Source organism: Arctopsyche grandis, chromosome 3, assembly GCF_051622035.1.
Source record: "Arctopsyche grandis isolate Sample6627 chromosome 3, ASM5162203v2, whole genome shotgun sequence".
Taxonomy (NCBI): Eukaryota; Metazoa; Arthropoda; class Insecta; order Trichoptera; family Hydropsychidae; genus Arctopsyche; species Arctopsyche grandis.
The window spans coordinates 2823964-2955973 of NC_135357.1; the positions used below are offsets into that span (position 1 = coordinate 2823964).

General features: G+C 31.8%; 2 protein-coding genes across 2 annotated transcripts; one reads left to right on the forward strand and one right to left on the reverse strand.

Annotated features, from left to right (window-relative positions):
* Positions 1-43881: 43881 nt before the first annotated feature.
* Positions 43882-75806, forward strand: Syt7 (Synaptotagmin 7). Its single transcript, XM_077428358.1, has 6 exons — positions 43882-44022; positions 51477-51653; positions 51744-51824; positions 58908-59076; positions 74544-74756; positions 74835-75806. The coding sequence occupies exons 1-6, from the start codon at positions 43882-43884 to the stop codon at positions 74933-74935; spliced, it is 882 nt and encodes a 293-aa protein (XP_077284484.1). The 3' UTR covers positions 74936-75806.
* Positions 75807-84220: 8414 nt separating this feature from the next.
* LOC143909383 (uncharacterized) lies at positions 84221-92634 on the reverse strand. Its single transcript, XM_077427336.1, has 3 exons — positions 92204-92634; positions 86612-86800; positions 84221-84799 (listed from the first exon to the last, which is right to left on the reverse strand). The coding sequence occupies exons 1-3, from the start codon at positions 92349-92351 to the stop codon at positions 84651-84653; spliced, it is 486 nt and encodes a 161-aa protein (XP_077283462.1). The 5' UTR covers positions 92352-92634; the 3' UTR covers positions 84221-84650.
* Between the last annotated feature and the right edge of the window lie 39376 nt (positions 92635-132010).

Sequence of the window (132010 nt, forward strand, 5' to 3'; positions counted from 1 at the left end):
TCTCGAGAGGCATGCCAATCAAATCTGCAGGATAGGGAAGGGGATGTGGTAAATTAAGGGAGTAGGAAAATTGAGCTTTTTGTTTTATTTTTTCGTTCGAGCTCAAAACCTCTCTTTTACTGCTATTATGTATGAGGCAATTGGTGTTGTTTACAAATATAGTGTGTTCCAAAAGAAGCGATGAATTTCAGATTTTGTAATTCGATTTAATTTCGTTTCATCTTGTCTTTTATTTTAACTGTTCGTTTGTATATTCAGTTTCAAGTTTTTTTAATGTTAATGTCCTTAAACCATTAATTGAACTTAGTAGTGTTTGAATATATTCTTGAAAGCGTATTTCAAACAAGTATATGTACATATATTTATATATAAGGCGATTTTTAAAGCTGTGATATAATACACCAGTGGTTTTACCCGGCTTCGCTCGGTATTTGTAATATAAACAGCTTAAACATGACTTATCTAATAGTAAACATTTATTTGTTCATTTTTTCAATTTATTTGAATCGCAAATAAATAATATTCAACGATATAGATATCGTTGTTATAGAAACTTCGATTTGTTTTCGATGCTCCCAACCAAACCTTACATACATACATTAAACCTTACATAGTTACATACAAAGTCTCTTTCGAAATTATATATTAGATTATGAATATAATGAATCATGTGCCATTGTGTGCTTTTATATCATAAAGGTTTATTTTACTTAGTCTATAATGTTGGCTTCATATACATATATATATATATATACATATATAAAATATATATGCATGAACATAGTATATATGTACATTGAAGCTAATAGTGGCCAATAGCAATAAAGGAAGCTTTTTTAAACAACAGATAATACGGTCACTTTGATCATTTTGAATCCAAATCTTGTATATTGACTTTTTATTTATTTATTTTTATTCAATAAATCATGCACACTTATTTTAACAGATTGTTCCAAAGCGATGATTGTGATATATGTATGTACAGGTTAAGAATTATTAATTATATATACAGGTATACATACTATTATATATTTACATTAAACACGACTTATATGGTCAAACATGGTACAGAAGTATTAGATAAGGCAAATACGATCAACATCCCCGGATACATACATATATGGTGAAATTTGCAGAATTTATACAAATCAGTGAAATTCAAGATGCCGAATAACTCTAATTTTGCGAGAGATATATGTAGTACAAGAATGGCAATTTGTAGGAACCGTTTCAATAAAAATTTAGATAAATTGACAAACTCTGAGAGGAAGCGATTGACCTGGAGACACATATACAAGGTCTAGCCAGCAGCAATTGGTGGGATTGAACTCGTGATGACTTTGTTCGAAAGCATCCATGCTGCTGGTTAAAACAATTCTTAAGATATTAATGAATTTTAAAATAAATATATAATTTCTTAGATGTGAAGCTCAATCTTAAATCTTAAGAGGGCTGGACACCAGTGCCTTGTCCATTCAAATGTACTACCCTTCCTCAATTATGGCACTAGAGAAATTATTTTTTAATATTCTATGGATATCTACCATAGGCATGTTCTTATATTTTTATTTTTTTGATTAGTTATTTTTTATAGTAGCTAGAAGCCACCAAACATCTATAAAATCGCCTCGTTTTTACACCTACGAAAAGAGTCCAGCGGGCTAATTTAACGGTTGATTTTTAAAAAAATTCGAAGACACAAAAATAGAAAATATCTTTCTCGTACCGATGATGAATTTTCTTTTTAAATTGGTCCAGTTTCAATATATACTCAATATACATTCAATACACTCAATACACTCAATACACTCAATATATATATCGAAGAAAGGAACGGCAACAAAATTAAGGTTTCGGGTATCCAGCCCTCTTAATGATGAAGTTTTTCCGGATTTTCCACGGTTTAAATTTGCCATGGCAAATATCTTATATGGATTTGGTCGCGAATGCATCGAAATGCACGCGAATAAAATCGGGTCAAACGTTCGTTTCGTTTCGGAGTCTTTCACATAAATATATTCATGGGGATTTAGTACGATTGAATTATTCAGACGTCCCTCTCACAGAGGTTGATAGAGGATGGGGTTGGACCAGAACAAACAGCAGGCAGTGAATATAAATGCGACGAGGGGTTACCGGAAAGTCTGCGGGGAACCTTTTGGCCTCGGAGACGCCTCATTACGAAACCCGGTTCCGACGAACCGGACACCATTTGACGTTCAATTCTAAACCGGGGACATAAAGGAACTCTCGGGCTGGCAGCCGGAGAAAGTTACTCCTTAATATCGATAAGGAGGATTGAGGATTTTCGACTTTTCGCCGAAGCGTGCATTATTGAAATTTTCCTCGCGTTTTATTCAACGCTCACTGCGACGAAGATATTTGTATTGTATACGCAAGAAGTGTCGTGCACGTTGATGTACCAAAGGAAATTTCTGGAAATGAATTTGAATATTATAATGTATTTACATATTTATTATTTATTTTTTACATACATATATACCAGGAAGGCCTTACAGGTAGCCCCAATGCGCCTTCCTGGCCAATTAAAAACATTGCAGCATTTTTTTTTATTATACAAGTCGCTGAATTACGAGACACTGAAAAACTCGCAAATTAACGAGACATCTATGAATTGTACATAAATTTTATTGTACATTAATCATACTCAAATAGTGGTGACATAGTAGGTAGGAAGGATATTTAGCCAATTTTACCGGGAACCGTTTCAACAATGAAATCAGAGAAAATTTGCAAACTCTGATAGGAAACGATCGACCTGGAGTCACAAATATCCAGGTCTGACCAGCAGCACTACAGATATACTCGGAATTTTTTTTTCAATCGAGGTCAGCTCATGTGATCGAACCCGGCGCCTCTTGGTGATAGGCTTAACGACCGAGCTATGCTGCTGATAAATTTGTAAAACTGGTTTTACGGCTCGGTGCGAATTTGTGATTGAAAAAATTAGCAAAACGTGAAGTCAAATACATCTGTGAGTAAAATTAGAACGCCTTACATCGATTAAAAACATGTACGAAATCACAAATAAGAAAATTCCGGGCATATATACATATATGTATGTATAAGTGGCATATACATATATGTATGTATAAGTGGCATATACATATATGTATGTATAAGTGGTCTAGTGGTGAGTGTTGTATTCTTTCGTGCAAGGTGTCACGAGTTCGATTTTCACTAGAATCTCGTTGTTGGCCAAACCTTGGTTTGTCGAGGTAGATCGTTTCTTATCAGAATTTACCAATTTTTCTGATTTTCATTGAAACGGTTCCTGTAAAATTGGATTTTTTAAATTTGAGTTATTGTTATATCTCAGGTTTCGCCAAATTTCTCTCCATAGATGTATCTGTGGATGATTATTGAATGTCAAATTTCGTATTGTTACATGAAAAATGTTATTGACCATAGATGTCAGGCGTTGTTTCGATTTACATGTGTATTTATGTAATAGTTATGTATTTAATATATGTAATATATATTCATCTTAAGCTGTTTACCACACTCGCCGCTTTGGAGCAATCTGTTAGGCGAATGTGCATGATTAATTGAATTAAAATAAAAATATAATCATCAAATATGGTACATTCGCTTAGATAATAAATGAGTTTTAGAAGGTATCGCAGTCTTTTGCAGGGTTGTTCTAAGTTTTAGCGCCGGGCAACGCCAAGCAAGTGTGTTTATCCGCTATAAAATTTCAATATATGTACATAAATTCATTGATTGTGTTTTAGAAGAGTTTGGACCCCTTGAAAGCTCTTTTTTTACAAGTTTAATACGCTCGAACAACGCTTGGTGAATTTCTGAACTTATAAATACATATATAAAGTTAATCAAACCTTTTATAAATTTTATTATTAATGATATAATATGTTTTTCAAATAAGATAATTTTTTTCAATCTTTAAACTTTACATAACTTTGTATATAGATTTGTTGAATTGTACGTGTCAATTATCGTCAAAATAAATTTATTCCTCTGTTTTCCAATCATAAATAAAACCAATTACAAAACTTTCTTTTCAGTCTTGTTTTTCTTCGTGCAAAATCAAGAATATAATAAATTTTTAATTAAGAAACAAAATGCCAACGACACGATGATTAATGACTCGTACTAAATAACCGTCGAATTTTCCAACTCTTGTCTCGAATCACGAAAGGCTTCCTCCTGTTTTCGACTTTCTTAAGGAAGTCCAAACTTTAATTCAATTTTGATATTTTTAAGATGAAAATAATACATTATATATAGGTACATACATTTTTTTATATAAAAAACGAACAGACTTATATCGTATTTCATTTTATTTATAATACTTTTACTATAATATTTTTTTTTAGATCGACAATATTTTTTGTTTTTAATTTTACCTTTATATATTAGTTTAAGATTCATCTTAATCTTCGTAAAATACACAGAAAATATGAAAAGAAAAGAAAAATTATATTAATATTTGTACATATAGGATCAGGATGCAAGGAGTATATGTATGTAAATATGTACATACATATACTACAGAACAGAACTATAATTTTTATATAAATTGTTTGACATTAATATATTAATCATTTAAGTTTAACAATTTGTCTCTAAATACTGCACTAACTTCTACGGAAGTTTTGGACCGAACTCTCAAATCGCACAGTATCCCAACGACCACAATTCTGAAATTATTCACGAGCAATATTCACACATACATACACATATAAATGTGTACATACACACTAAACAAATAGAATATATTATAATATAAATAATTATAGAAGTGTATAATTAGATGGTCGCTCAAATTGACGAGGTCGTGAGGTCGTTGTGACCTATTTCACGTAACGGATGGCTTCCGACCGCGTAACATTCCTTTGAAGTCAACCCAAGGCCAGGGGGGGCTTGAGGGGGGGTTGGGGAGGGAATTGAGGTGGGAATGCTTTGTGATCACCCTGTATATGGCGAAAGACATTGGCGTCTTTGCGCGTCTTCTTCTGCCGGCCCACCTAATGACCCGCCGCATACTTTCACCGTAACTTTAACATTTTACAACGAGTCATTATCGAGGTAATAAAAAGGTGAAATTTACGAAGGATAATAGCAGACGGTTTAATCTTTATGTGCGATTTTTTTTCGCAAGCATCGAACGGTGCGTTATTGTGTTTTAAAGTATAGCTACCGTTGAAAAAGATGTCGGCGGGAAATGTATGAAGATATTTTTGAATTCCTAGCGAAATGCACTGTTTTTCTGTAAAATGCACTAACTTATATAAAATTTCATACACTTTATTTAATTATACTACTGTCACCTATAACCTCACCCATTCTGGTCAACTGGCAACCCCTCCTCTTTCGCCAGCAATAAAAACTAGTTTCACTACTACGGTGCGTCACCCCTCTTGCACTCGATTTTTTTAGACTGAAACGACACTTTAAAATTTCACTTTCACGTAATTTTTTAATACTACCTTCTTTTATTGGGTACATGTTTTATTTACATTTTTGTTTATAACATATTTTTGAAATTTTACTACCTAAATAAATTATTATTCCTCTATTTTATTTATGGAGCTTTCATTCTGCATTTATATGTACATATATGGGCATATCCAGAAATGGTGGAACACAAGTTCAAAGCAAAGATTTTGAATGTGTGTTTATTGCCAATAGGTATGCAAATAATTTATGTATACAAAATTTAAATGCATTTTCTGTATTTTGCAGTCAGCAGAATCGATATTATTAAAGTGAAACCCAAGAAAATCCGTTATTAAATTTAAAGACTTGAAAAGTTGACATCTGTATGAAAATAAGACGTATGATATCCCTAGCTAAAGTTTACCTTACGTTTATAGCGTTCACATTGACATTTTTTTTTGTGGTGTCAAAAATGAATTCCATATTTTTTTCGCTTCATTATATATGTGTATATATATATATATATATACTTATGTATACATATATTTATATAAGTTTGAAAAAAATTCCAATATCGTTATATAAAATACCAAACTAACATAAGTGCGTGTAGAGTTCAATTAAAATTCCCCGATGATAAATTCCGACGTATCGACGAGTCCATTTACAAAATTTCATAAATTGCAGCCTGACAAATTTTTCAGCACCGATTATTGCACAACTTGTAATTGATTAACCAATTTTGATCGACTCTCGTTATAAAAAATAATTCACAAGAGTACTTTAAATTTTTAATTCGCCAATTGACAGCGCCACAGTTCGAGCTCGGTCAGTGTGGATTGGCCTGTTAATAATTCAGAGGACCCGGATTTAAATTCAGAAAGGCTCTTTTATGGTACATATGTATATATATTTAGATAATATTATAATAAAAAATTACATAACTGCACAGTACTTGCTGGATATGCTTTTTTATTTGACTTTAAGCAGTTTATTATTATACACACATTTACATCTCATCCAAATGAACAATTCAAAGTATCAATAAGATAAATTCGTATTATACTTGTATGATTTAGTTTGGTTGGCACAAAGTTTAGCTATCGGTTTATGAATTCAGACGAATCTAATGTCTCTTGTCAAAATTTGGTGATTTAATCTGATTCAAATAAGCAAAGAGACTGGTTCATACAAAATTTGACAACTAGTCACATTTCTATTAATTTTGACCTCTACAAAAGACAATTCGAAACCATTAAGAAAGGTCCTAACTAAGTACACAAATACAAAAAAATCCAAATATTTTTCCTAGCCATTTTCCTTATAAACTTTCGAGAAGAAACTTTTAACTTGTATATGGAATAGAGAAGCACCATTTCTGTGGACACTTTTTTTGAAAAATTACATATGTACATATGTATGTCGATACAATATTGAATTGATTCTCAATTTGCCGGAAAACCAGTGCTATTAGTTCATCAACAAGTGGATACAAGTCTCTTTTTGTTATATATTTTCTTTGATAATTTATAAAATAAAATTTTTCTTAAGCAAGTTACTTACTAATTCATTGAAATTAACGATAGTTTAATTTATTACTTCATACAAAGTCACAGTTCAATCATGAAAAACATAATTCTTGCTCTTTTAAATATAATCGTGATTTTAAAGGCGCCGTGTATATTTATTTATTACTTTTGTAATAATAATAACAATAATATGACCAATGTGACAGGTTGGCCCAAAGTGTCACACCAGTCTTACAAAAATCAGCTGATAACTAAAAATAATTTTATGTGATGTATGTATATAAGGTTATTGTAAAAAACTAAATGTATATAAGCTTATTGTAAATCATATTAACAATTAGATACAACATAACTTCTTATTGAATACTTATCTCGCAGATAAAACTCCGTGAAGAGATATACTTTTAGCCGTGAAATGTCAGATGTGACATATTTGGCCAAAAATCAATATATATCGTGTATTACATTACATGAAGCTAGACGTCAAATTTGAAATTTATATATACATATGAGAGTTAAAACTATAAATATTTAAATATTAGAGATAACGAGAACCTAAAGAGCAAATTTTATAAAATATAGAGTGAATTATAGGCGTTTAAACAATTAAAATCTGATATCGCCATATCAAGGCGAAAAGATTGAAGATAGATTATGGTAGCCTTACGTACCGTCATAGACGTCACCGTATCCGAGATTATGAATATTTAATACGCATTGTATACGATATTTTATCTTAGTAATGGCAGACGATACATTAACGTATATTGATGACCAAAATGAGCAATATGGCAAAGTATGAAAACGATCGGATAAGAGAAACACGAAAGCCATGTGAAACGTAAAGGAGGTTAGTAAAAAGAGAAAATAAAAGAAAAGAACAATAAAAATTACGAAATTTAAGTTTTATTTGGAAATGGCAATAATTCTTCTCGAAGATAGTTAGTCAAAGCCTAGCATAACTTGTAAAAAGGCAGTGGGAAATAAAAAGGGGTATTATTTATATTTCCTCATATAAAGGCATCTAAAAAACTTTTTTTGAACTCTTTCTATCAAGAGAGAGAATTTAATTTCAGTGGGACTCCAAATTACAGACCCAAGCTCTAATATGCTCCAGACAAGCGAACAATAAAGCAACATCATTGTACTTGGATCTTGGAAGTAGTGAGCATTGCGCAAAACAAGTCCAAGCGTTTTGGTAGCCCTACAGCACATATCTGAAATATGAGTCGAAAATTTGAAGTCACTCCTAAACAGTATGCCAATATCAACAGTTGAATCAGTTCCGAAAGCTATAAGCGAACTCAATAAGAGAAAGACACCTTGAGAAGTAAATAACATGGCATTAAGTTAAGCTGAACGGTAGATTATTATTTAAAGACCAAAACATAAAATCACTAGCATAAAACTGTACAATGTATGTACATTGTATGTATGTATGGGGATAAAAAAGAGTAAAAACCTGAGAGTGAGTACACGTGTGTCGCGGAAGTGACATGACGCTACAGCACGTCTGTCTAGCCGGTGGCCCCAGGGTGGCACGTGGCTGACACCATAGGATGAAACTAGGGGGGCGGCTGTTTACGGGGGCGGCCCGGGAGCGGCCCCGGGGGCGGCTATCGATCGGGGTGAGGCCAGACCCAGCAGCCCACCGAAACAACCCGCCACCTCCCACCGCAATATTGTCTTTTGATTTATTCAGTGAGCCACCCAAACCCATCCCACCCACCCACCCACTCCACTCTAACGTCGCCTGTATTATTGCCTTTTCGCGGATTCACCTTCCATAGGAAATGCGTCACGATTGCCCGATTGACGCTTCGGGGCATACCCATTTACCATTGCCTTGTTGTGCTAACGCTGATTAGTGCTCGTGTACAGAATGCTCCTAAACTTACTATTTGTAGGTCGAAAATTGCTAACAAGGCACACACAAGTTCCTTTGAATACGTACATGCTAGTACATAGATGGACATATATATTATGAGAATATTTTCTAAAGAATTCATATGACGGATCTCTAAGCTAAGTAATGCTTACTTATGGTTAAAGTTTACAACTTAAATAAAAAAAATTGAATCTTTTCATTATAATTGCATATCATCACATAATGTATCTACTACTTGTACAATCACATATTATACGTATATTATTTATTAACGTATGCTTCACCTGTATGGAATAACGCCTCGAATACTAACCTTTCCAAGCTCCAAATAATACAAAACAAATCCCTAAAAATAATTTATATAATAACTTGTAAAAACTGCATGCCATAAATAATATTCCGTTTGTTACAGACATAACTATCAAACTAACCAGTAGATTCTATGACAGATTCACTAATAACCATACTAACACACTTGTGAAGAGTCTCGGTGATTACAACAAAATGTCTATACCCTTCAGGTATAAACACAGATTACCTAAACACAATCTGCTTTAGGTCGTCAACTTAGAGAGTCTTTAATTAATATTATGTACTAGATGAATTCTGAGCATTTATAAGAATTTTAAATAGTTATTTGAGCCCTTTCCGATTATGCTGTACATTAACATTAGAATAATATAATACTATAATTACTAAAAAAATTGAATTAAAATTGTAAAATAGAAAATGATCAGTAGATCAGTAGCTATTAAAATAGATATAAGCTGTATTGTGAAAATAATTTCGTAATAATAAAAAGCATTTAAAAGCACACATAAATATGTATATTATAATCGTATATGTATTTTTAAGTCTAACTGAATACAGTTTACTCACTTATAATGTAGGAAATTGGTAACGTGGTGAAGTGGAAATGAAAAGGAATCAAAGTATAAAAAAACGTGATACAGAATGTAACGCTTAATTTTCATGTATTTATTTTTATTTTCTTGCATTTCTTATGTCGTTTTGCTGAATTGATCTATCGCTTTATACGAGAGTCGATTGTAATTTCAAATTAGTTTGTTTTTCCGTTGAATACGCTCACAACGTGTGAAAAGACTAACAACTGACATATTTTTGGGCCAAAAAAGCAGTTTTGCAATTTTATATACCTAATATTTATCTAACCTGCAGAATTAAATTGTGATTAGCATATAATGCTTTCGAATGAAGTGGTCACGGGATTGATTCCTACTGGTTTCTGCTAGTCAAATCTTGAATATGTGACTCCGGGTCTCAAGAGTTTGCCAATTTATCTGATTTTCATTAAAACGGTCCCTTCAAATAGGATGTTAATCGTATTTGACTTGTATTATGCTAAAAATATTTGACAATGGATGTCGTGTTTAATGTAATATATATTTTATTTCTTAATTTTTACAGTAAACTAGTCGCATTGGAGTGATCTGTAAGACAAGTGTGCATGATTGATTGAAAAAAATAAATTTATAAAACAGTAATAGTGTTTACATATACAGTTGTTTCTACGATTCAGAACACTCAACATAAATAACTAGTGCCACTAGTGAGCATAGTTGAAAGATTTATATCAACTGGCAACTGAGAAATATGACAGTTGACATTTCCACACTCTCGAGAAACTTTATTTGAAAATGTATATACAATTACATTGAGTATGTATGCACCTACATATATGTATATGATATACATTCCAAGCATTTTCAAATAGTCATAAAAATATATGTATGTATATTTGAATAAAATCCAATGTGGAACGAGTGCTCTCTAATTTTGCCGACTGTCTGGATTTTGCATAATGAAGATGAATCGAAATTGATGGGGGAAACGTTCAGAGCATCGGCACTATCGCTGGGAATTTTCCCGTCATTTTCTGCAACTTTCCTCGAGCACCTATGTGTGTAATCAATTTGACTGCAGCCAGATTGGACCACAGCTTTGGCCAGTGATCGATTCAGATCACGAGGAGGCTGAAAACGTGACCGGCTTTGTACGTCGAGAGACCGCTCAATTGCGTAATCGCCACTAGGTCGAGTGTCCTGGAAAACTCTAGAGTTTTCCGTAAAGGAAATACTTTTCCATACTACTCTGTTATGTATCTACTTGGGTAATCTCTCACTCAAGCACGTCTTTTACTTTATAAAAGCACTTTGAATTCACTTTCGAGTATTTTTACCAAATGTGCATAATCAAGTAGTAAACTATGACATGTCGTTATCGAAATTTCTTTGAACTTTCGCAGTAAGAACTTAGATTCATAAAGTGCAAAATATTCATAAAATATATTAGACGCGATGGAAAGTTTTTGCGATACAAAGCATATTATATTAAATATTCACAAAAAAAAACTTTTTTTTTTGTGAAAAAAAATTTTCTCGTTCGAATTTATCTATTATGTTATATAAAACATACTTTGTACATATATGTGATGAATAGCATGAGAGACATTTTCAATGCTTGTCAAATTTTCAATATTGCAAGTTGAATTTTTTCTTTTGAAAGGCCATAGAAACATTTTTAAATTAGATAGCGAATAATGTATTGAAATAAAATAAACAGTAAAAACAACTCGTTTTCATTCAATATTATTTAATAATTAGATATATATTATTTTATAAGAAAAATGTTCGGTATTTACTATTTAATTCCTTTGTAACCAAAACAAGTTATATTTTTACTTACCTCTTATACAGTTCACATGGTTTTCGTGTTAGTGGTCATTTTTTATATCTCTTATCTCTTATCCGATCGTTTTCATACTTTGCCATATTGCTCATTTTGGTCATCAATATACGTTAATGTATCGTCTGCCATTACGTTGGAGATAAAATATCGTATCAATGCGTATCAAATATCCAGAATCTCGGGTACGGTGACGTCTATGACGGTGCGGCAAGCTACCATAATCTATCTTCAACCTTTTCGCCTTGATATGGCCATATCAGATTTTAATTGTTTAAACGCCTATAATTCACTCTATATTTTATAAAATTTGTCTCGTTATCTCTAATATTTAAATATTTATAGTTTTTACTCTCATATGTATATATAAATTTCAAATTTGGCGTCTAGCTTCATGTAATGTAATACACAATATATATTGATTTTTGGCCAAATATGTCAGATCCGACATTTCACGGCTAAAAGTATATCTCTTCACGGAGTTTTATCTGCGAGATAAGTATTCAATAAGAAGTTATGTTGTATCTAATTGTTAATATGGTTTACAATAAGCTTACATACATTTAGTTTTTTACAATAAGCTTATTAGAATATAATTTTAGTACATAATGATCTTTGACATTAAAAAAAATATTATTCAAATAATTTCTTCCATCTATTTAAAATATATGTTTTTATAAAATAAATATACATCGTCAAATTATTACTGAAAACAGCATACATATTAAATTTAAATATTTATTGGTAATCCTTTTTTATATTGAAAGTAAAATCTCAAATGAAATTTTTGTTAGGAGTATTTCAAAGAACGCTTATAAAAGCCGAACAATTTTTTTTTTTTTTTTTTGTAGAATTATTTATCATATTTTATGTAGATAATAAAAAAAAAACATGATTCTCGAGATGCGTCTTTCTTTTTATAGTAAACCAAAATTCATTTTATATAAAGCTATATAAATTTATGTCGACTTTAAAATGCAAACATTAAATCGATCGACAAATTTAATATTTAACTATTAAAAATGAATTTAAAGTCAAATAATTTCATAATAAATAAGTTTTATTCCCATACCTGAATATGCTCTCTCGTCAAATCAATTCCTATATATAACATTCTACACTCCACAGTATTATTATACCTTCCAGTTACTATCGATAGTTGAAAAGTCAAAGTTTCTCAAACTTTACAGCCATTGGCGAGATATCTCTTTCATCGTACAGTTCAAAACTTAATCTTCCGGAATTCAGATGCAGTTTCCGTTGCATTCGAACGACCGTAAGCGACCCAAATAAGTCCATATCCAACGGTTGTTTTCGCCGAAAACGCTAAAAACACTACCACACTTTGTGCAAAACAAACGAAACTTGTTTTCCTCGCAAAAGTGCGTCCATTGTTAAACTTTTTCTCGTTCACGTTTGTGACGAAGAAAATGGAAGATTTCCCTTGGTGGAGTGCGCAAACTTTTCAGCACTATAAATTCCGGCAATAACAACTTTAAAACGGACATACATATATCAGTAAAAACGTATTCTCTCGAGAATCTATTGTCACTTTTTTCTGTTATTTGGCTTGAATCGTAGCTACGATCTGTCCAAAGTTTTGCCATGAGTAACAGAGCACTTTGAACCAATGATAACTTCTGATATGTGCTATCAAAACTTCATTTTTAAATTGCAAATATATAATATGTGGATTCTATTCTAATACATATTATTATAACTAGTTTTAGTACATTCCCCATTACAAATTTAAAAATTAAAAACTTCATCTCAATTTATTTTACAATTCTTCATTTGATTAAAATCAATATGGGTGAAATTAATTCAGGATGGAGAGCGAGCTTTAATAAAAATTAATTAAACCACTTTTATATTATTTTGATTTGTAAAGATAATATGAAGCTTTCGAATAATATTTGTGATTCAACGTTTCGTTTAATTAAAAGTATAAATTAAACAAATTTACTCTACTATATAGTAGACGAGATCTTTCAATATAAAATCATTTAAATTTTGCGTCCTAAATTTCCTAGTTTTGATTAATTTGATTAATAAAGAAAACAATTGCTCGTTTGCTCAAACATTTTGTATAATTGAGCGAGCTTATTCAAAAAAATTACCTATTATTTAAATTGAAAAGAAGAATTAAAACACAGAATAGAACATTTCTATTATTTAAGTTTTTAAACTATAATAATAACTTTTACCAACCATTTAACACTTGCCGCATTGTGATGGATAGCTAGTGACCAGGACTTTTATTTTATTTTATTACTTCATATTTTATATATTCATAATCAAAACTTCTATGATTTTAATTATATTATTACGAAATAAAAACGTTGATCAATATCAAAAAAAATAATTATTTTCTTGGGAAGTTCCTTATACAAGTGCCTCATAGATGGGAATAGATATACATATATCAGGCTTTTTTTAATATTATTTTAAACATAGATATACATATACCAAGAAGGCTTGACAGGAAGACCCCAATGCGCCTTCCTGGACAATTAATTACAAACAATGCAGCATTTTACATAAATCACTGTATTTCCTTCAGCTGAAAGAGACGGAATAACAATTAATTAATTAATTACAGAATTAATCCATTGAGACATCTATTGATTTAGATTTTGTACATAATTTTTACAAATTATACACACAATAAATACAGAAGATTTGTGACAACAGGAGAGATGATTTTTTTCCAATTTTGACGAACCGTTTCAACAATGATCAGATAAAATTGGCAAACTCTGATAAGAAACGATCGATTTGGAGTCACAAACACCACCAAATCTAATTTTGCATTATTTTAATTTAAAATGGCTACTGGACTTTTTAAGCACAGTTAAGCAAGTGGCAAATTCAATATTCAAATGTATGCTGGCCTTGACTAGCAATTAAAATAATAATGGTCAAAACAAAGCGGCTGAAATTTCCCGTTCTCGATTTGATTTTTGACGGTCGGACAAAATCCGGTCAAATATTTAACCAAACCATTAAACAAATCTCGGGATATCGACGCGTGCGATTTAAAGAGCCTTTCTCGACATGGGTGAGCACGATCCGCCTCCACGCTTTTCCAGAAGTTTTTCCACCGTAAAGTGCCCCAGAAAAATGAGATAAAAGCCGGGGAAAGAGGGGGAGAGGGTCTTTTGTGTTTACTCCGTGCGATGTTTATCTTATAATTAGCGTCCGTCTTCTCGTTCAAAGCGGAATTTGCTCTTGACAATAAAACCTAATTTCGTTTGACGAATTCGCCCATCGGAAAATTAAATTTCAAGGTGTTGTTATTTATTCATTGTTCGACACGGTTGCGTGCGAAGAAAATTTGTCATCATATATCAACGTCGACGTGTAATTTTGAATATATCCCGATGGATTACGTGAATATTGTAGTAGACGCTCTCAATTGACACTGGTGCGTGTCTTATGTTAAATTTAAATTGAAATTCAATTTCGAATACAACGAGAATATTCGATGTGTAATTTCATTCAATTAAATCAATTTTGAACTGTTCTACAGGTTGTGTCAATATAATATGACTATAATATGTCCGATGAAATTTCATCGCATGGGTTATGCCATATCAAGTTATTAAATTAAAAAAAATTAGAAAAATATGTCTTGTTTTTGATCCGCACTCCTTTTAAATATCGATGCGGTGCAAACGATCGACAAGTGCCAGACAGACTGAACCACGGATTAACGACACGTGTACCTTATGCGTGCGCACTGCTCGCACTTAACCCATTTGAACCCAGAGCTCGCGTGAAAACACATGTCCCATGTGCCCAGGACTATTTTTTCGTTTATTTTCCAAAATCTTTGAGTTATTTCATGGGAAATATTTTTTATAGGATAGGGATGGATAATTAATTGATTTTTCAACATTTTTAATTTTTTTCAAGGTGGTGTCGTGAACGACCTTTGGGGCTAATGAAACATGTTTTTTAAAATAAAACAAAAATCACAATGGAGTCACATAATCAGTTATAATACTCTCTCACTGGTTATTTGTAATTTTATTGTTAAGAAATTTATAAAATTAATTTTAAAAATAACAAACACGCATCTCTTCGATAAAATGATATTTTCAAATCGCATAACATAACACACGTAGGTACATATATTGTGACATATACACATCGTCAACAAAAAAAAGGGTGCACCCTTTTAAAAGAAGAAATGTCATAAACGAGATTTTGGGTTCAAAAGTCGTAAAAACAAAATACATGAAGACAAAATAATTAATTATTATGATACGGTACAAAACATTTGTCATGCAATGGAATTTCACAGTTACCACAAGCGGAAAACGTTTTATTTTTACAGTGTCCACAATTTCTCCTTTTCTGTTTGACCAATATCAAATGTCTTCCAACTTCCTTTTGATTTTGATTAACTTTGCCGGGTCTGAATGGGACCATTTGTTTTCATTTTTGACCACTACACTTGCACAACGTCTCTGTTACCTGTCTGATAAATCCTAATTTATCAAATTTACAGCCAAAACTTTTGCTTAGAATCCAAGCGTTATTCACAGCTACATCGATGTTTCAAAACAGAATAGGCATGTACCATTTTTTCCCTCTAATACTTACATATATTATAGTTAGAAATATGGTTATCCATTTGATCAATCCCACCCATATATTTATTATACATATTTATACTAAATGGTTGATTGATTTCCACCCTACTTTTTTCTTTAACCGAATATCAGTTTCCAGGGGTGGTAATATGTATGTATGTGGAATCCGGAAGTTGAGACTCGTCCCAATTATCAATTTCTTCCCGTATCTCTGCAGTAGTAAAATTGCATTCTCTGGAAAAAAATATGTGTCATTATCCCAAGGAGTCATATACGACTCCGTCGACTTTTGATTTTTTTTTTTCAGGAATATGAGATATATAAACGCAATTTCTCTTATGCATTTTATACAATAAGTCCTACTGTATTAGAAACATAAAGATAAATAAAAAATATGTAAAATAAAAAAACTTACGTATGTTTTCTCTTCGACATATCTGCAAGTCGAAAAGCGCTCGATGTTATTCCCTCAAAACTCCAAAAGGAACTGATTTAATTTCGTGTGACTTTCTTAAAATTCATCACCAACATCTAACCAAGCGTAACGAAAGATTTTACGGCCGGCCTGAGTGATCCCTTTATTTTACGACGCAAAATTGTAAAATGCCGTGAATGACCGCGCTGGCATACATCGTGTAAGTTCATAACTGACCGCGTGGGTTCAAATGGGTTAAACTAAGCGAAATCTACCCGAAGTCCCGACATACCTACCCTGTATACGTTCTGTACTTCTGATAATTTAGTTCCGAATTTTGCCTTATTAAACTCGCCAGAAAGATCCAAACCAATTTTAATAATTACCATTTTAATAATAGCATCTGTGCACATCGAAAGGTTACTCGTCATATGATGTGCAATCTATCATTCGTGAAGTCGAGAATTGCGTTAAAAGCAGCCATCCAGTTAATCTGTGGTTCAGTCTGTCTGGCGCTTGATCGTTTGCACTTTAAATATATTTAATTAAATATTTAAATTTAATTGTTTAATATGAAAAAATGGTCAAATACGTACCTACCTACATATAAACAATATAAAACACCAATAGAGAAATTAATTATTTATTAATTAATTAAATACATTTTCAATAAACGCTCGGAGACTTATTTCCCTAGAGAAAAAGTTTGTAACAAACAGTATACATATATAGAAGTTTTTTGTTGATCTGTTTGTACGTTTCGTTGGCAGTGTTTTAACTATGACGTATGTACATTTGTTGAATCAAAACGACTTTTATAGTACAGTGAGCGTTATCGCACACAGACACATAGAATATCGCGTGAGTGGTTTAGGATCCTATGCGAGACAGACAGACAGAAAAAACAGACATTCAATTTTATATATGTACCTATCTATGTATGTATAAACAGATAATTTGTTAGTACTTTATATGATACCATGGCTTGTAGGAGTAAAATAAAGAATGAAATTGTATTATTTTTCCAATACTCAAATTTTGAATGTAGATAAATTTGAATCTACGCTTATATGAGTAACATATCTTATGAAGAGCCGACTGTTTCGTTGTTTATAGATTTAATTTTTATTTTATTTTATTTCCATCGAACATGTACACTCGCCTTTTAGATCGCTCGAAAGTGACGAGTGTACTAATACAGATACAATACAATCAATATAAGCATTTTTGCACAATGCGAATTCATGCAAACATCCTTCATAGTGACATCTATGGAGAAATTTATGCAGAATTTTATTATAGAAATTGTAGAACCTCAAGACGCTGAATAACTTGAGATTTGCAAGAAAAATTGAAAGGAAATGCCAATTTACAGGAACTGTTTCAATGAAAATCAGAAAAATTGACAAACTCTGATAAGAAACGATCGACTTGGAGTCACAAGCCAAGATCTAGCCAATAGCTACTAGCGGGAATCAAACCGTGACCACTCTGCTCGAAATCATAATATGCTAACCACTGGTCCACGCTGCTGATTTATATATAATAAATCGTTAAAAATTTTCTACAGTATATTCAATGGAAAATTAACATCAAGAACACTATGCACCATCCATAGAAGTATTTTTTTGTGTTTCGCGATATTGACTTTCGATTTTTGTTATTTTTATTAATTTCTTTAAATTTCATATTATCAGTAGGGTGAATGGAATATTTCCAAAATGACAGTTTCTAATTTATTAATCTCATAAATTTGAATATAATTTTTTTTATTATTTTTAAATGATTTTTATTATTACGAAATTATGTTCACAATACATCTTATATCTATTTTAATAGCTACTGATTGTATATTAATGAAAAACAAACAATGTATGGTTTTATATGATTTTCTTCTTTAATCAACAACCAGCTTTCGCCAGCTATAGACAACTATACAATTGATATACATATACATACTACTAAAGCCTTTTCATGCCACTTTTAATCAACGACAAGTTTCATAGACAATATACACCTTTCTGCTTTATATGTATTTTGTATACTAGACACATCGGCTAGCATTGAGATGTATTAATAAAACAAATAAATAGCTTGCGTGTAAGTGTTTGCACAACATGATACATAGATACAATTCAACATTGTACAAAATTTATAACAACCACACGCAATGACATTACAGCCGTTTCGGACAATAAATCGAACACCATTTTCCCGTCGAATTTTTCCAGGGAAAGATACTCTTGTTTTGCGTTAACGCGAATTTATACAGACCATATCGCAGCCTCAGAAACAATACCGTCACGTCGCATTAACACTATCGAAGAAGAGAAGGGGGTATATGAAACGTCGAACAATGTGCACAATGGCCGACGTAGCTCGCTCACCTGTTCGGAATGATCTTTTGTTTTGCGTCGGCCATTGTGCGCCGCGCTGAATGGCCTAGAGCTCCCGTCGGGAAAACCGGGAAAAACAGCCGGAAAACGCAGCTTTTCCGACGAGCCGTTCGCCTGCCACGTCGTGCGACACTTTGCAAGGAGCTCGCTTTGTACCGAGTGTCCCATCAATGTATGTAATGGCCATAAACTCTCGGTGATCTGGTTACGGTGTTCAAATAAGTAGGTCACACTTGTCGAAGTTTGTGTCATATAAGTTGGTATGATATACCTTGCGGTTTTGCAACAGTTTTGAATTTGTTTTTAAAGATAGTTTTGTATATTTATTTATTTATCTATTATTTTTATAATAATAATAACAATAATATGACCAGTGTGACCTGACAGGTTGCCCCAAAGTGTCACACCAGTCTTACAAAAAAAGAAAATAGCAATAATTAAGCTTATTGTAAAAAACTAAATGTATGTAAGCTTATTGTAAATCATATTAACAATTAGATACAACATAACTTCTTATTGAATACTCATCTCGCAGATAAAACCGACTGAGGAGATATACAGTGAAATGTCAGATTTGACATATTTGGCCAAAAATCAATATATATCGTGTATTACATTACATGAAGCTAGACGACAAATTTGAAATTTATATATACATATGAGAGTTAAAACTATAAATATTTAAATATTAGAGATAGCGAGAACCTATAGTGCAAATTTTATAAAATATAGAGTGAATTATAGGCGTTTAAACAATTAAAATCTTATATGGCCATAACAAGGTGAACAGGTTGGAAGACATGGGACGAACGCTTATTAAACGTCAGGAAGGTTTACGGGCGCCGTTTTTAAAACGCGTTGTATACGATATTTTATCTCCAACGTAATGGCAGACGATACATTAACGTGTATTGATGACCAAAATGAGCAATATGGCAAAGTATGAAAACGATCGGATAAGAGATAAAAATGACCACTAACACGAAAGCCATGTGAAACGTAAAGGAGGTTAAAGAACCGGAAAGCCTTTACAAGAGACGTTTAAGAATTCAAAAATTTTGGATTGTAAAATATTAGCCATAGTTTGAGTTTCATAGATTACATATATCAACAACTTACATATTTTATATTAAAATTTTATTAATGTAAATATTTCAAAATACGAAACATGAACCCAAAACTACATAATAAAAATCGGTTCGACTATAATAGGTGTCATTCGTTTATTATTTTCGCAGATAAATATTATATACTATATATTATATGTATGTATGTACATCTTAATTATTTATTTCATGCTATAGGCTTAGCACGCGTCACGTGAAACTTTTAACTGCACCTGTCTGTATTAATGCTCCATGTAATTATTTTTAAGTTAAAATATTTTTTTCAAAAGGAAGCTACCATTTCTTTACGTATATAAAGAGTTTTAACTATCAAAAACTACTGTTACTTTTAGGTGTATAAAGAGTGTTACTAAAGACCTTAATAAAACTTTGCAAATTGTAGTTACGTGAAAAGCGTAAATTTTCACTAAATGTTTCAACTCTTTTAGCTTACTTTTGAATTTGGAATAAAAACATAATTTGAATCAAATGATATAATATAAATATTAACTAAATATTTATTTTAAATACAAAAAATGTACATATGTCTGTATAGGCACATACATTATTTCAATTAAAATATTACAGGTTTTCATTATGTAATAAATTTCATCCGATAATTACACTTTGATGAAGTCGAAAACTTCATACAACTATTCATTAGTGCATTTCAATAGCAATAAAGAGAATATAATTAAACCACGAATTTTGAGCCAGTAGCTCTCATACAAAATAAAATTATTTCAATTAAAATATTACAGGTTTTCATTATATAATAAATTTCATCTGATAATTACACTTTGATGAAATCGAAATTGTTCATCCACCTATTCATTAGTGCATTTCAATAGCAATAAAAGGAATATAATTAAACCACAAATTATGAGCCAGTAGCTCTCATAGAAAATAACATTTTAATCAAAATGGAAATTCCTCAAAGGGCTCACTCTCAAAGTTGTATAAAATAATATTATACGTTCAACACTAATTTCAATTTGTAATTCGGCAAACTATGTACATATTACTAACAACTAGTAGCTTCTCCGCCAAACTTTCGACGTCTACGTAATCTTAAAATTAAATTTTTATTCTAGTGCATCTGAACCGCTCTCATCTACGCCAAGTTTTCCTGAGAGAAAATTATGCTCGAGCGTATAAAGTTTACACCGTATAAGTTTCATAATAACCGTTCGTCTTTTGGAGACCGCATACGGCAATAAAAATCAAGGGACACTCGCGAAATTTAATTTATGGAAAATAATACCATAACTTTTAGCACTAAGTGATCAGTGGGTTCGATCCACCATACTGCTGGTTGGATTTGGGGGTATTTGTGACTCCAAATCGATCGTTTATTATCAGAGTTTGCCAATTTTATCTGATCATTGTTGAAACGTTTCCTCAAAATTGGAAAAAAATCATCTTTCCTGTTGTCAAAAATCTTCTGTATTTGTTTTGTGTATAATTTGTAAAAATTATGTACAAAAATCTAAATCCATAGATGTCTCAATGGATTAATTCTGTAATTAATTAATTAATTGCTATTCCGTCTCCTTCAGCTTCTGGAAATACAGTGATTTATGTAATAATAAAATGCTGCATTGTTTGTAATTAATTGTCCAGGAAGACGTATTGGGGTCTTCCTGTCAAGCCTCCCTGGTATATATGTATATATGTAAAATAAAATAAAATATTAAAAAAATAGTGTGAAAAACGAAAAAGTTACAGGCGTTTAAACAATTCAAATCTGGCATAGCGAGAGGGTGGCGAAAAGGGAAAAAACGATCAGAATTATGTGTACAAATGCGGCAATGTGGAAAATAGACGTCACCGAGAAAGATGATGTAGGATTTTCAAAAGTGTACGATTATTTTTCACCACCGTAATGGCGGACTTGATTTCCATTTATATATTGATGACCAAACCGAGCAAACGCAAAGTTTGAAAACGATCGGAGGAGTGTGGAAAAGAACCCAAATTTCGTCAAACGATAAATTCGAAAATTAAGTAAGAAGAGGCTAGTAAATAATCATTCACAATGACATCTATGGAGATATTTTTGCAGAATTTTATTATAGAAATTAGTGAACCTCGAGACGCTGAATAACTTGAGAGTTGCAATAGAGATTGGAAAATAAATTCCAATTTACAGAAACCGTGTCAATGAAAATCAGAAAAATTGGCAAACTCTGATAATAAACGATCGACCTGGAGTCACAAACCAAGGTCTGGCCAACAGCTACTAGCGGGAATCGAACTGTGACCACTCTGCTCGAAAGCATTATATGCTCACCACTAGTCCACGCTGTTGGTTATTATGTGTAATATTGTTTATTTTATTAAAAAAACGCCCAAACAATAATCTGGCTAGTATTACTACAAAATTCTTCATTATTTTCTAAATTCATTTATAAAATTTATTTAAAATTATACACACAATCAAACATTTTTTAAAATATGATTATTTTTATCTATTTAAGTGGCTTCACGTTACAAAATCCAATTTTCAAATTATAACTAATGTAAATATACATACATGCATCCGGACAAATGTTCAAATAAAACAGATAGACAAGCCTGTCTTTCCCATAAATATTATATACGGACTTATGTTTTTATGGACTATTTTTGTTTAACGGTTCTCCATTGTCAAAGATGACTGATAGCCATTGAAAGTACGCCTTTTGGTGAACCATTCAATATGACAAACGATCGCAATCTCACCCCTATGTCATATATAATAATACAAGCGATATGTTCACCTGAAGTTTTCCCCGACATGACACACAAACCCAACGTTTTTTCATTCCGCAATTTAAAAACGAGTTTTAATTAAGCCGACAATTCATCACCGTCCCTTTGTGTAGACGACTCCTTTATACTGTTTCCCGCATTTTATACATACATACATAGGTACATATTTATGTACACATATAATGGATGATTCATATCTAAAACACATTTTAAGAGTGAACATCGGAAATCTTTAATATATACAAATGTCTGAAGGCTTGATTTATGAAAATTATATTAAAAATACATAATACTTCCATCTCAGGGACATAATTTCATCCATCTGAAAAGTATGGCTTTGTTTAGAAGTAATCGTCGGAATAGATATAATAAAAAACTATTTTCAACGTAGTCAAAGTTGGAAATAAAACGTCACGAAAACAAAGACTTGAAAGATTACCTTCCAAAACCAATCTAAGGTCTATGAGAGTAAATGCCATGAGATTTTTATAGCGGGGAAGCGTTGTTAATTGAGTGACATTCCTGTCCGTCAAAAAATTTTGATGTTATTTTGAACCACTCACACTATTTAGATCGCTTTGATCGATTTTATCGTAGAGATTAGGTAATTGGTAATTACTTGATTGCGCGTTCGAGTCAAAAAGGCCTCGACGACAAACAATAAGGTCTCGCGACCCATCGACCAATGATCTTTCTGTTTGGATAGTACCCAATGGGTATAAATATTCGGTGGTTTTACTCCGTGCCTCGTTCGGAGCTGATTCGTCGACGGAACAACAATAAACTACCTTTACCACTATGGTGCGTCTTTCATTCCGATTTCTTAAACCCCTCTACACGTCCATGCTACAATATATTACCGGCATACGAGGGTTATTAGCTAACATTTAAGTAAGCTAATGTCTCCAACGTGAAGCACAAAACAATGCAACAAGTATTGTGTATTGAGATTGATCAGCATTCGAAGTTGTGAAAACATTTTTATTTGTAGCAATTTAATATCATTTTTATTTAATTTATATACGTGTTCATATTACCATTATTAACCTATGCTTCACCCGTATGAAATAACGCCTCAAATACTAACCTTTCCAAGCTCCAAATAATACAAAATAAATCCCTAAAAATAATTTATAACACACCCATATATAATAACTTGAAAAACTGCATGCCATAAATAATACTTAATTACAGACATTACTAACAAACTAACCAGTAGATTCTATGACAGAATCACTAATAACCATACTAACACACCTGTGAAGAGTCTCAGTGATTACAACAAAATGTCTATACCCTTCAGGTATAAACACAGACTACCTAAACACAATTTGCTTTAGATCGTCGACTTTAGAGAGTCTTAATAATTAATATTATATATTAGATGTATTATGAGCATTTATAAGAATTGTTAATAGGTTTTTGAGCTTTTGTTCCTATTATGCTGTACATTAACATTAGAATAATATAATACTATGATTACTAACCAAATTAAATTGAAATTATAAAATAGAAAATGATCAGTAGATCAGTAGCTATTGAAATATGTAGATATAAGATGTATTGTGAACATAATATGTATTTTATTTAAGAAAACTTCCAACACAACCGTTGGATCGTCCTTTATAAGATGGTTTGGGAAGGAAACAATGGTTAACTATAGTACTGTTATAATGTTGCAGCCATTGGCGAGCTGAATAAAGGACTACGATAATTGTTATAGTAATAAAGTGTCGATTGAGTGGATGGGAAGGATGAGAAGTGGGTGGTTTGGGGGATGAGAGGAGACGGTCATCGTTAACGGTTTAACGGGGTGGGTGGACGGTTAACGTCGTCGATATTAACGGTTATTGTCTCGGTTACGTTATATTAGGGACAGCGTTAATGTAACACGCTTTAATAGATAAAACGATCGTGGCGATTCTTTATCATAGTAATAATGCGACGGATGGGCTAGGGAGGGTCGTTATTATCTGACGGTGCGATCAAAAATTAAAAATTGCGAGCCGGTAATGGGTTAAGTGACTACTATGCATGATATATGTACACTCGGTTAATTTTCTAGATTGTATCAAGTTTGATTTATATGCTTTGATAATTATTTCTGTAGTTTAAACTTCAAGCGATTCATCGTCTATGGTATATGTACTTTGTTTATTTGTTTTTGGTTACGTTATTAAATACATAATATGATATGTCATAAAATATGATATAAAATTGAGAGAAAAAAAAATTTCACACTTGGTGGATTTCGAACTCGTGAGCCTCCTATTGAAAACTTCAACGCGTGTCCGTTATTATAAAATGTTTTTTATTTGAAATTAAGTGTTATAAACTGGACAAACGTATAAAACAATTGTTCAGTTGTATATTTAGATATATACATATACCTACATATATAAAATGTTTAGTATGGGAAAATAATATAATAGTATTATAGGGAAGCCAAAGAAGAATATAAAAGTATGAAAAGTACTTTTCCAAGTGAAAAAATTCAACGAATTGCTCGACAAGCATATGTCCCCGAAAAGAGTTCGCGAAACCATTACCGGGAAACTTCACGTCCTTGCCATTTTCCGGCCGGAAAATCGAGCACCGGACTGTCGAAGAATTTCCCAACCCCCCTTTCCATCTCGATTTGACCGCATCTCGCGAAAATTAGTACCGATTACGACGCGCCTTTTTAATCTGTCTTCATCAACGGAATACTATCGAGAGATAATAAATAGCTTTCGATCGTTGTTTTATTTATTTTTTTGAACCACGCAAAACTAATTATAATAATTATTTTTCGATGGAAAATTCCTTCGATGTAGAGGCATGCTTATTGTTAAGATATTTTTTATTTTATTTTATCTAATTATAATGTATTTTTGTCTTCTTTTCATGTCGTGTCCTGCGGCCGTGGTCTTCGTCTTCGCCGTCTGCTTTCTTTCACAACGAAGAGCCCAACTCGAGTGAGTATGCCCCGAAGCTCCATATATAATATAAATAATCCCAGTTTGTATCTTTTGTGCAAATATATTGGACAATTATTTGCGTAAAAGCCTTCATCCTCGATGCGTACCGAATTTGCCGAAAGTTTGAAAGAGGACGCTTCCGCCGGAATCGATTTTCTTTTTACCTCCATTGTCACCGATCGTTTCTTTTTCTATTTTATTTTATTTTCAATGAAACCTTTCCTGCGACGTCAAAGTAAAGCGACTTCATTTCTGACTTTCCGTTTTATGTGTATTAAATAAAATCTTCATGCGTGCGCGATTTTATCGATTCTGTTTGACTGCGTTCAATTGTATATGTAGTATCGAAGTTTAATCCAAAGATTATTGGACTTTTATTGAGTATTCATAAGCCGTCTAGTAAAAATTTGATTCAATTCTTGTAAATTTGATTTCGTATATCTTTGAAAAAATTCTATACAACATATGTACAATATATTATGAATTGATACAAGAATAGTCTTCTTCATTCAAATCAAGTCAATATTTCAAAATTTTATACAAAAATTGACATAACTAATAAATAAAACGTTATCCAGATGTCTTACAATAATTAATTGAAACAAGTATTTGTTTTAAAATTACATTTAAGTAATTATTTTAATTTGTTGATGGTTTGTATCATACGATCAATGTTTATGTGACCTTATCATTGTTTATTCACTCATAAACCAAAGAATCTAAACCTTATACTATGAGCCGTTATATTTAAAAGTGGCGAAAGTTCCAAAAACACTATTTCTGTTGGACTTAATTCACATATTATTATCACTTTCTTTAATTCGATATGTCCAGAATTTCGGAAAATCAGAGTAAACGTAAACAGGCCTCAAGTATTTTTAAATATCGTTAAATGCAAAACATTATATTTAATATTTTCCGAAATTAAAAAAAGTAAACTTACGCCACTTTTAAATATAGCCGATCATATTTTTGTTTGTATGTATTTCAAATTTGTTAAAATGATCCCTACTTTTCCGAAAAATTTCATTTTAAATTTTTTTATAAATATATCAATGTATGTATGTAGTTTTTTATTTTATATTGGAATTATACAATAAGCTTAAAAACTAAAAATATCTAGATCAATGAGCGCAAATATTAGCTTAGAAAATTCAGAAAACGTGAAAAAAGCTTCACTTATTGAATATACATACAATATTGAACCAATAATAAAATTCCTAGTTCTACATATAAACGTACGTCCATAAATTTGAATATTTGCAATAAGCTATGACAATAAGAAATAATCGACTATTTTTTTGAAAAATTAATCTCCATTGCAAGTAATGAATTATTGGAAGATTATCTACATACATATATTCTAAATTTAATTCAATTTAATATTAAATAAATATCCTTTCTTATACATACATAAGATGTGAATATAATTCGTTCCATACATGCACACATACAAATATAGTATGAAATATTGGAAAAGTTGAAGAAACACTGACCGAAATACGAGCACGTAACGCGTTAACACATTTGCGTCGACATAACATTCTAAGTGTGTGATGTTTACGCATATTATCCAACTTATGAAATTCCTACTGTGGGGTAAATGTCCGACAACGGGTCAAAAATGAACATTGAGGAATTCGTCATCATATATATTATACGTACAAGATATGTTTATGTATAATGATGATACATAAAATTAATATAAATACATTTCAAAAATTAATTAAAATACATTTCAACAAGACAACATAACTCACGCGTATGATATGATATTAATACTTCGCATATATGTATGTAACTGGTGTCGTATAATAAATCGTAATGTGCTCGTATTATAATAATATAAAAACGGGCTAGAGCTGCTCTAACCCGTTAACGACGTCGACACTAAAAATAAATTACGTTCATTATAATATAATGTAATATTATGACAACGAGAGGGTTAGTTTTATACAGCCTGTGTCGTAATTAGAAATACGTGAATACGGCCACCATCTCGCGCGCCGTTCAAATTACGCGAACAAATTATTACGCATAATTTATGTGCACATTTACCGGTAAATGTGCACACTACACTCGCACACGGGTGTTGAATTTCTCTCCTTGTTCAAAATAAGCATAAATAGTTGGGTTTAAGCCTCTCGGAGAAAAATTACACGCCCATATTGTAAAATATTCCCAGTAGTTTTTCCAATGCCTTCTTCTGAAAGTGCGATCCAATTCCAAATTCGAAATTATTTTCATATTCTCGAAATAGTATTTGTATAATACGTGTTACGCAATAGGGAGATTAAATATATTTAAGGCCCTTACACATAAAACCACCTTCGCGACTGGGGAGGTTCCAATCTGGAATCGATTGAATCTTCTCCCTGAAGCTGGAAACCCTCCGGTTGATTTATAAAATTCATTATTTAGCGGAGAGAATGCTCACATTCGTTTAATTTTAAATCGTGTAACAATTCCCACAGTAAAATCAGGCAAAGAAATCAACAATTGGAAGACAGTTAACTGGAATGAATTATAAAAAAAATTCTTTAAGGTTTTATGCCTCTTTTTGTCTTAATAATTGCCTACTTGTGATAAAATATCCACTAGCCGCTGTGCTGAACTCTAAGCGTTATGTTAAAAATGTGTGATTTAAGTTAAAATAATGCAAAATCTGCATTAAATTATAGGTTAATTATTGTAAGTAGCTGTAAAAATCATTTTATCTTGTATTAATTTTCGAATAATATAAAATAATTACAAGAAATGAAAAAAAAATAATGGCAAAAGCAAAGCCCTCATTCAAAGGTGGATATCATTCTCACACTGTGCATTTAGCGTGGCGCGTACTGAATTTCCCCTCTCTCTCTCGAATCTGTGGCACGTGTTCAAGGGGCTTCCCGGGAAAATAATTATTTCTGTTAATATATCACGAAATAACTATTTCAAAGCAGGCTCGTCCCGAGGGTATATGGCCCCCCATAGCAGATTGGTTTCAGCATCTCCACCCCCTTAAATTTTTAAATAATAAAATTCTTGAAATTTCATATATTTCGAAAAATATATTAAGACAAAGACATTTAATTGAATTTAAAATTTTTATACAAAATATACACGTTTTATGTTAAAAAATGAATAAAATAAAATAAAATACGGATAGCTGTGAATAAATTCGGTAATGAAGACATTAATATACACATATTCAACAATGAATTAAAGAATTTTATAGAGTGAGAATTTTATTTCTTCTTTCGAATGTGATTGGTTAAGATATTTAATTTCGTGAAGCAAATCCATCCCTGATATATATTAATATATATCTACATACGTTTCAGCGGGATTTTATATAAAATAAAATTCCAAATTACCATTTGTATCGACGACAGTTTTGCTGTATTACAAGTTTTATTCGTGAGTCGTTTATATTTGACAGTCAAATCTTGCGTTCCTCGTATTTTGCAATCAGTATTGTTACTTCGAGTAGAAAAATTAATTTTAATATAGAATCTAATACATAATTTTGAAAGAGACTTTGTATATATATGTATGTATGTAAGAATTGTCGGTTCGATAATCGAAAACATGTCGCCCTCGACAAATTCTCCAAATTCGCCCCCGGTGCCCCCGGGGCTGGGGGGGTTGAAGGCTCCGGGGGCGAAGGCGCCGAGAGCAAAGGCTCCAGGGGCGAAGGTGCCGGGGGACAAAGGAGCCAGGGGCGAATCTTCATATATATATAATTTCGAAAGAGACTTAACTATCGTTGGTTTGTAGAATCCGTGACGTTAAATTTAATAAAACAAAAACAAATGAATACTCAAATAAAATTTAATAAAACAAAACTATTGAAATAAATTGTTTACTATGAGATTGGCCATTTTTAAACATTTAATATTACAAACACCGAGCAAAGCCGGGTAAAACCACTAGTGTTTTGGATGCGGTGCATCCGCTCTAAAATCGCCAGACAAATTGAACGACAGATTAACGGACGGCTGCTTTAAATGCAATTCTCGTCTTCTCGAATGATAGATTGCACATCAGATGACGGGTAACCTTTCGATGTGCACAGATGCAATTATTAAAATGGTTATTATTAAAATTGAGTTGGATCTTTCATAAGGCAAGATTCGATAAGTTCCGAATTTTGCCTTATTAAACTCGCCAGAAAGATCCAACTCAATGTTAATAATTGCATCTGTGCACATCGAAAGGTTACTCGTCATCTGATGTGCAATCTATCATTCGAGAAAACGAGAATTACGTTTAAAGCTGCCGTTCGTTTATCTGGCGATTTTAGAGCGGATGCACCAAACCCAGTGTTTTATATGTTGAAAGAAAGCCAAATTTTTTTTTCTATTTAATAATCAAAAAAAGAAAAATGGGGTTGCCTCGCAGCGCCCCTTGTCCATAGGCACGTGCCTAGTCTGCTGCACCATTGAGCCGACCCTGTTTCAATGGCATAATTCAAATCTTAGAGGTTTTGATTAGGAATACATAAAATATCCATCACAATTCAGTATTTTTGCTGAAATATAAGTCCTGGTCACTCGCTATCTATCACAGTGTAGCAAGTGTTAAGGTTGCGAAAACTGATCAAACGAAAATGATGATATGTTTATAAAAACATTCGAAGGCAAGTAAACAAGTCAATTTCATGAGAGAAGACCTCATGTATTATAATTTCATACAATAATTACCCTTGTACTTGCGACAGCTATTTTGTATTCCCAAGATGGCTTTTGGCGTCCATATCAGCGTAATAAGGTTGTTTGTTGTTTAATTGCAGGACCACCAGCAACTCCCCGCAGGCGAAGTCCCCAGGCGGCAGCGGATGTGGGGGCGCGGGAGGGGGGGGCGCGGGGGGGGCGGCCAGTGGCGGCGCCTCCACGCCGCAGCCCCGAGGACAACGAGGACAACAACAACAACCCGCTCCTGGAACAGCCAAAGGACAAGAACCACACCCCTCGGTTAGTCCCATCTTTGTACGCAAACGACGCGTCAAAAGGTATTTCCGTCGAGAGAGCGCTCCGGCGCTCCCGCCTACAACGTGTTAACTTTACCGATAACGACTATCACATTTTTATTTTTTATTGTATCTACTATATTTTTTTTATTTTACAACCAATTATATATACATACATACAATACACAAAATATATTTTGAATAGAATACATATTTGGAAAAAATATTTAATACGAAAAATACAAGAAATGAAATCGCGCACAACTATAATATATGTACATATAAAATTTAATGTCTGTTTGTCTCGTATAGGCTTCTAAGCCACTCAACCGATTACGATGGAACTTTCAGGATTTATTGCATGAATGTCCGGGAAGCTTACTGTGAAAAAAAACGGGAAAAAACCTCTTAATAATAATATTTGTAATTACGATTTTACCGATGCGAAAGTTTCGAGCGTCATTGTGTAGTCAAGGAAATGTGTTCGTTGGTAACCACGTTACCAGTTGGTTTATGACGACACGGCTTTGAAGAGACGCGAGTTGAGTTCCAACCATCACTTGAAACGGGAACGGGAACGGGAATTGCATGCGTTATTGTGGCATTGCAACGCATTCTTGGTTTAGCTAGTATCATATAAAATACTATAATTTTTACTTTATCTATGTACTTAGTAACAATAGATGGAGTTTTGTGATCATGCGAAAATTCAAACTCGAGAATTTGACTGATTCGAACTCAGAATCGATCACTGATCACATTTTCATGATCTAGGAAATATGTGTGTCTGTGTGTCAGTGTATTATATTTTGGTGATTTTTGAACACTGTTCCGAACTGAAACTTTGTATCCGTTACTGAAATTCTTATCGATACAACGTAAATTTTTAAGTTGATCGGAAATGGTACCTCCTCTTATACATACATACATACATAGGTGTCCTCTTTTTTTTAGTTTTTGAATTCAACTATTTCCCAAACTGCAAATCGAATCGAAAATTTTTTTCATGTATAGAAATTATAAATTTTATATCCGAATATTTTTTAAATATTTTTTCCTAGACTGGAATTGGTACTTTTACCCTAGAGAATCGAGGTTTTTATATTTTTTTCAGAAACCTTTTGGTTTATTGAACTGAAATTTCATATCTAAAAGTTTAAGCTTAATACCAAGTTATGTATAAAATTTGGTAAGCATCCGTCAACTGGAAGTGGCAGTTTACTCTTGTTCGATTATTGTTCCACTTTTTTATATATTTCTAATATAGTGAATATTGGTATGGTATTTTATTGAGACGAAATCATTAACAGAATCTGGCTATCCACATTTTTCCTTTTATTGTTTTAAATATATCCACTTTTCAGTGTGTGATTTTTTTTTCTATTTGATACATTTTCGGTGATCGCAATTTTTTGTGCGTATTTTTCGTGTGCGGTTTTATCATACGACCAAACGTATCACAGTACATTTAAAGTAAAAAATCACAAATGCAATTAAAATTTTCGGAAAATACTTATACGTATGAAAACATGGAATATACATTATGAGAATAGAAACGTTCTGTTTATGTAATGAAATCACCATTACAATGTTGAGGCGATCGATTCGTTATTACTACGAGAGAGACCAATACAAATATTTAGAAGCCAAGTTAAATATTTATTAAGCGAAATTGGAAAAACCTTGAAACTTTATACCGAGCCTTGTTAAAATAATTCAATTTAACTCTCGCGGTCGGTTTTCTTTAATTATAATCATGTTTTGTGGGTGTTTTTTTAAATAGAAATGAAAAATTATCAAAATCAACTTTAACTTATTTTAAAAATATTAATTTTTATTTAAAAAATATAAAATTATTTTATTTTTTGATTATCGTAAATAAAATAACTGAATTATATTTTTTTAGAATAAATACATTTATATATCAATTAGTTCTGTCTCACGTTTAAGGCTTTCGTATAATTATGTATTCTCGTTCTTAGATGATGAAAAATAAATTAAAAAGCACTTCAACGATTTGATAATCATCATAAGACACCTTTTGAGCGTATCGTATTACTTATTACGACTTTTGATACGATTTCGATTTTGATTTGAAAGGCGATCTCTTTACAAATTTTTAACGAGAAATCTGCCCTGTTTGTATTTTTGCACGACGTTGTTCAAACTTTTCATGATGAAAAAAAGAATGAGTTGTAAAAATTTAGCACAATATTTTCAACGTAAACTTGAACGAGGTGAAGCTTTTACGATATCGATTCTCATCGCGCTGCGTAAATATATTTAAATTTTAATTACGCTTAATATCTATTCGAAAATATGTACGGAAGCTGGAAAACGCGTGTGGAGATGTATTTTCCGGAATTTTATTAGCGAAAGCAAATAAAATCAGCGAGCCCTTTTCCTCGGCTAACTACGCACTAGACGTCCGGTTTTAATTAAACCCTTTTTTCGCACAAATTTACATAAATTGAACTTCCCACGACCCCAATTTCACAAATTTTCAAAACACACACCTAATTAGAACGCGTCAAAACTTAAAACTACATACATATATAGTTTAGATTCCGGTCAAAGTTGACGTCGAGTCTACACGCTAAGTCTAAATTCGCGTCTTGAGACGGTGTGGTGTTTAATTTCGATTTGTTTACAACAAGTTCTTCTCTACATATATGTACATTTAGTTATAGCGAGCAAATTCGGAAGAAACTCTTGATTAAGCAAATTAAGTTTAATTTCGAAATAGCGCACTTTGTTTCGCACCGTTTCGGATAATTTGATCGGCAACTTTCAAGTGATTCGAAAACAACTTAACGAATTCGAATCGATTAATTTATTATTTAAATTCTTCGAGCTGAAAATAGTACTTTGGATTTATATATTATACAATAATATCGCTTGGAGTCTTTTAATAACTTCTATTTATTTTTAAAGAAACGATTTTGTCTGGATTTATATATCAATTGGGTCCATCGGCTATGCAGCCTCTTCCAAGTATTTTTAAATAAATTAAATAAAAATCCCTGATCAGTACTATATAAAAATCTTTAGTCAACATTATTTACATATATTAACAGGAGACATAGATATTACAGTAAAATGAGACTCATTGAGTGGCTTAAAAAATTGTATTATTTTTATTACTATTTTTTTATGATATTTTTTTAATGAATCGTATTAACATGTTTCCGGTGATTATCGTGCTTTGGGGCAACCTTTATAGTCACATTAATCTAAATTTAATTTTAAATAAATAAATAAATTTCGATTATCTGTCGATGTAAGTTAAATCATCCAAAAATATCTTTCAAACAAACTATTCAATAGCTTTGAAATTGACAAATAAATATGTACATATATGTATACTGACTGTATATAGATTGATTATATTATAAATACTGAACATATACGAACAATATATTGAAAATCTGACTAAAAGTAAAATAAAGTACTAATGAAAATAACATAAACCTTTGCAAACAACATACATATAGACGAAAATCATCATAACTCATCGCGAAAATCGCGCGTAAATCTTTCAAATCCGAACGAAAACATTTTTTTCACCGCAAAGTCTCAAACTCAAACAATCAAAATTAAGCTCGTTTATCGATGATTTACGACATTTTTTGTATTATTATTAAAAAAAATGTACGGATCAGTATAAAATTCTGCCAAACAAAGAGCCGTTTCGTTCGTAAAGCGACGAAGCGCTTAATTAGTGTCGCCAGTTTCATTGTTTCGCTTAATTGAATCGAGACGATTTACATTAATTTCAAAGCCTTCGTCTACATACATACATATTTATATAATACTTTTTTCTTCGTCGGTCGCATTGACGTTCAGAATCCGTCTCGAGTTTGCAATATTTTGAAAAAGCGCGTACGTTAATTATTGGCCGAGCGTCGCCGTCGTCGTTTTCCACTTTTTAATCGCGTTTAAAATAAAAATAAAAAGCCAGTTTGTTTTAATAAAGGCCTTTCGCGCACATAAAAGACCCCTTTGCGACGTGTAAAAAAGACCCTCAAGAAAAAATCGTCGTATTAAACAAAAGACTTGTTTTCCACCGAGCGGGAGACTTTTAAACGAGAAAAAGCTTCAAGTAATAAACATTTCATTTGGTTTTAATGTTCAACGTTTAATTACAACGTATTTTAATTATGTGATATTATTTTTTATCAATATCCGGTATGAAATAAGGATAGGAACAAACTTCTCATACCAGGTTTAAATTACATTTATTAAAATATAATAATTCATACATATTCTTCACGTAAAAATTACTGGTAATGAAAATAGTACATCAGTGTTCGCCACGCGAGCTACTTTGGGAGTAGTTCATCTTTCATGTATTTTCCTATTGGTCTTTTTTTCTATAAATGCAGTTGACAGGGGTTTTCAATGTAAAAAAAAAATGTAAGATAACGCTCGCCCTATTTTATTACATACCTCCTTTACGTTTCACATGGCTTTCGTGTTAGTGGTCATTTTTATCTCTTATCCGATCGTTTTCATACTTTGCCATATTGCTCATTTTGGTCATCAATACACAATAATGTATCGTCTGCCATTACGTTGGAGATAAAATATCGTATACAACGCGTTTTAAAAACGGCGCCCGTAAACCTTCCTGGCGTTTAATAAGCGTTCGTCCCGTGTCTTCCAACCTGTTCGCCTTGATATGGCCATATAAGATTTTAATTGTTTAAACGCCTATAATTCACTCTATATTTTATAAAATTTGCTGTATAGGCTCTCGTTATCTCTAATATTTAATTATTTATAGTTTTAACTCTCATATGTATATATAAATTTCAAATTTGGCGTCTAGCTTCATGTAATGTTATACACGATATATATATTGATTTTTGACCAAATATGTCAAATCTGACATTTCACTTTATATCTCTTCAGTCGGTTTTATCTGCGAGATAAGTATTCAATAAGAAGTTATGTTGTATCTAATTGTTAATATGATTTACAATAAGCTTACATACATTTAGTTTTTTTACAATAAGCTTAAATACATATGTACATCACATACACTTATTTTTAGTTATCAGCTGATTTTTAGTCGTTTCGATTCGACATATGTACATACGTCACAGCTAAAACACTGACAACGAAACGTACGAATATAATATGAACATACTAACAGATCAACAAAAAAATATATAATACGATGTTTGTTTCCTCTAGGCAAATTAGTCTCTGGGCATCTAGCGCCATCTATTATTTAATTAATTTTTCTATTGATGTTTTATATTGTTTATATGTAGATAGGTAGGTAGTTTATTTTGAAATACTTCGCCTAATATTATTTTAATAAGTGCCTTTCCAAATAAAACCCTTCAATTCATAATGTATTTTGAACTGTGCATAAATATTTTTCCGAAAAACCGACACTTCTATGTTTATATTAGCGTTTTATACGATCTCATCATCACGACCCGTTTATATAGAGCCACGTGCAAATTAATTCAATTAATTTAATTCAGAAACAACAGGAAATTAAACATCCCCGTCTCACACGCTCGCACATAACGGCATTGCCCTGTACATATATACGCGTATAGACGTTAATTAATTACGCAATCAACAGCTCATTTGTTCCGGGCAAAATGTTGCAGCGTTCTAGAATTAGATAGAGGTTCGAATCTGAAATTTCGGCGAGTGGAAAGTCGTGTCAGCTTCAGAAGGCGTAGCTTTCAGGGCATCCTGTGTAAAGTGGTCTGGATCGTTTGCAAATCTGAGTTGATTTACTTCCTGTAGTGCATAGTTTGAGAAATATCGAGAAATTTCAAGGTAGAAGTTTCGCTCTCGTTTTAATTTACGATCCCTGCGAGAGCAGTTGTGACTGTTTGTTCTTTTGAACTGGATGCTGTTTTCGAAGTTAGTTTTTTTTTTATGGGAGGGTGAATTTTGCGATTTCGTAAAACTGCTATTAAATTAAATTTATCGTTACGACTTACTTTCGTTTGGTGCGGATCAATTTTCAGATAGGAGCAAATCGAGCGAATAAAACGGAATTGTTTTAACTGTTCTTCGTGGTTGATTATGATTGCGCTTTTCTATAGTTTGAGATAAGAATGATTTTAATTCAAATTAGAATTAATTATTCGGTCAACAGAAGATATATATATATATATATATATATATATATATATATATATATATATATATATATATATATATATATATATATATATATATATATATATATATATATATATATATATATATATATATATATATATATATATATATATATATATATATATATATATATATATATATATATATAAAGTGTCGAATGACTTTATCTTTCGGATTTATACTCAGTATTGAGCCCTAACCATATTTTTTTATATTTAAAAAATATGTGTACTTATGTGTGTGTCAAATTTATATATAATATTAAATTTGCATATATGTATAGATAATTGTTGATATGTATTAGATATAATAACTTAAATGAAAACGTATTAAATATATAAAGTAAAAAAACTATTATAATGTCAGAAAATGGAAAAAATTACATAATCTATGACTACTACAGATTTATTTAATTTTTTTATTATAATTTTAATAAAATATTAATATTTTAATATTAAATATCATATATAAACCAGCAGAATATACCAGTGGTTAGCATATGATGCTTTGAACAATTTGGTCACGGGTTCAAATCCCACTGGTTTCTACTGGCCAGACCTTGAATTTGATTCCAGGTCAATCTTTTCCTATCAGAATTTGTCAATTTATCTGATTTTCATTAAAATATTCCAACAAATTGGCAACCTTGCCAATTTTCTGGCAAATCTCCAGTTTTCAGCAATCTCGAATATCGCGAAATTGTATAAAATGCTGCAAATTTACATTTTTGGTAAAAACGCACATAGGGGTTACCTGTTAGGCTTTCCTGGTATAAATTAAAAATAAAAAATAATAATAATAAGTATTTTAGAGGCTATTTATGACGTAAAATTTCATACTTATGACATATGTAGAATAATCTTACATACGATCATACGTATGTAGAATTATTAGAAATCTTTAATGGAATCAATTTATGTAATATTTTAATTTCATCCATGTGTTATAGATACTATATATTATCAGAGTAATAAATAAAACAGTCAGTTTTTTCAATAAATGGCCAGTAACTTTTACAGCTATTAATATTAACAGTATATAATAAAATAATTATAAATGCAAACGTATTTTCGACCAATCAAATACACACCTTAAACAAATTAATACAGAAGATAATTATATATATATATGTATGTTTAATAAACAAAACTTCATCTATTGTTAGTACGTACAAGGATAAAGTAATAACGTATAAATACAATATTAAAATATTTTTAATATCTATACTTTTACTACATGTGTGTGTGTGTGGATAATTTAATCATCCTTCGACAATTCAATTTCAACTGCTTTAAATTAACGAACTCGTATATTTTTAATTTAAATTCATATTTGAGCGAAAGTCATATATTCAGAGGCCACAGTATGTGAAGTTCGCAACGCGTGATTAAATTTGAAACAATTCCGAATTGCGAACGTTGTTGTAGCATCTTCGGGGACTTGACCCCTTAATAGACCGTTTTATGTCGGTCATAACGACGAAACTGAATTTCTCATGTGGTCTAAAATAGCGCGATTATTACTCTTATCATCAGGGGTAAAATAGACAGCAATAAAACCGCACACAAATCAATAGATTATTCGACAAATTTACGGCCACGATTGAAACCAGGCTTTCGTGTCGTAAAACGCGTATAGAAATTACTTTGTAGCGTTCAATTTAACGCGCAACTTTTACAAAGTCTCGAAGCTATTAAAATAAAGGATATTTATTTATTGGATTATGAAAATTTAAATAGTATCTGGATTGTACTGAATTGGAAATATGATTTGTTTTATTATTATTGTGTTTTTAAATGTCTATTCGGCAAATTAATTTTGAGTGTTTTAAAAACTCTCAACGAATTATTTTTATACAAATTCCTTAGACGGAGAATAAATAAATATGTAATTTCTGAAATGTACAAGTAAATCAACAAAAATAATATAAAAATCGTTTAATCGTATTTTGAGCTTCACGTTTACTGAAGAAAAGAGCGCTTGAAAAGTTTTCGCATAAATTTAATTTTTTATGACAGACAAAATAAAAATACTGATTTCTTTCAACCTTTTGTATTTTAAATGAAAAATTATGAGTGCCAGTTTAATTCAAAGTATTTGAAAAAAGGATAATTAAAAAAATAACTTAAAACTTGTAGGTTATTAATGACTGATATATTATTCAAGGAATGCTTTTTCGTAATATGTTTATAAAATTCAATCAACAATGATAGTTTTTCTACATTAAAACGCATGTAAGTCTTACTTTATTCAAAATTAATTCTTTACAAATACATTAAAACCAATTGAAGGTCATTTTAATATGAACATGTAATCATATTGACTTGAATCGAAAAACTTAAGGTGTATTTTTGTTTCATGAAACTCAATATCAATACATTTTAGATTTTTAATATTTAAACGACATATTAAAGATTCGTTCAAGTTTTAATTTATTCGTTAAACCTATTTAAATTTAATTATAACCTTAATATGAGTACATAAATATATCATCATCATCATCCACTGCTGGATGAAGGCCTCTCAAACAGGCTTCCACTCGTCTCTGTTTTGCGCAACTCTCATCCATCTCACTTCACATATTATCCTTATTTCGTCTATCCATCTTCCCTGCGGTCTTCCTTTTACCCTTTTTCATTCTCTCGGGTACCGTTCTAGCACTTCTTTTGACCACCTTTCATCCATTCTTCTAGCCACGTGGCCCGCCCATTGCCATTTCAATCTCTTCACTCTATTTATATCATTTATATCATACTTTTCAACCATGTATTCCACTTCCCGTCTTTCCTCGTTATGCCAAGCATACAGCTTACTATTCTTCTTGAGTGTATTGAAATTTTTTTGACATCTTGGCATTCAATATCCATTCCATACGTCATCACTGGTAAAACACATTGATCGAAGATCTATGTGGAAACAATTTGGTACATTGTTTATTAATGATGTTTTTTATATATAAGTTTTTCATTGAAAGGTCAACTTGATTTGTTTGAGTCGTTCCAAATTTGATTAAACATAATTAAAAAATCAGATTCAATTTGACCGCTTCGCCTGTAGTTAATTAGCGATTTTCTCACGGCTATGGAGTTAATCAATGCGACTTTTCACCCCTTAATTGAGTCATCGTTTCATCCCCCCACCATTTCAACACTGACGAAGTTTCTCAGAAGTTTCACAACCGGGATCAGTCAGCATCCACCGACCGTACCAAACGCATTATCCGCCGCTTGAATACTTGCGAAATTTCGACGAGAGCCAACTTTTTCCACGAGTTTTTGAATTATCTCGTAAATTACAAAACGCGGGGCGAAAAGCAGGAAAAGAGACGTGAGAGTAAGAGGGGAGAGAAGTGGTGGGGAAATTCTCACGTTTTGACACCGGCAACCTCTTTTTCCTCTCCTATTTACATTTTCCAATTTTCACATTTGCCGAGTCGAGCTTTTACATACATATATACGAGAGCTGGATTGGACGACTATGAAAAAGGTCGTATACATACATATATAGTTATATGAAAGGTTATTTACTCGGTCTTGTGTAATAGCTTCTTCACTTGGCGCTTTTAGTCATACGAGAAATTCAAAAGAAAATGGGAGTTCCGTCAAAAACGATTTTCCTGGATGAAAATCGTTGACCAAAAATCTATTGAAGTGAGCTTTTAAAAGGGCGAAATTTTCCTCTTTGGATTTTTTCCTTGTACTATTATGACATTACAAAAGGGTTTCGATAAAAATGTTTCGTTCAGCACTTTCGTATATCGTTATTGACGCACAAATGCGCCATTTCAATATTCAAATTTGTAAGTATGGATTTATTATACTTATACGAATAAAATTTCAACATCTTTATTTTATTATATTGTATATAGGGATTGCAATTAACTGTCAAATTTCATAAACCGGTAAACGATAAATGATTTTTCATACTACCGGGATTCGTTAACCCAAATTGACTCTTAAATAATTAAAAATAAATCTCAGGTTGATAATGTTTTGTAAATGCATTAATGTAAATTCGTTATAATAAAAGTTTGAACCATTTGATCATATTTGAAACAATCTGATCGCATTCATTACGATTTGGTTGGTCTTTATTTTCGGTTTATTTATCAATTTGAAATTTCCACATTTGATACTGAAAATAAATAATTTGCAGACAACCTAATCCACAATACTCCATTCACATCGATTTTTAATGTGATTTTATGCAAAAATATGCCTATATACCAAAAAATATACCAAATTCGATAAAATAGTTTACGGTAAATACGGGTAAATCAAAGAAAAAAATACCAATACTACTGATATTACCGGTAATACTGATATTACTGGTACTACCGATATTAACGGGACTATCGATATTACCGGTACAACCGATGTTAACGGTACTACCGATATTACCGGTACTACCGATATTACCGGTACAACCGATATTACCGGTACTACCGGTATAGCGATGTTTGACGATTTTCCGGTAAACCGGAATTGCAATCCCATATTTTATATAACTCGAGTTAAATTTACAATCAGTTCAAACTGATGTTGTAAGATTGAAAAGATACAAACTTTATTAATATTCTTAACCATTTAATGTGAAAATGTTCGACATAAAAATAGAAGTAAAAGTCGTAGTGTCAAACTTCTATTATTCTTTTGACAGACCCTATAAGAAACATATCCATTGACAAATTCCAAATAAAAAATTGTTTCTGATGCTATTTTGATTGAAATACCAATTTATCACGTCCGGTTTGGAGGTCATCTTGACAAATAAATTAAACTCAATCATAAAATTTTTAATAATATTATATCTGGTTTTTGATAATATTTTCAGTCATTGAATAATCGCATAAAAGTAGATCATAAAACCAATTGCATTATATTGTGTAATAAAGCCGTATGTATTGCCATACAAGATATGTAAAAATGCATGTACTAGTCGGGGAGAAACTGCTATGATGGATACTTCAAACTCACTGTATGCTCACTCTATGTCTATTTAATGGCATAATTACGGTTGTGAGTGGTTTAAAAACGTTTCTAATGTAATACAGGGTATATCAATTCTGATTTTCACCACACCGATATGATCTTTCGCATAATCCGATTAACTTTTGTTTGCTTTTCCGAGGCACGCACATTAAAACGGTGTGTTTTGGATAAATATTTGCGCGCTTTCAACTCCATACGTTGCCTATTTGTTGTGATGAAACTTTACGCATTAAGTAACTTTTATCTGTTACTCGTACGCTCGTGTGTGTCTTAAGAATCAAATTTTCCGACACTGTTTGCCATTTGCGGAAAAGTTTCGCGAATAATTCGTTCGCATTATGCGATGGGCGTTTTTTCAGGATTTTTTTTGCACTTTTTCGCCTTAGAAATAATTGAAAACTACTTTTTCCTCTTTGCAAAAATAGAGTAATTCTGTACGATTTTATACCGCAATTTAACAGACTGTGAACGGTTGATAATCGATAAATTTTGAACCTTTTCCATAGCGCATAGACAAAATACCCTTTGAATGATATAACTTTATACAATGTTTGCTTCAAATATTCATAAATATTTGTTCTACTTATGAATATTCAAATTTTTAAATTTTCCAATATGTATTCTTTACGAAAAATTATAAAAAATACTTTCATGTTTTATTTTGTATATTGTATAAAATGGTGCAAATTTTAATCAAAAATTCTTTTTTATTTTAACAAATTCTATATTTATTATGAATTTGAATGTCAATCACATTATTTGAATTGTAATATGTTATTTTAATTTATTTTCTGCTACTGAAATATGTATATTAGATATATAAAAACACTACTGAACATGCATATTTTAAAAATACAACAACATTTTCAAATTTCATTTCCTTACTGAAGCTTTCTTACTATCCAACTATACAAAAATCAGAATTACACTTAAAATTACACAAATCGAAATTACACTTAAAATCTTGAGGACATTTGGTTAAACAACAACAATTTAACTTAAAAAACACAACTAGTTTAACTAAAAAGACAAACGCATGTAGAGCTTTTATTTTTTTAATACAAAATAAGCAGAAGAAATTTGTCTTTTTTGAAAACATATATTTTATAAACTATTAAAATAAATATTACACTAAAGTTCCTTAGTTTTGTCTTTACAATACAATGATATGAAGTATTTGCATTATTATTAAAATTATATTTAAGTACTTTCACATACATTTAATTTCATAATTTCTTTAAAATATATTACTGTTTATTTTGTACATAAATTACTGCATAAACGTAGAAGAAAAACATACAACGCTGCTTATCTAGTATATATTCAAACCATACATTTATAGAACAAAACTTCAGAACAGGGTCAAACTCAAAAGTCCAAATTACGCATAACAAACTATAACATAACACAAAATTACGTTACGTATCGCGTCGTTTGGCCTAGTTCTACTTTTCATTCTAAAAACCTAAGCAGTAGGCGGAAAATTATTCGATTGTTATTGGTCAGAAAAGTTTCAAAAGGGTATATATTAATTATTATTAATAAAAAAATAAATAAAACAATTGTGTACTATGCACAATGTGCACAGTAAGCATATACATCGTGTACATTGCGCAGTGCATACATAAAATTAAATTATTTTTATAAAATAGTATCCACAGTGTCATTAAATGAAATTTTTGCAATTATTTTTTATTATCTCATGAATCCGTAATGCAAATGGGGGGGTTACTCCTCTTCCCCTAGATATGTCCTTGAATATACCGCGTTTGTTTACAGAAACTTATTATTAAAATTGCGTCAGATTCTTTTGTAGTTCTTTTTCGACCAATAGGAATCGAGATCGACATTTCGCCTACTGCCTAGTAGTATAGAATAGTTTATACTGTATTAGTAGATTTCCTCTTCCTCTATCAACACTTCACCGCCATTTTACAACGTGAAAAAAAAATCATTTCCATTACCCTGATCTTCCTGCTGATATTTCCTTTGCCTAACCAGCAGATGGCGTTCCTGCAGAATCGCTCCATCTCGCTGGTGGACATGTACATCGACAACTCGGAGCCTTCGGAGAACGTCGGCCAGATCCACTTCTCACTCGAGTACGACTTCCAGAATACCACCCTCATCCTGAGGATACTCCAGGTGAGCACTGTGTTCAAAAAGAAGAAGAAAAACGCGTCCAGGGGGCGCTAATTGCGCCTTTAAAAACTACGCTCTCCAAGACGACGATTCTGAGCACGCTGAACACACGGCACTAATTGCACATAGAAAATATGACGATTTCGTAGCACATGATTTTTTTCGTTAAAAAAATGGTAGAGTAGATTTTATTTTATAACTTTAAATTACAGTAGTTAATTCTTTTTTGATAAAAAAAAATAGCCGTACCATTTTTCGTCATGGCTTGTCCTTTTTTTTGCTTAAATTTGAATCGAAGTTTCTTTTTTAACTTTTATTTAAAATATGTATTAAATCTTTAGCCGAGTTTAACTACATATACATATAATAAACTAGTGGTTTTACCCGGCTTCGCTCGGTATTTGTAATATAAACCGCTTAAACATGACTAATCTTATAGTAAACATTTTATTAAATTTATTTGAATAGCTTTATTTTATATAAATTTATTTGAATATTCATTTTTTTTTATTAAATTGATTGTCACGAACAAACAAACATATAAACTAAGTCTCTTTTGAAATTATATGTATACCAGAACCCGGCGCCTGCGCCCTCAACGCCTGCGCCCCCGGTGACCCCCGGGGCCGGAATCGAATTTTTCCAACGAATAATACTTATATACATACATATATACACACACATATATATATATATATATATATATATATATATATATATATATATATACAAAGTCTCCTTCAAAATTATATATTAAATAGTGGGAGTAATTATTTATAAATATAATAGCACAATTTCATATGTTTGTTTGTTTGTGGTAACATTTTTACAGTCGATTCAATGTAGCGTGAAACAAGAACCGAGCATGCTGTCGCATTCATACAATATATTGTAGCATTCTAAGGAAGGGAAATAATTTATTTATTTTTATTAAATTATTTCTTATTTAACTTTATAATATTATTACAATATAATTCAATGCAAGGTCTTTAATAATATTACTGTTAGTTTTACTGTCCATAACATGACGTTGACAATTACTTTTACAGTCTAAAAAATATAAATTTCCATTAATATAAAATATATACGTAATCCATTAATAAATTAATAATATCAATAACTTACGTATTTTTTTGATGTAAATATTTCAAAATACGAAACACGAACTCAAAACTAACAAAAAATAAAAGTCAAATTATACGCACGAACAATGTTGTATTTCTTGATCAAGGTGCAATGCGAAACTGAAACGAAATATAATTGGCCATCGCGGGTCGAATGCATTTTACGTGCATTAAGTTTCATGCTAGATCGGTTTAAATTATGTTACGTCCTTACAATGTTACAATGCACGAATGCGACAGCATGCTCGACTACCGATACATAATTAATTTCAAATCGTAATTTGTTCACCGGAAATGCATTGTAGCTACATATAAGTAGAAAGGTCACGGGTTCGAGTCCAGGGCTAAAATATTTTTCTTTGGTTTTTACATACATACATATATGTATATATATATATTTATATATATATATTTATATATATATATATATATATATATATATATATATATATATATATCGTTTGTCGTTATATGTATGTATCTTATGAAAATTTATCGGGCCTATACCATAGTCTATAAATATAAATATTACCTAGCGGTAATTTAATTGAACAATTTTTAGTTGGGGCTCAAACCAATTGCTAAATTTTTTGCAATAAATATCACCTTTCCAATTTTCGCGTAATTTAAATTTGGCCTAAATAAGCTCAAATTTAAAGCTGTAGATATTTATAACATTCACAATTTTTTCCTTTGGATTTTTTGCTAATTAAAATTTTTATTTTACGCTTTCCACAAATTTATTTTAATGTTTGCCTAATATAAACTAAAGTGCTCAAAACATTATCATAAACAAGTTTGCTCTATTTTTAAATTTTTATTTCCGTAGTTTTAGCGCACAACTCTTTAAGCTTGCACACATTTTAAAAATGATTCGAAATATAATAATCTACACAAACATAGATTATGCAAATATATTTACTAGATTTTTAATTTGCTGGTATCCACAGTTATTTTTTTAAATTACTTCAAGTCATTTCAAAAATTCTTAACTACTAGTAAATATACATATATTGTATATATATATCATGTAGTTTTGAAATATTACTTGTGACAACCCTGCATATGTTACTCACCATACAGACAAAAGAGGTGAGTGTTAAATCAGGATATATGTATAGGTATACGTGAAATTAGGGGAGTGTCAAGATTCCTTCAATTTATTATCATAATATAAAGAGCGGTTTCGTTTGGGTCGAGTCGTAAATGACAAACTGTCGATTTTGCTTTATGACATCACAATAAAAACGCCCTGAGATCGTTTGCACGAGTGCTACTTAACATTGAAAGGGTTAAGGCAACCAATTGTCACTGATATGAAGACCTTTCATAGCATCGAGTAGAATACCTTGGTTAAAATGTAAAAATTATATATATACATAAATCATTTCTAAAATTCACATTTCATATATTTTTTCATATTTAAATTTAAAAAAGCATAATGAAATTACGAAAAAGTAATGCTGTACTTCATTTAATAAAAATATCTACGCTGGCTTTCAGTTGGCTTATGATAATGATGTAAAGGAATTTAATTAATTTTTGTTCAAAATTTTAATGCGTAGAAACAACTCTAAATTTCAATTAAACATATTGAGCATAAGCTTCATCTAAGCCAATTTAATCGTAACAGCAAAAATAAAGGAAAGCAAAATCGTTGATGAATTATGATATGATAAACCTTAATTTGTAAGCGAATATTTAACTAGTATAATTTGTATAACTTTAACTAGTAATAATTCTTGTAATATTCGCAAGAAATATTCAATAACCATGATTGAATCATCACTGTGTATATTAAAAGATATTTCAAATATTAAAACTTCAACTCTTGATGATGCAACCTTTATTTTTCATATGAATGAATATATACATAGATACTAAAATTGATTTTGATTTTTAAATGCTTTTGATTATTACTAAATTATGTTCACAATACATCTTATATATATTTTAATAGCTATTAATCTACTGATCATTTTCTATTTTATAATTTTAATTTAATTTTGTTAGTAATCATAGTATTATATCATTCTAATGTTAATTTAGTACAGCATAATAAGAAAAAGAGCTCAAAAACCTATTTACAATTCTTATAAATGCTCATAATACATCTAATACATAATATCAATTTAAAGTTCTTTAAAATCGACGATCTAAAGCAGATTGTGTTTAGGTAATCTGTGTTTATACCTGAAGGGTATAGACATTTTGTTGTAATCATAGAGACTCTTCACAGGTGTGTTAGTATGGTTATTAGAGATTCTGTCATAGAATCTACTGGTTAGTTTGTTAGTAGTGTCTGTAACGAACGGAATATTATTTATGGCATGCAGATTTTTCAAGTTAGTATATATGAGTGTATTATAAATTATTTTTAGGGATTTGTTTTGTATTATTTGGAGCTTGGAAAGGTAAGTATTCGAGGCGTTATTCCATACAGGTGAAGCATAGGTTAATAATAGTAATATGAGCGCGCGATATAACTTTAATTCATTTTGAGTTGATAAAGAACTATGGCGATTAAATTTTGGGTATATTGAGGATATAGCCCACATCGTCTTGCATCTCATTCTTTTATCGAACGTTACTCCTAAATATTTTATTACTGACTGCCATTTCAGACTTTCTCCAGAGGGGATTTTCAGATCTGAACTTGGCTTATGCTTTCTAACACTAAATGATATGGCGTCTGTTTTGGTTTGATTAATTTGAATTAATTTTGTATATATGGGTGTGTTATAAATTATTTTTAAGTTTGAAAAGGTTAGTATTCGAGGCGTTATGCCATACAGTTAATAATGGTAATACGAGCACGCATATAAATTAAATAAAAATATTAAATTTCTACAAATAAAAATCACTCTCAATATACAGCACTTGTTGCATTGTATAAAGCTTAGAAATAAAACTGAGGGGCTTAAATTTTAGCAGTTTTAATAATTCTACAAAATAAAACTTGAAATATAAATACTCTCTAATTCGTATTCTAATTTAAAATAAAATAAAAAAAATGTGTCGTGATGGTGAATGGTTACATTCTAACAGCATTAATTTAATTTTTACACATGCAATGCAATGCAACAATTATAATGAGCAGTCTGAAGTACAATGAACACGCGAGTGCTCATTGCCTAATTTTCAAATAATTCAACCCTTTGCGACCAGCGATTTTTTTCGGTCAGTGGTAACGGCAAGCTGTCCATGCGTGAGAGCTGTCCACTGTTATGGCTGGATGAGTCGCCGACCGAGTTTATTGATCGAATTTCATTACGGCTCGACGAGTAATTACTTATTTATAATAAAATTCCTGAGGGGTGGTGGTGGAAGGACAAAACCACCCCACATCTCCCCCCCCCCCTTCCGCATAAACATCCCCTTCCAGGCATAACCCCGTCGAATGACCTCTCCGACTTTCCCATTTTCATTGGTCGAATTGTGTGTCCTTTTGTTGTTTTTGCGCGGCAGCCGAACTCGAATCGACGTCTATTTACTTTGGTTTGTTTTAATCTTTGCGAAGCGTTGAAAGGGTTTCAATTTTAGGCGGAAACCTTTGCCAGATAATGTATTGTGTTTTGAAATTGTATTGTATTAAAATCTACTATGTAGATTTTAATATAGTACTATTACCAACTAATACATTGAATAATGAATTAATTTATAGTACACCCATATACATATATACTAACTTGAAAAAACTGCATGCCATATATAATATTCCGTTTGTTACAGACATTACTAACAAACTAACCAGTAGATTATATGACAGAATCACTAATAACCATACTAACACACTTGTGAAGAGTCTCGGTGATTACAACAAAATGTCTATATATATATATGTCAACACCTGTATGGAATAACGCCTCAAATACTCACCTTTCCAAGCTCGAAATAATACAAAATAAATCCCTAAAAATAATTTATAACACACCCATATATATACTAACTTGAAAAAACTGCATGCCATAAATAATATTCCTTACAGACATTACTAACAAACTAACCAGTAGATTATATGACAGAATCACTAATAACCATACTACTTGTGAAGAGTCTCGCTGCTTACATCAAAATCTCTATACCCTTCAGGTATAACACACAGATTACCTTACCACAATCTACTTTATATCGTCGACTTTAGAGAACCTTTAATTCAAATTATATATTAGATGTATTATGAGCATTTATAAGAATTGTAAATAGGTTTTTGAGCTCTTTTTCCTATTATGCTGTACATTAACATTAGAATAATATTATTCTATGATTACTAACCAAATTAAATTAAAATTGTAAAATAGAAAATGATTAGTAGTTCAGTAGCTATTAAAATAAATATAAGATGTATTGTGAACATAATTTCGTAATAATAAAAAGCATTTCAAAATCAAATAAAAAATCTAACATAAATAATCAAAAACTTTCAAATAATTCCATTTACAAAATTTTAATTAATATTTATTAGTAATAAAATATCTAAAATATCTTTTTTTTTTGTTTGTAGATTCATGCAGCATATTTTATTTTTTAAATACATTTATACATATGTTATAAATAAGAGTGTGAAGCTCGAATCAGTATAGACTGACTAGTAAGTGTATTCATCATCAAAATCACCCAGTAACAATATACACGGGAGAATGAATGAACACGATTACTAACAAATTCATACACTAGCTATCCATACGCAGTAAATGTTTACGAAAGGCACAACAAATTGATATTTTTAGCAAGTATATAGTCAGCCGATGAAGGGTTAATCTAAAAACTGAAAGAATGCGACATTATGTGGAAGAACATATTATTAATGAACAAAATGTAACCTAACCTAAAGTCGTAGGTAATACGGATGTACGTAATTGTAAAACTTCTACAGTGGATTTAACCTTGCTAATTATTGTCTATTTCGTATCAATTCAACAAAAAATTAGATATTTGAACACAACCAGTTATGTATATTCATGAGCATAAAACTCATTGGAAGAGCAACATCAACCTTTGGTCAGCTGTCAAACCACTCAAATTTAATTTGTTAGCAGATTTACTAGTGCAGCAAGTGCATGAATTTGCGCGTAAGTGTATACTTTGTCTAGTGTGAGTATCTGTAGAATCTAGCGTCGTAATATTTAGCTATAAACCAAAGCTAGTGTACACACTTACTAGTTACTGTATACCGATTCGAGATTTGACGCTCTTACGGTGATATAACATACATACATATACATAACCATTGAAAGTACATATTTAATGACAAGTTTTCCAATTGATTTTGATAACTATGAGCATATTTGGATATGACGATTGATCAACTATAATACGGTCATAAAATATGAATTAGTAGTTTCTTAATTTTGGTTATACATATGTATATAAATATTTATTTTGTTTTCTTTAGCCAATATATAGATACATACTATTATAATGGTTTGTTCAATGAATTTTCTTATTTGATTTTGTTTATACAGAAATCCCTAACCTTCATTAACTGAATCATATGCCTTTCCTAACTCATTTCATTCTACTACAGGAAATAAATTGTATATTTAAAAACACTCAATCTTGACAGAAGATAAAATACCAAATAGCAAAGTCTATACTTCCGGAAAATCTAGTGAACGTTTGAATCCTGTGAAAATGCAACCTTTTCCTGAATTAGACGCAATTATTAGTAATGCAATATATAATCATAATCTCTATTTACTGAATCATCTCCCTTTTCTTATCTATTCTTCTGCTTAATCAACTGTAAGCAACAAAGTGCATTTTCAAAAATACTCAATTATGACAGACGTTAAAAAACCTTTTGCAAAAGAGTCTATATTTCCAGAAAATCTAGTAACCGTTGAAATCCCAAGAAATGAAACCGTTTCCGGTATCAAAAACAATTACGTATTAATTTCAAAGCAAAAGTACCTTGTTTTGCTATCGTATTAATTTTAAATTTTTTCAATTCCGAATTAAATTTCGATACATTTTCAATTAACCCCAAAAGCAACAAATAACAACGCAAGACATTTTATACATATTGTACGATTGTGTAATATGTTTAATATATAATAAATATATCATAGACTCGGCAGAGTATTACATCATCCCATTTTGAACGAATTCACAAAAAATCTTCATGGAAAATTCGAAGGATATTCGCCGTGGGATCTCATCGCATCGATAAAATTTAACGAACCAAATAGGAAAGAGTTTTCAAAACTCTTCGCAAAGACAAATTTTGGGTCGATTAGATCCGCAGCTTAACGACCCGATCGAGGCAAATCACATTATACGACCTGGTATGTGTATATTTTTTTTTTCTCTCTACGACATCTCTTTTTCCAGGGTAAAGAACTACCGGCGAAGGATCTGAGTGGCACGTCGGACCCCTACGTCAGGGTGACCCTACTTCCGGACAAGAAGCATCGTCTCGAGACCAAGATCAAAAGAAGGACCCTGAACCCCAGGTGGAATGAGACCTTCTATTTTGAAGGATTTCCCATACAGAAGCTCCAGAGCAGGGTATCTCGTCCCCCTTATATCGCACTGATCGAATTACCTCGTGTCAAACTTAACTTATTTGTTTTTGTGGTTGTTTTGTGTCATTTTCAGGTACTCCACCTGCACGTTTTTGACTATGATCGATTCTCCAGAGACGATTCTATCGGTGAAGTGTTCCTACCTTTGTGTCAGGTGAGTGCCAATCGATCATTGTCGATAGTGTAATTACTCAGTGTGAGCCGAAATTTATCGCCCTATTTACGAATACTCATAACTTTTGTAATATTGAATAATATTACAAATTTCTTTTCTGTATAAAAAAAATTCAAGAAGGAATTCGTTCAATGGGGCTTACTTTAAATTAAAATTGTACTAAATTAGTACTATTTCACAAAGATTTATTTGTATCATCAATCTTTGCATTGTGAATTAATAACAGTGTTTATGGGACTTCAAACGAAGTTTCATACATTTTTCGTATAATTTTAATGACACCAGGCAAACTTCTTATTTTTACATACCTCCTTTATTAATAAGTATCACTTTTTATTTATTTATTTAAACAAACATAATTGAAGCATTTCTACTTTAAAAATTTATTTAAAAAATAATAGCAAAACATACATTTGTAATACTACAAAATGATCTGAAAAGTATATATTTTTTTTTTTAATTTTTTTTTTACATATATACCAGGAAGGCCTTACAGGTAAATCCCAATGCGCCTTCCTGGCCAATTACAAATACAAATACAGCATTTTTATTATAAGTCGTTGAATTGCGAGACACCGAAATAACTCGCAAATTAACGAGACATCTATGAATTGTACATAAATTTTTATTGTACATCAATCAAATTTTTCAAATAGTGGTGACATAGTAGGTAGGAAGGATTTTTAGCCAATTTTTTTTCGGGAACCGTTTCAACAATGAAATCAGAGAAAATTGGCAAACTCTGATAGGAAACGATCAACCTGGAGTCACAAATCCAGGTCTGACCAACAGCATACTCTGAAAAATTAATTTTCATTCAGGGATAGAACCCGGCACCTTCTTGACGGTAAGCAAAAGCTTAACGTCCGAGCTATGCTGCTGGCTTGTAAAAGTACTTGTAAAAGTTATTTCTTAGGATCGTTTCATTGAACGCGTCTGCTAATTTTTTGTTAAAATACATGAAACAAATATATTTAGTCCCATTATTGTTAAAGTAAAATTACGTATATAAATATACGTAATTTTACTTTAAAAAAATTTAAATCATTTTAAAACGCAAATCTCATTTTCGTTGTATTAAATACATATATGATTGATAATTGCGGGTTTTTATTTATTATTAATGAATCTCTAAATAATTTAATAAATATATATTATATTTTAATGTATTTAAAATTAAAAAAATAATAATATACACTTAGAATGTGAAGGTATAGTCAATTAAAGTAAGGTGATACATTTTGGGCCGCTTTGCTGAAGATCGATTCGTGCGTAATTTGATGGGCTTAAACGTTCCAAGTCGACACAATTTCCACATTCAAAGTCATTAATCATCAACTTTAGAGTCTTAACCTTTTCGGCGTTGACAATCGAGTTCGATAGGAATTACAGGCCCACATTGAGGGAGTGATTAACGCTAAATAACCACGCTCGGCCCTCAGGGTCAATATATTCCACAAAGTGAAGGCTGTCGACCGAAACACAAAGGATGTTGGAGTGGGGAGGGTAATAGGGGAGATGGTGGGTGGTGAAGGAGGGTTTTCTGACGAAAAGGGGGAAGTAAGGGTGGCCAAAGTCCAGCTGATCCCCAAGTCCAAGGTCCCCTAAATGAAACGAAGATCCATACATAATGAACAAGAGGCGCGTGAACTTAGCCGAGGGTAAGTCAGGAAACGTAATGAAAAATTTACAAGCGGCTTTTGTAGACTTCAACAATTTAGTGTAGGTTTCAATAACATTCTACGTGTACATATATTGCATCTTAATTTTAATTAATATGTACATTTTCGAAACAAGTAATGATACTTTTAACTCACATGTGTACGTGGATATGGAGTAATAGCGTAATACGTATACGAAAATGACATTCAAAATTTACGTATGCTCGTAACAAACCCGTTAGTTTCCGTATGAAGTTAATATTGCAAATTTGGGTCTACGCGTCATATCTCGACTTTCAGCTGAAAAGATTCTCATTAAATTTGGCATTCAAATTATTCAAATTAGTCCGTTTCTATGTGGCAAGGCGGGATGAGTGAATTTGTGCCGCTCCGTAACCTGATCATTGTTGTTCGATTTTTGTTTCAGTGCATTTCAGAAGTTCACTCTTATTCAATTTCCTGTCCCTTTGCATTTGATTAAATTTCCGCACGAATGAGCAATCCAATCTAGCCTTAATTAATATGCAAAGCAATCATCTCATTCGACTCTGGCAGATGTTTTAATCTGATACAACCTCGAGTGTGTGGTGTTTTTTTTTTCTTTTTTTACAAATTTTCAATTATTCTTCTGCGTCAAACGCGACGTGAATCAAATAATATAAACCTTTTTTTTTAATCTTTTTTTGCTACAGTTTTTTAACTCAATATTAAAACTAATTTCTGGGTCAACGCAGCATGTACATAGATAGATATGCTGGAGAAAATTGAAACTGATGAAAACAATCAGAAAATGTAGAAACAGATCAATTTACAAATTTGAGGTTATGTATGTATTCGCCGATGACTGTCGCTGAACTGATGACTGTCGCCGAAACGAAATCGATGACACAATACTTAAACTTATATCTGGGCCTGGTTTGGATAACATTTTTTTGTACATGCCTCGCAAGTTTTATTACATAATGTGTGGATACACATTGTATTTTCTATTCCATTATTTCAACAACAAAGTATTGACAGCTCTAACCTTCGACTATGGGATGATAAACACGATTTGAGATGAAAATCTATGTATATATGTATGTACATATATAAAATTGAATGTCTATCTTTGTGTCTTGAATAGGCTCCTAAACCACTGAACCGATTACTATGGAACTTTCAGGATTTGTTGTATGCATTTCCGGGAAGATTACTGTGAAAAAATCTCTCAATAATAATATTCGTAATTACGATTTTACTGACGCAAAAGTAAAGCTATCCGGCCTTCAACGCATCACGCCGCGAGTGTGACAATAATCGCGCCACGCCTACCTCACACTCAAATTTACTGACCATCCAGGACTGTACCACAAACACACAGCGGATGGCCAACGTCAACAAATATATCTATACCTATATATAAAACTGAATGTCTGTGGAACGGGAACGAGAACGGGAACGGAAATTTCACGCGTTATTGTGGCATTGCAACGCAAGCCGGGTTCAGCTAGTGACTTATAAAATCTGGCACGATAAAAGGTTTGTAAAATACCGCAATTGGGAAGAGACGCTGTTAGTTCAAAATCGATCCAAAAAGTCGAAATCAAAGAGTTGAAAACAAAGATAGATGAGATCGAATAAAGAGATGTCAAACAAGCGGCGAGAATACCTTGGCCAAAGAACGAACACCGCATCAGCCATTTCATTTTATACATATATAAACTTATTTTTATCAATCATTATATAACCTATGAGTGAAGTAAAAATATATATGAATGATAATAAGTAATGTAAATTTCATAAGATATAGTGTTAATTTTATAAAGTCATATGCATTAAAACAATTAAAATCTGTCAAAACGAGTGGGGGGGCGGAATGTCAAACAAATGATACTGGCTCTTGGCAATGTTTGTCTCCATAATTTTCGAATTTTTAAACATGTCTATGATGATTATATTTCACTGTCGACTAAAATCCCTATCAACGGCCAAACCTCGCAAAATGGCTAAGTTTCAAAGCGATCGGAAGAGTGCACAAAGTTTGTCCATATTAAGGGACGAAGTGAAGCTAATATAAACCTTGCAATAACTTATATAAACCTTGTTATAAAAATGCTTCTCGCCATTCGAATCAGGTTTTTTATTTTTCAATTTATTATAAATACATATTTTCTGATTGTTTTGTTATAATTTCACATAAAAAGTCAATCAAAATTTATTTTATATACCTTTATGAGAGGGTGAAAGTTAAATCGCCTTTGAACTACACAAATTTAAAATCAAAGCAAAAATAAAAGTCGCATTTATACATAAAATTACATAATTTTCATGAATGCTAAACGTCGCGCATGCATAAAAAAAGTGCGGTTGTAAAAAATAATTGTTATTATTCGGCGCATAATAATTTTCGCGTCTTTTTTTCTCCGCCTGTAGGAAATCGCGTTATTAACGACACATTAATTTCGAAGCGAACGCGTTGTTTATTATCCCTGGATCTTTGATATATTATACGTACATATGTATGTACATACATACTTCATTGTACTAAATAGACGATACGTTAATTTGAATATATTTTCGTGACGTGTTACGCCGAAAAGCTCGCAAATTTATAATAAAGTTTTATCCGTGCATAAAAAAAACCGTAACATACGTAACATAACATACAAAACGGGTCAGATTAAACTTACGATTTTTAATATTCGATAAAATATTTAAAATTACTTTGTTTTTTTATTATTCTATTTTTCATGAAGGATGAATAGTTAGCCGTTTAATTTTTAATGTAAATATTTAATGTTAAATACATGTTTTTTCTGTAGAAACTTCGTTAAAGATACGGCTTGATATATTGTATGCTCGAGTCATACATTATCTAGCGTTCACACTATCTGAACATTATCGAAACACTTTCTTAAAAGAATTCCTCTGTAAAATATTGAGTATAGATAAATTTTGAAGTGCAAAATTTTTTAAGCCAAAAAATTGTTACGAAACTGGTGTAACGAGAGTTAGACCACACTACATAGTCATCCTTGGTTAGATTATTTTTTTATATAATTACTAACAATTTTTAACATAACATAACAGTACATCGAATTTATCGACATCTATGGACAATCAACAAAAATTTTGATGCACAGCAAATTTGCGAGAAATACATCATGTGGGTAGTATTTTATAAGATTCAACAAATTTGAGATGCTTATAAGTCGGATTTGTGAGAAACTGAAAGGGAGGATACCATTTTATTGGATCCATCACAACAATTCAATTATTAAAATCAGAAAATTCTAACATGAGATGGTTGATTTGTGTTTTAATAACCACGAAATCTCACCAGCATCGTATTTAGCTGGGACTTGAACCCACGACCTCTCTACTAGTATGCAATAGCTCTTCTAATGCACTACGCTGTGACTATGTTTATTATTATCCATAGCTTATTAAAATGATTTGACATGTTATGTAGAACGTAATTCTACCACAAATTCTCTTAATTCTTAATTACAAATTCATTTCACTTACAACGAATTTCAATTATAAAATGAAACTTTATACCGGTTATACAATTGCAAAGTACATCAAGTTTATTCAGTTCAATAGTTTTTCGTCTACGTTTATCAACTTTTATTTCGAAACTTCACCCGATGCTCTCGAATAGTTCATCGCATTAAATTTTTAATTAAACAGGTGCCACTCGGCAGGGTAGATTTTATCAATCAACGGGGTGTAAAATTAAGGGGGGCGACGGGGTGAAAAACGGGTGCGAAAATGTACCATATAATTTTATAATTGCTCAGTAAATAAATCACCAGAATTTGGCAACGAACGGTGAGACTTTGACCAAATTTATGGTCCCGTTTGCTTATTCACATTTTCGCGAAAAATAAATCACACGCAAATTAAAAATATATAAAGCAAAAATATGGAGACAGGTAGAGCGACGCGTTACTCATGTGAAGGATTTAAAAAAAACTTCCAAGCTCTTTTTTGACAGTGAGTTTACACGTGCGGGAGGGGATAAATTCAACAAATCAATGCTAAAAAAAAAACAAACCAAAAAGTTACATGCATTACATAAGAAACATGCACTTTTCGTTACATATGTAACGGTCCAAAATTGAATCAATAAATCTTTAAAATTCATCAAAAATTTCTTCTACAGTTTTTTAACTTAATACTAAAACCAATTTCTGGGTCAACGCAAGTATGTAAATATGCTGGAGATAATTGAAACTGATGAAATAAATCAGAAACTCTAGAAACAGATCGATTTACAAATTTGAGGTTATGTATTCGCCGATGACTGTCAAACGAAATCGATGACACAATACTAAAACTAATACCTGGGCCTGGTTTGGATAGCATATATACCTTGCAAGTTTTATTACAAAATATTTGGATCCCACTCTCAAACTCGTTCTGGCTAGTATTTCAACAATGGACAGCTCTACAGGTCAGGTCTACGGGACAGTTTTGACAGCTCTAGCCAAAGAAACTGGCTCTAACCTTCAAAAGATAACGGCTTATAAAAACTACCATGATAAAAGGTTCGTAAAATATCGCAGTTCCGAATAGACGCTTTCAGGCCAAAATCAAGCCAGAAAGTTGAAAACAAAGATACATAGATGAAGATGAAAACACTGTTTGACACGAAAAATGGTTCAGAGACGAGATATGACTTTTCTTATAGATCTATGCCCAGTGAACACAAAATGAATATTGGAATATATAGTCGGGTATTTTATCTTTCATTTGTAGTACTTTTCAGCTTTCAAATCTCTCTAAGTAGTCGTCCAGTTCAAATCAAAAGTCAAAAGTACGTATTTTAACTTGGGATTTTTTCCCACTGTTAATACTATTTTATATGGAGTATTTTCCATCGAAACATGTTTATTAGGATATTTTTCTGGCTACACTATTTTTTGTTTTCGTTTAAAAGTTGGAAGTTTGCTGAATTTTAAATCGGTAAAATTGCGAGCTAAAAACTCGTACTATTATTTACTCGTATTTACACGAATCTGAATTGAATTAATAGGGATAATATATTAAATTGTTTTTATATGAGAATTAAATAAAATTCCACCTAGAAAAATCATGTTTCGACTATTCTTGTGGATTAATAACAAAAATTCGTTTATTTTATCGAGGTAAGCCAGTTATCAATACAAGTTTTGTTATTAATTGGCTAAGCAAACCTACATATGTAATGTAAACCCGAATGCACACCATCTACCAAGTATTCGTTCTTTCGTTACACAGATTTTTTAAACTATTTTCGATTAAATTTTCATTTAAGAAGATAAATATATGTACAGCTAAATCATCAATTAATAAGTTTTTCTTTCGTATTTCCGTTCTGTGTCTTTTCATAATGATACAAAATTAATTAAATATGTTTTTAATGATATTTCAGGTGGACTTGAGTGAAAAACCATCATTTTGGAAAGCGTTGAAGCCTCCGGCAAAGGACAAATGTGGAGAATTGCTGACGTCCCTCTGCTACCACCCCAGCAACAGCATTCTCACCCTCACTCTGCTCAAGGCCCGGAACCTCAAAGCGAAGGACATCAACGGAAAATCTGGTATAACTTTTTTTATTTTGTACATATAAATATATAAAGTATACGTATCACTAATCGAATACAAGTCGAAAAGTAACAAAAACAAAACAAGTTGTTTCAAGGAAAGAAAAATACGAGCGAATAGCAAAGACTGAAACAACAAGAGTGGACATGGTGAGCGTGTCGTGTCGTTTGCGTTTAGTTTAATTAAAAATAAATATTTATTTGTTTGTTTATGTACGGAGTTATTTGAAGGAAAAGAAATTGCCAATAAAATAATAAATATTATACCGGACATCGATACAATTTTTTTCATCTATATTGGTCGTAATTCGAAGACATAAAAAACTTAATATTTTATATGAAAACTTTCAATACAACTTTATAACGTCGTATTATTTTAGAAAAGTTTATTATTTATTTTTTACATATTTTGCCACGGTGACATTACAGAATACTCTTACACGTCAATGTGACCAGACAAATACAAATACATAATACAAATACTATATGGAAAAGACTTCGATAATGGTTTGATGTAGTTTATTGAAATGTAAAATTTGCACGTGGTGGGCCAGCGGAGCGTACGGAACACAAGCTGTCCGTACGCCGTCTACTCGGTGACTCTCTGTCGACCGTCGCGTATTTCCGCTTGGGCCGACACTAATGCCAACTCGTCAATAATGCCAATCGACAATCAGTTAATAAGACTGTTTGCCACACGTCATTACAAAAGTCGGAACATAGTCCCACATAGGAAAACTGTTGAACAATACAGTTATTCTACAGAGTTACAGCATTACTGACGAGTCGTTTACAATAAATCATAGCTCTTAAAATAATTAAATAGAGGGTGAATAATGAAACCTTTGCCTCATCCAGTGTGAGGATAAAATCAATTTATTGGTTCAGTAATATTTCAACTTATAGGTATACCTCTGGTGAATGTTGTTTCTATTTACATTAAAATTTTTGAAATCTCCTTTGAAGCTGTGAATAAGCATTACAAGATAAGTTTACTTTAAAGAAGAGAGAGTGGACTGTATATGGTTTAAAACTTAAGCATTCCTCATCTTGATGTTAACTTAGACAATACAATGTTGACACTGTTACAGTTGTCAAGACAGATCAGCTATTACCGATCAACTAAACTTGATTAGTGAGTGTAATGCTCCTAAGTTAACTTGATTTCATCAACAAGTAGCACAAACATTGCTAAATTAAAAGTAAATTGGAAAGTCATTCATTCATTCCTACAAGCAGGAAATGAAGGCGAACTATGATTATAAATGTCTCTACGTTAAACATCGAAATGTTCAGTATTATAATATTTACTTATTCTATGATTCACATAAATACTATAAACAGTAAGAGTTAACTTATGTTTTCATAACAAGAAACATAAGACCTGCGGATGACTCCCGGCAGGTTATAATTAAGTAGACATGAAATAATTTAAGATGCTCCATTAAGTGTGGCTTGGAGACTAACATTAACAAATCATGAATCTAATTTTAACTGTCAAATTTGAACAGTTTATTTTAAACTCGGATATAATCCTTCCGAGTGATGACATGAGACAAGTCTTATATTATAAAGACAAAATGATTAAATTAAATTCGGAGATATATACTGCCGAATGTTAAAATGAAAATAGCTTAAATTATACACACAACACAATTAAAGTGAATTACGGAGTACTACTATTAACATTGAATGATTTAAACTCATGATTACATCTAATAAGTAATATGAGTTGGGGGTAGTGTCTTCGGGTTAAACTAAGCTACCGAAGTTGACGGAATTGAAGCTGCTGTTTCTCCTCCCTCTTGCTGATCTTCCTTCCTGTCAAGTGGTCCTTGTGGTAGAATCGGCAATGGCGCCACTAGATGACTGGACCGACGAAACTCTCCGCTAGCAGTAAAGACGTCGACGACTCGAACTCTGCCATCTGGTCCGGGATACAATTTAGTGACTCGACCCAAGACCCATCGGGTTGGCAGCATGTGTTCCTCCTTTAACAGGACCATTTGACCCACACTCAGATTGTTGCTCGAGTCCTTCTTCCATTTGTGTCGTAACTGCAAAGAATGTAAATATTCCGCCGACCAACGTTTCCAAAATGCTGCTGTGGTCAATTGTATCTGAAGCAGATTGGCATGGACATTAGTGTTATATTTAACCTCCATTGGAAGAGCGAGTAAGGATCTGCCAATTAAGAAATGTCCAGGTGTGAGGGGTAAAAGGTCTAGTGGATCCGAAGACAAGGGACTAAGAGGACGGGAATTCATGCAAGCTTCTATTTGAGTCAATACCGTACAAAATGATTCGAAATTTAAGGTGGTGGCCTTTAACACCTTGTTTAAATGAATCTTCATGGATTTAACCGCTGCTTCCCACAGCCCTCCCATGTGAGGCGCCCTTGGCGGGTTAAACTTCCAACGAATCCCTTCGGAGGCTACATACCGTAGTAGCTTCTCCTCATGAGGACGTTCGTAAATTAATTTTACTAAATTAACGAGTTCACGACTTGCACCGACAAAATTAGTAGCATTGTCGGAATATATCGTATTGGGCCTGCCACGTCTGGCTACGAATCTTCTTAAACAATTTAAGAAATTTGAACTCGTTAAGTCTCCGACAAGTTCCAAGTGAACTGCCTTACTGGAAAAACACACAAAGACACAAACGTAACCCTTAATTATCTTAGAATTCTTATTGCAACCACTCTTCACAGGAAAAGGTCCTGCGAAATCTATCCCCACATGACTGAAAGGAAAATTCGCAGTGGTACGTTCAAGCGGGAGTAATCCCATTAATCTATTGTGTGACAGTGGTTTATTTCTGAAACAAATGACACATGAACGCACCACTCCTTTGACAGTATTATGTCCGGCCAATGGCCAATAGGTCTGCCGCAATAACGACAGTAAGGCTTGAGTACCCAAGTGAATATATTTCAAGTGCGCATCTCGGACAATCATGTGTGTAAGTTTATGCTTATTTGACAAGATAATGGGTGACGTTGATAGAGTTGTTCCCAGAGGAAGTCTACTTCCAACACAAATTAAATTCTCGTGGAATAGAGGGGACAATTTAGCTAATTTACTGCTACTGGGAATTGGATGTCCCTTGCTCAGCAAACGATATTCCAATGGAAATGATTCCATTTGCGATAACCTTATCAAATTATTTAAAGCATCTTTTAATTCTAAAGCGGACGGTTCGTTATTTTCTTTAACGTTTAATTGTTTATTCCTTAGTGGCCGACGAACATATGATAAAACTCGAAGGAGTCTTGGAAGATGAGAATGTTTATCTATCCAATTATTTTCCCTCACAAGGGTAGCGTTAGTGACTACCCTTCTCTCTGGAAGATCTATTGTGATCTCAGGAGGTCTTCGAGGCCATCGTGATTCGTCTAATTTCAACCAACTAGGGCCGTCCCACCATAACGAATTATGATTTAATTCTGATGGTTGAGTCCCTCGAGAAATTAAATCTGCTGGATTGTCTGTAGAGGAGACATGGTACCACTCAATGGGTTGAGATATTGATTGGATTTCGGCCACTCGATTGGCAACGAAGGTGGTCCATTTACATGACTCTCCTCTAATCCAATGCAATGCGACGGTTGAATCCGTCCAATAATATTTTTCATTAATATGAATTGTTAATTGGTCTATTGTTGACTTCATTAACTTTGATAATAACATAGCGGAGCACAGCTCTAAACGCGGAATAGTTACAAAACTGAGCGGAGCGACTCTCGAACGAGAACACACAAGATGACATTTGGAATTTCCCAATTGATCAGTACATTTTACATAAATACAAGCACCATAAGCTTTCTCGGATGCGTCACAAAATCCGTGTGCCTGTATATTAATGACATTATTTAGTATTATCAATCTAGGAATTTTATAAAGTTTCATGACTGTATTGGATAATTGACAATCTTTCCATTTTTTGAAGATTGTCTGAGGAATGAATTCATCCCAACCAATGGTTTGTTGCCAGACAGATTGCATTAATATCTTATAATTAATTAACAATGGAGATAATAGTCCTAATGGGTCGAAGATCTGACTAATTACTGATAAAAAGTTTCTTTTTGTTATATTTTCAGTCTCGACTTCGGTTTGAACCTTAAATACAAAAACGTCTTCCCGCGGTTTCCAAAATAAACCTAAAGTTTTGTGTGATTCGTTAGAGAAGTTAAAATCTGAACAATCGTCAGCTTTAACATCCGTGATTATATCGGAGTTGTTCGATGTCCATTTGCTTAAGGGCATACCGGCTGATAATAATATGGTTTCCAGTTGAACCTTTAATAATTTACCAGCTTCAATAGTATTAGTTCCCGTGAGCAAATCGTCAACATAAAAATCACGTTCGATCACTTTACTAGCGATGGGATATTTGTTTCTATTCTCCTCTGCTAACTGATTTAGACATCTAGTAGCTAAAAATGGGGCTGAAGCAGTTCCGAATGTTACTGTATTAAGCTTGTAATGCTTGAATTTACTCTGGGGATCTGTTCGCCAAATGATTCGTTGTACATTTTTATTTTTCTCTGCTATTTGAATCTGTCGGTACATCTGCTTAATATCCGCAGTAATCACGTATTTATGGAGTCGAAAGTTGAGTAGTAAACTTAACAAATCTGATTGGACACTAGGTCCCACCATCAAAATATTATTTAGTGAGATATTAGACGTTGTCTTTGCGGACGCATCAAAAACTACACGATATTTAGTGGTAAGGCTAGACTCCTTAACCACGACGTGATGAGGTAAATAACAATGAACCTCATGTGCCTCCGGGGGTTCACACTCTGACATATGTCCTAAATTTATGTACTCTTCTAAAACTTTATTGTATTCCATTTTTAAATTATTATTGGCTAAAAAACGTCTTTCCAAAGTTTTGTGTCTTTTCTCCGCAATGTGCAATGAACTTCCTAATACTACCGGGGAATTTTTATATGGTAAAGCTACACAAAATCTACCGTTTTTATCTCGTGATGTGTGTGCTTGGAAATGTTCCTCACATCTTTTCTCCTCAAGAGATTGATGTTTTACCATAGGAACCTGGTCTATCATCCAAAAGTTTTGAATGTGACTGTCTAATTGACTTAAGCCTATGTGGCTCTTCCCTGGAGCATTATTTACTTCGGGATATGGACCAACTATTGTCCATCCGAATTCGGTATCCTTTAAGATAGGCATACCTTTTCCTAACTGGATGGTTCCTGCTTTCATAGCATGAACGCAAATCTCGGCGCCGAGCAATAAATCGATTGGCGTCGGTTTATTCCAAAGGGGATCTGATAACTTGATTCCCGCTGGTATTGAAATTAACTGTTGATCCAGTTTCACAGTTGGAATTTCGCCAGTAATTTCTGGTAATACCAAACACAACACTTTGGTTGAGTAATTAGTGGTTGAAGACCTTATGGTCACCTTGGTGATGTGACGAATGCTACTTTCTTGATTAGCGATACCTACAATTTTTTGAGAGATTTTCTCTAATTTGAAGTTATTCTTCTTAGCGAAAGATGTGGTAACATAGTTGACTTGTGAGCCGGAATCTAATAATGTGCGACCCTTAACGACCGTTCCATTGGACGTTATAATGTCTACTTGTACCGTCGGTAAAATTATCTCCCTTTGAGAGAAATGAGTAGAATGAGCATTAATTGACTTCCTTCCCGTATTATTGGAACTAAATGTATCGTCCTGATGCAACAAAGTATGATGGTTTTGTTTGCACCTTAAGCAATTATAGTTAGACTTGCAATTTGTTATCTTATGCGATGAATTTAAACATTTAAAACACATGTTATTAGATTTAACGAATTCATTTCTTTCCATACTGGATTTTGCTTTGAATTTATCACATTTGCCTATGAAATGATTATTTCGACAGAATGCGCATGCGTTTACCTTACTTGATGGGTTTTTGTTCGCGACATGAGTTCTCATGATTCTTTGACGACTATGAGGGAATTCCTTCACCGTAGTTACAGATGCAGTAGATTGTAATACATTACATCTATTCTGCAAGAATGTCTCTAAACTTTCATATGGTGGCATTTCTCTGCTAACCAGCGATATTTCCCAGTCTCTTACTAGATTAAAAGGTAATTTCCTTAGAACTAAACATGTTACCCATGGATCTAAAATTTCTCTCGCGTAACCCAACGATTCAATGTTTTTAATACACACTGTTACCTGATTCAATAGATTTCTCAATTCGATATGTGATTCTCTTGTGATTAATTTTAAGTCACAAAGTGAATTAATCCTAGTTTTGAGATTAAGTCTTGGTAAATTATATTGCTTGTCTAAAATACTCCAAGCTATTTCGTAATTGTCTGAGCTAATATCTAAACCTGATACAGCTGCCAAAGCGGGACCGATTAAGGATTGATGCAAATATTGCAATTTCGTGACATTCGAATATTCCGTTTTGTTTCCTATTATATTCTTAAAAGCTTGTTGAAACGATTGCCATTCAGATGGATCTCCCTGAAATGTGGGAATGGTTAACGTCGGTAACTTATCTCTAGCAAATTTAATTGTTGCTTGCTCTACCTTCAGTTTACAATCTTGAATGGATTGTCTCTCTAATGCTGCTTTAAGATTTTGAATTGTCATTGTGATTATGTAGAACTCTTCGTCTATTTGATCCGCCTGCTCTATATCTGTGATGTTGTCTAAATACTCATAATGGAGTTTTTGGAGATAGTCGTATGCTTTTTCAATAAATTGATACTGTCCTTCATTTATTTCGGAGATTCTGTCTATTTTCTCCTGTAGTCTTTTAAACGCGCCCGAATACCTTAATTCTATTGACGTCATTGTAACTTCTACTTTATTTTCTTTCGCTAATGTTTTTATCGATTGAGTCTGACTTCGAGTCTGATGTATTCTAGAGCTTGACCTGTCTCTAATAGGTTCTACGTCCCTAGTTGGATTTCGACCTTTATGCGACTGGGAAGTCGAAGCTTCTATTTCCTCGTTTTCAGCACTTGACATTTGTTTCAGAAAGTTGCACTATTTCGTCTCATAAATACAGTTATTCTCTACTATAGCTGTCAATTGAACTATTCGTAGAGATAAGGTAATAATATTCAATGATTCACCGTGAATCTTAATATTCTACTTTAACTATTATCACCAGAATCTATCCAACATATTTTGGAAGAAATAACAACCCTAAATTGGTGGGTGCTTGATTTAAACCACTTTGGGGCTACAAGTCTTGTGATTTATTTTAAATCACCACTGTTTCATCACACATTATGAAACAAAGAGATCTACCGATGTATGAATATGCCGGTATGTACTTGATTTAATCCACTTTGGGGCTACAAGTGTAATTCCACATTTATTGTGGAGGGGGGAGGGGGGAGAAAGTTTCTACACACATTAAGAAACAAAGATATCTGCCGGTATATGAATATACCGGTATGTACTTGGTTTAAGCCACTTTGGGGCTACAAGTATAATTCCCCACGTGCTTTGCTAATTTTACACTACATCTGATTTTACACTTTTAATACGAAATTCGATGCGACCGATGAAACATTCCTTCGTAGCGCGATATTATTTTATACAATCGCGTTAATTAATTGTTATACTTTAAAACATATTTTAAAACTGACCTACCCACATGATTGCCTTTTGAACAGATTGCCTGAGATTGAATACATTCACTTACTTGAATATCCTTTACGATGTTTATGTGATCGTTCCGATAATTTTGGATTACCTCTGTGTCCCATGCGTCTTTGTAGGTTATGTTTTTATTTATATATTTTCTGCGTCAATCACGCGGTCATGTACCTCTGTACATCAATCAATATATTGCTGAAATAGAAGCAAACATGTTATTAGTATTGGAAAGGTATGGATAGTAACAAAGGAACGATACCGATTTCTTAATTGACATCCATTTTTTCTCGACCACGTTTTTTCCTATTGGTTTGTCCGTTTGGTGTTGTGGCCTAGGTTACTGGTGTCCGGTTCGAAGTGACCATCATGGAAAAGACTTCGATAATGGTTTGATGTAGTTTATTGAAATGTAAAATTTGCACGTGGTGGTTCAGCGGAGCGTACGGAACACAAGTTGTCCGTACGCCGTCCGCTCGAACTCTCTGTCGACCGTCGCGTATTTCCGCTTGGGCCGACACTAATGCCAACTCGTCAATAATGCCAATCGACAATCAGTTAATAAGACTGTTTGCCACACGTCATTACAAAAGTCGGAACACTATATATAAGAAATTAGCGAGACATCTACATATGTTATAGATAATACATTTGTGAAATCATATTCAAATAGTGGTGACATAGTGGGTAGGATTTTTTTTGTCAATTCGATGGAGGAACCGCTTCAATAATGAAATCAGATAAATTGGAAAATTCTGAGAGGAAACTATTGACTTATGTAGAATCACAAATATCCAAGCCTGACCAGCAGCATTTAGGATTATACTCGAAAATATTTTTAATTGAGGTCAGCTCACGAGATCTAATCCGGTGACTCTAGGTGCTTAGTATCAATGCAACCACCAAACCACACTGCTGGCTATTATATATATACTCATATTAGGTTGCTATCTCATTATATAACGAATGATATTTGAAAAATTAATTATATTTTTTTTTGCATTCCCTGAAACATACTTGTACTTTTATAATTAAAAGTGACTCATTTTTTAAGCATCTCAAGATGATATTTTTTTGCTCAAATTTTAAAGGATTACATATAATTAAATTAAAACTTAATACATCTTGATTCAACAAAAATTTCGTATGATAATTCGTCACCATACCACTGAAATGTTTTATCAATGCGAAAGCTTGAGCTTTAAGTACTATTCAAGGAACCTCGTAATAAGATTAATAATATTCTATACAGAATTATACGATCATAATCTTCCTTTACCTTTATATAATACAATGCGCATATATACGAACACAGGTATAATACACATAATTTGACACGTTTCCTACTTTTTCCATTCAAATAAGGCCTATCGACTACACTTAGAGCTTTGTTCACAATTTCGCGAGTCCTTGTATAGTATCTTCGGTCTCAGAAGCTTACTTTGAGATATTATTCAGACGCGTCTCTCCATAATTGATCTGTCGCTTTTGCGAAAGCTCGTCTTTTCGCATTGCACAATAATGCCTAATACCCATCCAAACGAAACATACGATGCGAGGAGTTTTAAACGAGTTTAAAAACCAATACGCGGGAATATAACCAATCCACACTTTGTACAGAATATAAATACAAGGACTGAACGGTTAATACCACATATAATGAGTATGCGAAATATCAAATCGATTTGACTATCGGAAGGCCTTGTCCTACGGAGCACAAAGTCATCAAGTAAAATCACTTAAAAATTGGTATAATATGTAAAATATCACAGTTTGGACTAGACCCTCCAGTCCAAAGAGTCCAAAGATCCAAAGTCCAAAGCTAGAGTCCAAAATCAAGCCAGAGAGTTGAAAACAAAGATAGGCCAGCCCGAGAAGAGATAACAAAAGCTGTTTGGCCTCAACATGCGTATCGACATAATAATATAAACATTTTATCATTCATTATATAATCTATTAGTGAAGTATATATGAATATAGAAATATGAGAGATAATTAATATTAGTGAAGTATATATGAATATAGATATATGAAAGATAATGACAGCCTATGTATAATGCAAATGTTATAAGATATAGTGTGAAAAAAATGAAATTACGGCGTTTGAACAATTAAAAGAGGTGGAAAGTCAAACAAACAAGGCTATTTGGCTCTTGACAATGTTTGTCTCCATAATTTTAGAATTTTTAAACATATCAATGATGATTATATTTCACTTTCAACTAAGCGGAAACAATTGAAATTTCTATCGGGGGTCAAACCTCGCAAAATTGAAAAGTTTCAAAGCAATCGAATAGTTTAGGAAGTTTTTCCATAACATTGGGCATAATTGAACTAATAATAAATTAAATTGAGTGGTAGATAAATTCATAGAAGTAAACTAAAATGTTGCCTGATTTATCCATTATTCTATTCGGAAAGGGAAGCGTTTGGTCATTGAACTCACACTGTCTTATTGTTAAAGGATAACATCTGAATGAAAATTCACCGAATTTCAAACAATATGCCATGAAAAGTGTAAAACAATGTTTGACAAAGTGCTGAGCTCACTTGAGTGACGCTATTATTTAGCTAATGACTATTGAAAGTGCTCATTTTCAATATACACGTTTATTTTCAAGATATCGTCTAATTGTTTGCACCCTATATAAGTAAAATTAATGGACAGTCGTTACCAAAAAGCATTCGTTCGATTTTCGAATATCACTTGACGGCTGAAATCTTAATGTTTATGATGAAATCTCACCGGGATCTTTCCTCATCTCATTGTATGTATGTGTATAAGAAGGCGGTAGGTTTTAGGGTGAGGTGAGTAAGTGGGTGGGTGGGTGGTTGGGTGGGTGGGTTCGGGTGATGGAAAGTCAATTTGATAATGCGACATCGAGACTCTGAAAATTTACTCAAGTAACCATTGATTGAAATGTACGCAAGGGATAAAGCTATCGTGAAGGATTCTCTGAAGCGACAATATTGTAAATTATGCGAACTCGTTATGGTAATGTGTAGGTGGAATATTAGACTAGCTTCGCACTTGGAATATGTACAACCAATTTTGGACTTGAATATATTGCAAAGTTAGAAATTAGACTAAAATAAAGAATAAATCGCTACATTAGTCCAATTTTTAAAGTGCTAGCTATGGACACGATTCAATTATCTGCATTCGCCCAGCACCGCTACTCTGCAAACTTTCTGACGAAAAACAACTCGAAAGTCTCACTTCTACCATGCATGGCTTAATACACACCTACTTTTTTAAGTGAAACCTTATTTACGTACGGTAGAGTGAATTGGTTGAATTGAGGCCGAGCATGTTACGAAGCTTTTACACCTACTTAAAGTATCGTAGAACGCTCTTTTTCACCTTGAGAAGTACCTCACAAACCTAACCTGTTTTCTTACCAGAGGTTAACATACATTCATATTATATAGATTTTACGCAAAAAACGTATTTTTGATTAAAAAGATAGGTTCCCGGGATCAAGTCCTGGGTTGACCTCGATTGAAAAGAATTTATTTGGAAGAATATCTGTAGTACTGCTGGTGAGACTTGGATATTTGTCACTCCATGTCGGTTGTTTTCTGTCAGAGGTTGCCAATTTATCTATAGGTAATAAATATCATTGTTGAAACGGTCTCTGATCAAATTGCCACCACGAAGAAAATAAAGTAAAAATTCAAAGACAAAAGGCTTTAGCATTTGGCGAAAACTTCGATTCAAATTAACGACCATTCACACGCCATGACGCAAAATTGCGTCAGCGGCCTTGTAACATTGCAAAATGCGCATAAATCATACCTACTTTTGCGTATGCGATGAGCTTCGGGTACATTATCGCGAAGAGTAATTGCTCGTTCGTTTGATCCTACACCTCGGGCATTTTCACTCGTAATGGAAAATGAAAGAAAAGCTCGGCGAAAAACGCTTAATGGCTCGACGAGACAATGGCGAGTGGTTCCCATCTTCCAACTCCACCTACCTTCTCCCTTCCACAACATAAACTGAAACTCCATTAGGTTAATTAAAATAACATGACCACTCTTATTATCCACGCACGTACATTTATAATCATTATACATTTTCCAAGCGCAGGTGCTTTAGAATAATAATCATATTTGAGTGTGCTTCAAAACGGTATGCTTACAATGTTTATAAATTTGCATGATGACGCACGATGGGACAATTCACCGTGCATTTAAAAATAAAACATCTAATACATATATACTAATAAATTCATTTTTATATACATACATAATATGTCTTTTTGATAGGTAATAGTATTTGAACGTAAAATGAATATAAGAACATATATAATAATATTAACATTTGTGTGGTGATTTTTTTACGCTAGCCCATACTGCATGTAGGAGAGTTTTATGTACTTATCTTATCGTATGAAACGTTTTAGAATTGCTCCGTATTTACAACTGTAGCTGAAAAAACCATTTGTAACAGAGAAAGGAAAACTTAAGAGGCTTTGATGGCATTAAAAGTGCAATTTAAGCTTTTTTTCCCGTCGACAAAAAAGGTCGAGGGTTTCCGCGAGGGGAACATTAGGAACCACTGTGTGCGTAAGAGTATTTGTGTACAACTAAATATGTATCTACATATATATCTATATAAAAAGAAAAGTCGTATCATCGAATTCGATAAGATAGCTGAAGCCGTTTGGTAGAATGAATTTTGTTTTTTTTTATTAATCCAATTGTTTTTAAATTGCTTTCAATTGAATTAGATACATTTTATCCGAATTCAAAATCAATAGTAATTTGGACAAATATGTATGTACATTGATATTATACCAATCCTTCACCACGTGAGCAGTTTTCATCGTTTAATTTGTTTCAGAACTTCACCGTACTACCTTTTGTATAAGAACCACTTTAAATTCGTAATTCACTTCATACCTTTAAAATGTGACTAAAAAATGGCGCAATTAAGATAATACCACATCCACTATTGCAAAAGTGTCAGTTATCTGCACACTTACTCAAAACGAATCACCTGGGCAATATCGTCCTTATTGCGTCACAGTTTATGGCAAACGGCGTTTTCGGCTACCTCCCCTCCCACCCACGATCTCCACAGATCGTCCTTCGGCTTTTGGGCTATCGATACGGCTAGGCCCGGTGGCACTGAGGTCAGGTGTATCTGTTTAATAGCCATTGCGAAAGGGGATTTGTAGACTTGTCCCGATCGTAACGGGCTCTGGTGACTGAGAGCGTATGCGATCCATGTGGTACACCTGACTGCTATCGACCCCGACCCGCTAACGCTCGTTAAGACCCAAGATTTGAAAGCGTCATTACGAGGGATCCTTCCGAGAACGTCCTGTAGGAACGAACAGTCTGTTTTTATAGTCTCTGTCCTTCGGCCGCTTACTTTGTAATATATATACATTTTTTTTTATTTTGCTGGGAAAAAAAGTATATTCGAAAGAAAAATTCCCACAGGGAAAACAAGTTCCTGAACAAAACTTATTATTATAATAGGCATAGGCCTTTGATCCTTGTAAAACTGCTCGAGTTCGTTTATCCATCTACATGTATATATACACATGTATACTTAGCTTAGCTTATTGAATACATGCGTACATAAATAAAGTCGGCGGACAACGAAAATCCATTCACTGCGTTTTGTGATTTTTGGTGGTTAAATAATCCAATAAAAAAATTCCGTATAGAGTTTTGATATAACTTCTTACTGTAAATTCATACAAAAGAACAAAATAAAACGATAAGACTTTTGTTGAGGACTTAAGTTTTTTACCAAATCAAAAACTTTCCATACATTTATCGTTAATGTTTATCGTTTTTGTTATTATCGTTTTTGATAAAATTTGAAAACAAAAAATATTTTTGAATGTTTTCATATTTATAATTTGTTTAAAGTTTGAACCTTTATGGGCATTACAAATAATTCCTAATGCATATCAATGCTCAAAATAAAATATAAAACGAAAAGTTATATGATCGATAATATTAAACATTAAACGGCATTAATAGTCAATAAGGTATAGTAATAGTATTATATGTATACCACAATGTAGTGCACTGGTAGAGTTATTTCATACCAGTTGAGAGGTCGTGGGTTCAAGTCCCGGGCAAATAAGCCGCTGGCGAGATGTTATTAAAACACAGATTCAGCGTCTCCTGTTAGAATTTTCCGATTTTTTAGCTTAATTGTTGTGACTAGTGATGACAAATTACTCGAATTAAGTATTTGGGTAGAACGAGTACCTGAATGGGTAAGAATTTATGAATTGAGTTGAAAGCTAATTTTGTATTCTTCTTGTGTTAACTCATTAATCTTGTATGTATCCAACTAACTAGGTGTATTACCTTACTAATACGGGTGTATTACCCGAATACTAAAAAAGCCGAGTAATTTGGCATCCCTAGTTGTGACGGATCCAATAAATTAGTATGTTCCTTTTCAGTTTCTCACAAATTCGGGTAATTAGCATCTCAAATTTTTTGAATCTTATAAATGTATTTCTCTCAAATTTACTTTGTAAGAAAAGATTTGTTGACTGTCCATAGATGGCTCTATTATATTATTTGTCCTGTTATGTTTGAAAAATTGTTAGTACTTATGTACAGAAATAATCTAACCATTATGTGTCGCCTGGAAGTAATTCCTAACATTTGACATAAAATATAATTAAAATAAATAAAATATGTATGTTTTTCTCATAACATACATATTATATATACAAATTACTGTTATATATACAAAATCAACTTTTTTCAACTTAATATCACCAAATTTCTCATACTACGCTTATTTTTATTTTTATTTTCTTTTATTATTACATAGATATATACATATATACTAGGAAGGCCTAACAGGTAAACCCCAAAAAAATGCAGCATTTTTTATTACATAAATCGCTGTATTTCGAAAGGCTGAAGAACAGGAAATTGATAATTAATTAATTAATTAATTAATCCATAGAGACATCTATGGACTTAGACATGTAAATATTTTTTTACATATTGTACAAAAATCAAATTCGACATTTGTGACATAGCGGGCAGGGTGTTTTTTCTAATTTGATAGAGGAACCGTTTCAACAATGATATCAGTTAAATTGGCAAATTATGATAGGAAGCGATCGACTTAGAGTCCAAATATCCTAGTCTGACCAGCAGCATTAAATATTAGCACGAGATTAAACTCGGTAACCTCTCAGTGCTAAACATAAACGCAACCACCGAGAAATACTGCTGGCTACATGGATCATAGAAACGTTGTCCTTGTAAGGACTTTTTTTTTCAACTTAGCAATTTATTTTAGATATTGTAGCATATGCTAAAAGGAGTCGCCGTTTTAATTGGTTTTCGATGATTATCTCCTGGCTTAAGTGCAGTCGGATAACAATGGAGACCACCGAATTGACTTAGTGGTCGGTAACGGCATTCGGTCACTTCCCGCTAGAGTTCTCAGAACTGACAGCGCGAAAGCGTTGGACTACAAGCCGAGACCGTGGGACTGCGTATCTGGTACGTGACTATAACAATAGGTAGACAAACGCGTCGAGGAAGATGCAGTGAGTGACCTGCCTTTTATAAGCAGGTACTTAGGCTATATCAAGGCATTCTGGACGGAGCACTGGCAGTGCTTGGATCTCCTTGATCATCCAATAAATGCTGTGAAGCCACTTTGGCCTTTTATTTGGATCCTCCTCCCACCCCCACGCAACAATATTTTCATTTGTTGCGTGGGGGTGGGTTATGGAGGTGAATGGCACTGTTTTAAATATATACATAAATATTCATTTCAATCCCATTTTTCTTTGTTTTTAGACCCCTACGTCAAAGTATGGCTGCAATTCGGCGACAAACGGATTGAGAAACGCAAAACGCCTATCTTCAAATGCACTCTCAACCCCATCTTCAACGAAACTTTCAGCTTCAATGTGCCATGGGAGAAGATCAGGGAGTGCTCTTTGGACGTTATGGTTATGGACTTTGACAATATTGGCCGCAACGAACTCATAGGACGAATCTTGCTCGCAGGTAAAAGTATCACCAACTTTTTTACACTTTAACCTACGCAAGTTTTTTAAATATTACAGTTCTTATGTAAAATTTCAGGCAAAAACGGCTCAGGTGCATCTGAAACGAAGCATTGGCAGGACATGATCACGAAACCGAGGCAAACCATCGTTCAATGGCACCGATTAAAACCGGAATAAGCATCTGATACACTTCAACTTCTCTAACTTCTTCTCGCCAAATGCTGCCATACATGGTGTCAAAAAATGCTACAAAAACACACACACATACACGATACAGAAGAAGAGGTTATGTGATCTCTCGTGCGCTATTTAAAAATTTAAATGTATTTAATCTCAATTATTGTGAGCTGTGGCAACATTTGAGAGATACGAGCACATGCGAGGACAATTTTTTTTATTTTGAATTTCTGCTTACATGAACGGAAAGTCACAGTTTGGGTCTCAATGGTTGCCACAACTCAAACAGGAGCAGGAATCCTGGTACTAGTGACTATTTCTAGTCTGTCTTTCACGTGTTGAAATATTTATGTTATATTTATCATATACATAGTTGATGCAATATATTAAACATGTAGGACTTGATTTGACATTTTCATGTTTCCCCGTAATACGTATGAATATTATTATTCTCAAAAACTCTTCTACAAGAGCATACTGTTGACTTTAGCCATGTTCAAAGTCTGCACTGTGCTTTACTCGATGCACTCTTTCTACGCGTATACATATTATATTTCAGGCATCAATATGGCAGCATCCTTTGATCTTCAATTTTTGAAGCGAAAACTTCTTTATGCACGGTTGGGTGAATTGTATGAACGTGCTACAAAGCATTGCACCCCCACCCCCAACTCCACTCCTCTGCACCATTAAAAAACCTCCTCCCAATTCCCACTTTCCCCCGCTTGAGAATTACCTCACAAACCTTACCTGATGTGTATTTTGCGTAAAGAAGTTTCACTTCTGTAGTGTATACACGATCGATTTTTTCATCAAAAGGTAAATAATCGTAAAAGTGTCTCTTAACATTCGAGATTTTTTATTTATTTCCAAAAAAATATATAAAATAAAATTAAATAAAAGAAAAATGGTGCCTTTCGAGAATACCTTGCATCAAATTAAATATAAAAAATATCAAAATCAAATTGTAGTACTGAATTTGTGAATAATAATATTCATTAAAATACATATATATATTTTTTTAGTACTTTGTGAGCTTTCTGTGTCAAAATAAAATATGTGGATATAATATGTTTTAACTGTTAAATGTGGAATCTAAACTCAAAAAAAAAAAAATATTCATATATAAAATATTTTCACAATAATATGAAAAAAAGTATATGTATGTAATCTAAATTAAACAATTCATTGTTAATGTTTGAAAATTTTCAATATTAACAGCTAAATTATTAAAACTAAATGAATAGTATATATACATATATACTAAACAGGTGTGTAATAATGAAAAATTTGTACGTAGCAAAATTCAAAATGCTCAGATTTAATTGTAAGGGTAGCATAGATATCAACATTTTAATCCATGTAAGCCAAAAAAAGTTGTTTGAATATCAAATTAATAAATATTTATTGCTTCGGCTCATTAATATTGTAAATTCGTTTCAAACTTTTCAATTTAATATTTAATGATATTTTATCTTTCAATTTAAGTTCATCTACTGATTCGTATGTATTATAAATTATAAATTGATTTTGTATTAGGCGATAATTTAGTATATTGTTAGCACAAATAAACAAAAAAAATACCTTAAGTGGTTTTACCAAAGTGACAGTTTTATATTTAAATTCTGATTGAATATATTTTATTAACGATATAAAATTATTTTTGCAAAGTTTTCAATGTGATACAATTTGTTGATTAATCAACGTGTGTGTTTAAATAAATGTTCATGTGTAATTACAAAAGTGCATAAAAAAACAGGCTAAAGTAATAAAATTTTACATAAGTTTTTATTTCGTGTATCGGACTCACATGTTCATGGTTTTCACAATGAAAAATCTTACAATCATTTTGAAAAACTTAAAAAAAAAACTGTTCAAGTAACATCAGAGCGGGTTAGTTTTGCATTGTGACTATGAATTGCAGTCCGTATATTCTAAGAAAATGTAGTATTTAATAACTGTTGATTAATTGTAGTGCTTAAGTGAAATTTTATCCTAGGTTTGGCATACGTATAACTAATAAGTTATAAAAAAAACATATTTATATTATTATTATTAAAAAAAAAAAAACACAAGTATAATCATGACTATTATCAAAAAATGGAAATGAGTGGCTTTTTTCGTATTAAAAAGTAGAGTATGCCATTACATGTAAGATTTGTACAAATAAGTGTATGTATTATCACTAGCGTAACATGTAAAATAGTAGAATATATTTATGTATGTTTAACTAAAAAAAACCAAAAAATTTTTTTAGAAGAGAGAAAATCTTGCTTGAAGTAGAATTCATTATGAAAATCACATCACAAAAATATTTTATAAAATATATATAATATATATACTCACATTATTTGTCGCTGAATTAAAAACACGTCAATTTTAAGTATCAATGTTTGGGCTCGTACAAAATTATGTACGATCGCATACATCGATATGTGTATACATATGTTATTGTGTGAGAATTGTCATAAATTATAGGTATGTTTATGACGGAAAATATGTCGCTTTTGATGAATTCATACGCATGAAAAGTATAAGAGATCTTCTTTCTTCTGTGTTTAATTATTTTATTTTATTCTCATTGTTCACTTATATGATAGTTTTGTTTTATATATCATCATATACAATTTCAAACATTTGAAAAAGTCATAAAATAATAAAATATCGAAAATAAAAACTGAAACAATGGAGACATAAACGAAACATATCGTATATGTATATGTAGAACAAATCTGCTTATTTTTTGATGCTTATAAAATCATTAATTTGAAATGAATATAATATTAATAATATATATATATCAATCATTCAAACTCTTCTATATGTATATATTTAATATAGTATCGCGTTGATTAATTATATTATTATTACATGCAAAGAAAGACATATGTACTCCGCAGAAAAAGTTTCACATTTCAAATGTTATTAAATAATTAGTTGTCTTGCATTAATTAAATAAGCTTCGAGGAGAGAGATTTTTAAATATTAAAAGGTTTGGTGATGTATTATAAAAAAAATTGTAAAATTTAGAGTTTAGAAAATGTAACTCGCCATTTACATCGACGAACGTGTTGCTGAGAATTTGTTACCATATCGATCTTATTGTAACTTAGAGTAGATGTGTAACAATTTTAATGTTCTTAATAACATTTTCTCAGTATTTTTAGGAATATGTAAATGTTTTGCAATACAAACGTGAAGCGATCGATCGAAAAATAAAAATAAAAGGAGAAGACTGAAAGCTGCAATGTTAATACAATCTGATTTCATGAACATTTTTGAACGTCTTCAGAGCGAAATATATGCTTCTCAAATGTTTATATGAGTTGAATTTTTTCGTTTATTATATAAATTGTATTTCAAGACAATATTCCATCATTCTATGTACTGAGATACTCGAAAGTTGAAAAAGTATCGTCAATTTTGACTGAACCTAACAGGTGTTTATATTACATGTAATGCTCTTCAAAAATTTCACATGGTAATAAAATTAACAAGATTCGCTTTTAAAATCTTGAAATATTAAAAATTAATTGCTTGAAATCTATACTATGCTTTAAAATACTTAAAATTATTTAATAAAATCTAACTATTATCTACGTGCAAACTTTCAATCAATTTAAACCACAAAATATATTTATATTCTACTTACATTTATATTCGGCATACTTAAATCTTCGGCTGATGCAAATTTCATTGCTAAATGATTCAATGTATATTCAACTCATAATTTTTTTTTAATTGAGCGATACTTTTTGATCATAAACGTATAGGTATGCATTTAAAAATTCCATTGCACTATTATGTATGTATGTAAAATAATTTCTATAGATTGAATGAATTAATTAATAAAATAATTAAAATAATATGTTGATCACGAGTACTTTTCATCGCGCAAATGAAAAGAATCATTTTCTTTGTATGAAACTTGAGAAACGCGTGCAACGGACAATTAATGATACAGAAAATTTTTAAAAAATCACATGAACAGATTTCAAAAACTGTTTATCATTTGTATGTATTATTTGATAAATATAAAATTATCGTTGTGTGTATAAAAATAAAAATAAACAAAAAATCATCACATTGTATTAACTGTAGTGCCTGCAATTTTGTAAGTCTCAAATTGCATTATGTTGATTTTTGTTTTTTGACTGATTATTTTTTTTTTATATTGTACACCTTTCATATTTATAAATAATGTGTGTGTTGATTGTTGAATATGTAATTTGCATAATTTATTGATTTATTTCATTCAAAAACGTAGTGTTTTCAAGTTGATGTTTCATTAGTAGTCGATGTGTCAATAGTTTTCACCGTTGATCTTGATTTAATGATAAAAATAATAATAAATAGTGTATTATAATAAAATTAAAAACAACTCATATAAACCATTTAATGTTTAAACTTGCTAATAATAAAATGTGTGTGAATTAAAAATATAACATGCAAACACAATGAAAGGTACAAAATTTGTACCTTTCAGTACAAAATTTGGTTTGAAAATTGGTTTCGGTTTTTTTTTTAATAAATACTGTAAAAGCTGTTTTTTTTGACAATCCAAATATAATAATTACAAATGTGGCTGAAAAGACTGATTAAGATCAAGCTTGAATCAAAAAGACAATCGCAGTCACAACAACATACAGCTTTTACCTATTTCAAATGATTCATATTTTTAAACTTAAATATTTTAACTTAAAATTTTCAAATTATCTATTTTAATGGTTTAAGTATTATAAAAAAAAAGTTAGTTAAATTTGTGATCAATACAACTCTTCTACAAACAAAACTATCAACATATTCGCTATTATTGAAGCTTTTCCATATGTAAAATTCAATGTCTGTTATTATGTAATACAAAAATATGAATTAACTCTACATGTTTTGATTTATTTTACGGTAAATTTGTGAAAGGTTAAGGCTAAATACTGTCATTTTAAAATAGCATCTCATTGTCAGTGTTGTTAATATGTGTTAGTTTTGCAATTTAAATATGTTTTTACCCCCTAATACGAGCAATGTTTTAGATTCAAATGTAACATATTATTAATTTTAAACGTGTGTAAGATTTAACTTATATTTTTAACATTATGTATTTGTGTAAATTAAATAAAAAAATAAACACTGCGAAACACCTTTATAATAGGAACATGTATATTGACTATCAAATATAATGTCAATATCTTTATCGTGGCCAAATATTCAGAGTAGTAAAACTAAAGAAATATAAAGAAACTATTAGTAAAATAGATTTTTAACTTTCTTTATATAACCTACAATAAATATATGAGCATATTAGGTCGTGTTTGGAGCTTACAAAAATGTATGTAAAGTTGTTAAATTTTACATTAAAAAAGTGTATTTAAGAGCATACATTTGATTCGAGTGTCAACTTCATGTATTAAACTCACAGGTATCTAATTTTTATTTTAAAATAGTAGAGTAGTAAATGTGAATTATAATTTTAATTCCATGTGTGTGTATAATATATGAAGTATTTAAATCAAAAGCTAAGTACCTAAAGAAAATATTAAAATAGGGATTATATTTGTTATTAGTTGATATACACATACATATATATATATATATATATACATATTTAAAGAAAGTGTCGCTACGAATATATGAATATATTTTGTATCATTAATGAATATAATTTTTATTAGTTTAGCATTATGCTTTTCTGTCTAGTATAATATATTATTATAGAGATATATAATTTTATTTATTGATTGAAATTGTATATTGCTTGCTTTGTTTTATTATAATCAATATTTGTGGTAAGATTTTAGTATTACATATACATACTAACTACATACATAAAGTTTTGTTTTGCAACAGAAATATTGTGTATACACATTATATATTTAACTGTACATAAATGTTTTCGTTAGTAAATTGCATAATGTTTAGTAAACCAACCATTCCTGAAATATATAAAAAAAAACATAATATACATATATATAAAATATAATATGTATTGTATTTTAATTGTCCGCGTAAAATGCGCGCTCAATTGAGTGGGCGCATTTTACGCGGGCACTTATAAGGTTAACGTAGAGAATATTCACACTTTAGAATGGTAAAAAATAAATTATATTGAAATAATAAATTAATAATTATTATTATCATCATCATCAAATATATTGTATTGATTATATTGTGGAAGCATGTTTCCAAATAAATCAAAATGTATTTCAGTTAAATGTATTTCTTTGATTCGTCACCCCACCGTATTTTAATTTTTCGATTATTTTTTTTATATATATTTTTCCTTTTATATGATATTACAAATTCTCAAAATTTTATGTAGAGCTTTACAACAATATTCGGAATTATTTTTGAGTCGAACAATAGATGTCTACTATTTTTTTTTTAATTTATCATCAAAATTTATACAATTGGTCAAGAAAATTTTGATGCTTACTATAGATTTCCACTTTTAAATATGGATAGTTAAATACATCACATATATAATATTATTAGTTACTTTATAGAGTTCTGTTTGATGAAAAGAATTTCAATCATATTTGAAACAATATTTTATCTTTCAATCTTTCGTATTTATAAATTACTAGTGGTTTTACCCGGCTTTGTTCGGTATTTTTAATATAAACAGCTTAAACATGGCAAGACAATTTGACAATTTAATAATTTTGAAATAACATTATACTCAACGATATCAATATCGTCGTCATAGAAACTTTGATTTGTTTTCGATGCTTCCACCCAAACCTTGAAACCCTACATACATACAAAGTCTCTTTTGAAATTATATATTAGATTAGATACTTTAGATGATGACAATTCACTTTTTAAATAACACTGTTTTATAAAATTTCATTTTTGTCTCCTTGATTAATATGTAAAAATACATGATATATTCACACACTTTTATAATGCTATTAATGAATTTTTAGTGTTAACCCTTTTAATCACGTTAAAAGTAAAAGTGTTAATTGACATGGTAACTTAGAATACAAATATCATTTATCAGAAATGGGAAGATGGGAAATATCACTTGAAATTTTAATTTGGTGATATATTGTCATCAAAAATCTGTTTGAGTGCAAGATTTCAAGAAAATCAGTGCGGTGAAAGTAAGTCCAAATTAATACCAAAATTTGACCCATCCAAACAGAATCGACAAGGTTAAACACAACTAATAAATAAACACTTAAATTGAATTCAATATTTTTTAATTTCAGTTTAATTGAATAACGCAGAATGAGGTTTTATATTTCCAATAAATATAAATATTCAACTATGTACATTTCATAGACATTTGTGCAACTTACTTCCATTTTATGTAGGGCTGCCAGATTTATTGATATCCAAACCGGGACATTTTAATTGTATCCCCCCACCCCCCCCACCCCTTTTATTGTTTACTTTCTTTTTTTCCAATTTATTTAGTGATTTAAATTTAATTAATTACATATGAAGATTGGAAAAAAAATTGATGTTCTCAATCTCGCTTTTCTTGCTTTTTTAACCATGAATGTGGATCTACGGAGAGATTGAGATTCGTGAATGTTTTTGCAGTTTCCTGACTGCAATGGTCAATAAGCAGCTATCAAAAACCGGGACATTTGACTGTCCCGAAAGGTCCTTTCGGGACGCCGAGATGAGAGGCGTGAAACCGGGACAATCCCGGGAAACCTAATTACATATTTTATTTTTATTTTATTTTTTCATTTAATTTACACCAAGAAGGCCTAACAGGTAAACCCAATGCACCTTCCTGGCCAAAGACAATTATATAAACATATATGTAAACCATCCATATATACACAAATTCTTACACGTATACACAAATACAGATACATACATTCATAAATATAAAAATACACATATATACATATACATACATACACACCTACATATATATATATACATACACACATACATATACATATATACATATACATACACACATACATATACATATATACACATACATACACACATACATATACATATACATACATATATATATATATATATATATATATATATATATATATATATATATATATATATATACATATATATATACATATACATATACACACATATATATATATACCCACACATACATACATACATATACATACATACACATATACATATACATATACACATACATTACATACATCCATAAACATACAAACATTATACATGCATATACACATAAACACATCAATACACATAAATAAAGATAAATTACTCATATATATATATATACATACATATATATATAAATAAAAAATAGCATACATATATAAATATAGATAAAACCAACATACATACACATTATGCTAAATAATAACATTACAAAATGAAAACAACATGTGTAAATATGTATGTAGCTAGAAGTCATTTAAAATATGCTGCCTGACAGAACTGTATGATGAAGTAAAAACATCAAGGCTCCCAGAAAGCAGGTTAAATAGTCGAATGGCTCTTGAAAGGGGTGAGTCATCAAGCACATTAGTCCTGGCCCGAATAGGTAGGAATAGAGTTCTGGAGCGAGATTCTCTCAGTTTCTCAGGTACTCTAAGTTTAAGATTACACAGAACTTCAGGAAGATGATATTCACCCCTTAGAATTTTTAGAAAAAGCTTACCAAGATGATTGTTTCTACGTGAAGCTAAGGAGTCAAAGCCCAAGGAGCCCATGACAAACTTACTAGGAAATAAGTAGGGATAGCGCCCAAACTCTCTCATGTAGAGATAGCGAAGAAATTTTCTTTGCACCCTCTCTAACATTAGCGTGTACCTTAAATGATTAGGACTCCATATGGCCGAACCAGATTCAAGCAAACTGCGCACCAATGTAGTATACAGTAAACGCGTCACTCTGGTGCTATTAAAGGCGCGTGAGTTTCTGATGACGAAGCCTAAAGTTTTTGTAGCCCTATTGCACACATCTTGGATATGAGAATTAAAATTCCAGATATTTGAAAAAGTAATTCCCAAATCCTTGATATGTGTGTGACGGGCAAGAATAGAGCCATCAATATTGTAACCAAATTCAATTGATGATCGAGATCTGGAAAAAGAGACAATGTGACACTTTTCAACGCTTATCGGAAGACAATTTGAGTGTGACCAAATAACGAGTGAATCTAAATCGCTCTGTAGCAGTAGAGCATCGGAAGAAGATTCAACGCACCTAAAAAGTTTTAGATCATCTGCATATAATAAGAAGTTGCAGAATATATAAGGCAGCCTTAATTACATACACATATGGGAACGTTTAAATGAAACAATATTATTTTTTTTATAAAATATAAATATATTTTGTTTTATTTAGCATTTCGAAATAAACAATACATAATCATTTTACAAAAAAAAATCAAAATGAAAAAAAAACACGATTGATTGGACGAAGTATGCTGTACTATTTTGTTTGTCACATATTAGTCTATTAATAAAATGGCAGCGGTTTAGTTATTCGGTAATTACAATAAATATACAATAAAAGCAACAGAAAAACTTACATTTCTATTCATATACAAAAATCACAAATATTTAATTCAGCGAAAAATACTTTTGATTGCAAATTCAATTGTATACTATTTGTTAGACCGTTTTTATTAAATCAATCAATCAATCAATAAAAAAAATAAAAATTTAAATTTTTGACGGTGTTTGTTGACTGGATTTTTTTTGAGGAACGCTCATCGCCCTTCTGTACTGTTTAAAATTTATGCTTTGGGTTTTTCTGTGGAGCTGGTAGCTGCTCCAGCTTCAGCAGGAGCTGGAGTAGGGAATTCAGGATACTCCAACTTGACACCATCTTCGCATACGAAGGTTGGACAGCATGCAGGGAATGGAGCAGTTTTGTTGGTCTTTTCTGTAAAAAAATCATCAAAAATCATTAATATTTTGCATTTTATGTTTATATTTCAATATATGGACATATTTTTCTGATGCCCGGGATTTATGAATTTGTATGTACAATTCAGACCCTAAAACATGACCACTAAATATAACTTGTTTATTTACTTATCGATTTCGTTCATAATTTTTGGTTAAATTTATGCATTGAATATAGATTATTTATATATAATACGATGCAAAACCTTTCCAAAAGCATTCATTGAAATATCAACGAGCACTACTCTAGTTTTCCCCCAAGTATATTTACCGATTAAATGCTAAACAACGATATATTTATTGTTTATGAAAACAACGAGAATATTAATACTTACTCGTGAATCATTACATCATTGTTGTCAAAAATTGTATATATGTATGTATTATATATATTTTATAATTACACTATTTTGTATCTATAATAATATAGTATATACATAGAATAATAACAAAAACAATTAAAAAACTTTTTTTTTTATTATAGAGGTCATGAGCCATCGTGCAATTAAATGCAATTGAAATGCACACCAAATGTTTACGACATAAAAATCATAAACTGTAAGCCCTTAGTGCATTTTAATCGCACGCTCATATTTACAACCACGAAAGAAAGAGAAAGAGAGAGAGAGCTACAAAACACCCGCTTCAAATGTATTGTTTCAAATACAATACATAGTAAAGTATGGCACGCTCGGCCAGTGAAGTATGTTATATAAAACATAATTTTTTTCTTCAAAAACATTATAAATTTTGAAAAACATCGTAACAGCCAAAGAAAAGGTTATCCAGCTTTTTGACTCCTGATATTATATATATATATATATATATATATATATATATATATATATATATATATATATATATATATATTTTTTTTTTTTTTTTTAATAAAATGAGATATACCTTTTATACTTGTAAATCCACGTTTATTATAATGAAACAAAATATTTTTTGGGACTTTTTTTAACCCACTAAAAATTTTAACAAAATTCTTACAAACATAACTTTTAGAATGAGGTTAAAAAAATGTTAAAAAAGTTTTACGAGGTTTACAAGATAGAGTAATGACATTCGAACTACCTAAATTTGAGGTGTATAATAAATGAATACCACGTTAGAGCATTTTCATATATACATATATGTATGTATGTATATTGTTGTAAAGGCAACTTAACGGCTCGATGCAAATTCGGTGTAATGACATATTTGGCCAAAAATCAATATATATTGTGTATTACCTAACAAGAAGCTACACGCCAAATTTGAAATTTATATATACATATGAGAGTTAAAACTATAAATATTTATATTTTAGAGATAACGAGAACCTATAGAGCAAATTTTATAAAATATAGAGTGAATTATAGGCGTTTAAACAATTAAAATCTGATATGGCCATACCAAAGCGAAAAAGTTGGAAGACACGGGACGAACGCTTGTTAAACGTCAGGAAGGTCTACGTCCCCCTTTTTTAAAACGCGTTGTATACGATATTTTATCTCCAACGTAATGGCAGACGATACATTAACGTATATTGATGACCAAAATGAGCAATATGGCAAAGTATGAAAACGATAAGAGATAAGAGATATAAAAAATGACCACTAACACGAAAGCCATGTGAAATGCAAAGGAGGTATGTAAAAACCATTGAACCGCGAAACTAAAATCAACCGTCCTTGACCGTCTGTCTTGACGATCTTTCTCTACGCTAAGAACTAACGCACAATAAATGCTATGATATAAGAAAAATATCGGAAAATTCGAAGATATTTGGCGAGTTTCTTACCAGCATCGACTTTGCACTTGGGGTTTGGTACCGGAAGTGGTCCACAGTCTTCTACGAGCTCCAACAACCTCGGTGGCTGATCTTCGGAGACGACACAGGTGGAACGGCCACAGAATGGTGCCAATTCCCAGGTGCGTCCTGGTTCAACGGTAGCGCAACGGGTGGATGCGAAGCACATGCCGGGGAAATCTGTGAACATTGCAATAAAAATTATAATACATACATAAATGGGTGCAATTTGTTAAATAATTACATATGTATATCTGCGTCGGAAAGTGAAATCGATCGATGCGTGATGCAATTGATGTGTATTTTTATTATATGCACGCGTTGCACAATGTGCCGTTTCACAATGAACAGGTGCCTTGCTGTACGCTCGGCTCGTGCGAAAGGATGTGACTTTCGATTGATCGATTTGGGCAGTGATCGTTAGCATTTTCTGTACTGGAAATGTTCTACGTATCTACATATATGTATAAGGTGTATTCTCGAAATCATTCTCAATGGAAAATTTAGAAGAAAGCAGATTTTTTTACTATTTTGGACAAATCCCATGTGTTTTATATACCAAACACAATATTTGATATGTATGTACATACATAGCTTGCAATGTAAATATTACTTAATTTTCTTTCAAATGTACCTATAATAGCTTTATTGCTGGGGATTATGAAAGTTGAAAAAGTAATGTTAAAATTATAAAATATAGAGTGAAAAAAGAGAAAGTTATAGGCGTTTAGCAATTAAAATCTGACATAGCGAGATGGCGGCGAAAAGGGATATAAACTAAGAAGAGGATAAAACGAACAATCTGGACGAATAGTCTGAACGATCAATTCGGATGATAGACGTCAAGAAGATTATTTTTCACCATCGTAATTGCGGACGTCATTTCCACTTATATTGATGACCAAACCAAGCGAAATGGCAAAGTTTGAAAACGATCGGATAAGATCCCAAACTTCGTCACACGACTAAATCGTTTCTGAGTAAGTAAGAAGAGGTTTGTAATAAAAATCGAACTATTTCAGAATACTGTGAGTTAGAGTACCATAAAACCATAAACAGCAGCGTGGACTAGTATAGGTAATTAGCATATTATGCTTTCGAGAGGAGTGGTGACGGTTATATTCCCACTAGTAGCTGTTGGCCAGACCTTGGTTTGTGACTCCAGGTCTATCGTTTCCATTCAGAGTTTGCCAATTTTTTGATTGCCATTGAAACGGTTGCTGTAAATTGCCATCTCCTTTACAATTTCTCTTGCAAATCTCAAGTTATTCAGCGTCTTGAAGTTCGCCAATTTCTATAATAAAATGCCGCAAATATTTCTCCATAGATGTCGCTATGGATGATGTTTGCCTGAATTCGCATTGTATAAAATAATTGTATCGTTGTATTGTATCTGTATTAGTACACTCGTTGCTTTGGAGCGATCTGTAAAGGTGAGTGTACATGTTCGATTGAAATAATAAAATAAATAAATTAAATAAGAGAGGTCAGTAAATTCAAAACCGTAAGCTTACATAGTGGACAAACACAACAAATGTTCATGTTTAAAAAAGAGTAAGACTAGCCAAATTGTCCGGCGTTGCTCGGGTGAATGAAAGTTGGAAAAAATATATATAAAATGGAACATTTTCAGAATACTAAATACATCGTAGTCTGCGGTCTTTATTTCATTTACCGAACATTAATCTTCACATTATTTATTAGTATAGTATTTATAATGGATAGCAAATATTTAAATTTCAAAAAATTATTTACCAATGGATGTATGTGCAATTTGGCATTTTTTTGTCATTGATTATAGAAATATGTATGTATATGTAAATATCTCTAACTATTTTATTGATCATTAAGTAACTGTCCTTGCTTTTTATATGTATAGTAACTTTATCATTCAAAAAGTCAAAGTTCGTCTAAAGCTTTGAAACATTCTCTTATAAAAAAATCAATACATATTTGGTGACTTATCTTAATGAAAAACAACAATTTTTATTTTACTGACTACCTATCAGTCATCAAGCGATGTAATTTTCTATCATATTATATATACATATATGTATATACATATCTGTCTACATATATCTAATACAGATTGTTCATAATTTTTCCGCTTTGATAGTCAAAATTTACAAGTTTCCAATTTAAAACAATCAAATTCAGAATATAATATTCAAATTTTGATCGTTGAAAATAGAACCATCGAATTTGGTATTCTTGTTGTACTGTTTTGTTCGTTAAGCATATTTTAAATATAATTCAAAACATCTAAAAATTTAGATATGATAATTTTTAAACAGGATTGGATTTTCTTCTTAAATAAACAGTAATGAATTTTCTTAAGGGAAAAACCGAAAATTATACAAGACGTTGTATTCCACGACAGGTTAGTATGACGCAACGATGAGGCCGTAACCGCTCCGTTTACGGCCAAATACCCATAATTCACAGTACAGATCTCTGACAACGAAAATGGTGACAAATCATCACTGTCGCCATTGTTTAGTCATTCGCCATTGTTTTTGAAAAGGCCATTGTTCGCCGCTGGATGGACGTCCGCTATTATTTAAACGGCGATAATTAACCGCGATTAGTGACATTTTAAGTTTGAGTATCAGTGCTGCCAACCGAGCTCGAATTTGAGTCAGATTGGCGGGTTTGAAATAAAGTTACATAATATTATGTATTATATCTGTATGCCAGACAACGTTCACTTTCAGGCAAATTGCACGTTACGAGGTTATTGTGGACTACTCTCGTTTTTCCTTATAAGATATTCATAAATATTAATACGGCTTTGAGTCGTTAAGTTTTATATTATTTTTACATATATATGTATATATGTATGTATTTGTACATGGAGGTGTCTATGAGGATAATATCGATTTCGAAATGTTAAAAGTAATAATGTGCTTTGCATATATTTTAAAATGTGACTGGTTTTGCGTTTGAATAAATAAATATTATAATTAAGTGGACGTGAAAATGTCGATGCGACCAAAAATGGCGCTAAAAATCTATTTGCTAAACGCTTTAGCGAAAACTACTTTCCAGTAAATAAAAAAAATATACGTTATATGCCTGAATTGATTATGTTTGGTTCGCGTGCTTCTTTATATTTTTCATTGAAAATTTATCTTTGATATTTCATTTAAAATTCATTTTACTTTAAAAGCTAATTACAACAAATCATTCACAACCGTTGAAAATATATAATTTTTGTTTTATTTTATGATGCATAAGTAATTTAAATTATAATTATTTCATTTTAAATTTACATTCAACAAAAATAGTGTGTTTATTTTTGAAGTAGAAGAAATGATCAACATGTTTTCAATTTTATAATGATTCTAATGTAAAAAATAAATTTATAAAAATAATTTAAAAATAAATAAATCTATTCTTTATAATCCATGATAATAAAGACATAAAATAATTTAAATTTAAATTTAAAAATAAATAATAAAATTTAGTATGCGGTGCATCCGCTCTAAAATCGCCAGACAAATTGAACGACAGATTAACGGACGGCTGCTTTAAATGCAATTATCATCTTCTCGAATGATAGATTGCACATCAGATGATTGGTAACCTTTCGATGTGCACAGATGCAATTATTAAAATTGAGTTGGATCTTTCAGGCGAGTTTAATAAGGCAAGATTCCATAAGTTCCGAATCTTGCCTTATTAAACACGCCAGAAAGATCCAACTCAATTTTAATAATTGCATCTGTGCACATCGAAAGGTTACTCGTCATCTGATGTGCAATCTATCATTCGAAAAAACGAGAATTACGTTTAAAGATGCCGTTCTGTTAATCTGGCGATTTTAGAGCGGATGCACCAAACCCTAAAATTTAATATCGTGATTTTTTTAAATAATAAAAAAAATCATGCTTCCAATTGAAAATTATGTTATTGCAGAAGAAATTAAACGTGTTTTAAATTATATTACGGTACCATTTGTAATTTCGGAATTAAAAGTCGAACGATGTTGGGTACCGATTTTTTGCAAACAAAAAATTTTCGTTTTCGATTTTTTTTCTCTTTTGATTCAAATACATAGAAAAGGGGGAAGCACAAATAATAGAACAATAGCAAAAAAGGTTAAGAATCACTGGTCCGTTTCACCGAATGTTCCCCGGTCGTAACGGGCCGGTTGGCAACAACAGCCAAACCGGTTAGGTCACCCGCCTCTTACTCGCATAGTCCACACTTTGTCTTCTCGAACTCTTTATATGGAGCACGAGTGTCACCAAAAATTTAACCAAAACCATCAAAAACTGCCTTGTCTATCGTTTGAGAGGAATTTCGAAAAAATCTAACGGTTGCAACCGCTAGAAAATTGCTGTCACCTTAAAAAGGTGCGAACCGGTTGAGTCACACCTATTTGCATGCGTGAACTGTTTATTGATCCGACGTGCAAATTTAGAACAGAGTCGTAATTTTTCTATTAGTCTACGTTGTTTTATACCCATATACATACATAGATGCAGATTGGGATCTGAATGAGTTGGGATTTTGACCGGTGACCTACCGTGCGTGAATCCGCAATAGGCTAATTACATAGTTCTAGGAAAGTCGCATTTTGTTTTTGAATCGAATCGGATCAAAAATTAAATACGTCGAATAAAATACTATAATGTAATAGGTGAGGGTCACTTTCCTTGAACGATATGCTAAATTTCTCTTTTGAAATGTCGATCCTTTCACTTTTTGGCATTTGGCGAATGAAATTGGCGAGCTTTTTATTCCAGTTTCGAATCAATAATTTATATATTAAATTTGAATATGTTGAACTATCAATAAAATTTTAAACATTTTGAGATTTGAAAGGTTACAACAAATTGTAAATCTATGTATGATTCTTATAAATAAATTTACATAAATATGCTTATTTTTAATAGAGCGTAAGCTGAGCTATAATATTATCAATGAACTTCATTAAGAGAAGGTTATTAAAATTTGCATATGTGACTATTTCATGAAAACTTGAATATATGAATATAAAAGGCTTTTATTAAATGAAAGCTGTGCAATTTTTTCTTAGGTATACATACTCTATATTGAAAAGTTCATCTCGACATAAATGTATCATAAAATTCGTGTGATGAGTTAAAACTTGATAAAAATATGTTAAAAGTAACCAAAACAAGCCCTTACGCTATTAAAAGTTCTATATTTCGTTATATACGAATCAGGGGTAAATTACGCTTACTATTTAGTTATATTTTAGTTTTTATTCTTTTATTTCTCATTTGTTTGTCAATGTGTACTAGATATATTATGTATTTTGTAAAAATCTATAATTGGGCTCAGATTATATTTATTCTTTGTTTTTATGAAATTCTACATCTGAGGCGTGTTGATTTTTCAATAAATAAATAAATACTCAAAAAATAAAAATAACAAACACGTCTCATTAGGCGTACCTTACGCTGTCGAGAATAAAATACACTCATACGTACAAAACAATATTGAAAGCTCTCAAGCCCCAAAACACGGTGGGTAAAAATTAGAAAAGCCTTTCAAACACGAAAATTTATCACATATCACTGTCGAATCACTGCAAGTGTGAACACCATGTACCTCTGAGAACGTCGGCGGGGATGATCCTCTGGTAGGTCTTAGCTTTGGCCTCGTCTTTAGAGTCGACAACCTCCTCTTTCTTGTCTTCGGCCCTGGCCAGAGCGCATAGGGCCAAAACTACGAACAGGAAACTGAAGTGAGCCTTCATTTTTGGGCTTTGGGGTATCTTTTGAGTGGGTGGTGGGTGGGTAGTGGGGTTTTCGCGGCGGTCGTCAGCGCGGCACTGCCTCCGGACGACCCATTTATTAGGTCTTATATAGAGAGCTTGGTCAGAGGTGGGGCGATGTGGCCCCACGGCTAGCACTCGGTTCGACTCCGTGACGTGTCCGTGTTCGACAAAATGTGCTTGTTTTTTGTTTATGGTAAAAGGCAAAAAAAAAAAACGAAACAATAGGAAAATCGGTGATGACGATGCTCGAGGTCCGACGCTTCCATACAAAAGCTTCCTCGAGACGTTTCTGTCTTTGTGCCGTTTCAGTGTGGCGTAATGTTACTGCATGTCTGTCTGTGTATGGTTTCAGATTTGGTAAAACCCAGACGAATTGATTTTATATAAAAAAAATTGAGCCGTGGAACTAATTGGAATAACAATCTTCCTAAGATGAGCTTCATAATCAAAAAATCTCTCGTACGATTTCTATAGGTCTTACTATTTTTAAGTAAAACTACAAATAATACGTATATCCTGGTATTGTTGACGTAATGACTTATAGTTATAGTTACTTATAGTTAATAAATTTAACCAAAAAGTGTAAGTAAAGGTCAGTTACTGCCTGCTGTTTGTTAATCGACAACTTGTGACTAATGACTACAGATGTATATATGCACCAACAGGGGTCTACGTGACGAGCCAGAATTTTAAATTACAGAAAACACAAATATCGGAAGGCAAAGATCGAAAATCAAAAGATCTTAAGTCGAAAGATCAAAAAAAAAAGGGTGCATGGAAAACGGTACATACTCACTTAATTTGGGCGAGCAGGATACAACAGGAACAAGAGGAACAGGCTTTTCCTCCCGTATTCTGCGCGCGCACATTAATACGGGAGGAAAAGCCTGTTCCTCTTGTTCCTGTTGTATCCTGCTCGCGCAAATTAAGTGAGTATGTACCGTTTACCATGCACCCTTTTTTTTGATCTTTCGACTTAAGATCTTTCGATTTTCGATCTTTGCCTTCCGATATTTGCGTTTTCTGTAATTTAGCATTCTGGCTCGTCACGCAGACCGGTACCTACATATATATAACAATCTTTCTAAGATGAGCTTCATAACCAAAAAATCTTTCGTACGATTTCTATGTGCTACATTTCTATTTTGAAGTAAAACTAAAAATAATACGTACATACATATATCCTTGTATTGTTGACGTGTTAACTTATAGTTATAGTTACTTATAGTTAATAAATTTATCCAAAGAGTGTAAGTAAAGGTTAGTTACTGCCTGCTGTTTGTTAATTGACAACTTGTGACTAATGAATACATATGGTAGATATTTTTGTGACTAATGAATACATATTTTTCTAAAAAAATACAGACAAAAATTGTTAGTTGACTTACTTACAAAAAGAACAATAATATTGAAAATTTACGTCAATTTTACTCGACGCAGAGTTAATGTACTACTATATTTTAACAAAATAATGCGTGCTAGTTAGGGATTGCAATTTACCATCAAATTTCATAAACCGGGAAACGGTAAATGAGTTTTCCTACTACCGGTATACCGGTATTTACCGGTATATGTAAAAAAAAAATTTTTTGGAATACATAATTTAATCGGGTTACCTTTCTTAAAAACCTAGATTGAATCATAAATAATTATAATATGCATTAAAGTTAATTCGTAATAATAAATTAATTTTATTTTTATTATTTTTAACCAATTATATTTATTAATTTAAAGTTTGAACCATTTGAAAATTTCGATCATAATTGAAACAATGTGATCGCATTTATTACGATTTGGTTGGTATATATTTGGTTGCTATACATATGTATTTCCAGTGAATTTATCAATTTGAAAATGCCACATTTAATAGTGAAAATAAACAAATTCCAGACAATATAATCCACAAAACGTCATTTACATCGATTTTGAATGTAATATTATGCAATTACATATATTCTTGTATATTTACTTAATACACGATAAAATATTTTCCTGTAATAACCGGTAAATTTTAAAATTTACCAATATTTATTGATGACAAAATTTTGCCGATTCACCGGTATACCAGTATAACAATCCTTAATTTATGATTTCTTGCATTGATGAGTTGCCATTCTGCCAAAATTGATTAATTTCATCAATTTTGTCACCATTTTCTTAAATATTGGCTTCATTTGAACAAACAATAGATTCATTTATAAGTCATTTACGGTACTTCATACAAAATTTAATACATTTTCCATTTAACTTTGACATATACATAACTGTGTGTTAACTGTATGTCAACTAATTACTCTATTCAACAATATAAGAAAAAATTTAATAGTCTACTTCAAATTAGCATTTTAAAATCATTTAATGAAACATCATATATATTGCTTTGAAACTTGATACTTTATATACATATGTAATATCTACACATGTAATAATTGACGTAAAATGTCAAGCATGTGTATAAACGTACTTTCAATTCAATACATCGAAAAGTTCCTGCATATACATATATTTAATACCATATTATACTCTTCCATTGATTTGTTATATAATATGTTGGGCTCAATATGAGGTAAATTAAGATGAAAAACCAGCTATATAGTACAATATAAAATCGCAAATGATAATAAATATAAAATCATAATGCATTGATGAATAAAATCATCAAAGAATTCTGAGAAATTGATTATTTTTCAGAATTGAAATAGAGATCGTAAGTTTCGATCGTACTTTCAAAAAGAGAAAAAAACAACAAGTAACAATAATGAACAATTAATATTATTCTATTGTTGTGTTGAGCATGTGAACGAACGATGTGCAAAACAATAAAGCACATACACGCATTCTATGGAGTCGAGACAAGACAACGGAAGCAATAAAGATATGAGAAATGGGTGTTTGGAAACTCTCACGAGACATTCAAATGCGGGTTAAAAAAGTCGACAACGGCCAATTAGTTACCTTTCCATTTGAACCGAAACGTAAAAAAAATATCAAAAACACCGACGAACGGTATATTATATTTACCATTATTATTTTTTCATTCGATGCTGCAAAACGTCGATAAGGTCGATTATATTATTATTTTAATTTGACGGAGAAATCTATTTTAGTAGAAAAAAAAAGCTCGAGTGAAATTGAATCGATAAATTGAACCGTTCACTGCAAAATAAATACAATTTTTAGTACTATTATTTATTTAGTAAATGCACACTCGACTTCGAGCATTGTTGATTCGCATTAATAAATAATTTATATAATTAAGTGTCATGGGAAAGGTGCTTTTCTATCGTCATTTGAAAGAACTCATATTTAATTGATTAGTGGTTTCAAAAATCTACCAATGATTTAAAGCATTTTAATCCAAACATAAGATACTATGTACATATATATTATATAGGAATACACATATTCAAATGGTTAGTATTTATATCAATTAAAAGTCAGTGATTTATGTTTTTGACAAAATGGTCGGTATTATTTAGCATAAAATCGTTTACAGTTGATATTTATACTATTTTATTAAGCATAAAATAGTATAAACATCAACTTCAACATCAACATCAACATTCATATCGATTTTGGTCAGTATATATAGTTGGTTAAGTTAGACTAGGTTAAAATACTGACCGTTTAACTACTCGTAATTGTTGATCATTCTATAAAAATTCTGGCCTTTCATTTATACTGACACATTCAATACTGACCAATATATATATATGTACATAGGTATATCAAGCCAATTTATAAAATTGATAATCTGATAAATTTAATAATCCTGAACCTCTTTCACTGTAAATTTGTCAATTGGTTTTTTTTTCATTTTTACACGACAGTTTCTCAATATGTATGTACTTTATTGAAGGCTTTATTTAGATCTAATTTTAACAGAAGACTGATATATTTATAATTCAAATAAGGATAATGTCTAAAATAAAGATATATAGAATTATAAAATATCATCTTATCCTCTTTCTTCATATCGTCAATTCATAAAAGACAGCTGTTGACAACATTATCATCCAAAATATTCTTCAAAAATAAAATTCATTTATCCTGTTTTTCAATTTGAAAGTTGAGTCATCGATAAATAACGTAACACTTACATACATATAATATAAGTCAACAAGGAAAATTGTTCAAATTAAATTAACAATTCTGTTCAAATCAGATATGAAAACCACTTTAAAATAACAAGTATGAGTAAACTATCAATCATACGAGTAATATTTATTTATAGTAAAACAAAATGAAATTTAGCTACAAACAAGAAAGTAGCGATAGTATTGCATTTTTCTTGTCTCATACAATTTTCTTAACTCGGACAAATTATTTCGACTGTACAATACTGACAAGATAACAACACTCTTATACAATTTACAATATTTATTACAATGGCACGTTATTTTCAAAGACCTAACAATAACAAACTAATAGCAAATTGTAAAATTTTAACGACACATAGTTAAACCTACAATTTCCAACTGCACATTGTTTTATATATATATATATATATATATATATATATATATATATATATATATATATTTTTTTTTTTTTTTTAAATACTGAAAAACAATAACAAGCATAAGGATGGGTAACTCTGATGATTTTATATATGTATAAAAAAAACGGCCAAGGTGAAAATCAAAAAATACGCGACTAAACGACAATTATAAACAATGGCAACAAAACAATGATGATTCGAGTAACCTTACAAAATAGGTACAATCAGTTTCCGCGTGTGACGAATTAAGTTACAATTATTATCGGAATTCGTAGAATTGGATATGGCATTTTAATTGTGCAAATTTTGGGAAGCCCAAATCGAATTGAATTATCGCGATCTAGTTCGCAAATTGTCCAATATTGTTTTTTTTATTCAAATCATGTACGTACAAAGTAATCTGAATATGTACGATTTTCGCGAACATTATTATTTTTAATTCAAAACTTGCATTATTTATTTATCAAAATATGAAGAATTTATACAATTTTTTTCATATTTATACTCTAGATTAAAATCATTCCATGTACATATGATCAAAGATGTAGTTATCTTACCTAATTCAATTCTTATAAATTTTAAATTCGTAAAAAAAACTGTATTATGAAAATTTTCAACTAAAAATGAATCAAGAGAGTGTTACAAATGTATTTTCATTAAATTGAATCCTAGTTTTGAGAGTATCTGGTATCAGTGATGGTCAAATGTATAAAAAACAATTAACGGTGCACGTCGATGTTTTATTTCGGATGAATAATTCCCAATGATTGTCGATCTCGACCGTAACGGATTTCGACCGGTTGACCTCTAGCTTTCATTGTTCTGCGTCTGGAAAATTCGGAAAATCGCAAGCGGGAAATTTTCAACTATAATACACAGTAATAAAACAATCGTGAGGTTAAATAACGTGTACAATAGCATAAAGCCGCATTTTCAAAGGTCAACAATTCGTTACAAACTGCAGATGGGCCTTTCTCTAGTCGTATCTAATCGACTATAGATGGTATCAATCGTCTAGGACCGGTCGAAATCTGTCTAAAATATACGTTGTGTATAGCGTTTGTCATTCGTCTATTCTATACTGAAAAATAACTATAAGCATCCCGAACAATCGATTTGGCCACACCTCCACTGCTAATTTCGCAAAAATCAATACAATTTCCCCGCTGAACATTTACTCTAGTTTTTACCCGACTAAATCAAGCTTTTCGTTCGGCGAACCGGTTCGATTAAGTGACCGGTTTAACCGGAACATAAACACAAACAGACCGTTCGATTCCCAGACATCACCTTTCTGGGTATTCTACGTCGATTTTTGTCAGTTTTTTTATTGATATTATGGTACGTATATTGTAATTAGGCTCTTCTCGGAACTAGTTTCAATTTGCAAATCAAATCTGAAGGCAGTTGTGTGAAAGCGATTGTATTGTAGCTTTATCTTTATTATTTATTGGACTTGTATGCTAATTTTTACGCTGCAAATATACGTGGATTATTATAATATGCACTTGAATTATTTGAAATGTTTTTCATTTACATAATTTCAGATAATTTGAAATTCAGCCTCAGATATACAATGTATGTACATTATTTTATTACAGCACATCATTAAAACTCATTGAAATCAATATATCTTAATATACCTTTAACAAACTAAAATATGCCATATTTAATTGCACGTATTTATTAATCAAAAAAATTAAAAACATATTACAAAACTTAAATACAAAGATAGTACAACGGTCATTTTAGTCGAATAATCATATGTTAATTTTTTATTTCAAAAGAGGATTTATGCAAGTTCATTTAAATGAAATCTCTATAAAAAGTAAAATTTTTAAACATATTTCATTCAACTAATAGGTCAACTTTCTGTAATCGCACTATATAAGAATTAAAATAAAGCCTTGAAAATCAACATAAACGTCAAGTTTAAATTAACTATCAAATGATTATGGAATTTTATCTTAGTTAGATCAAAAAAATGTTAAAAAATCTTGTTTATTTTTTTATTTGATAAAATACACATATAAAACCTAACATGAAACCGTAGATGCAATTAAAAGGGGATATCATTTTTAATTATTTTAAATATAATTCATTTTATATATGTACATATGTACGTATATCATTATTAACTATGTATAAATACATAAGTTTAATTTTAAGCAACAAGTTAAATGGTCAGTTCTTTTAATTAATTATTTTAATTTTTACTAAAATTTAGTCGTAATAGTATATTATGTATATCATATAGATAAAAATTAATGTTCATGAACCGCTTAAAGTTTAAGTACTTTTTGACAAACAGACATTAGTCGAACAGTCAGTGACCGATACTTAAACTTACTGATCATATATTTAGTGAACCATATCAAACGAAGGCACTGACCAAATAACGGGCCATAATTTTATGCCAATTTTTTCTTTAGAAGTAATAAGAATGAGCATTAAAAGCATTAATTATACGGGAACTTTGGATCTGTCCCACCATTTTTTCCAGTTGCAAAAACGACTGGTCCGTGAACTCTTCCAACTTGTAATGCGAGTATTTTGGAACGGTCGCAAATGTTAGCAACGTTTATTTGCGAAATCAGTACGAGTCCTTGCTCTCGCGCACTTTGAAACTGACTTTCACTGATCTCATCCTTTTGTCTCGTCGAGAGTGCTTCGTCTTTATCGTTATACAATATTTATCGCTCGCTCCACTTTCGCCGAATTAATATTATTATTATAATACATACGTATATGTTTATTTAATAATTACGGATCGATTCGCATTTCAATGATTGTCTTCCGCAATTAATGCAACGTTTATTCTATTCATCGAAATCATCGAGTGTTGAGGTTGCCACATTTGCACCTTTTAATGGCGAGTCACACGTTCGATGGTAATTTCACTTTTAGTTCCTTTCACCGGTAAAAAGAGATGTGTCAAATATATTTCGTAGGTGTTTTGGTTTTATGGAAGTATTTGATGATTCAACGTACCAGCAAATATAAACGTTCAGTGTGAAATCGCTTCAAAACTACAAATGTACAAATTGATTTTACTTTCAGTACTATTGTATATATCAATCGTCTTTGACTGATTTGTAATATTATAAATATTTTACTGTCAAATCAATTAAAATGAGTTTGATGTGACTTAAAACTGGTATATATGTATGTATGTATACAGATGAAGCAAGTAAAGTGATCAAATCGAACTACATATACATATATATGTATATATGTATGTACATGCTTACACAAATTATTATATAATAAAATACATAAACCTGGTTATCAAGTTAAAGACGAAGTTAAATTTGACAAGTATAGGTAAAATATCTAGTTAAAAAATACCTTCAAAAAATGACCATCGACATTATTTACTCACAAAGATTCAACTTCATTATCGACTTTTCTTTCGTTTTATTTTATTTTATAAATATATATGTAAGTATATATACCAGGAAGGCCTAACAGGTAAACCCCAAATGCGCCTTCCTGGTCAATTGTAAACATCGAAACAATTCATAGAGAAATTTTACAGAGCATCATAGAGACATCTATAGATAAATTTGACAAAAAAATTTTCAGAATTTTATAAATTAGCGAATTTGATATGCTTTAAACTCGAATTTTGCAAGAAACAAGACAAGGTTGTCAGTTTGTTGTAACCGATTCAATGAAATGAGATAAATTGGGAAACTCTAATATGAAACGATCGACCTAGAGTCACATACCCAAGGTCTTGACAACAGCACCGGGCCAGGGATTGAACCCGTAACCACTCATTTGGAAAGCATTATACGCTTACCACTGTCATACCTGTGCAATAACTTAACTTGAGTTTATTAACATTATTACTATTGTGAAAAAAATATATTAAACTTACAAATTTTTATTCAAAATAGACACGTTTATATACAATATATGTACAAATTAATTGAAATGAATAAAACAATAATTGTAGAAAGAACATCTTAATTTGTTACATATGCATTTTAGAAACTGTTTTAATTGTATTTTATTTTTTTACAATATGTATCACATAATATTTACGTATTATATTTTTTTACAATATGTATCAAATACTATGAAAAAATATTTCAAATAATAACAAACCTTCAATGTTTCGTTTAACGTCACGTTTCAGCAGTATTTTATTAAATTATAATTCTGAATAAATAATTGTGCCGACAATAGTTTATTAGTTTTAACAAGTTTTATTCGTACGTAGTTGATATTTGACCGTCAACTTCCTGCGTTTCACGTAAATTATAATATTTTATAGTTAGTATTGTTACTTAAAGTAGAACAATTAAGTTGAATATAAAAAAGTTCAAAAAAAGCCATTTTCTGTTCAACTTTATAATCAAAAAAAAAATGATGATACTGAGCCGTCTCTTTGAGCTTGCCCTGCTCCTTACTATAATTGCATACTTGATTTTTGAATTTCAAATGATTTTTATGATTACTAAATTATGTCCGCAATACATCTTATATATATTTTAATAACTGATATCGTTTTCTTTTTTGCATTTTTTTTTTGTTGTTAGTAATTACAGTATTATATTATTGTAATGTTAATGTACATCATAATAGGATAAAGAGCTTAAAAACCTGATTACAATTCTTATAAATGTTCATAAAACATTTTAAACATAATATTAACTAAAGACTCTCTAAACAGATTCTGCTAAGGTAATCTGTGTTTATACCTATTTTTACCTATTTTTTAATCTGTGTTTATACCTAACAAAATTTTCTTGTCGATTCAACGCAATCTTTACATGTGAAGAAACGACTTACGTTCTATTATAACACTTCAGTAAGTTCTTCATACGGAAAAGTTACATCTACATACTGTTACTAAACACTAGGAAGGGAGAAATAATATTCACTACACAACCTTCCTTAACTGTTACGCTTTCGTTCGTAAATTTCTCAATAACTGCGTTTTCACTTTCGCCATAATCTAAACGACATTGTTAGCTGAGCTCGTCTCAATTACAGTCTTAACACCATCTAATTTTTATCCCATAGAAAAACAGGGAAGAAAGTACTTCTTTAGAATAGTTTTTCCTATTATACACCACATTTTTCAGCCGAGACAAAGGCAAAAATGACAAACTTCCGGTTCAATCCGAGCCACATGTGGTAATAATTACCAAAGATGACTTTGCGACTTGCTGGTTTCATTTTACGAGGAAAAAACGTTAGCCAATACGCGCCAGTTGTTATGCAAGTGTGCATTTGGTCTTGCGAACTTCATTTACGATTACGTACTACGCATTATGAACTCAATAGTATAACGATACATTGAAGTGTGAAGCATTTAAAATTTTCTAAAAACTTCAGTGCCAAAATTAAAATTAAAGGACATGCGATTCAATGACGATTGCTAAACTAAATCATTAGAATACATGCAGCAGTTGTGTCGTTTCTCGAGAAGTGACCCAAATTTGGTATTTCGAGAGAGAGACAGGACCGGTTTTGCACTCGAGGAAAATCCTTTGTTTGTTTTGCAATTTCGGCTTAATGTCAATTTTTTAAAACAGAATTATTTGTATGCGTCAATATGTGACATTCTAGCCAATGCCTATTGAGATCGTTCGGGTTGATTTCAGCTACTACTTTCAAACCATATGTAAGACTATAGTTTCTTATTGTTATAATCAAGGCTTATGTACAATTATATACTACTTATATACAATGTGTACTTCAATTTGGCACAATATGCAAATCTCGCTAACATATGATGTATCGATCGTCTTTGCATTACCATTACCATACTTCGTTAATGTCTTAATTTCATCATCCATTTCACACTAAGTAGTATTAAATTAGTAAAAAAAAATATAGAACGGAAGTCGGTGTAAATTTTATAATTATTGGCAGGTTTTACAAAATCGTCGGTCTGCCTGTTATAGAACGGCAAAACTCGCAATGCGAACATTGTGCAACCTTCAAGGGAAAAGTTGTCAGTTTGGCTTATATGTGTATGTTTATGTATTGTATTTGTTATTTATTTTTTATGACTGGAAACGCTCGAAGCAGATTTTTTTTAACTTCGTTGAGTCATCTCATATGGTCTTCACTCCCACTCTTTTCACGTGCACTTTAATTTTATATCGAAAAGTCGAAAGTTGCAAAACGCATCCAACCATTAATTATACTGAGCAACAAAAAAAATCACCTTTTTTTCTTACCGGAGCGTAGACATCAAACTTTACAAAATTTGACCCAGTAATATCGAATATGACAATGAATTTTGTTGGCTTTTTCTCGTTTATGAGATATATAAGCCAGCAGTATGGCTTTATGTTTAGCACCGAGAGATTACCGGGTTCGATCCCGTGCTAATCCTTAATACTGATGGTCAGACTTGGATATTTGTGACTCCAAGTCGTTCGTTTCCTATCAAAGTTTGCCAGTTTATCTGGTTTCATTGTTGAAACGGTTCGTCCATCAAATTGGCAAAAACCGTCCTACTCACTATGTCACAAATATCTGAATTTGATTTATGTACAATATGTACAAGTCTAATTCCATATATGTCTCTATGGATTAATTCATTAATTAATTAATTGTTAATTTCGTGTCCATCAAACTTTCGGAATACAGCGATTTATGTAATAAAAATGCTGCAATAATTAATTTTCTACGACGGCGAATTGAGGTTTATCCTTTCTGGTATATATCTATGTAAAAATAAAATAAAATAAGCGTTTAAAAAAATGCGCAATTAATACAGATTTTTGGCTTTTGCAGTCTTTAACTCAAAATATAGTGTTGCTGTGTCAAAAATGAGTATTGGAATAAATAGCCAGATGTTTTTTCTATTGATTGTGATTTTTTATTGTTTTAAAATACTTAATTATCTAGATAATTTTAAAAGTCAAAAATATACTTGTTTCTTACATATTTTTTCCCCGTGATATTATGAACTTATGTATATCTCTAATTTTTTACTTAACCACATATATAAGGATTGGTTATTATCTCAATATTTTAATTTTAATTTAGCTAAAGAATAGACCACATGCGTATTTCAAGAGCGAGATAAAAATTTGAGAGCCTATCACTCCATCTCACTCGCTCACGTTCTCACACTGTCTTATGTAAGAGCTAGAATAATTCATATTGTAATTTAAAATTATTTACCTTTTAAATTAATACGTTAAGATAAAATAAAAATATACTAAGATTAAAGACCAACCCTTGCAAACGTAGTGAAAAATAAAACTGATCCAATAAATGCATGATAGCTCGAGAAAAAAAATATTTTGACTTTTAAAATTCACTATATAAATGATTATAAATATTTTAAAACAATAAAAAATTACAATCAATAGGAAAAATCACTTGACTATTGATTCCAATACTTACTTTTGTCAAAAAAAAAATTTTTTGAGTTAAATACTGCAAAAGCCAAAAAGCTGTCAAAATGGCGCTTTTTTTAACGCTTATATCTCATAAACGAAAAGAAGCCAACAAAAATTATTGCCATATTGGAATTTATTGACTCAAACTTAGTAAGGATTGATTAGTCTCCGCTCCATTAAATATAAAACATTATTTTTTGTTGTTCAGTGTTATCAAACAAGTAAAAAACGTTCACATTTACATATGTACACATATGTAAACTAGGTTTTATAATTTCTTACCGTTGAAAAATCATTATAAATACAAAACGACGATTAATCAACTGTGTGCAATATGAAATTTGTGAAAGAGCATTCGTTCATTGCAATTACGAATTTTTCACGGTCAATTTTCACTATTTTCCAACCGGCAATCACCACATTCATACAGGCAATATTTTAATTAACATAATGACGTAGTAATTTTGTACTAAACCGAGAGCGAAAGTGACGTAACGATAAAAAAAAATTGGTTCAAATCTACGCAACGCTCTGATTACGCGATTATGTGTCAGATAAAGCAAAATTGAAATCAATAACATACATACATACGTATATTAAATATTTACAGATGCATCAGGTATTCTCGAATTTAGATAAATAAGTTTAAATTAAACCGATATCTAATACGAGAGATGGAAAAAAAATTCAATAGATAAAACAGTGAGATCGAATGTGTCACGGCTGACTTGTTTCGATACGATTTTTCTTCTTAAAAAACAACCTATTCACGTTCCAGTGACGGTACGTGCGTTCAATTCCATTCTGGGTTTTTTTTTTCAGTCCATCTATTCTAATATTCTAGGCTTTTTTTTCGGTGATGTTAAAAATAATGGTGTTTGGTAGGTGTTAGAAAAAATCAAGGTTTCTTTACATTCTGTTTCTTTTTCACTTAGACTCTTGAACTTGGCTTTATCTGTAGTAGATGGAAGCTTCCAAAAAGCAACCCAAATAAAATTTAAAAATAATTCTTGTCTTTCTAATACACATACATACATACGTAGTTTAATATATCACAGCAAAGACTTCATTATAAGTTGGTGGACATGAACTTTTTCAACAAGTATGAAAAAAACCACACGAATTACAATAGAAAGAAAGGCATGCACTTTTCATTACCATTTCCGTAATTCTTCACGCTTACCATAAGCTGAAGTTACATTCAACATTCTACACTCGTCAAAATTGGCATGCAATATTCTCAGAATCCAACTCTTGTTACAATGATTTCGCCTTGTCGATAAGATGTGACTGAAATAAATCAATACATATACACATAAGATCGATAGAACATTTCCTACGTAACTTACGTACATATATACAATGTAAATCGTTTAACTGCTACTGTTTTTATTTCTTAACCGAACCGGTAGATCTGGTCCGATAGCAAAAATTCACACATCCGCTCCCAACCTTTTACTTTTTATTTATCTGGTTTTTTTTTCACGTTTTCGGTTTTCGTTCAGCATGTGGCGCTTTTCGCGAAAGTTACCCGAACGGAAGAGAGAGATTGTGCCACTTTCTGACAGCACCACACTTGCATCTCTATGCATCACTACCTACACGTGTATCTGCAACGTCTCTAGTGTGAGATGCACTCGATGCAATCGAAAGTGCTCGAGCGAAAGTCGACGGGTGGCTCTTACGACTTTTCGATTCTCTTTCACCGTCTCGAAAAAAGCGCAACCGATTAAATTCCCATGAAATAAATTGTCGAAGATGTGAGCTTTGATTCTGCATAAATCGACTCTCGTTTCAGGTTTTGCGGAAACGTATAAAGCACATTGAAATGCCACTTGTATGACTTCCTAGATGATATTATGTACACTGTATATTTATTTCCAGCTCAATAGTAACACATAGAATTCAAATTAAAACCACCGAATGTAGTATATAATTTTAAAGTAGCATAACTTAAACCACATACGAGCTTTAAAAGTGCATAGATCCCTGGATCGAAGGACTCCCATAAAAATACTCCCATAAAGTTTATTTGCTTGTTATGTAATTACTAGTGTAGGGCCCGTTGATTTCAACGGGTGGTTTCGAAAAGAAATTGAAACTCAAATAAAAATAAAGTTAAAGATATGGAATCGACTGGTTTCGGAAAGACAAAGCCACAAAAAAATGAAAAAAATGAAAAATATGAAAAAAATTTAAAAAAAATTAAAAAACTGAAAATAATGAAAAAAAATGGAAAAAAAAATTGTTCCCCATACTGGTTGATGGTTGATCATAAGAAATCGGAAATCGATTCGAACGAAAGTCGATTGTCGACGAAAGCCGAAGATACGTGAATGATTGGTTCCCCATACTTGTAAAGGGTAATCGAATATTATGTACGTAATTTAGAGCATTTTTTCTATCGAGACCGTAGTCTAATGGTTAGCGTGAATGTTCTGAGCGCAAGGACCCCAGCTCGATCCCGCGATTTGGAATTAATTTTATTTTTCAAATATCGCTAAAATATAAATTAATTTCAATTACAATAATTTCAATTAAAAATATATATTTAATTGTTTTATATGAAAAGAAAAAAAATGGTTCAAAACCTCGCTAAATAAAATTATTATAATTACGTATTTTTATATGGCGAGAAGGAATATTTCAATTAATGTTTAAAAAAAAAAGGCGAAATGAAGATGAATTTGGCGTGATGCACGTGACCATTAGCTCAATTTAGACCCATATTCAGGCTATTTGGGGTGATCGGTTCGAGTCGCGACAAAGTTGTCTCGTCGAAAAATGAATTTATCGATTTTTATCGATTCAATCGGACACACACACACACACACACACACACACACACACACACAAAAACACACACACACACACACTAACCCACACACACACACACACTAACACACACACACACACAGATTACCGTCTTTATATATATATGATACAGTTCTCAATATATTTTCTCTACAGTTGTCAATATAGCAGTCTCATTTTATATATTAAACCAACTTGAATTGGAGTTCGGAGACCTTTAAGGGAGAAATCAGACAGCGGTGAATGTGTCACGTGGTTTTTTTTACATATTTTTAAACATATAGAAGAAATGTGACGTTCATGGCACGCATGCATGGGATAGTCCTTTCAAAACGACACATTCGACCTATGTCGTTGAAATTGTATGGTAGTATTTATCCATGCTTGACAGTGATTACCGAAAATGATCCAAAGGTCGTTTTTGGTATTGATCACTGTCAAGCAAGGATAAATACTACCATACAATTTCAATGACATAGGTCGAAAGTGTCGTTTTGAAAGTACGTGTGCCATGCATGCGTGTCATGAACGTCACATGTTTAAAACTATCGAAAAAAAAACCACGTGCCACATTCACCGCTGTGTGATTTCGTCCTAAAAGTTTTTTTCAAAAGTTTCAACCATTCGAGTAATACCGGGTGAAGCCTAGAAATACCAGCTGGTTTTCCACGTAAAACATGTTTTAGAAATATAAAAAAAATACCATGAACTGGTTATTGACAAAGCGAAATATTTGTTGACGAATTTTTTTCTGACAAAATCGAATTGCGTTCAATTTTTATTTACATACATACACGTGAGTATAGCTAAAATCAGTCGTGTTGGCGTGCCATAGGTTCGAGCTCGAAGTCTATAATCACTTAATTTAATTATTAATTAATAACAAACGTGAAATGTTCCTGCATTCGTTCGACCGAAACGTATTGTATTGAAAACGTGAAAAGATATTTCACGCACGAACAATCACTCGCCCAACATGCAATCTGACTACTTTTAATTATCATTTAAGACAAATGTATGTCTAATTTCATATTCCGATGAATTTCTTTTTCAATTAAAAAAAAATATATTTTTTTTTATAAAAAATCGACGCGACTTAAAAGTTTTGTCTTTTCATTGCACTACTCTTTAATCAAATTTGAATTAATTTACCTGCTTTTTAATTGAAAATTATTTTTAAATTATATAAAATGCAGTATATTCAAATATAATTTATTGAATTTATAATTACTGATAAGTCGTATTATTAATTTTTTTATTAGAAGTGAAGTTTTTGCTTGTGATAATGCGTCAACTATTTTCGGTCGCTTTTTTATGACTCTTATTATATTTTTATAAAAAAATCTTAGATTTAATTGATGTATTTAATAGCCTTAACATGCATGCACATTTTCATTCAACATCATATCTGAATATCAGCTCAAACTTCTTTTCGATCGAGTAATAATAGCCAAGAAGACGGCCTTGATCGAAAACTGAGAGTAGTCTCACTCGAGCGACAAATCACATTCATTGTCGTGTATTTGTATTTATTTATTACTGTGCAAGTTTGATTTTTTTTTTTCAGCTACAACGAGTTCGATCATTATACAGCTCGTTAAAAGGGAAACGTCCGTACAGCCTTCCGCATCGAGACGTGCCAAGGACTGCATGAACGTAATAAACAATTGCAACGAATGCACGAATTTTTAATTATTGAATAGATATGTTAGTCATAAAAAACGTAATTATGGCGTTACGAAACGAGAATAAGCGAGGATGTGTGAATTGAATTCGTAATAAATATGTAAACATTTTTGAGACGTGGACGAAAGTCGTGTAGGACTTCCTAGTGTTTTGCGGTTGCACTTTCACTCTCGCCTGAACAACAACAATGGACGACACTTTCTATTCTTCCTCTCTTTTGGACAAGGGATGACTCATCGAATTATTGGACTGTGTGTTATCGACAGTGTGTATAGTCTAGCTTATTGTGTAAAATGGCTTAAATAAATTAGTTCATATTTAATGCATTCCAGAAGAAAAATGATATTTTTACAGCAAAGTCACAGTTTTTATATAGAACCTCCATATATATTAATTACTGAATCATGTTCTGTTTCCAAATGAGATAATTTATTAGCATAAACTATTAAACAAGATAGTCTTGTATACATATATTTATATATATTTGTCTTTTTCGAAAATTAAACTAAGGATTTTGATGAAATTTTTCATCCCTCCCTAATTTTGACGTAAGATATGCAAAGTTTAAAAGCAGTTTTGAATTTTACTCAACGTCCCTCATACCCCCAAAAAAATAGTGAATATTTCGCTTTTAAATGTACATCAAAAAGGAGATCAGAGCCTTCACAAAAGCATTTTCATTGAAATTTATCCTTGACATAGCTCCAATGATACAATATTGACAAAATTATAAAAGTAAATGTGCAAAAAGGTACAAAAAAAGTATGGAACTGTGCAAGCCGGCTAGAACATGTTCTATGAATGAATGAGACTTCTTGAAAAAATTTAATAGTCTTAGCCAATGGATAAAATTAAGAAGATTACTTTTCGATAAAAAAGTATGAATTCATATTCCAAAGAAGATTCCAATTAAGTTTCAAAGTGACCATTGAAATGTGTATGTTGCATAATAGATATGAGGTATTGTTAGAATAAAAAGATGAAAAAGTGAATAGAAGTTTATTCATTTATTTTTAAATACATACATATGTATCAGTGCCGTGCCATCCCTTAAAAATTACCTCAAAAATATTTTTCATACCGTTTGTTTTCTGAATTTCTTAGTTTTATTTCTCTTTCATTTATTTTTGATTACGTGATTATGATATTATATATATGATCTTTTGTCTGATCAAAAATTGACATAAACAAGCATCCCCGTTGAAAGGTTGTAGCCGTCTGTGCGAGCGGTGCTTGTTTCCCATCAAGCTTGTATTACCATGGATGCTGAAGTTCTCTACAAATCTTTTGCGCATGCGCACAAGTGAGCTGACACTCTTGCGTATGCGCATGAGTGAGACGACTCTACAGTTGTCTCGCTCGCGCGACACTTGCTCTGGAAGCAAAATCTCCTTTTGCGTATGTATGGACTTGATTCGTTTTTTTATGTATGGACTTTCGCTTGATTCGTTGATTGATATTTCGTATGATACGTCCTAAGTTGTTTACTTTTATTATTTGCTTGTAATTTATTACGTCCTAAATTATTATTTATTATGGCCCTAAATATAAATAGCCAAAGTAACAATGCAAGTGGATTTATCGCCGATGTTAATAATAATTGCAATTGTTTAGTTAAAAATGTACTAAAAAGGACATTTGCTTCTCTACCATACAATGAAAAAAATATTATTGTTAAGAGCCCAAAACTCACACCAATATTGAATATTCATTCTAAAACGAAAACATATCAGACATTTTAATAAATATAAATATGACAATGTTTGGAAGAATAAAATAAAATTTAAAAAAAAATTAACTGATCGTGTTTTGAACAGCATCCTCTAGTTGAAAAGGCACCGCACGTCACTGGTATATATGAACATATATACCAGGAAGGCCTAACAGGTAAGCCCCAATGCGCCTTCCTGGCCAATCACAAACAATGCAGCATTCTTATTACATTTTTAGGTCGCTGATTTACGAGACACAGAAAAACTGAAAATTAACGAGACATCCATGAATTTTAAACTTTATTGCATACATTTTATTATACATAAATCATACTCAAATAGTGGTGACATAGTAGGTAGGATGTTTTTTAGTCAATTTTAATGGAGGGACCGTTTCAACAATGAAATCAGAAAAATTGCCTAGCTCTGATAAGAAACGATCGACTTGGAGTCACAAATATCCAAGTCTGACCAGCAGCATTTCAGATAATATACCCAGAATAAATTATTTTCAATCGAGATCAACCCACAGGATTAAGCCCGGTGACCTCTCTGCTAGGCAAAAACCCAAACACCGAGCCATGCTGCTGGTTAAATGAAATTTTGAATCGTATTATTATACATATTGCCGGTAACGTAAGCCGTATAATTTTGAATTGGAAAAAAAATAATCGTAAATTTGGCAATTCAAGACGGAAAGTCCCAAGACGCCCACCGTGGTCGCATAAAAGGCTGGACCATTATTCAAACGCGATACAAATCCAGACATCCTGCTAATTGACCCGCTTTTTTAAATTGACGCATATTGTAAACATGTCTAAAACAGTGAGCACTAGTCATTGTTTCAGTGTCCAATTGAGTTGCTCAAGTGTTAATGCGTCAACGACACGAACTGGAGTAGGTGTACTCAATTGGAAAAAGTCTGATTTCATTTCATGATTTCATCCTTCTTTGTTAGTAGCAAAAAATCCCACACGTAAAATTTCAGCAATGATATATTTTTAAAAGAGACATTTAACGTTTTCTAATTCCATCAAAATTGACTGGTGCATTGATTGATTGATTGATTATATGTAGTGTAGAACAGTGCTAATCAAACTATGGTCCGCGGCCCAGTACTGGTCCGTGCACATAGAAGTAAATAAAAAATTAAAACAATAGCTTATTGTAACGTATATGTATATTAATTAATTTGGAAGATAAACTAATTGATCTGACTACAAATGAAGAATTAAAAAAGTGTTTTGAAACCACAACTTCACTTGCGTCCTTTTAGATCAAATTGAAAGCAGAATTCTTCCCAGATATTCAAGAATATGCACTGAAACTCTTGAAACTTATTTCTCAAGCATTACAGGTATTCCTCGACTTACGACGGTTCGCACTTACGACCGAAAAAAAATTATATATTTTTTATTAATTAATTATTTTTCAAAAATGTATTGATAAATCTCAAGCGGATGTGAGCTATGAAAACGGGGAATTCTCTTTCGGAAGAAATGAAACATCGCAGTAGTTTTAAAAATTAAGTTATGACTCATTCTTTTGGGATTCGTCACCAGTCGCACGACGGTAACAAAGTCATACGGTCGTTACTGTTTGTTACATAACTGTTCGTTATTGTTTTAGGATGTTTACTTTCTCAATTTCGTGTTGATTAGTGCTCAATTTTTTATTTATATGAACATTTATAATGTGTGATAAAGAAACGTGATAATGACTGAAAAAGAAACTCATGTTAAAAACAAGAGAAAGATGATAGACTTAGAAATGAAACTCGAAGTGATAAAACAATATGATAGTGGTAAAAAAATGATGGACTTGGCAAATAATTTGAAATTGTCACATTCAACGGTCTCCACTATTTTAAAAGATAAAGAAAAAATCGTAAAGCCGTTAAAGGGTCCTTGTCAATCAAATCTAAAATAATAAATAAAAAAAGACTCGGACCCATTCAACAAATGGAAAAATGACTAGTGATTTGGATCGATGACAAGATTGAAAAGCGAATTCCATTGCGTCTCTTAAAGCTCATTATTTAAAAATTACATTTGCGCAAGCATTGAAGCAATAGAAGGAAAAACTTTTCAAGAATTTTGGAAAAATTATAATATCCTTCATGCTATAAGAAATATAGATAAGGCATGGACCCTTTAACGGCTTTAGAAGTTACTTCAGCATGTATGTACGGAATATGGAAAAAACTCACCAATCGATTTGAACCCATTTCTCTTTGCATATACAAAAAAGAAAAAAATGAGAATATTACTAACCTAATCGTACAATTTAGTGAACGTCTACAATTTGACGTAGATAACGAAGACATCAACCAACTTCTTGAATATGATTCAGAAGATCTAACCAATACAGAATTATTAGATCTTGAAACTCAAATGTTTGCAGAAGAGGATATTGATGAAAATGAATCAATCACATCTACGGAACCGCTGAAAAAAATTGTATTGAAAGAAATGGCTGCTGCTTTTAATGTGATTATTCAATGAATACAAATGTTTGAAATGATGGACCCAGACAGTGAAAGATTTTCAAATGTGAACCGCAGGATTCAAGAAAATCTCGCATGCTACCAAGAAATATATAGAGAAAAAAAACAGGATACTGTTCAAACAAAATTAGACACATTTTTCAAAAAAACTCATACGACTGTATCTCAAACTGAAGATGAAGAAATGGATTGAACTTATGTGATAAGTGATGAGGATGTATAATTTATAATTAATAAGTATGGATAATGTAGATGTTTATTTTTTTTAAATTATTTAAATATGAAGTCATTTGAATTACTGTATTAAGTAAAATCACTGAAAAAAAAATTAAATATATTCCTCGACTTACGACCGAGGTTCAGGAACGTATCTCCGTCGTAAGTCGAGGAATACCTGTAGTTTAATAAAGACAAAATATCGTAATAGTGTAAATATTCATGATCCATTACGTGTAGAATTAATTGTCTTCGATAAAACCACGACTGGATAAGTTATCTAATAACAAATAAGCTCATGTCTCATTAGTTTTTTTTTTTGCATTTTCATTTTTCATCTTTGTCTAAGTATATATAGATATTGTACTTCTTTGAATTCAACAAAATAAATTTTACTACTTATATTTGATGTTATATGAAAAAATATTCACTCATATTCATATATAACTTTTTTTATTTAAAAATATGATGCTGGTCCGTGAGAATTACTGAAAAATATATGCTGGTCTGCCAACTGAAAAAGTTTGAGTGGCACTGGTGTAGAATGAATCGAGTGAACATTGACAGTATTCAACAGAAAGCGATTAGGAAAGTAATGGTAAATAAAAAGCAGATGAATATTTCGAAAGCCAATCTCTTGACAATGAAAAATTCGAAAGAGCACAATCTAATAAATAAAAAATAAAAGCACTTGCAAGCATACTGGAATACTTTCATGTGTAATAAAGTTTTACGTATCAAAATTCAACTCGAAAGTCAGTTTATTAACTATTATTACTACACTTATTACTGTAGGTACAACACTTAATTAGATTTTTTTTAATTTTCATGATTTCACGAATTGTGTTTAACATAATTGTACAAATCGGTAGTTTTCAGGAAAAAAATATATACCTACATACATATGTACATGCACACACATATAGGTAATATACCAGTAGCGTGCCACGACTTTGAAAACAGGGGACTAGTTATGGATATTTATAATTTTTAAATTGTAATAATAATATGTCTTAAATTAATGAGTATAATTTTTCATTTTCATGCTAACAGAAATATCTTTAGTAGCCTAGCTTTCTTAACAACATATTGTTCGTCTTCAAAACTTAAATCTTCTGAATGATTTGTCGAACAATCAATCGAAAATACAACATTTCAAGCAGGGCTGTGGAGTCGCGGTGTTTTGGCCGGAGTCGTGAAAAATGAGCGACTCCGACCATTTTTTCTATAAAATGCATTTTATACTATTGCTGATGGAATAAAAAACGCCATGCTATGCAGAGAAAAACATTTACAATATAATGATATTATATTGGCTGGGATCTATGTTGACCTCATGGTTCGATCCATATTGACGGAAGAACAAATAAATAGAGCTAAGAACGTTCTGTTTGAATTAACGATTCGTATGATAGGTCTTCGAGTGGTAAACGAGACAACATCAGACCAGACAGCTTTGATCAATCAATAATTGAATTATCATCATCTTGATCCGACACCGCTGAATCTGAAGTCGATTTTGAAAAATATCTCAATGAAAAAGATGAAATAAAACGTCCTCGTTTGAGTCTCAATATAGCAGACGAAGGAGACTCTATTTCAATATTTAAAAATGAATTTTACGGGCATTGAAAATGGTAGAAAAAATTGACCGAGCTTATAATTTAAATGTTAAAATGGCAATACAGCAGTATCCAGAAATCATAAAAGATTCAGCGTAGATCGTTTTTGATATTGTGTTGATTGTTATTGATATTGTGAGCGTTGATATTGAAGTATCCGTAGAGCGGTTATTTTCCACTCTTAAAATCCTCAATTCTGATTTGAGAGCTTCTACGAATACAGATATAATAAAAGCAATGTTGTTTTTAAGAATAAATTTTAATAAACAATTAGTAAAGTTTGATCTTGTTTTATTTTTACATACCTCCTTTGCATTTCACATGGTTTTCGTGTAAGTGGTAATTTTTATCTCTCTTATTTATGCCTATAGCATGAAAAATATTTGCAAAGGTAGGAAAACAACCTGATAAAATTTAACATTTTTGAGTCGGAGTCGTGTTGTTGTTGGTAAATATCGGAATCGGAGTCGGAGTCGGAGTCGTGATTCCATGGCCCTGTTCAAGGACTCGTTATTTGTTTCCGCGCTGATTTGTTTCGTTTCGTGAGCCGAGTCCTTTGCCATATTTGTACTCAAGAAGTTCTGTGTAAATATGTGGTAATTTAATATTCTTAATGAAAATTCCAAAAACGTCTTCAATGGAACGCCATGTGTACCTTACCCTTTTTCTCGCAAATTTCGACTTTTCAGTAATCTCGGATTTCGCTAAATTGTATAAAATGTTGCAAATTTACTCTGATATATATTTACTCTGTATTAACTTCCTGATATAAATAAAAAAATAAAATAAAATAAGAATTCGCTAGTACCACGAAAGGAACAGAATTAAAACGGCGATCTCGTGCAAGCGAACGACGCGGCGAACCATACCATAACAATCCTCTACCATTTCCACTATACCTGAGCTAGGGCCGATTTCAATTCCGAACTTTGCAAATTCGAGTGAACAATATCAATATAGATAATGATTTGAATTTATTGTAACTGAATTGTTGATATATTTTTAATTTTTAGAGGACTAGCTGAGTCCCTCTAGTTCAATAACGGCTTTCCACTAATACGTACATATGTATATTGTACATATATATTATATACATAATACCATAAACTGCGTTCCAATATCGTATTGAGGTATTTATGTATGTACAAACGAAGCTTACTATTTTCAATTTGTAGAAAAAATCATTTGAAATCGACAAAAAGGTAAGGCTAAAATGCTTCAAGTACATACATAAAGACTTAAGAATAAACACTCATATATAAATATCAACAAACCAACCAAGTCACAGTTGCAATTAGCATGTTTTAGCCAAAAATTAAAACATTGTTGACAGAATTCGAACTTGTAGATGGTAATAAATGAAATACATAAGATAAAAACTCAGTGCCGACGCGTGCCTGGAATTTTTAGAGAGCGTTATTTCTCTCAGTGGATCTCAACATCAAATAATTGACTTTTTGCGTATTTTACTATTTATCACGGTCAATTTCTATCAGGGCTGTACAGTCGCAGTCAAAAATTCAAAAAAATTGATTAAATCAATACCAAAGATGAATTCGGTAGACTGAGACTATTTACCGGCTCCACAGCCTTGGTTTCTACATATAATAGCACTCGAATCTTCCGGTCAGTGCACCTGGGACTTATCGTGCAATTAATTGCATTGTCACTATGCGCACGCGGATGATGATGGTCAAGTGATGGCACCACATGGCAGTGACATCTCGTCGGAGTCACTTTCACAAGTTCCAGAAGCTAGATCTTAACACGGCACTTCCTGAAGAACCTGGTTCTGTTAGGTTTGCAAACTGAAGGTTTGTGGTCATATTTTCTGATGCCAAAACACGTACACTTCTAAATGTTGTGAAGAGAAAGTAGAGGAAGACAATGATTTGACTCATAAGCAGCGACCACTGAACACTTCATGGGTGTTGTATTATTGTACTGTATTAGAAATACTGTCAATATGCGATATTCATACTATTGTCGTCATATTGTACAGTATATCGTCATATTGTACTGTATTAGAAATACTGTCATATTGTAGTGTATTGGAAATACTGTCAATATGCGATCAAACTATTATATTACTTTTACTGTCGTAAAGGGACAATTTACCTAGTGATTAATCTGCATAAAAGTCTCGGGATTGCTATAGTGGATCCGATGTAGCATGGACGTAAAATAATTTCTTTATTTTATAAAAATTATTTCTTATTTAACTATATAATATTGTTAGAATATAATTCAATGCAAAGTCTTTAATAATATTACTGTAAGTTTAATTGTCCATAACATGACGTTGACAATTACTTCTACCGTCTAAACAATATAAATTTCCATTAATATATAATATATACGGATTCCATAAATAAATTAATAATATCAACAACTTACGTATTTTATTAATGTAAATATTTAAAAATACAAAACACGAAATCAAAACTAACAAAAAATAAAAGTCAAATTCTACCGACCGCTCTACGCACGAACAATGTTGTATTTCTTGACCAAAATGCAATGCGAAACTGAAACGAATTGTAATTGGTTATCGCGGGTCGGGCGAGGGTGAATGCGATAGTATGTATTATATGTAAGTCTCATGCTAGATCATTATAGCTACGATATTTGTCGATATGTACTACGAAAAACATTTATACATATATGTATGTAGGTAGATAAATACTTCAAATTTGTATAAATACTTCGAATATGATTTCAAAAGCATTTTAGCAAAAAAAAAATTAAACTTTGTCTTTACATATTATATCTATAGACATACATACAAATATAAAACAATTGTAAAGCCCATTTTCAATGGGATGGTGTTATAAAAGTAAATTGTGTGAGAGTAGTGAGGATGAGCGTCTGAACAGCCAGCTGTCATCACGTCGATCTGACAGATGATTCCGATGTAATTTTTAATGATTTATTTTATGATTAAATCCAGAGAAATTTGTTTATTTTATTAACAGTGAACCCACATAAGTAAATAAAATATCAAAGTGACCGGAAAAGTGGAAGTGGTTCAAAATCAACTCAAAAAATGTCGAACCCTATCTAACAAGCAAGTGAAGCTTGTACAAAAGGTACATATTTGGACTATGGCAAATGAACACAACTCATAAGCAAAATCCTTATTTACTGGTAGAATTTTTGCCAGTCGTCGAAGAACAGCTACCACAGACTTGCTAAAGACTTGTCTATCCTTTTGCTTGCAGACAAATCTCTACGTCACAAATGTCCCACTCCACGTTTCCATTGTATTTTTCCCTCTTTCCAAAAGAATACTTAATAATAAAATCCCTGTGATTTGTTTATGTGATGATAGCCAATTACCAAACGAATTAAAATTGCAAATGATAGCCGTGTTATGAAACGATGATAGCAACAATGCGTTTTTTTTTTTGGGTCATGGGGAATGCAACGCAAACACACGGGAAGTGAGCGAGTGCCAAAGGTTGACAATCCGCGTGTCGACGAGTACTTATTAATACCGGATTACGAGCATGATAATCATTGTGCAAATTGATACTTTGATATTCACCGACCATCATATCCGTTTTCGACACATCAAAACTTTGAAGTCTTCAGACTGGCCAAATTGCTTTCATTGAGAGCAACATTAGGTTTATTTTTTCGTGGAAAGAATGTCGAATTTGGACAGCGAAATATTTTTGGGGTATCTTGAGATACGATCGAGGTTTTCAAGATCACATTTAACGGTCAAAAGTCCCGCTCGTTCCGGATTTTGACTGCAATCCGTTGCTACGGTCGACAACCTGTCGTAGGTCAACTCCAAAATAGGATTGCGTCATATTTGCATATCTTATAAATACATACATACACACATATGTATATCGAATAAAATAAACAAACTATTGCCATTCCGCATTTGCATACTTATCTGAAGATGTCGGGGTTATCATCCTACTTGACGTTATTATTGCATATAAAATTTAACCTGCCTTAAGAAAAATATAACCGTACGATACTGTTATTTCTCCTCTAGCAAACTCGATTCTGGGCACTACTGAATCTTATATACATACATACATACATAGATCGAACAATTTAAAATAAACTTAATTTTATTTCAGGGGTATTTTCAGTAAATTCTTATTGGTCTATTTATTGTGAATCTCTAGCAAAGTGATTCCCATTGGTCAGAACATGTTAACTGTCTGATAGAAATTGTGATTTTTTCTCTCTATTGCAAACGGCTGTAAAATGAACTATGCAAGAGTATTTCTGCGGAAGTTTTTTGCATAGATATATGCATATACAGCCAGCAGAATAACTCGGTCGTTAACCTTCTGCCTATCAACGAGAGGCGCCGGGTTCGATCCCATGAGCTGACCTCGATTGAAAAGAATTTTTCTGAGTATATCTGTAGTGCTGCTGGTCAGATTTAGACATTTTTGACTCCAGGTCGATCGTTTCCTATCAGAGTTTGCCAATTTTATTAATTTCATTGTTGAAACGGTTCCCGATTAAAATTGGCTAAAATGTTTCCCTACCTACTATGTCACCACTATTTGAGTATGATTAGTGTTCAATAAAATTTATGTATGCATAGATGTCTTGTTAATTTGCGAGTTTTCAGGGTCTCGTAATTCAGCGACTTGTATAATAAAAATGCTGTATTGTTTGTAATTGGCCAGGAAGGCGCATTAGGGTTTACCTGTAAGGCCTTCCTGGTATATATGTAAAAAATAAATAAATATAAATTTTAGTCTATCTTGTTGATTAAACTAAAAAAACGAATTGAAGCAATTTCATGTTTAATTCATTTTAATTGACTTACTTTAATTGACGTACTTTGTTTCTATAAGATATTTGAATTCAGGTACAAACATTTTTTAGACGTTTTAATATCGTGAGTTCTCAGTCCATGGGTCACTGCTTAATTTATTTAATGACAGTAAAATTAATAATAATCTAAAGTCAGATTGCTGGACTATTGGATATGTAACTCCAAGTTCGATCATTTTCTACCAGAGTTTGCCAATTTATCTGATTTCATTGAAACCGTTCCAACAAATTGGCAACCCTGTCCTAACCTAATTAGAAAATGCTGCAAAAATTGTCCATAGATGTCTATGTAGCTGTTAATCGTTTGAACATAGATTTCCTGTTTATTTAATATACATATGTACCTGTACCTGTTTAAATAATTATTAAATAATTATTAATCTGTATAGAACACTCATCGCGTTGAAGCAATCTGTTAGACGAGTGTGAAAATTAAAAATTTTTTAAAGTTATATATAATATACGGGTCTACGTGACGAGACAGAATGTTAAATTACAGAAAACACAAATATCGGAAGGCAAAGATCGAAAATCGAAAGATCAAAAAAAAAGGTGCATGGTAAACGGTACATACTCACTTAATTTGCGCGAGCAGGATACAACAGGAACAAGAGGAACATGCTTTTCCTCCCGTATTCTGCGCGCGCACATTAATACGGGAGGAAAAACCTGTTCCTCTTGTTCCTGTTGTATCCTGCTCGCGCAAATTAAGTGAGTATGTACCGTTTACCATGCACCTTTTTTTTATCTTTCGATTTTCGATCTTTGCCTTCCAATATTTGCGTTTTCTGTAATTTAACATTCTGTCTCGTCACGGAGACCGATAATATATGTACATATGATGTAAATTTCAGAATAAGAAACTGCACTGATACAAATCCCAATATCTACTTCTCTGAATGTAACCAGTAGAACAATTTCTCGACACTATATTTCCCTTATACAAATTTTTTGACCAAAGACAAGAAACAAGTCAAATGCTAACATTATATAAAGTTGACTTTATATAATAGTTAAGAACTCGTAGTCTAGGAACTTCAGTAGTGATTGATTGCTTTGTTTTATAAATTGAAAATCTTGGTTGATTGAATCATAGATTCATTAGATAAAAATCTAAAAAATAAATTAGAAAATTAATCACATTTGATTTTAAATAATAGCATATTGATTGAGTATATAATAAGGATGTACCATTAATTTATCAATCACGATCTTCATTGTTGGATTAAAATATTTCTGGTTTTTCCTTCTGCTTAAAATGATATTGTGACCTCTAATTTATGTAAGAACTTACAATATAGCATTGGAATTAATTTGAAATTATAATTAGATGTAGCAATCAATTCCATATAGCATTTCAGTATACGTTTCTTAGTAAGTACATATGTATGTATGTACATATATACAATATGAAGAGAAATTCGCAAATTTTACCACATCCCATTGCTTACATATTCAAATTGGCTCGCTCAAACATGACGAATCCGCAGATTTGGAAAATTTCGGCGATAGATTGTGATGCAAATTCACTGTAACTCGTATGTACCAACTGAAAACGTTACATCAGCGTTTTAAAATTGCATCCTGGTGCATTGATTTTTTTTCACATGATAATTTTGTATCGATCATTATCGTTGACAGTAACTGTATAATTAATATTAGCAGTGCATATTCCTAGAGCCGAGTCATAATTTTAAAAAAAGTCATAAAAAAGGATTGTTAACCGGTCGCTTTGTCGATGCACAATGAGCGCGGGGTCAACGCAACCGATATGCTTTATTACTTCTGACAAAACACACCGGTGTGAATTGGCTTTGTCCATTTGAATGTCAGATCGAATAAAGATACGCTTGAGTTTGCCATAAGCCGATTAACGAGGTAATCCAGCGTGCTTGGTAAGTATAAAATTCAATTTAACCTTTGAAGGACGGAGCGTCGAGATCGAACAAGTGAACACGCGCCAAAAGCGACGAAAACAATAGCTTACGAAAATATAGCTGTCACTTTCTCTCGCATTGATTCATCGATCAACAGGAATATGCAAGCAAACAGTCAAAAATATGACTTATCCCTACCACCTTTAAATCATACTTTGGAACGTAGAAATGTATGAATGTATTTTTGTACGATGTACCCCTTTTCTAAATCATACAAAATCTATTAAAATAAATTTCTTGTGGTTCATTCTAGGAATACAAGAAATATAGGGTTTATAGCTTTGGAAACCACATAGTTATTACGAAAAACGTAAAAATTGGGGCACTTGCATACCCCACTTCGGTGAGGGAGGGTTAAACGTGAGCTATTAGCTTTCGTTCGGAAACGAATGGCTTAATTTCATGTAAAGACATAATAAAAAATATATAATGAGATGGCAAAGGTTGGCCACCCCTGAATTATATAACATTAATTAATTTTTTTGAATACTTTTGATTTTAAATATTTTTTTAATCAATTAACACGAAAATGTATGAGGTGGAGCGGAGCAACATGTGCTATCAGATTATATATAATATATAATATTTTTCTATAATGATATAAAATTCTATAAGATATGAAATTCAGTTTTAGTTTTAGTAATATAATTTTTTTAAATTTTTTTAACAAATACTAATATGCTAAAAAAATAAGGCAAAATCATCGTTCAAAACTCCTTCATATGTATTCTAAGAATAATAAAGAGAGAAAAATTAGCAACAGTGTTTTTATTTATATCTTATGACGGCGTATTTTCACGATCATCACGATTTTTATATTTTTTTAAGAATCTTGGAAAGGGTGGTGTATTCTGTCTCATTAAAAAAAGTAGCTAATATATTATGACAAATTATTGCGATTATTCAACACTCAATGTATATATATATGAATTTTTTTCCTAAAATATTAAATCCTACCCAATATAAATAATAAAATACGTCTTCGTTAGATAAAATCACTACATATTCTTGTTGGTAATTGGAGTAGAGCATTTATGGTAATGTACTTGATCGAATAGGCCGCGCGAGGATCCATTAGCTTGACACGCAAAATTGGTACCCAAGTGCTGTAAGGTTTAGAACTCAAGTCATTAAGGCGAAAACACACAGCGGTGAATGTGGCACGTGGTTTTTTTTTTTAGATACTTTAAAACATGTGAAAAAAATGAGCCGTGCCATGAACAGATTCATAGAACGCCCGGCACGCCCCACCTCAAAACGACCCTCTGGACTTTTTTCGGTAAAATTGTATGCTTATATTAACTTGTAGATAACGGTGTATCCTATATTTGAAGAAATGTAGGAGACCACCCACAGCGAGGAGCCACGCACACGATGTGCCGTTCACCGCTGTGTGTTTTCGCCCTAAGCAAGTTCAGTCGTTTTCTCACATTCAAGTTTGAAATTACATTAGTCGTGGGGGGGGGTGCTACTTAAACAAGTAGACCACAAATTTGACCGAAGTTTATATGTATGTATGTACGTGATGAATGTGACTTAAGTAGGTCCACTTGAGACGTCTAACCTTCGTCTCTACTTGCATATAACAAATTGAGGGAAAAACTTTGGTGCGATAAATCAACGGCGAATGCGTGTATTTTATGAATTTTATAACCATGTGCGAATTTAAAACATTGAATTAATACCGTTTCGAGATCATGTCGTACGTGTGCAGATTGTGCAACTAGTTTTTTTAGGTTTTGCACACCGTCTCTCGAATGCTAATTATGACATTTCTTTGTTTATTTGCTCATGTTCGTGTTCTTTTGAATTGACGGGAAATGTCCGTGACTCACTGGTCGTCTCCTAGTCGTTGCGAAACCATTGTTTTCAAAATGCGAAGGAAAAAAAACGGAATAATTTTACAAAACGGACAAAAGAGACCGTTACGTGTACAATTGCGAATTTCAACGCACTCTTGACGTGATCGTTTTTACTTTTTTCCCTCTATTCAAAGTCACAAGTGACACTTTTCACAATCATGTCCATCCATCATATATAATCATTAAACGTTTTTCGCATCATTAAATCGGGACCATTAACACCACTATTCTAAATCGGTAAAAAAAAAACGATCACATTATACATATTATCTTATATAATATCTTTAAATATCATATAATGGATGTATGAGGATTTACCTTATAGTCTTATATGAAGGTTTCCAATATGGTGCCCTTAAGGCTATTCTGTGTTAAAAGGCGCCCTCTTAAACTGCCTTCTCTTTTCATTGAATATTCATTCAAACTAGAACTATTGAATCCATAATATGACTCCAAATCAGATTGCAATCCCAACTTTAGCTGTAATATATAAAATCCAAATCTTCGGAGTCAATCAAAAGTGACTCTGACTTCAACCGCAATTATTATTCTATCATCAGTTTTGATCCCAGCTATGTTTTGATTTATCTCCGTTTATACATACATCCGACTCTGACGAATTTATAAACAGAGCAAAGGCTATTTTGTGACCCTTTTCTATGTTAAAAAGCGCCCTCTTCAACTGAATTCTCTTTTCATTGAATATGCATTCAAACTAAGAGACTATTGTATCATATAAAGTATCGTATAAAATCTTAACCTTTGTAGTCAATCAAAGGTGACTCTGACTTACTTCAACAGCGATTCTTATTCTAGGATCAGTTTGGATTCCAGCTATGTTTTGCTTCGACTTCGTTTATAAATCCAACTCTGACGATTGTATTAACGGAGTCGAAGGTCTATAAGTTCGTAGGATTCCTTCAAAGTCGGATTTAAAAACGGAGTCCAAAGGCTATTTTGTGACCCTTTTCTATGTTAAAAGGCACCCTATTCAACTGCCTTCGTTTTTCATTGAATATTCATTCAAACTAGAACTATTGAGTCCATAATATGACTCCAAATCTTAATGCAATCCCAACTTTAACTGTATTATACAAAATCCGAGGCTTCGGAGTCACTCAAAACCGACTCTGACTATAGCTATGACTATCATTCTAAGATCAGATTGGATCCTAACTATGTATGTAAATATGTATGCTTAGCTTCGACTCGAACTTCAGAAACGACTCTTCCATGACAACTCCGATTCTGCATAAAGGCCGGCTCAAAGTCGACCATAACGTTAGCAATGACTCTCATTCCGACAAAGTCTTTAAATTCAATTCTGATTAGCTTTGATTTCGATCCCCCCCCCCCCCATTTAAAGCCGTCTTTTACTTCAGAAACGACTCACATTCCGACATAAATTTTAGTCCCAACTCTAGTGCTCCGACTCTGATTTTGAATCCTAACTCAAAACCATCTACGATTAAAACTCTGACTCACACTCCCATTCCGACTACGACTCATATTGTGTAAGAAGAAATATTGAGAAAGCATTATTTGAAAAATCATTACTCATAGTTGTGATAAATCAATTGACTTCGACTCTGCTAAGAATATTCAAATGCCACGACTACAACGAATACAATTTTTTAACCCTGATTATTAACTATTTTTATTTTTATTTATTTTTTAATTAAATCAATCATGCACACCCGTTTTACAGTTCGCTCTAATGCGATGAGTGTACTATACAGATCAATAAATATCAAATATAAGTACGTAATAATTTTATATTTCACATTAAACACGACATCTATGGTCAAACATTGTAAGCATTATACAAGGTAAATAGATCAACATCCACAGAGACAGCTATGGAGAAATTTGCAGCATTTATACAAACCAGCGAAAAATCAAGATTCTGAATAGTTCGAATTTTGAGAGAGATAGGACAGGGATACTAATTTGTAGGAGCCTTTTTAATGAAAATCAGATGAATTAGCAAACTCTAATAGGAAGCAAGCCAGCAGCAATCAGTGGGAATCGAACTAGTGAACACTTTGCGGAAGCATTATATGCTAACCACTAGTTCATGTTTCTGGTTCGTTAAAAACAAGCCAGGATATACATAGTATTCCATAGAGCAGAACACTATTTTTTTAAGGTGAAAAACGTATTTGATTTCAAAGTATGAGGTTGACGCATGTCTTCTTTGACAAAGTGGACTTCTTTATACAATACATAGCTATTATATTATACAGTTTCATAAACATATCATCTCGCAATTAAAATAAACATTTAAAACAATCGATCAGTATCATCACTCTCGTCGCCGAGCTTTTTGCACGAGCGATCACTACAATATGCACTCGAGTGCACGCTATGGTTGCGCAATTGCATGTTTCTGTGAAAATAGGTCATCAAAATCACCATACGATCAAAACGCCTACAGTTCGATGCACTCGTCTATACTCATTTTTATATTGTACTAGTGTTTTGTCCGTTGATATTGCATTCTAACGACTGACTTTTTTTGAAGCAATATACAAAATATCTTAATTCAATACGTGAAATAAAAAAAAATATATACAAGTATGGTTTAATGTGTATGTTTAGCACCAAGTGATCAGTGGGTTCGATCCGCCATACTGCTGATTAGATTTGGGGGTATTCGTGACTCCAAATCGATCGTTTATTATCAGAGTTTGCCAATTTTATCTGATCATTGTTGAAACGGGTCCTCAAAATTGGCAAAAAATCATCTATCCTGTTGTCACAAATCTTCTGTATTTATTGTGTGTATAATTTGTAAAAATTATGTACAAAATCTAAATCAGCAGATGTCTCAATGGATTAATTCTGTAATTAATTAATTAATTAATTGTTATCTCGTGTTCTTCAGCTTCTGGAAATACAGTGATTTGTGTAATAATAAAATGCTGCATTGTTTGTAATTAATTGTCCAGGAAGGCGCATTGGGGTCTTCCTGTCAAGCTTTCCTGGTATATATTTATGTAAAAATAAAATAATATAAATTCGTGCAAAAGTATTTATGGCCGTAAAAACGACTTCACGGATCGATGCTAATTTGTGCTAAGCCAATTGCGCTGAACGATAATCGTCGTTGAATTGTACAATTTAGGATTACTATCTCACGGTACTCTAACTTAGACCGTAGATGGATTTTCGAAAGGTTTGAAGCCTTTTGAAGGATTATTTTCGAGCAACGCCAGCTAGTTTATTGTATTAATCATATTTGAAAGTAGCTTTCTGTCGTACACCTTTATCCGACTCGCCTATTTTTAAGCTCATTAAATTCACATTCATCATAAATCTTAAGTGTTTATAATATAATTGTTCGCACTCAAGTTGGCATGAGATCGTAGAAAATGGATTTGACACTTTGTATGATTGATTTATATAGGAAATAATTTTCCACAGATAAGCTTAAATTGCTCGGCTTCACCGGGGGCTTAAATAAGTACGATTATAAATTATTAAATGTTTTAAAAAAATAATGAGATAATCGTGAGTCACTTACGTTTGAAGGTCTACTTCAGTGTACTGCGACGACCTCGAAAGTGTTTCCCAAATTTTTTTTATTTTGGTTTTCAATTGAAATGTAAATGTTCCCGCGCTAGAGACCGGGACGACCGAGCGGATGTCCGGTGGTTTTTTTTTTCGTTGGATTAGTGTCGACAAACGCACGCGTCTATTGATTGACCATTACGCTTTTGTTGTTGTTATGATAATAATAAGTGTGCATAAATGAAGTGAAATAGAAACGATTGCACATCGGTGTAATGCGGCGTGATGATGCAACTCTCAGGTGAAACTGAAGCGTCATTGTGAACGTTCCGCTGCTGCACTTCTAGGCTAGGACAGAACCATATGAGCGAATTGGGCACTTTGATGAGTATGAGGGTTTGTGATTATTAAGAATGGTTCATATTTCAAAAAATATCTTCAATCCAAATTTATAATAAATTTACTGAAATAGACCATTTCAGTAACTTTTCTTAAAATCTGCGGCGCATTTTTATGATAAAAATGTATGTGCAAAAAGTTCCTATATGAAATATCATATAATTAGCAAGCAGCGTGGTCTAGTGGTGAATGTTAAATTATTTCGTACTTGATGTTACGAGTTCGATTCCCGCTAAGTCTCGCTGTTGGCCAGACCTTGGTTTGTCAAGGTCGATCGTTTCTTATCAGAATTTGCCAATTTTTCTGATTTTCACTGAAACGATTCCTGTAAAAATTGGCGTTTCCTTCCCAATTTTCTGTTGTGAACCTTTAGTTATTGTTATATCTTAGGTTTCGCCATATTGCTCACCATAGATGTCTCTGTGGTTGTTTATCGAATATAAAAATTCGTATTGTTACATGAAAGTTATTCATTGTTATTTATCGTATTAATACGACGTTTGTAATATCTGACCATAGATGTCAGATATTGTTTAGATTTACATGTATCTAAGTATGTAATAATTATGTGGACCAGGAAGGCGCATTTGGGGTTTACCTGTTAAACCTTCCTGGTATATTTGTAAATAAATAAATAATATTTACAGAACATCTAGACATAAGACCTTTTTTATCGTAAACTATTGTTGCGCCCGTTGATTTCAACGGGTGGTTTCGGAAAGGAATTGATACATGATTTGAAATAAAGTTACAATACGTATTGTAATAATTAATCGGAATCGGAACTAAAACAGAAATCGGGAATTGTAAATGAAACAGGGATCGGTATCCGGAACTGAAAATGGAGTCTGTATCCGAAACAAAAAGGAATTCAGAATCCGGCGACCCCCCCCCCCCCGTGCCCGGGACCCATAGGTCACCACTACTGGCGCCCCAATCTTCACCCCCAGTGCTTTTATAAAAAATGCTACATTCTCATATAAATATTAATATAAAACAGTATTAAATTTGTGGTTTAGAATCACTGCTTAGAATCTAAGAAAAAAAGTTGAGAATATCTGAATATACGCCTTATTTTTTTATACGCCTTATTTAGTCAGCAGTATAGCTCAGATATGTTCCCGAGTTCAAGCTCTGGGTTGACCTCGATTGAAAATAATTTATGCCGAGTATTATCTGTAGTGCTTATTATCAGACTTGGATATTTGTGACTCGATCGTTTCGAATTCGAAGTCGATCGTTTCCTATCAAAATTTGTCAGTTTATATGATTTAAAAATTTTAAAATCTGTAAATTTAAATATATACATGTTTAAACCCATATGTGTCGTTTCGGGCAACATAGTAAAAAAAACATATGTTTCAAATAAATAAAAATTAAACAGAATTAAAAAAAATAGAACCATTTATCTATTTTATATAATAAATATGTACATATGTATGTCAGATAAAAAATAAGCACTACATTTAACTTTTTTAAGTTACAATTTAGATATATTCTATTTAATTATTTATAGTTTTACGGCAAAAACGAATCCACTTTAAAGAGACAAAGAAAAATTTTACTCAAAGGGTCAAAGAACCTCAACATGAGGCCATTCAACGAATACTATCTGTGGGACCTTTTCATAGAGGGAATAAAAGTTTTATTACAAAACCATTTAATGTTTATCTTCGTAAATAAAACAATAAATTTAAGCTGAAAAATCAGTGCAAATTTTAGTACGCTTTTATGTTTATTGACCCATTTGTCGCTTCATAATGGATTTCAAATAAATAATAAAATATTGTAACGTGGGAACATGAAAGAGAGTATCCACTGTCTACATACATATAATAAGTACATTCATGGGTGAACAATAGATACGCCAGATTAGGCTAACGGGACTCAGTAAAGTGCCCAAACAAACTATACGCTGGAGTTCTCACAGACCTGGGCGAGATCGTGCGTAAACAATAGCCTCGCCAAGGTAGAACTTTAATTACCTAGACAATAAACACATTATTGAATAGGGGGAGCTGTGGTGTGCAACGTGTCCTTAATAAGGAGGTACACACAGTAGATCAGATTATAGTGGAGTGAGCGGTGGATCCGTGTGGACCTCTTGAATCGTTGAATAAACGCTGTGAAGTGACTTTGGCCATTCATTTGGATCCTGAACCCACCCCTACGCAACAATATCATCTTCAATTAATTTGTAAAATAATCAAATGCATGAAAATATAACTCGTTGAAATGATTTTTAATTTTAGATGTGTTGAGAATCGCTGGCGTATGACATTACCCATTCAACACCGCGCTTCAAAACCATCCATAAATTAACAGTTTAAATTTCGATAATTGAAATCTAATTGCCGCATACATGTGTATCTATGCAATTAAAAGAAACTGTATTGAGACGTCCGGTTTTTTTACGTAACGCGTTTTCACCGTCATCTCGTCATATCGGCCAATTTGCGACGATGAGTGTTTTAAAATATTAATTTTCACCACAATGACGTCCGCTTTCAAATTATGTAAATGTAAATTTTTGAAAATTGTTACGAAACACTCCAACGAACTGTTTGTACGATGAAAATCTAAATAGATTTAAGTATAATACATTCTTAAAAAATATTTCTTTGAAAAATTTTTCATATGTTATTAATTGGCTTTTTGGGAAAATTTAATTAATAAACTATTTTTTAAATTTTTATTTTTGAGGTTTATAACGCAAATTTTTGAGGTTTATGGCATTGGTGTATAGAGTGGCATTGCAACGCAATAATTTCAAATGTGTTCGCCTGGGTTTTTCCAACAAATGGGAACGAGAACGAGAACGGGAACGGGAACGGGAACGAGAACGAGAACGGGAATGAGAACGGGAATTGCATGCGTTATAGTGGCATTGCAACGCAACAACCGGGTTCAGCTAGTAAATAAATAAATAATGTTATTATTATTATTATAAATCATGTTGTTATTATTATTATTATAAATAATGTTATTATTATTATTATTATAAATAATGTTATTATTATCATTATAAATAATGTTATTTATTATTATTATAAATAATGTTATTATCATTATTATAAATAATGATTATTATACATTTATATGTATGTATGTATCAGTGGCGTGCGGTCCATGGATGCGGTGGATGCGGCGCATCCCCTATAACTTTAAAAAGCCAAGAGTATTTTTAATAAATATTTGAATTTCGCTTCGATGTATTCTTAGTGATGTACGTGATTATGATGTAGTATATGATATATATTTCGCATATCACGTGTTTTTTGTTACATGATGCATTATATAGGATCTTTTGATAATTTTTATTAAGGATTCGCATAGGCCGCATTCGCATAGGCCGGCCACAGGCGAGTGACGCTGGCGAGTAGACGCTGAGTGAAGTGCGCGCGCGTCATGGATTCGGAGTCGCGACCGATCCCATTTGCGCATGCGCACTATGAGGCTGTCTTATTCGCGCGGACGCGTTGACACTTGTTTAACCTCTACGGTGGATTCGGTTTCTCTGTTTGCTTATCTATTGAGTTTCACTTGGAAGCCGCTGTTGATCGATATTTCCGCACGCTACGCCCCAAGTTATTTATCAAAAAGCTAGCCGATTCATTTCTTTAGACGAAGTTAATCATTTATACTGTAAGTTGGTTATTTTTTACTTTTGAATTATGTTTTCATTTAAATTAGTTTCGTCTTACTTTATTTTTAGTTTACTGTTCCACTACTTACGAGTTTTCATTATTGCCTTTAATATGGATATCGAAAATAACTTGTCGTCGAGATCAATAATAATTGCAATTGTTTAATTGAAAATGTGCTGAAAAGAAGATTTGCTTCTCTCCCATTTAATGAAAAGGAGATTATTGTTAAGAGCCCCAAACCCACACCAATATTAAATATTCAGTCTAAAACAAAAACATTTAAAAGGTATTTTAACACAGAAACATACGAAAAAATTTCATGGATTTGTGGATGTGCTCACTTAACGAAATTATTCTGTTGGCCATGTATTTTATTTTCTCAAGAAGTGAATGTCTGGAGTAAATTTGGATTTTCTGACCTAAACAATTTAAGTAAATCGCGCAAGAGACATGAATGTTCTCAAGCTCACATATGTTCTGCTGCTCAATTTAAAAAATTTGGAAAGGGACCTCGTATAGAAAATTTTTTAAGTGCTCAATTTAAAGCAAATATTGAAATGCACAACAAAGAAGTTACTGCAAATAGATACATTTTGTCGAAATTAATAAGCGCGATCTGTTTTTTAGCAAAACAAGAACAACCTTTACGAGGACATTTTGAGCACCAGGAATCGGAAAATAGAGGGAATTATATTGAATTGCTGTATCTGTTGAGTGAATCAGACATAAAATTGAAAACTCATTTAGATAACTCTACGGTGTTTACTGGACTATCGAACCATATACAAAATGACTTGGTATCCGCAATATCAAAAGTCTTGCTAGATGAGATTAAAACTGAAATACGTGCATCAAAATTTGTTTCCATAATTGTGGACGAATCTACAGATATCAGTCGCAAAGCTCAGCTATCTACTATTTTTAGATATGTAGATGAAAATAATGAAATTCAGGAGAGATTTGTTGGATTTGTCGATGTTAGTCCCAATAGAACAGCTAATGCTCTTTTTCAGCACATACGTGAGACCTTGG

Excerpts from the sequence above, each read along its gene's own strand:
- LOC143909383 (XM_077427336.1), bottom strand. The coding sequence starts at position 92,351 with ATGAAGGCTCACTTCAGTTTCCTGTTCGTAGTTTTGGCCCTATGCGCT. Across the intron at positions 86,801-92,203 it reads CCCCGCCGACGTTCTCAGAG|ATTTCCCCGGCATGTGCTTC; the intron begins GTACATGGTGTT and ends CAATGTTCACAG. Across the intron at positions 84,800-86,611 it reads CAAGTGCAAAGTCGATGCTG|AAAAGACCAACAAAACTGCT; the intron begins GTAAGAAACTCG and ends ATTTTTTTACAG.
- Syt7 (XM_077428358.1), top strand. The coding sequence starts at position 43,882 with ATGGCGTTCCTGCAGAATCGCTCCATCTCGCTGGTGGACATGTACATC. Across the intron at positions 44,023-51,476 it reads TCATCCTGAGGATACTCCAG|GGTAAAGAACTACCGGCGAA; the intron begins GTGAGCACTGTG and ends CTCTTTTTCCAG. Across the intron at positions 59,077-74,543 it reads GGACATCAACGGAAAATCTG|ACCCCTACGTCAAAGTATGG; the intron begins GTATAACTTTTT and ends CTTTGTTTTTAG.